Source organism: Catharus ustulatus, chromosome 20 (genome assembly GCF_009819885.2).
Source record: "Catharus ustulatus isolate bCatUst1 chromosome 20, bCatUst1.pri.v2, whole genome shotgun sequence".
NCBI lineage: Eukaryota > Metazoa > Chordata > Aves > Passeriformes > Turdidae > Catharus > Catharus ustulatus.
Window position 1 is genome coordinate 4,294,748 of NC_046240.1, and position 126,976 is coordinate 4,421,723.

A 126,976-nucleotide genomic window follows, 5' to 3' on the forward strand; every position below is an offset into this window, starting at 1 on the left:
AAACTTCAGTGTGGGCAAATTATTAGAAAAATCATAACTGTGCATGTCCTGACACTGCCAGGGGAGGCTGGAGAGCTGGGGAGGCTCCTCCAGTGCCAGGACACTCCACATGAGGCTGGAGCACAGAGGAGGGAAGGCAAAATGCAGTGATAAAAGCATAAAACAGTGATAGCAGGCACTGCAGCACCTGAAATACAGGAGAAAGAAACTGAGACATTTTCCAGCTCCACTTTGCAACAATTTATTTATTGGGAATGCTTAAAAAAAAACCAAACAGAAAGAGAATAGAGAAAACCAAACTGATGCACACCCTATCACATGCTCTACAGCAGGTACAACTCAGGACTGCTCGGACGCTGGAGGTGCTGTGGGTGCCAGAGCCACACCAGGACGTTGGGACGAGGTGACACCGGGACTGATGCCCTGGGACAGCAGCACTGGCAGGGCTGATGCAGCTGCAGGTGCCCACATCTGCCAGAGCCCTGGCCTTGTCCCCCCTGCCCGTGCCTCCAGCTCTCCACAGCGCCCTGGCTGACCCACAGCTGCTCCCCAGGTGAGCATCCTGCTTTTTTGGGAATTCCTTCTCTCCCCACACCCAACCAGCACCCAGCATCCCTTCTTGTCATCTCTGCCTCCTCTGGGCTGGGTGGGGAAGAGGAGGGAAGGAGTGGGAGGCAGCAGGGGAGGTTTTGGCCGAGGCAGTGCCTCTCCCCACCCAGCCCACCTGAGTTTCCAGCCAGCGCCTTCCCTCAGCACACGGAGCAGCTGTTGGTCTTGTTCATGGGCGGCCGGAGCGCCTGCTCCTTGGGCAGCGTCTCCCTCCTCTTGCAGAGCGCGGGGCTGAGCCTGCTGGGCAGGTTTGCCTGCTGCAGCAGCTCCCTGAACACCTCCAGCACGTTCTCGTTGTCCCTGGCCGACGTCTCCACGAAGCGGCTGTTCCAGTCCAGCTCCACCAGCGACAGCGCGTCCTCCACCGGCACCTGCCGCTCGCCGCCGCTCTCCGCCTTGTTGCCCACCACCACGATGGGAGGGAACTTGTCCTCCTTCACCTCCACGATCTCCTCCCGCAGGCTCTTGACGCTCTCGAAGGACTCGGCGTCATCCACGGCGTAGACCAGGGCGAAGGCGTCGCTGTTCTGGATGGAGAGCTTCCTCATGGCCGGGAAGGAGTAGCTGCCGCTGGTGTCCAGGATCTCCACCTTGACCGTGGCCCCACACACCTCGTACTCCCTGCTGTGCAGCTCCTCCACCGTGCGCCGGTGCTTGGGCTCGAAGGTGTCCAGCAGGAAGCGGCGGATCAGCGATGTCTTGCCCACGCCGGCGGCTCCCAGGAAAACCAAGCGGACGTGGTTCTTCTCCTTCACCACCAGGGACATGGCTGGCACGGAGGGGACAGGATGCTGTGCTGCTGGTGCTCGCCCCACAGGTGTCCCTGGGTGGCTGCAGCCCCGGTGTGTCCGTCTGTCTGTCCTCCCTGCACTGACTCAGCGCAGCCGTGGAATGTTGGTGGCACCGCTCCGCAAACTTCTCCCTCCTGCTTTGCCGCCGACTCTACAAGCCCCAAGTCCAGCTCATTTTTTTATCCTGGTTCCGCTGAGCCATGTGGCACCAAGCTGTCCAATCTGCGTGGGTGGTGGGTGCTGGAGGAGGGGGGCAGGGAGGAGGAGAGCGGGGTGCTCCGGGCCAATCCGCACAGTTCAGTGCTGGAGCAGCAGCAGCGCTGCATTGCTGCCGGCAGCGCGGGGCCGGCACCGCCAGCTCGCGCAGAGCAGCGGGAGCAGCGAGCTGTGGGCTCGCTGGCAGTGGGGACACTCGGTGGCCATCCCCACCCGTGGCATTTCTGCTGGCCAGGGGCACCCACGGCATTTCCTGCGCGCACCCAGGGCTGGGGACTCGTTTGCAGACGCGGTCGCTGCGAACGTGCCCAAGTCTCCAGTGAAGCGATGAAATATTTGGCTGGAGGGGGAAAATAAGCTCTCCTGTCTGTCATAACCTCCTCATTCAGCTGTCAGTTACTCGGTGGTTTTTGTGAAATATTTAACCAGAGGGGGAAATAAAACCTCCATGCAGACGATGCACGGCGCTCTCCGGGAGCAGACGCTGGGAGCCACGGGGAGGAACAGCCCTGGCCCAGGAGTGGGGCTGCTCTGGAGGTGCAGGCTGCCCCATCCAGGTGTGTTTGCTCAGCACTCACCCTCCATCCCGTGCCAGAGCTGTCTCACAAGCTGATTTATGCAAAGAGCAAACACAAAGGGAACTTCCACAGAAGTTCAAATAAGTTTCTACCCTAAATTTGTGGGTGTGTGAAGCTTTAATGCAGGTTTTCATTCCATTGCCAAGTACCAGTTCCAGCATTTAGTTCTGGGTGATTTTGTTCTGTTGATTGCAAAATCCTTTTCACTGGAATTATTCCTGCCTTTCCATTCTCCAGTTATTCTTACATTTTATCCATGTTAGGAGCTTTTCCAGCTAGTCTTATTATCAGGAGAGCCAAGAGATGATACCAGGATGGGCAGAGCCCTGTCCTGGTGTCAGCCTGCCCTGGGAGAAGGAAAAAGTTGGGTCCCCAGAGGACTTACAATGGGATTGGTGTCCAGTGCCCCCGGCATCACCTTCCCTCACCAACATGAAACTCTTTCTGGGGACACTTCCTGAGCCAAGAGGAGATCCCAAATGTTAACACTGAGCTGTGGGAGCTGGAAGGAGCTGGGGATGCAGAAGATTTGATGGCAGGCTAAAAACCAGGAGAAGGGGTGGATGAGCAGAGGGTGATGAAGGAAGCAGTGATGGGGGTTTGGTGCCTGGTGTGGCATTGGCACCAGTGGCAATGAGGAACTGAAGGCAGCAGAGCAGGACAAGTAATCTCAAGCCAGCCTTTGGAAGCTGTTTAAAGCCAAACCCCTATTTTTTTAATAGGAAATAATTTGGTTACTGCCTCCACATGTTTGGTTTTCAAGAGAGATGGAAAGGGTCTCCCACAGTCCCTCCCAGCTGCTACAGCAGAACTCTGCAGGCCCTTGGGGTGTGCTGGGGGTCTGTGGTCTCCTTGCTGCTGCTCATTTTCCCAGCATTTCATTCCAAAGGGCCTCAAAACATGGATCTGTTCAATCTCACAACACCCAGCAAGAAATGGGTGAGAGAACCCATCTGTTCTCTCTCACAGGTGCAGAAATGATGCCCAGGGTGAAGGGGAACCCGTGGCAGGAGGGAATGGAACCCCAGGCTCCAAGCACCCCATCCTGGCTCTGAACCATCCCCTTCATTGCTGGCACCCAGGGAAGGAGCCAGCATGGACATCATGGACATCAGCAGTGCCATCCATGGAGGGTTTCCAAAGCTGGGCTTGGTGAGGGGACCCTGGTGCTGTGGGAGCCAGGACTGGGTCGTGTCAGAGCCCCTGTCCTCGGTCTGGGTCACTTCTGCAGAGGTGGAGGTGTCCTGCCAGCTGTGGGCAGGGTGAGGGGCCAGCCTGGGCTCTGAGACAAAGAGCTGTGGCACTGTGGGCACAGTCACACCCACAGTCACACAGAGCCAGGCTCTGCATCCCCAGTGATTTTTCACATCACTTGTCTCCCCTCAGTTCTCACATCTGTGCTGCTATGGTTACCGAGAGCCTGAGAGGTTTTAAATCTCCCTCAGAGCAATGCAGGATTTCAGGGTAATCTTGTTAGGAGATGAGCAATGAATATTTCCAAAGGCCTTTTGCATGGATAGCTCGTTCCCTATGAGCTTATGGCCCCTGACAGCAGGGAAGGGAAGAGACAGGGAAGGATGAACACAGTGACTTGTTTTCCACTGCAGCCCTTTGTGCTCAGGGTGATGTCCCTGAATTCTGAATTTTTCAAGGCTGGCCAGCTTGGGTCAGGTATTATCCGAAAAACGCAGTAATTATTTCAGTCTGTGTTTCCCCCAGGGAGAGACTCACGGGGCCTTTATGGGCACTGGAGGTGGGGACAGTGCTGGGTGAGCCCCACAGAGAAGCCCTGAATGCCCCTGGGATGGGCTGGGATCACAGGAGTGACCAGGATCCATCCCCTGGGGGATTTTGTAATCCAGGTGGAGTTGGGATCCTGCAGCCAGGGCACAAGCTGCACCCACGGGAACTGGAGCATGGCAGGGACAAAACCTGAGCCAGAGCGTGCCCTGGGCTGTCCCCACGGGAGAGGGGACCGTGACGCCCCAGGGACAGAGGAATGAGGAATGAGGGAGGCAGCAACCTGCCTGCAAGGGAGCAGGGAGGGAAAGGAGCCCTGAGCAGGGCACGGGGAGGGCAGGGCTGGAAGGGTGAAGGGATGGCAGCCGTGTTGGGATGGAGCAGGAGGGAGATGTGGGGTGAGTTTGGGGCAGCTGGAGTCACAGCCCCAACACTCACAGGCAGGTCTGGAGCAAGGGGAGTGGAGATGTTTGTGATGATCCTTACGCCAAAGCCAGCCCTCAGTGGGGTACCCCTGGGAGGAGAGGGAGGGTCCCCAGGGTCCCAGGGCTCGGGCAGAGCCATCAGCCAAGCCTGGGATGCTGGATGGTCCCTGCCTGAGCACAGCCCCGTGGGCTGGGCAGCCTTTGGCTGTCGGGAGAGAGCAGTTTGGGTCAGAACAATGGGAAATGGTGTGTGGGCTGCTGCTTAACTCCGTGTGCTGCTGGGGGAGAGCACGGGGACAAGGGCAGAGCCCCTGCTCCTGGGAAAAGCCAACAGCACTCAGGACAGGAGAAACCCTGGGGTCTGCCCCCCTCACAGGGTATGTGAATGTGGAACAATGTGGTGCCTCTTCTGTCCCTGAACCAGCCCACAGAGCTGCACTGCTGAGGGGCGTGAGTGAAACTCCCCCAAAAAATCCTGATGTCCTGACAAGGTTTGTGACATTTTTTACAAACATCCATTTTTGTTTTGCTTTTCAGCTTATGTCTGGTGCCTGAAAGTGATTGAGTGTGGGCAAAGCCAGAAGAGCACAGCACCCCTTCCCCCTGGCCGAGTGCTCCCCAGCTCTGCTGTTCCCAGACAATGAACACCTTCGGGAGCAGCCCGTGCTGAGCCTGCCTGTGCTCTGGGCAGCTCCTGCTGTCACTGATGCTCTCAGAGCTGCTGCTGCTGGGCACTGCTCCAGTCCCGGACACGGTGGCCCAGATCAGCCCTGCTGGTCACACAGGGGCTGGCAGGAGCCCTGGGCAGTGGAGCATGGCTGTGGATGTGGTGCTGATCACTCTGCAGACCGGGGAACCTTCCCAGGAGCCTGAGCCAGGCTGACCCTGCCATGGGCACCCACAGCAGGGCTCGGGCAGTGGGCACAGCCCGGGTGGGTCCCATCCCACCGCTCCTGCCTCTGCCCCTGTCCATGGATAAATCCACGGTGGATGTGAGGGTGGCTGCGTTTCCAGCTGGGTTTCCTGGTGTCCCAGCTGAGATGGAAGCGGGCAGTGGTGAGGAGCCCCATGTGCCCTGCCTGTGTGCCCCCAGCTGCTGCCCCTCACCACCCCTCAGCAAGCACCATCGAGGGCTGGATCATCTCTTCTCCCACCTGGAATGAGCCCTGCACAGGAGACCAGGGGAAAACAGGAGAGGGAGGAGAACAGAGCAGAGAGCCAGCCTGGGCTGTGTGACACAGCCAGGGTCAGCACAGCAGGTCCTCCCCAGCATGAGGACAAGCTGCACCCGAGAGGGTTAAACCTGCCTCTCCCGGAGATTAAATCCCGATGGCCTTTGATTTAGCGACAGGTGAGAGGAGAAATCCGACCCCAGTGTCTCCCACCCCCCTCCCGGATGCATAGATGGATCAGCCATACGTGCTGCTCCTGTCTGGAACAGCCTGGCCCCACGGATCAGTTCCAGCCCTGCCTGGGGCACCCGGGGGTGCTGGCCCTGCAGAGGCTCAACAAACTCCTGGGTCTGAGCTTGTGAGAGCAGAGCTTTGAGGTTTTTGGGTGGCACTGGGGCTGGGTGTGGGGTCCTGCAGTGCCACGGGAGGAGATCCCTGCTGGCATCGCTCATCACTTCAGGGGAACTGAGTCCTCGTGGCACATCCTGCTGGTGCAGCTCGCAGCCAGGCTCATGGAAACCCGTGTCACCTGTGGGGTCACCTGTGGGGTCACCTGTGGGGTCACCTGTGCTGCCACCAGCACGGAACCTCAGCCCCGGGGTCACGGCTGTGACACCCACTTTCAGCACAGGGGCACAGGGAGCTGGCCCTGGCATGGGTGATCTCCCCCTCATCCCTCCCCCAGATGACCTCTTCCGTGCCAAAGAGGCCACCTGGGCTTTGGAACCCTTCCCTGACCCAGGTTTCCTGCCCCAGCCCCTGTCCCCCCCGGGAGGGCAGGACAGCCTGTTCTGAGCCACCTCGGGTAACAAAATCCAGTCCCCCGTAAACAAATCTCTCACCAGGGACTAAAGGGATTTAGTGTAGCTGTTCTCGGGCTCAGAGGAGTTTCTATAACATCTCTTATCTTGCTCTGGCTGGATTATTGGCTGGAGCTGAGAGCTCGCCTCTCTTCGGGCCACCAGCAGGGCTCCTCCTTGGGTGACATGGGGTGACACAGCAGAGCTCTGGGGTCATCAGGAGATGAAATGTGTGGTGCTGAGGTGCCAAGGGGGAGCAGAGCCCACACCACCCCATCCTGCAGCAGGCTGTACTGCTCCCAGTGCCCTGCTCTGCCCAGCTTTGCTCACTGCAGCAGCATCGAGGAGAGAAACCCAGACCTGGCAGGTGTCTTAACCTCTCCAGAAAAAGATGAGGCTAAATATGAGTGCTGGTCTGCTTGGGGGGCCAGTAAAGGCAGCAAAGACTGATGGGGTGTTACCAGGTACATGGGCAGCCAGTTTTAGATGATTTTCTGCACGCTGCTCTGAGCCAGACTGAGCCTCCTCCTTGTGTGATTGAGCCCTGAGACTCCTCCATGTGGGATTGAGCCCTGAGCCTTCTCCATGTGGGATTGAGCCCTGAGATTCCTCCTCATGGGGTTGAGCCTCCTCCTCCTCGTGGGGCTGCAGCCCCAAGGCAGTGCTGCACCTTCCCTTCACCCTTGGCCACTGAGATTAAATCAGTGCAGGGACAGGAGGCTCTGGGCTGATGCTACTGTAGGCATGAAAACCCCAAATCTGTCCTGGCTTTGGGGTGTGAGTGGGGAAAGGGGAGGGAGGGGAGCCAGGAGCAGACAGGGGATCAGAAATGCTGATGGATGGAGGGGCTGAATGTGAAAGAGGCATGAAAAGAAATGTTATAAAATGTAATAGCATTCATCAGGGCAGGGTTGCAGGATGCACTTGTGCATCTCTGGATGTCTGACACAAGTCCAAAAGGCAAGGGATACCCAGGAGATAAAAATGGCAGATTAGGTAAGAACATCCCTGACATACACCATGGGATCCAAGAAACTGAAACGTGAAGAGAGGGGAGCTGCTCCAAAGCTCAGAGAAGGCCTGGCACACTTGAGGGATGGCTGGAGGGATTTGGGGGGCCAGGAGTGGGTATGTGCTTGGATTTGGGTATGTGCTTGGATTTGGGTATGTGCTCCTCATGGCAGTGCCAGAAGAGGAGGGGATCCTCAGCAGACCCCCAGCATTAACACAAGGTACAGGGGCTCTGATGCTGGCAGGAGACGCCCAACACCCCAGATTTGGGGGACAGGAGCACAGAAGAAGTTCTTCACCCATCCAAGGGCTCCTGCAGCCCAGACTGAGTCAGGCCCTCTCTGCCAGGCTGTCACCGAGGCTGTCAGGGACACTGCACCCAGCACAGAGCTCAGCTCAGCTCCCAGCAGCCAGGCTGTGCCCCTGCCTGGATCAGCACTGGCAGCTGAGCTTCCCCTGGCTGTGTCCTGCTGGGAGCACTGCCCCATGCCATGCAAACCAGGCAGACATGATGCTCTCACCCTGAAAACAAATTGCTGGGTTTTTTTTCCTTTCCAGAGTGTATGAAAATGTCATTTTGTAAACATCCCCCAGTGCTCTGCCTGCCCAGGGCTGCCTGTCACTGCCCATGGGGCCCTTCCCCACTCACTGGGTTTTCATGCCACAGTTCCCAACTCATTCCCCAGTGACTTCTTATCCTTAAATAACCAAATAAACTTCACATGATGGGGCAGAAGTGACCTCAGTGTTGCCCTGGATCTGAGCTGTTTATTGCCATAGACGCATTTATGGTCAAACTGTTCCTTCCTTTTCAGGCCAGGAGCAAAGGATGGATCTAGCCAAAAGCAAGGTTAAAATAAAATGAGCTTTGCATTCATTTTAGGGAAGTTTGATGTTCCCTGCGAGTGTGCCAGGCCCCACAGTGTGGGCTGCATGTCCTGTGAGCCAGGGTGGCAGCTCCACCTGAGCCTTCAGCAGGGGAGTCTTTGGTGTGGCTGCCCCAAAACCTCTCATCCTTTGGGTTCAGAGGAGCAAACCTCTGCCCACACCCAGTTCCTGCCAGCCCCTCTGTCACCCTAAGAGCTGCTGACAGCCCCGCCAGGGCAGCGCCAGCTCCGCAGCCTGTGCCGGGGGCTCGGGCTCCTCCTGCCAGCACATCTCATGTTTGTCACACATTTCCTGTCAGGGAGCAGCAGCAGCCAGGCCTGCCCATGCCCAGCTCAGCCCCTGCTTGCCCAGCTCCGAGCTGGCTCCCGACTCCTGGCACAGCTCTGGACCCTTTGGGCTCCCCAGGTTTTTGCTCGGGAGGAATGCAGGTGGTGTTGGTGAGTTCCTGGCTGCCTGTGGCTGGACTCTGCTGTGGTGGGGCTCTCCCTGCCCTGAAGGATGAGCTGTGCTGTGTCTCAGGTTTGCAGGACACTGCAGCCACCTGTAAAACTGCTCCAGTCCCCTCCTGGGACTGGCAACTGAGCAAGGGTGTCCTCTGTGAGCAGAGCACTGGGGACTGTCCCCAGCAGGACAGGCTGCCAGCTGAGCCAGGAGTGACCACAGAGTCACAGAACCATGGAGTCACAGAACCATGGGGCACAGAATGGGCTGGGTGGGTAGGAACCTCACAGATCACCCCGTTCCAAACTCCTGCCATGGCCACCCACTAGATCAGGGGATGTTCTGGGACTAAAAGATGAAGAATCCAAAGTCACGTTTGCAGGAGGGGATTGGAGGGCGGGGGACACTGCCAGCCTGGGGACACTGCAGGGAATGGGGGCTCAGTGTCCCCTCCCTGCAGGGCTGGAGGAATGGATGGAGCTGTGGTGGCTCTTGGCATCAGGGCTGTTCCCAAGTGCCTGGGCACGGAAGCCTGAACACTTCTTCCCAAGTGAAGAGCACAGTGATGGATGTGCACTTGCATCAGCCTTCTCCAGCAGTGTGTGAAACAGAGGGAAGCTGGCTGGGCTGAGTTACCCTGTGCAGCTGCTTTGTGCTCAAATTCAGGTCTCATTTCTGTCAAGGCCAGCGTGGCCCCAAGTGGCACCACGAGGGGAGGGGATGCTGCTCCAGCTCCAGGACCTGGATACCTCTTCCCACCTCCCAGGAGGGGCCAGCCAGGCCCTCCCAGTCCCCCTGCCTGCATTTTCCTTGTGCAGTGAGCTGTGGGTGTTCCCCTGCTCCCCTCCTGTGCCTTCCTGCAGCACTGGGAACAATCAGCTCTGTTTACCCAGTGCTGATGGATGTGGCTCCTTGTGCTGCTGCTGGCCAAGTTCCTTCTGCTCTCACAGCAGGGATGTGGGAAGGGAAAAGCCTTGCATCCACAGCTCCATAACCTCTGGCTGAGTGCTACAAGATGGGCAGGGAGCTGCTGAAAAGCTCTGCAGGAGCAAGGGCAAACCTCTGCACGGGCAGAGAGCTGAGATTGGTTTTCACAAGGTAAACTGAGGCAAGGAGGGTGAAGCACTGCTGTGTGCCCCCCTCCTGGAGCAGCTTCTCTGAAGGCAAAAATAAAAATATGAAGCTGCCAATTGTTCTCTGGGCTGCAGTGGAGAGATATCCTCACAAGCTGGACCCCAGTGCCCCTCAATGTTCCCCCCTGCCCCCCAACATCCCTCAGTGCCTTGGCCTGATGGGGGAGCGGGGTGACCAGCTGGATCAGCTCTGAACTGGTCCCCTGGTCCACACTCAGCACTGGCACCTCTGGGAAATCTGCTCCAGCTTGGGGGGGATCAGAGAGGCAAATTCCAGGAGTAACCTCTGAGTAACCTGGTCTGTGCAAGGTGTCCCTGCCCTTGGCAGAGGGCTGGATCTAGATGAGCTTTGTGATTCCTTCCCACCCGAACCAGTCTGTGATTCCAGAAACAGGGGCTGTGCTGGGGGCTCTGGGGCAGGCTCACACTGGTGAAGCACTTTCTTGGTATGGATGGGGACAAAATACTCCATGAGCACAATAAATACAGATACAACAGGCAGAACCCCAGGGTTTCATTTCCCAGAGCTGACTCTGCCATTCCAGCCTGCCCTGCACGGAGACGAGCAACCCAATTCCCTCCAGTAGCATCCTGTTTCACAAGGTGATGTGCTGTGAGCTACTGGAGCATCCCGGGAGGAGCCCAGGGAGCATCCTGGGATGTGGAAATGAGCAGGGAGCACCCCGGGATGTGGAGGAGCCCAGGGAGCATCCCAGATGTGGAGGGGGACAGGGAGCATCCCTGGATGTGGAAATGAGCAGGGAGCATCCTCGGGTGTGGAGGTGGATAAGGAGCATCCCGGGGTGTGGAGGGGGACAGGGAGCACCCCGGGGTTTGGAAGGGGACAGGGAGCATCCCGGGAGGGTGGCAGGGCAGGATCCCGCCGCGTTTGCCGGGTCTGACTCCGAGCTGTGACAGCCCCAACCTTGCTTTTGGATTCGGGAGCACGTCCCAGTGACCGAGGCCGTGTCAGGGAAGCTCAGAGCCCGTCCCCAGCACCAGGACCACCTGCAGGGGCAGCCCCGGGCCCTGCAGAGCCCCCGTGACCGGCTCAGCCCAGCCCAGCCCAGCCCAGCCCAGCCCAGCCCAGCCCAGCCCAGCCCAGCCCAGCTCAGCCCAGCCCAGCTCCCGGTGCTTTCCAGAAGGACCATCCGGACCGAGCCGCTCCTTCAAGGATGCTGCTGTTTGTCACTCTGTCACATCGCGCTGAGGCGGCGCCGTGAAGCAGAAATGACACGTTCTGGCAGCTGACATCTCCAGGAAGGGCTCGGCACGAAGACAAGCCGAGCCCACGGTGAGCTCATGCTCCCGAGCTGCCACCCCCGGTGCCCAGGACGCCGTGATGCCCGAAGTGCACAAACAAAGGCGAGGCTTTGTCCCGGCTCCGTGTGACAGCGCCAGCGGTGCGGGGTGACCTGACACAGCCAGATGTGTTTGGCAATCCTCTGGCTCAGAAATCCGGCTTGCTGCCGCCGTGTCGCGCTCCAGATGGCACAGAGTGTGTCGGGCAGGGGCACGGGTGTGGGGTGAGCTCAGACCAGGGCTGGCATCTGCTCCTGCCGCAGGAGCTCTGGGGTTCAGGGCTGTGCTCACCTGTGGGTGAGGGGTTTGCACACACCTGGGGCTGTTTGTGCACAGGGTCTGCAGAATAAATCCGTGATGGCAAAGCCGCGGGGCCAGCGCTGGGGTTGGGCTGCAGGGATGTCCTGCAGTGAGCTCCAGCTGCCTCTCACTGCTGCCTGCTCCATCCTGCCTTGGGAAAGACCACTCCCTCCATTCTCCCTCTATAAATGTATTTTTGTACGTGGGGCAGACACAGAAACTGCAAAGCTCGTGTCTGAAGCCAGGCTGCTGTCCTCCCCCTGGGTGCAGGGCAGGGAGGGGTGCTCTGTCCAGGGAGGAATGCTGCTCCAAGGCTGGTGGGACCTGGCAACCTGCACTTCAGAGAGCATTAAATCCTTGCAAAATTCCTTCTAAAGCAGAGCAGGAAAAGCACTCACACTGTCGAGGGCTTACATTTACCCCAATCAGCCCTGCTGCAGCCTGGCACTGGTTCAGCACCAGCATCCTTCAGCCCTCAGCTCCAAGCTGAAAACACTTTCTTTTGGAATCAATTCTCATGGAGCTGCAGACCACAGACAGCTGACATGTGTGGCTTTTCCATCCCTGAACCAGGAGACCAGAACCTGTGGGATGAAGGCAGCAGCTTTTCCCCTTGCTCTGTGGGCTCTGCAGTCCTTGCCAGCAGTTCTCCCTCAGCCTCTGCCAGGGCTCACTGACCCAGCAGCATCTCGGGGCTGCTGTGGGGGCTCTCAGGCACTGCAGGAGCTGCAGTTTGTGCCATCCCTGGCCTGGCTCAGAGCCCCAGGCTCTGCCTGTTCCATCCCTGCACACCCCAGGATGCCCTCACTCCCCTGGCCCTCCTGGGGGAGGTTGGGCTGTGTGTGCCAGATGTCAGCCCAGGTCCCCACAGCCTTTCTCTTCATCCCCAGTTGGACTGGTTTCTCACCTGTGCAGTTCATCTGGGGCTGGGTTGGTGCTGCTGGTGGGCAGGGCTGCAGGAGGGGGTGATGGTGTCTCCTGACCACTCTGCACAGCCCTGGGGTGGCTGCAGGCACCACCAGCTCCCCAACATGACACAACTCCAGCAGCTTTCCAAGAACCTGGTGCTGTTTTCCCCTGACCTGCTTCATTCCCACTCTCCCTCGCTAATTAACACCCATCCCCTCCTCGTTACCCAGCAGCTCCACATCGGGTCCTGTGCCAGGCTCTGTGCAAGTCCCACAGGCCATTGCTGCCCCCAGGCAGAGCCCTGCTCCCACCATTCCCAGGGAGGCAATTCCAGACCCACAGCTCTAACTCACTCACACAGGAGCCTCTCTGCCCCCAGCCAGGGCAACTCAGAAGGTGAAGCAAAACAAACCTGGAACAGCATCACAGCCCTTGAGCCTGAACAGATTTGTCTTCCTGCTTGAGGAGGCAAAGCCCCAGCACTGCTGATGTTCATGCTCTGGGATCCCTCCCCAGCAGCACCCCTGGGGAATGGCACCCATGGGGGAATGGCACAGGGTTCTGTGGGGTTTGGGACATCTGCTTGCACAGACTGGTGTCACTGCTCTGTGTCCCCCAGGGGAAGGGCCTGGGGATGTGACAGCCAAGTCCTGCAGGAGAAGGAGAGGTGACTGGGCCAGTCTGGTGCTCCTGCCCTCACACCAGTGCCCAGGGTGGGATGGCTCTGGTGGTGCCTGCTGCTCTCACTGGGGCTTGGGCTGCTCCTGCTCCAGCCTCCTGCCGAGTCCTGGGCAGCAGCTCCAGCCACTGCTTACCAAACCCTGCCTCATTCCAGGTGGGCAAAGCTGCTGCTGGGGTCTGGAGAGGTCTCCTTGTCACAGTGCAGGGATTTTCCATCCCTCCTCCTCCTCAGCTCTTTGCAGCTCCTCTCAGCAACACCCAGGGCCCAGCAGAGCTGCAGAGGCAGGTGGAGAGCAGCCCCCTCCTCTCTGAGGCACAGCACAGCATCAAATATCTTCAAAGAGAACTGCTCAGGCAGCTGCACCCCTCGGATGCTGATGGTTCTGTGGGGCCCCAGGAGCTGCAGCTCTGTTGGGGTGAGCAGGGGAGAGTTCCTGGATGGACTGGAGGGGCCCAGTGACCTTGCCCTGGGTGACATCCTTGGCAGTGCTGAGCAGAGCCAGCCCTCCTCGAGGGCAGCTCACATGATCCTTCCCTGCTTCCTCTCTTTTCCAGTTCTTCTGCAGGATGAGTCAACAGCCGGGTGCGTGGCTGCCCCAGGCCAGCAGTGTCATCGTGCCACTGTGTCCTGCCTGCTCTTGGGGAGGGATGCAGGCAAGGCTGCTGGAATGGGTGATGGAGGAATGGGCCCCTCCCTCGCTCAGGAAATTGGGATTTTTAAGGGAAAACGTGTGGAGGCAGCCTCCATCTGCTGCTGGCTCCTCTGTGGGGTCAGAGCTGCCCTGGGAGCCTTCACCCCCAGAGTGACTTGTGTCCAGCAAGAGAAATCTCCAGGCTGCTTTGTTTGGGTGTGCTCTGCATGTCAGTGGGTGCTGGGTCCTGCAGGGCCCCCCACCCCCGATGTGCCAGCTCTGGGGGGGCTCTGGGTGGGCACATGTCCTTGGGCTGATGGCAGTGGCCGAGTGACATGGCCCAGCCTGGCCTGGGAACCCTGTCCTGGCAGCCTCACCCTGGGACAGCGAGCTGTGGGGACAGCGAGCTGTGGGGACAGCGAGGTGTGGGGACAGCGAGCTGTGGGGACAGCGAGCTGTGGGGCCAGGCAGGGGCTGCACACACAGCTGGGGTGTGGCCAGCCTGGCAGGGCTCCATGGCACAAACTGTGATGGGAAAAGGTCTCTGGAGAGACCTGGGACATCCCTCAGTGCCTGGAGAGGGATTTCATGGAAATCCCTGCAAGCACAGCCCGTTAGGAGCTGCACTCACAGCAGCCCTGCCCTGCACAGGGGCTCTGCAGTGCTGGGGGATGGGGCAGAGCAGCTGGAGCTGGGTGGCCTCTCCAGGCTGGAGGGAACAGCAGAAACCCCAGGGAGGGATGCACTGACCTGCACACTGGAAAAGCCCCTGGGACCTGGCAGTGACAGTGCAGCCATGGGGACAGGAGCAGGTCCTGCCCTCCCTGCTCTGCCACACACATTTTGTTCCTGAGGGTGCTCCTGCCCCATTGCTGCTGTGTCAGCACCTCCAAGAAGAGGCAGTATGTTACAACAAGAAATATTATACAATAAATAACTATGCAAAGGCAAAAATGCTTGAGATAAATTTTGTTTTGCCAAACAAAGGTTTCAAAAAAGAGCTCCGAGGCTCCTTTTTTTGGTGGGGGAGAATTTGTGTTTTCAGTTTCCCTCTTTCTCACTGGGCTGTTCCTCTTCTCATCTCCCTGTCCCTGGTGAAATCCTTCTCATAATTAAAATTCAATGTTTGGATACAGCCCACTGCAGCTCATGGGCCAATCCATACTGGAGCCAAGAAATAAGGAGAGTATTTTTTCACTTCAGCATTTCTCCCAGCAGATCCTCAAGGGTTTTCTCCAGTGGTGATTGAGTTTCTCAGGACTCTTGGGAGATGCTGTCTGTTCAGAAGAGTCTCAGCAGTGGGAGGGCAAACCCACAGCCAGGGTGGTGCCTGGAGGGCAGTGGAGCATCCTCTGGGATGTGCAGGGCACAGGGACAGGGGCTGGGGGTGTCCCAGCCCAGCCACCCCGTGTGTGTCTGGAGTGGAGGCTGCTCCTTGAACAGTGAGCTGTCCTTACTGGGATGTCACACGGGGGTCCCCTGCCCTGGATGTGGCTCCCAGTACTGACCAGTGCTCCAGCCCAGCTCCACACTGGGAACTGGCACTCAGTGTAGCAGGGACAGTGGGGACAGTGTTCATCTCTTGCAGCAGGGACAGTGTCCCTCCCCTGTAGCAGGGACAGTGGGGACAGTGTCTATCCCTTGTAGCAGGGACAGTGTCCGTGGCAGGGGGACAGTGGGGACAGTGTCCATCCCTTGTAGCAGGGACAGTGGGGACAGTGTCCCCCCGCTTGTAGCAGGGACAGTGTCCCTGGTGGCAGAGGGACAGAGGGGACAGTGTCCATCCCTTGTGACACGGACAGTGTCCCTCCCCTGTAGCAGGGACAGTGTCCCTGGTGGTAGCAGGGACAGAGGGGACAGTGTCCATCCCTTGTGACACGGACAGGGTCCCTCCCCCGGCACGCGCGGGTGCCCGGGGCCATGTGCGCGCTGCTGGCACCATCTAGTGGGGTTTGTGTCGCGGCCACCCGTGTCCCTGCCCTGTCCCTGGGGCACCAGCACGGCCCCGGAGTCCCCCTCGGGGGTCTCCCCCAGCCCGGGTTTGTGCCCCATGTCCCCCCGGGTGCTCCATGGCATTCATGGATGTGGATTTGGGGGCACAGGGGCTGCCTGCAGAGCTGGGACCCCCCGGCTCAGCACCGCCCTGGCCTCACCCTGCTCTCCCCAGGGCTGGGAGCCCCCCGGGGGTCTGAGGGGTCCCAGGGGACACCGGGCTCTGGGGGGTGGCTGGGTGAGCCACTGACCCCACACAGAGGATCCAGACCCCGCTCCTGGGCTGGCTGTGGATCTTCCCCGGCACAGCCCGGACTGGGGGGGTCACACAGGGTCCCCCTGCACTGGCTCTTCAACACCCAGTTTGGTTTATGCCATTGGAAATGGGAGTGTGCAGAGCAGGGGCTGGGGGCACAGCTGGGGGCTGGGGCTGCCCTGTGCCTTTCTTGTTGCAGGGTTGGAACATTAACTCCTTTTCCTTTTCTTTTTTTCCTTCTTTTTCCTTCTCCTCTTTCTCCTCCTTCCTCTCCTTCATTTCCCTTTCCTCTGCGAACAGTTCCAAGCACAGTCCCGGGTGTGGGGCAGTGCTGGGGTCACCCCCAGCCCCACCTGAGGGATGTTGGACCCAGGGCTCCCCTCAGGCTGCCCGGGGAGAACTGCCCTGCTAAGGCCACCCCATGTCACAAGGGAAGGCTCCATCAGCACCAGGAAAAGCTTGAGATTTATTTATTTACTCGTGGCTTTGTTAGGCCAGGAGCAGGGTTGGGGGAGGTCCAGCTCTGTCTCAGCCCCTGGTTCCCCTCCTGTGCACAGGGGAAAGAGCCCAAACCCAGGATCCCTTCCCTGCTCCCCCTGACCTGTGGCTGCCGGGGGACCACAGGGGACTCAGGCTGATGGCACCAAGTGGGAGGAGTTCAGCAGTGGTCCCAGGGAAGGGAATAAAACAAGCTGCAAAATCCCAACCTTTTATTTCTCAGCATCTGAACTCTTACACCAGCACGAGGTAGCAAAATGCAGTAAGTGCCTTCCTACCCTTCCAGGAAAACCCAGGAGATGGCAATTATTTTGGTTCTAGGAGTTGCTGATGACTTTGGAAAGCCATCCAAAACCGAACGCTTCTCCCAAGGATTTGTCCCCGCCCTGGGAGCAGCTCCTGGGATCTGTGCTGGCCTCACCCTTCCCCCGGGGATGGGAGGCACTGGGGATGCAGGATGGGGGGAGAGCTCCCTGGGACCCTGCACTGTCATCCTGCACTGCCTGGGCCTCCCAGCTCACAGAAATCTTCTTTCCATCACCATTTTAACTTGCCTGCCTGCATCAGGCACAAATGAGCAGTAGAGAGCAAACCTGGCTGCTCCTGCAGGGACTGCAGTGAGCCAGAGCAGCTCCAGCTCCAGGGGAGACACTGGGGAACAGCAGCTCAGGATCCTTCCCTGGGCATTCACAGGGATTCACAGGCTCGCTGGCAAGCCAAGGTTGCAGATGGAGACACTGAAGAACAGGGAGCCCTCAGCTTTGTGGGGAGGCAGGGGATGCTGCTGGGTGAAATTTTTTCCAGGACTTTTGCTTCGTCTCACAAAAATCTGTATTAAAACAAACAAGCCAACCCAAACAAGCCCTAACCACACACTTCAGACTGACACCTGTCCCAGAGGAGCTGCTTGATGCAGCCCTGGCATCCAACCTTCAGCCACCTGCCCAGCTCAAGCAGGGCTGAGGCTCAGGTTCATTTAATTGCCATTTCAGAGGGGCACTGGCCACAAAGGCTCCCCCACATCTCCAGGCACAGCCCAACAAAGTCACCTTTGTTCACAGCACCTTCTCAAGGACTGCAGCACTCAGCAAGGTCCTGAGCAGCAGAGAGCTGGTCCATTATTATGTGCTGGCATAGAAATATTGACCACATGTTAAAGCCTGAAGTAGGTCAGGCAGCCATCTGGTCTTGCTGACAAACCTCCACAACCATGGCTGAAGATTCTCATTTAGAGAAACTTCACAGCTTGGATCAAATTTGAAAGACCAACCATAAACACGTTGTATCCTCTGCTCCAGCTCCAGGAGTTAGAAAACCCACAGTTTGATGTTTATTGGCTCCTGTTTTTAAAATAGCTGAAGCTCAGTCTACTTCTACTAATTAAAAACCATAATTTCCTGGCTGTCTGGGCCTCCTGCCTGAGGTGTCAGGAGCTCCTCCCTCCCCCAGCACTGGCAGAGCTGAATCCAGCACATAAAATAACCTGGAAGCTTTGCAGCAGATGAATGAAATAAAGAGACTGACCCCATTTTTTTTTTCCAAACAGTTCACATTTATTGATAACAATAAAAAAATCTTTTAAAGACTATCTGTATTTTATTACCAAGAATGAGGTATTATGTATACAAAACATTTACAGAATTTGATATGCAGTTCATGAGGAGGGACAGGGAAGTGAAGGACACTGATAACTGGAAAGGTGCCAACAGAAGAATCACTGGCTGAGAGAAGGAAGAGCAGTATCACACAAAGAAAGACCAAGGTATGGGAAATTAATTAATTAGACTGCAGTGATCAAGTCATATTGCCACAGCACTTTGCTTACAGGAAGATTAACTATTGTTTTTCTGGAATTTTATCTCCCTGGCTGTTTGTGCTGTCATGTGCTTTGAGCTCTAAAAGATGTGTTTAAGATCAACAGCAGGAAAAACCCAAAGTGCCACTTTTGAGCCAGCTCAAGTGAAAAACAAAAATATAGATCCTCAGATCTGAAAAGGGACTGCAACCCAAAAAGTTCTACAAAGCCAGACACCTGGACAGATGTGGAGTGTTGAATGGAGCAGATTCTTTACAGTTGTCAGCAAAATCTCCATCTGAGAGAGAGAGAGAGAGAGAGAGAAAGGGACCATCTTCAGCCCTTACAGCCTGGTGAATGGGAAGAAATGCCACAAGTGGCAGCAGGTGAACCTCACTGTGCTCCAGCTGCACTCCCTGTGCTGGGAATGCTGTTCCTGGTGTCAGAACCTGGCAGAACTCCCGGGAGCAGCCCTGGAGCCACAGCCTGTGCTGGGAGCTGTGACACCAAAGCAGTGACCTGTGTCACTCTGGCAGCCTGGGTAACAGCCTAACCTCCATCTGCAGTTTCTGAGTCCTGAAAGAGCTCCACAACACATCAGTTTGGTTCAGTTTAAGGAGGCTGGTCTCTGAGCACCTCTGTTACTAAAATATCTGTCAGCTCTGCCCCATGCCACAGCCAGGCTGGGGCTGCAGCAGAGCTGCTGTCAGGGGTCTGTCACCTGCCTCTCCTGAGCTCTGCAGGCATAAAAAAGCTTCACACTGAGTTCAGAACCAGCTTTCCTCAGGCAGGGAATCCAGAATCTTTAGTGAGTTCTGCTTTCCAAGTGTAACAGCAAGCTCCTCTACCACTTATCAGATCCTATCTCATTCCTAGGGACTGCAGCCAGCACAGAAGCTCTTGGGCCTGCATGGACATTTTAGCTCTAGCAAGGGTAAGGGAAGATTGAGAAGGGTATAACTGTGCAAATTCTGCTGCATTTCAAACCAAAATGTTCTCTGCTCCACTGCCAGGCCTGTTTGTCTGACAGTTCTTTGGAGCTTTTGCTGTGCACAGAGAGAGGGCTGGAGAAGGAAGGACACCTGAACAGAGTTCAGCAAGGGTCCAGCTTGGGCCTGGCAAACAGGGACAGGATCCCAAATGGCAGATCACCTCTGGCAGTGGCAGTAGTGAAATTGTGGAGAAAATCCTTAGAGTATCTTCTCCTGTATCACTCAGGGAAGATCCCTGTGCTGCCAGCCCACATGAAGGCTGACCAGAACTGAGGTGCTCTATTTCTGCCAGGCACAGGGAAGGACAGGAGGCCCCAGGGAGGGAGAAGTGCTCAGGAAGGGTGGAAGCCACAACTCCTTCAGACTGCTTTAAGTAGCAAGCTGAAGCTGTGCATAAATTCTTGACAAGAAGAGAATCTCAGTAAAATCCATTTGCTTGGAATGCACTAAGGAAACAGAGTGAAGCTCCAGCACAGAGCTGGGGACAAAAGCTGAGAGCAGCTCGGGATGAGCCCAGTGTGACACAGTGAGGGAGAGCCTGCTCTCTGCCTCTCTCTCCACAGTGCTCCATGCACAAATCCAAGGAAAGAACAAATTGCTTTAACCCAGCAAGACCCAGAGCTCAAATTCCCCAGAAATGTGCTCATACAAAAGGTAAATTCAGTGTTACAGCCTGGCCACAGCTCTGTGGGCATGCTTTGAAAAAATGGACTCACAAAGTCAAGTATCCAGCAACTGCTGTCCTTTGTCTTGGACATCATTAGTGGCAACAGGAGAACAGTTTGCAGCACTGGAAGATCACAGGGGATTTCTCAGGATGGCAAGGAATGTCCTGACAGGAGACTTGCAGTTGATCTCTAATGCACTATGGAGCATTTTTGGTAGGGTTTTTCTTTTTTGCTTTTTAACATCTACACAGTTTAAAAAAAATTCATTCTTAACTGATGCACTAGTTGTTTTTCCTTTTCAGTAAGAGCCCTTGTGTTCAGAGTTAGGATTTGTGCAAGCACACTTGCAAAAATATTTATGGCTGAGTTAGGAAAAAGGGTTAAAGTTAAGAGACAAGCTGTTGGATCTAACAAAGACCAAAACCACTAAGTGTAAAATTCAAACAGCTACTTTACTATCTATAAAAGGCTTTTTGGGGTGGGGTTTTTTGCACAATTGCCAGTTGAATATGCTGTATTGCAGTCAGCTGCCATGGGCGAGGGTCCAGCCATCACATCCATTTGCTTTTCAGCTGTTGTGGCACTACCTGGAAATCATGGAGCTGGAATGGGACTGGCTAGAGGAGGTGGTGGCAGCACTGAGCTGGGAAAATCCACTGTGGCTTGATTCAAGGCTGGTCATAGATCCCCTGCAGAGGGAAAAAAAAAAAAAGAAGAAGAAAACAGTTTAAGCTTCAGAACACACAAAGATTTTGATTTCTGCTGTGTATCTATACTGTATTTGCACACTGAATAAAAAGCAAGTAACAGCTTTGGAGCAAATACTCAAAAGCTTTTCTGCTTCACAACATAAAATAATGAGGATAATGCAATGCTGTTCAAAGAGAGGGAGATTTAATTTCAGTCAAGTTTGTCCACTGGCAGAAAATGAAATTCAACAACTGGAATTTGAATTGCACTCCCTTCCACAGGACAGCCTGCCAAGCCCTACAAGCTCTCAAAGCAGAGCCAAGTGACCAGTAAAATTACCACCAGACAATTAATACATTAGTTGTCCCTTTTATACATTAGCTCCCTTAGTGCAACTTTCCAAGGCCCTCACAATTAACTTGTATTTAAGTGAAGCTGCATTGACTTGATCATCCAAATAATCTGTAAGGTTTGACACTGGCTGCCCTTGGCCAGACATACCTGAAATCTTCAGATCCTATCACTTCTGTATAGTACATCACTTTACATTTGTGAGAGGACACCTGTAGAGATGCCAGCACATCATCCACACGAGGCAGGTTGGTTGTAGCACAGGCAGGCATGCTGTGGAATTTCCACTGTAAAATGTAGAAGCCAGGCCACCTGGTCACGTGAGAGCCCTGCAAGCAGACACAACAAAAATCAAAAATTAACTTGGTTAACAGCACTTGGTAGGCTTGACATTTCTCTTCCAAGCTTACAAGCCCAGGATTTTTGCCCAATGTCAATATTTCAGTTCCTCAGCCAAAAGGCAGTGCTAGGAGATTCTCCCCACACAACATCCTTATCAAATCTGGGATGGAACACCAGCAGCTCCTCCAGCTTTTCCACAGTGTTGAGGGGTTAGGATTTAATATGCTGAAAGGACAACTTCTGTTTTAAAACAATATTCATTTTTCTATTTATTTTCATTCAAAGCTGTCCTTTGAGACCATGAAAAGAGCAGTCAAGGCTTCTGCCTCATAGTTCAAGAAGTCACTGCCCATATTTCCAGTTTAACACTTCCATCTTGGTGACTTAAGGAGCTGCTTTTTTGGAGGCTGTTTGACTCATTTCAAGTCAACAGGAAGAGCAGTGGCAGTGTGTGACCATAAACATGTTATGACAAACTTGAAATTAAAGGACAGGCTGTAAATGGCATAAAAAAACCTTCAGGAGCTCTGGCCATCAGCAGCTCTCACTCTGCCCAATAGAGGGCAAACACACAGAAGCTCAGAGTTGATTTCCTCCCTTCTCTCAATTCTGAGGGCAGGCACTGTGATATTCCTCAAACACAGAATATTTGCTACAGTAAACAACTGTCAGAATTACAGCACAAAGCATGTTCTGTTACTTTCTGGATGTGCATTTTAGGTGGGCTCCCCATGTTCCTTGCTGATCCACTCAGTCACTAGTGGACTGGTGACACTTCCCCTCCCAGCAGATCCCACATAAATCCCATCCCTGCTCCCTGCAGCACCCAGCAGCTGAAATGCTGGCCAAAAGCAAGCAGGCAGCCCAGCAGTGAGTCACCACTCAGCTGTCAGTGCTGTCAGAACAGGCAGTCTGGGCTCCATCTGCCCCCACAGAGGCTGTGGCTGCCTCACCTGCACACTCTCCCCTTCTTTGCAGATCAGGGGAGACTCCACCATGCTGTAGTCACGGCCCAGCTGCCAGACCTTGTCTATCAACTGGACGTTGTTGCCACCAGGAGATGTAATACTGTGAGCTCCCAGAGAGTCCTTTTTGGGAGGCTGTGGGGCTCTTTTGGAATGGAAGATGTTAAAAACAATGTCACCCTTGCACACGTCAAAATCCCACGTGATCACCGACGAGGCGTCCACGATCTGGATGAGAACCTGAGGCAGGAAAACACATGAGCCAACAGCAATTTGCTCAGTAAAGGTAGAAAAAAAGAGACAAAGAACAGAGCTTTTTTGTTGCTGGATTTGGTTTCTACTGTTAAAAAGGTTTTTTAATAAAGGCATTGCAGATACAAATTTCCTCCTGACGGTGTATCTATTCTAACACACTACTTTCATAAGCTCTGAAACAGCTTCTGAAACTTCTGCTTGCTTTGCTTAGAAGGATATGGCTTAGAATAGAATGAAAACCAGTGATGTTCTCTAAATAACAGGAGGAACAATCACAAACTTCAGCTGCTAAAGCATCACCATGCACCAGCTCCAGAATTAAATAAACAAGCAATAAACCATTCCCAGGTCAAGAGACCAAGTTCAGAGCAGAGGGCTGAGATGAAAATGAAAGCAAAGGGCAGCTGGAGCTGTACCTCATGTGGAGCTCCTTTGAAGACACTTGCAGACTGGTAAATTGTTTCAGTCCAAAGCTTGATGTCTTCATTTTCCAACTCTTCTGCTGTCCGGTAGAGGGACTTGGGAACCAGCCCACCCTCTGGTACTTCACACTAAGACCAAAAAAACATTTAAAATTATCTGATTATCTCCTGTGACCATCCCATCACGTTCTCTGCCTTCCAGCTTCAGAAACAAACATTCCTCAATACTCTGGAGAAGGGAACAGTCTGACAGTAATTTTATAACTTGTACAATGACACATATGTAATTCTTTTCCCAATGATCTGGGTGAGGTGTTTGCAGAACTGCACACCAGGGGAACAGATCTTGTACACACCCAACAGCCAGCACCCCAGAAAGGGACTGAGCAAAGGTTGCAATTATCATTTACACCTTACACTGAAGAAAGATGGGATGCATTTCAGAATCCTGAGGGAAGTGGCAATAGTGACTAAGTCTGAAAAGCAGAGCTACAGAGACCTGAAAGAACGGGGGTAGAAAATTTCAGGATGGATAGTGGGGAGATACAGAAAGTTTCCAAGCAGGTAAAAGGACACTGCAGCCAGGAAAGTTTTGAAGTTACAGCTGTCTGACAGCTCAGTACTGGAAGTGATTACACAACTTCCCTAAACAAACTTCTGTTTTAAGAAGCCTGTAGCAATGAAGTTGACAACAGGTTCCACAGAAGTGTCTGGGGAAGTAGAAGTGTTTGGTAACTGAATTACAGTAGAGAATTGAAAAGATCTCACAGAAGTCATTTTTGTTCAAATACCCAGAAGACTGTCACTGCCTGTAACTGGCAGGAAGTATTGTAGCAATTTGCTTTCTGGTAACACTCACTTTTGCTTATTTAAGCAGTGGATTTTGCCAGCTTTAAGCTCCAAATTAGATAACACTGAAAGCTACAGCTGCAACAAAAACCAGCCCACTGGAGATAAACACATGCTCTACTCCAACACATTGAGCTGCACTTCATTGTCATTTGAGCCTCTATTGGAACTGACACAGATGAATTTTCAAGAATGGTACATAAATTAATCTAGAGAGTGTACAGGGGCTGAAAACACACCCAGCCTGTATTGTCAAAATCATTACAGGAGAAACAAACCTTACACTATCAGTAAGATGTTAAAATGCCAGACCCAACTGACAGCCAAGGTCCAGGCAGGAACCAGCTATCAAGGGACTGAGAAATGACAGTATCCTGCAGAAAATTCACATTTCTGGTTTGCTAGAGGTAACTGCACTCTCTGTGTGGGATGGCTGGGCTGTTTGCTGAGCCCCCTTAGCAGATGTGCCACATGTTCCTTGGGCTCCTATGGGATCAGTTTTTTAGGTGACACAGACTCTGGGTGAGCTGATAGTGACAGTGCTCAGAGCTCTGCTACCATGTTTGCCTGAACTTTCCAGGGAACAGACTATGGCTTTCAGCTGTGCTTGGCTGTTTTGATAAGGTATTTGATACTCATCGAACAGCAGCATTGTACTGGTCTTTTTAAAGTGGATCCAGAAACAAGCACTGAGCCTGGAACCCTACACCACAGCCCCCACCTCCAAACTACACAGCAATCACTCTGTGCTTACAGATTTCTTTGTTAGGAGGAGAGGAAAAATAACAATTAAAAAAACCACAAATAAGTTGCTACATGGAATATTTTATATTCTTACCATGCACTCTCCACCCAGGAAATCAGGGATAATTTCTTTATCGATGTAATCCAGCAGTCCCCCAGGACCCTGGTAGTCATTTCCAGCATAAATAAGGAATTTCTTTCTAGTGTTATCATCAATGAATGGACTAACCTACAAAGAAAGAAAAACAGAACAGATCAGGCCCTCATATTTTTCTCAAGTCAATTTTCATTGTTTTCAAGTCAATTTTGAAGGAATCAGTTTTGATCACACTGAGTGTTACCATTCTAGTTATGCAAAGTCCACACCACAAAGAAGCCAAATTAATCAACTGTGTAATTAGGTGGTTTTTTTAATCCACTCCAGAAATCCTATATAAAGGACTCACATTATATATAACACATATTATACATATAATATTATATTATAAAATGCCTCCAAGTGGCAGCATTTGCTGCACACACAGCCTGATCTCTGAGGTGCTTTTACAAACTGAGGAACACCTTGGATTACACACATACCAGTGTCCAGAGAACTGGGAATACCCGAGGTGCCCTGAGGATAAGCAGACGACCCAAGGTCTCAGGGTAATTAGCTTCAACCACCTCGATGATTCTCAGCAAGGCCTTGACACCAGGTCTCCATAAATGCCTCATGTTCAAGCCTTCCAGATCCACTAGGCAGGTCCAAGAGCTGAATTTCAGACAGACAAAAAGAAAAATCTTAATAACATCAAAATTCTCCTTGTTTATGCAAGTACCCAACACACTGAAATGTGGGGACCCTCTGCATGTTTTGGTTTCTTCTGTTTTACCTCCTTTCTTTGTGCTGCCTGTAGACACTGGAGTTTAAGGGGTGTGCAGTGATCACTCTGCACACTCCCCCACAGATACTTTAGATTCCAGATAAAAGTTCAGTTCATATGAAGCCAAAAAAAAAAAAATCCTGTCAACAGCCAGCCCAAACATTAAACCATTGCTTTTTCTGGGAGATCAATTAAGTGGCCACACTGCTGCTCTGAAGCAATTTAACATTCACAGTACAGATTTTCTACTACCACAGAGCACAGTGGTGCCAATACACATCAAAGCTAATTCTGTTGTCAGATCTCAGGGAAAGAAGCTTTTTCTATAGGAAGAGATATGTTCTTAATACTAACCACTGAGCTGCAGCATGTGTTTCAGTTTCTTTCCAAGTTCAGGTCTTGCCCTGGGCAGGAATTCAAGATTTACAGCTGTGCTGCACCAGCCAGCAGCCATTACATTATGCATAAGGCTTCTATGAAACACCAAACCCTTCTTTGTTTCACTTTAAATGTTTAATATGCAGCCCTTTAGGATTGTGGCTCCAAATGAAGATCCAGCAGGCAGCACCATTCAATTGTTAAACACACAAGACCCCTCCCTTGGATTTGACCTGCCCCAGAGAGCTTGGGCAGCAAGGTCTGTAACAGGGAAAGGATAAGCAGGCACACCCCACATCCCTGCACCTTACAGATTACAGGAAGGAGAAGAAACTGCACAGAGTCCAAGAAACATGGCATCTTATCAGGGCTGATTCTGCCTTCATTCCATGTCCTTAAATCCATTTTGCAGTTACCACTTTCACAAGTGACCCCTACAATGACTTAAAGATGGGCCAGCAAACCATTTTTGACTGAACTTCTCATGAAGTCATGCCAGAACCTGGAAAACTAGATCCCAGGTTTCACAGGAGCCTCACCTTGGATCAACAGCTGAGTAGCCACACATCATAAATGGAGAATGCAAACCAGAACTGAGAGTAATGAGCCTTGGAGTGGACTATGGATGAACAAGTTACATGGAAGCCACACCTTAAACTACTGGAAATATTACTCATTATACTATCATGGCCTGATTGTTTGCCCAGTGCCTGTAAAATTCTCCCCTCAGATTTGGGAGTTAGGCTGCACTGCTCTGCAGATATCCAGCAGCAGAAGGGAACAGAAACAGCCTTAACAGAATCATTATGAGCACAAGATCAAGGCTGCTGGGGCAGGTGCTGTGTGTCCCTCAGGCTTCCTGAATTAACTGTGTGATTGCACCTGCATGTGAGACACAGCCCACCCTCTGCTTGTTCCACAGCCTGACATTCCCCCACACACCCCATGAGAGCAGCTCATTCCCACAGGGCAGACTTTACCTTATTGGCCTGCCAAACACTTTTGTATTCTCCTCACATCGCCTCAGCCCTTCTTCATTTATTGAAAGAACCTGCACAAGAAAGAGTGGGGTTTAGAAAAGACAGTCTCAAACTCAGTAGGTGGGATAAAGAAAATATGTTTATATTCAAAGACTAATTAAAACTACAAGATCAAACCAGCATAAACTTTTCCCCTGCCAAAGAATGAACTAGAAATCACTACAATTATCCCTAATTACTCAGAAATTAAAGCCCTTTTAGAAATCACAGAAAGTAACCTTGAAACAGAACTAGGGCAAGCAAACAAAAGCTAGTGTCTGCTTGGAAATGCCATTAGGAGAGAAAAGTAAAATCCAGTTCCTGCTCTTAATAGTCACTATGGCTACTCCTATCATTACTAGGAGTCACAAAAAGTTAGTGCAAACCTGGAATTCTGCCAGCTTTCTGCTTGGAAGCTGAGCAGATCCACAGTAACAGTCTGAGTGATGCCTTTAGAGAAGGCACAACTACAGGCAAGCACTCTTCCTTTAAATATAAATTATTCTTATCCTTAGAGTACAGGCTTGACAAAATCCTGAGTGTGGCATTTTCTCTTCTGTACAAGAGCAGAGACTGGAGTCTGAAGCCCTGCACAAATGCAGAAGAATCTGTGCAGATGCCAATCAATAAGCACAGGAGCTGCCAGAACTCCACCTTTCCATCAGCCTGCAGAACACACCAGGACTGATTCCAACCAAAAAAGTGATGAGCAGTGAGCCCATGAGAATGCCTGGGGGGGATGCAGTGGTAGAGACTGAAGTCTGAAGCCCTGCACAAGTGCAGAAGAATCTGTGCAGATGCCAATCAATAAGCACAGGAGCTGCCAGAACTCCACCTTTCCATCAGCCTGCAGAACACACCAGGAACAGCTACCAGGACTGATTCCAACCAAAAAGTGATGGGCAGTGAGCCCATGAGAATGCCTGGGGGGGATGCAGTGGCAGAGGGGATCTCCACATGCCCAGGGGCTGTCAGGACACGTGCCCAGGGGCTGTCAGGACACATGCCCAGGGGCTGTCAGCACACATGCCCAGGGGCTGTCAGGACACTCACATAGCGCAGCAAGGCCTCCTCCCCCAGCGCTCGCACCAGCCCCTTGGTGTCCATCTGGCCCAGCCTCAGCACGTAGAGAGGGCGCCCATCTGCAGACACAAACACAGCCAGAGACACGTGAGAGAGCTGTGCTACACAATTCCCATTCAACAAACAATAACAGTTAAACCTCCCCTGCAAGAGGAAGAACCAGGAGCAGACAGCAACATCAACACAACATAAACATAATTCAGTGCAGCCACGTCAACTGATTATCTGTAAATGAGCTGCAAAAGGGAGATATCCTGATTCAGAAATAGCTCCCTGACCTTCATGGAAAGTTCAAAGGACTTTGAGCACATCAGTACACTCCAGACAAGGTATACACAATTAATGACACAGACTATTTTTAGCTTCCAGGACAGCTCAGGTACACCAATGAGCTGAACTCTTCCTTTAACTGCAGAGCTGCAAGGAAGGCTGTAAAGCTTTTATCACACGTGATGCAACAGTGCTCTGGAGAGTTTACAGCAACCTTTCTGGAAAAACAGCCATCCTGATAAGTGGGAATTAATGAAACCAAGTGTTAACCCAGAGCCTGCCCTCTGCAGAGTGTGCTGGATGGAGCCACACTCCAGCTCTGTCACTGTGCAGAACTGGCATACAGCCCTGCTTATGCAGGCTAAACCTGGTGAGAACAGACTCTGCTCCAGAGATCAGCTTCAGCTGGACCCTCTGCATTAGAGCCCTGCTCTTCCACAGTCAGCCTGCACACTGGGGCAGCCTGACACTGGCAGGACACTCAGGCATTAAGATGAGTTACTGTGTTGGCTGAAATTGAGAATCAAAGTTTACATTTCTGGCTCTTAGTTGTACAAAACAGCTCCCAGACACCTCCTAAAGCTGTGATGCACTTGTTAAGCTTTGTTTCATCCATTCTAATACACAGGCTAAACAATCACCACCTTATAAAAGTGAATATGTTAGCATACAATATAAAAAGGAAGCTTTCTACATAAAAATCCCCCTCAAGTCTTGTTGTCTGTGCAGCCTCACTCCCCTCCAACAGCTGCAAGAGAGGTTATCAAATTATCATAAAGTACTTTGGGACACAAGGAGAGAAACTGCAAAAAACACACTATTAATAAAACCAACAAACAACCAAAACTGCAGAGGCAAGGCAAGTTATTTATTTGGCAAAGACACTGCCCCCATGGAAGTTCACAGTGTTTTATGTTTTATCAGGTGGACTAAAACAAAATGTTATTTTAACATCAGCACAAGGTTATCTTGGAATGTACTGTTTAGCTTTTGAAACACTAAACAAAAACTGCTATTAAGCTTCACAGCAGCTCTCCCTTCCTCCCTCTTTCCCAAATGCCTCCAAACCCAAACCAACAGCTCAGTAACCCTGGTCCATCCAAATGACACATGAAGGAGAGTCTCAGCTGACAGTGCTTTGTTAACACTGTACAATTTATATTCCATTAGAGCTTTGAGGTTTTAAAAAGACATTAGATTGAAGCATTGCTGTCAAAATAAAAGCCATTCAGATGTATAGAAATCTGTGCTAATTGCAAGCCAAAATAATAACTTCTTTTCTTAAGCACTGATAGTTCATTGCAGACAACATGCTTCATTATCCCTGCTGCCTTTGCTGTAGCACTAAAAGCCACACAGCATTGTCAGCCTAAGTTTGGCACATTTAGCACATGTAGGAGGAAAGGAGCAATACTAGAAGAGGATTTAAAAAAGGAACCTACCACTGTAAAGTTTTAAATTATAGAGAACTGCTCCGTTCTGAAATGCTGTTTCCATTATTGACAAAGCCATGCTTTACTTGTGGGCATGCTGCAAGAGAGATCAAAGGAACTGCAGGGGAAGGGAGGGGGCATGAAGTTCACCACAAGACTGCAGAACTTCTCAGAAGAACATTAAACAAGGCTTTGATGCATTCTGCACCTCTCTGCTCACTGGCAGGACCCAGTTGTGTGCTATTGACAGAGGAAGTCTTTGCAAAGGACAGACAAGGAACAGGCTGAAAGGGAGAACTTATTAACAGGTCTTTTTCCCTACAATCTTTACAAGTACATTCTCATTTTCCATTTTCTCAGTTTGAGGTCTGCCAAACCCAGAGCAGCAGGGAAGAGTCATTCAAGCTCTGTGATTAAACTTCTGCTTCGTCCTCCCTGTCTCCTGGCCAGCACTGCTGACAGCATCCTGCCCTGTTTCATATGCTGCTTGAAAAAGGAAGAGCTGAGCAGAAACAATGGTGCCTGGTGGGAAAAGACTCAATCAGAGCACAGATCGCTCACAGTGAGAGATCATTTCCTTATCTAAAGAGCCCAGCTTGCCTCAAGCCACAAATTCCAGCGTGTTTCATTTCTGTGTATGTATTAGCAACGAGATCAGTGCAGGATAAAGCAGAGGGACAGGGGAGTGTGTCAGCCTGTGGCTCACAGTGCAAAGGGAATTCAGCCAAAGCTGCTCCTCTTCTTAAACAAACCTGCTCTATTTGATGTTTTTGCAACATTCCACTTCTCATCATTAAGCTGATTGTAATGCCAAATAAATATTCATTTATGCCATCAGCAGATTTATGCAACATCAGAAATAAATTGATTACAAAGCTATACTTATTTACAAACACCTTTTAATCACTGAAAGAGCACACTCAGCATTTGCCTGACACCCTTCTAAGCATCTCAGAGCACTACGGAAGCGCAATTAATCACTTTTTATAAGCTCCTGGCAAAGCAGATTTAAGTATGGCAGTATTAGTCAGAAAGACTCTGATCCAGGACTCTGCCTCCAGCAGCTAAGGCTGGCAGAGACACTGGAACAGGCTGCCCAGAGAAGCTCTGGATGCCCCTGGAAGTGTCCAAGGCCAGGCTGGAGAGGGCTCTGAGCAACCTGGTCTAGTGGAAGATGTCCCTGCCCATGGCATGGAGATGGAACCAGATTATTTTAAATTCCCTTTCAACCCAAAACACCCTATCAATTTAAGTGCCTTTAGTACACAACAACTGAGAAGTTCTAACTAGCCACCTTTAGCTAACAGAGGGACAACTATCACCTTGGATTCAAAAAAGGCTGTTCAATACACTATTTGTACTGAAACCATACCTTTGTCATGGTGATGCCAGCCTCCTGCATAGTAATCCTGGAGCACTTGGGGAGGATTCCAGGTGTCCAGAATATAATCCACCTGGTGCTGCTTACGCCACGTCAGGGACTGGCAAAGGATCTCTCTTGCTTTGTCGATGTTGAAGTCCCTGGCACGCAGGAATCTTAAAATGTGTTCATCCTTTGGGATCTATTAACAAAACCAGACCCAATTTTGTATTCAAGGTTTGAAACAAGAACAGAAACCCAAACAATAGAAGCTGGTCAATGTGCAGCCCTGCACCAATGCAAGAGGATGGTGTGTGACTCTGGGAGTTACTCAAGAAAATCAGCTTTTGTTTGAAACAAAACCATGAGCCCTGTCAGGCACTGCAGGCACTTCATAAAGGATATAAAACTTTCATGAACTCTGATGTAATCATTTGCACCTGTATGACCATACCAATTTAAATAAATCAGGACAGAACACAGACTGTGTTTTATTGTTAAGTTAGAGGAAGCTGAGACCCACATGCAAATCACAAGGCACTGGAAAAACCCCACCCTTGCTATCAGCACTCCACTGCTACCACTGTTTCGGTGTTTAACACTATGATGTTTGGCCAAAACAAATAAATGTAAAAATAAGGTCATTGTAGAAACCAGGAAGAGTTATAAAACTGATAAAATTCCCCTGTGGCAGTTTAACTGACAGTCTGAGAGGCTTCCAGGCTAATTATTGAAGCACCTCAGCTGCAAAGTCAGCTGGACAGTCACCATGAACTCCTCTTATTGCCACTGCTTAAATTTAGGTTTTGATGCTGGAGGGCCCCTTAGCAGGAAGAGTCAGCCCCAGGGGGTGAGGCAGGACATTTCCTCAGGCCCACCTTGTGTGTCACACTCTGACCAGGGACACCCCCAGGAACTCACTTTGCCTTTGTGCGTTTCCTGGAGCCACTGCCGCAGGCGGATGAGGCAGCTCTCCTGCATCGGGGTCAGGTCCCCCAGGTACCTCTTGATGTAGTCTGCATCCAGCTTATCTAAAAGAGAGATCACAGGTGATCAGAGTGGTCCTGGCCTGACCTAGGCCAAGCACCAAGTGATCTGATTTGCTGCTGTCTCTAAGTGGCCGCTGTGTTCGGCACAGTCAGAACTGAATAAAGTTTCTTCAAATCAATGAAAAGATGAGCAAGGCAACAAACACAGTCATTTTCATGAAGAAAATAAAATTGTTCTGTAGCTAAGGAAGGAGCAGAAACAGACATTTGTAAAAGCATTTTGCCAGTATACTCAGATTCATCAATCCACAGCACCACTGGGCTTGCTGCTTCTAGAAATATTTAGAGAAGCTTTGATCTCCCAGTGCAAGATTTTTCCCAAATCCCCAGAAGACTGTGTCTAGGGAAGTTTCAGCTGTTTCCTCCCCATCCTTCCTACAGTCATACCTATTCCTGAATTTCAGGGTGAGAGCAGACTGTTCATTTACAACCTAATGAACAGCAAAGAGTTTTTCTGCTCAGACCTGATCTCCACTCACGAGCTCAGCCTGTAACAGCTGCCTGAGCTCTGCCGTGTGTCACTGCTTGGTGAGCCCACACTGCAACATCACAACTGATCACATCACCAACTCAGGAGCCAAGGTGGAGCTCCTCAGCTGCCCAGGAGAAGCTGCCCAGTGCTGAGAGCCTCTCCAGTACAAAGCCTCCCATAAAACCCATCAGACCCCCATACCATCGGGTGTTCCTGCCGTGGGCTCCGAGGGGCTGCTGGAGGTGTTGAGGATCTCCTTGTTGCTCAAGCCCTCCTTTGTGGCAGACTCTGGGATATTAATGGCAGGTGACACTGGTCTCCTGGGGTGGGATGTGCTGCTCTCTGATTTACATGCAACAGGAGGAGTCCAGCGAGGGACAAAAGTTATTCCTTCTTCCTCCAGCTGCTTCAGGTAGTACTCTATTATTTCTTTTCCCTTCAAAAAAGAAAATTTACTTCAGCTATTGAAAAAGCCCACACATTTAGACAAAAGAAAGGATTGGGCTGAAAATTAAAAGATCAGACCTCTGAAGATTTGAAACAGCCCTACACAGACACACTGCCCCAGGCCTTTAGCAAAGCAGCCCAGCTTTCTGAACAGAGCAGCCTGTTACTTAGCAGCAGCCTCATTGTCTTTTGGTAACTTGGAGCCAGGCACATCCTTCCCAACTGCAGGCTCACCTTTTTAATATTGCTGGTGTATTGTTTCATGGCAATCTTTTCCACTGTGCTTTCAAAACCAAAAAAAGATTTGATATCCAGACTTGCTGACTGTTCAAAACAGGTCCAATCTTCATTGTCAGGATGAACCTGCAAGTCAGAAGATCACACAGCTCAGTTATCCATTTAGGTTTTTTTCCTCCCTCACAATATTTGAAATGTTTCTTGTTTTACAGGTTCACAAAGTCAAAAACATTCAAGTGGAATTTGCAGTGTCTTGCTTCACAGTTAGGAAGAGGCAACACCAAAGCACAGAAAGCTGAGAATCCCTTCCATGGTCCCACAGCTCTTTTTTTTTGTCTTAAAACAAAGGGGAGGGTGAAGAAACACAAGTGCAGCAGCCAAGAGGCAGAGGACTGCACATTTCTACACTGCCTCAGTCTAGATAAGGGCTGGGACTGCAAGGTGTGTGTGGAACAGGGTTAAAGGTTCCACAGGGAACTCTGCTGTGGCTGATAGCCCAGGGCCAGCTGAGCCAGGCTAAGCCCTGCAGCAAGGGCAGGGACAGCATTCCCAACAAGAGACAGCCAAAACACTGCTCCCTCACTGACCTAGGAGCTGCCTTAGCATTCTGTACAATGGAAACTGTTTTATTTTGTTCTGCCATGATAATGCCACAGACAGAAGAGCACACTCCTCACTCACTGACACCTTCCCTCTTAGCTTATCTCTTGTTTTTCTGATATGATTCTGAAACAGACTTTTAGTTGGACTCAAACTTAAAGGGTTTTTCCAAGCTAAACAATTCTACAATTGATGTTGATACTGTTACAAAAAGCTGTTTTTTAAACTCTCTTCAACTACCATAGATTTGTTCAAGCAATTTCTAGGTCAGGCTCTGAATTTGTCATTATAAAAACATCACAAAAGGCTGGATTTCTAAGCATGCAACTGGCCTGATGCCTTAGGGTTTCCCTCCCCCTCAAAACATGCTAAATTTGGCTAAGAACAGGATCAACACTTTATAAGGAGACAACTATAGAAAAAATCCCTTTTCCCTTCATTTTGTGTTTCTGCATTAGGGAATGGGAGGTACAAGAATAGCTTGTACAGCCTCAGTAAGTACAACTCATAATAACATCATTTAAGAATCTTCCTGTATTTGCATAAATTCAATTATAAGTCACCTTTAATAAAAATTAACTTTTAGAAATAATCTATTCTTCCATTAGAAACCTGGTTTTGTATTTACCTAATTTCTCCACTGAGTAGAGCAAATGAGCATAGAGAAGTGCTGTTTTGTACATATTTACCACATGCACTTTCCTGTACAGCATTTCCCCTGTTTAAACAGAGCTTTCATATTAAAACTGCAGGTAAGTGGAAGTGTATTCTTTAATTTACCCTGGAAGTTACAGCAGAAATAATTATAAAAAGATTAGATAATAGTGTCAAGGGGGTTTGGTACCCAGTGATCTTTTAACCACAGGTTAAACACAACAGAACATGTTATGACCTAAAAAGAGTGCTACAATGCAGATAAATCAGTCACATTTGTTAGCTCTGATCTGACCTTTAACATCAGTTTGAAGTCCTACTGCTACAGTACATGCTGTAAGAGCCCATGAGGATGGGCTGAGCCCATCAGAAATAAACCATGGCCAAAGCAGAGCAGCAGGCCAGCCACCAGACTCCTCTGCATCAACATTTGCACTGAAGACCAAGAACAACAAAAAAAGCTAGGTTAAAACATAGCTGACTCAGTGACCACCTGTCTGAGCTGAGCAGAAGGCAAATCAGCTGAACTTTGCTCTGGCAGCTCTGGCAGGGTGTCATCAGCTTCACCAAGTCCCACACTGCTGCTACAAAGCACAGCTTTGTCTAAACAGAGCTGTCAAACACGGCCCATTATGTTGTGTTCTGCTCTCTGAGAAGATGCTCAAGCAAGAGTGTGCAAAATGCGTCTCGGTTCTTAAGATAAGTATGTTACATTTAACACTAAATTGTCACTCAGGGCAGTGTGTTGGTTATTTTTTCTTGCAAGGCAAAAGCCAGGAACAATTCAATCTCTGTCTGAGTGCTGAGATCTGAACACTGCCCCAGTAAGAGCTGCTGTTACTCACTGTGTAGGAGCAGTGCTCGTTGATGATGACTCTGTTAGAGAAGGTTTCATTGTAGGCTTCGATATGCAGAGTCCTTTCTCGCCTGTTCAGAGAGTTCTTCTGGACAAAGTAGACATAGTCCACTCCAGCAATCTGGGGAAGAGGTACACATTCTGTTAAGGTACAGTATTGAGGTGAAGGGATAGCCAGAAGCACAAGGCAGGCATTTGAAAGCTCATCACCTTTTTCAGCAGCCGTGGTGCATCGATGTCCAGCTTGCAGCGCCGCTCGATCACATGGATGGCCCCATCCTCACTCTTGTACTCACTCACAGTGTCACTGGCCACAAACATGGGGATCAGAGGGCACGTGGGAAACCTTCTTTCATATGCCTGTCACGATGGAAAGAGAGCAAACAATCATCACCATTAATTCCCGAGGGTGTGCAGAGTCCCTTCATTAGCATCAGCAGCATTTGGAGGCTCAGTGCCCTTCAGAGCTTCCCTGGAATGGGCTGAGCCTTCCTGAACCCACACTGCAGCTGAAAGACTCCAGTGCATTCCAAACAATCCATTTATTAATATGTTCCTTGCCACTAAGGCAGTTTCTAAACCACACAAAACAACCCATTCCTCCCCTCCCTCTGAAAAGGAAGTTATTTATTCTGTACCATGACAACCCCCTCGATAACAGGAAAATCAGACCCTCCAGTTCTAAAATACCACAAGACAAAACAATTACGTCTTGGATTAAAAAAACCCACTTACTAATTACCGGTGTTTCACCAAGCTGTCTACAGGGATTCATACAGCTCCCCAAGGTCTAATAAAAACATTTCAAAAGCTATTTCTTAAACTAATAGAGCTCTCAAGCTCCCTGGGCACATAGTGTTCCTAACGATTTCACTGCAGTTTATCAGTTCCCAGTTTTGTCCAACAACAATCAGTCTATTACAATGAGCTCATTTCACACTTCTGAAAACACAGAACTTCTTGCAATAATGCAGAGCTAGCAAGAGCTTTGATTTTGGTTAAAGAACATAGCCATGTAAATAAATTCATCTCTTAAATACCTGACAAACAGAAAAGATGGCATTAAATCAGACACAGGATAGTTAAGGATTTGGGATCAGTAAAAGAAGTAAGACACCCCACTAGTAAACTTATTGAATTTTGATTTTAAAACCACTGTGGTTGGAGAATACAAGACAGTTCTTTTTTTATCCTTTTTTTCATAGTCTCCAATGTATCTCTTCTTCTCTACAGCTCTTTTTTTTTTTCCCCTCATGGAGTAGCAGTGAAGGAACTAAATCTTTAGCCTGTTTTCCATATTGTGAATTCCTTTATTTTTGCTACTATCAGAACCTCATTGACTTTGAATTTTGCAAGGTGTCCCAATGCAGAAGAAAACTTAGGTAGTAAATCTGAGAGAACATCATGAAACAACTCTTTAAAAGAGCTAAAATATCCACTCTGTCCTTTCAGATGATTTCAACTGCTCTGAAAACAGCTGGGCTGCTGCACCAAGAGGGAGAGGGTGGGGAACAAAACAAGCAGCAGCTGCACAAAGTATGCAATGGTGGAGCTGGAACAGAAAAGGTCTCTTAATTCTCCCTTTAGAACAATTAAAGTACTTCAGTTTATTACCAGTGCTCAAACCCAGTTTGAAGGCAGTGTTACTATGGTGACAGTGGTGTAAGGCACTAAAACAGTGCCAGCTTTTTTCCCCTTGTGCACGTTTTTAAATCATTTTTGCAGCATGACTGTCCCGGGTTCATAAAGCCCCTCTGTGAGGCAGCAGAAGTGCAGCCACACCAGGGCTCACAGCAGTCCCTGCTCCAACCTCAGCTGTGCACAGCTGGATGGGGGCACTGAAGAACAGCAACAATTCCTGTGCACAACAGCAGGCACAGAGCGTTAGTGTTGGAACACAATAGTCAGCACTGCGGAGAAAACCTTCCACAGCTCCCAGACAAAGGGAGGATGGGTCCCTTTAACAAGGAATAAGAAGTTTCTTTTGCCCTATTGCTATGGCAAAGTTTTATTTCTTTACAAGGCTGTACATTGTTGCTGCTCACGAGTATTTCAGCCCTCCTCTGAAAAAGTCTCAGCATTCTTTCAAAACTACTCTCCATTTTAACTGCAATGACTGTAGTTAAACGTTGTTAAAGTCAGAAAAATAAAACATTTCTAGAAGGAGCAGAAGTATTTCCGATTTTCTGATTGCTTCATTTAATACTTTTATTTTGAGGACCTTATTATTATTTTATAGACATGAGAGCAGGGGTAGTATGTATCTAACACTTTTCTCACTTTTTTCAAAGTGTTTCTTACATTTGGATGACAAGTTTTCTCCATCTGAACAGCCCCCAGTCTCCTTCATTGCTCACACTGATGCTTTTCTCATCTTAGTCCTCCACACACTTTATGTTTGCCCTGTGAACATTTGCAATTCAGAGCATTACCTGCTCCTGAGTGTTTGCTGAACTGTGAACAAAAAAATGCCCAAGAAGAATGTGTTGTTTTAAATGGCAAGACTGAATTGAATGTGTTCAATCTGGAAGAGAATGAAACAATTATCTGCCAAAAGCTGGCAAGCTGAATGCTCACAGAAAGTACTTGAGGGTTTCCAAGAGATTAACAGAGACTCAGGATTCTTCCTCCCTAAAGAACAGACACAGAGAAAACTGTTCACAGTCAATTTTACTGGGCTCTTAAATCAGGGTGATTTTATTTCTTCATGTCCCCCTGCCAATATAGCTTTGTAATGCACCATTTCTCAGCACAGCCCAGTTTCAATAAAAGGTGATTAGAGCAAACTATGGCCACATCGAAATATCCAATGTGATTCAAGCATGGTTGTGTCTTTCACAAGGGACAAACTGCTCCTTTTCACAGTGCAGAGTGGGCAGGGAAAAGCCCCTAAAGGCTGCAGGACACTGATCTTGCACCACAAACCAACACTGCACAGGAACAAAACCTGTAATTTGTGGTACAACACAGCAAGAGCCACGTGAGGCAGAGCAGCACATGCATGGCCAAGACTGGAGCTATTCAAGGAGCACGAGAAGATTAAAGAAAGATCAAATGCTGTTTTTATTTTCCAGGAGAACTGAAGGGATTTTGCTGCGTTATTGAAGTGTTTTGAACCAGAAACTTTGTCTCAAATCCAGCTTTGCAGATAGGAAATAACTGAGCTGTATTATGCAGTATTTCTCCAGCAGGCTGATAAAGCAGAGTTTATTATAAAATGTTGCCCTTTCCTTGTATTACAGCACTGTGGTCAAACCCAGACAGATAGGTCTCTCTTCACAAATAAAATCAGATATTCTACACCATGGTGTCAGTGTTCCAATTTCACTGTACAGATACAATCAAAGACAATTAGTTCCTCAAAAGAGAAGCAGCTACAGAAAATCCTGAAATGCTCAGTGCAGGAGTGAAATGCTGCTGCTGCAGCACTAAATGCACCCAAGAATTGTGTTTCAAGGACATGACACTGTTACTGCTTTCCCTGTCACACTTAACACACAGGGTGTGAGGAGACTGCCAGAGCACAACTCAAAAGCACAGATGTGCTCATCCTCAAAACTCTGCAGCTGCTGCTGGGTTTGACATGAAATCACAACACCTCTGTGCCTGAGACACCTGTGTACAGATCTTTCAAAAAGTGACTTTGAGCCTGCAATTCTGCAGTTCCTCAATAATGTATTTCACATTTCCCACCAGCCTCTGGAACATTTGTGTACTCTGATCCATTAGAAGCTGCACTGTGCATCAAGAAAAACACAGTCTGGTGAAGCAGCTTGAACTGCAAATTTAACTTTCTTAATGCATGTTAACAGCAAGAGCAATGACAAGCATAATTTCAACCAAAATAGCACTGTAATAAAGCTTCTTTTCCAACTGCTTCCCTTAGCAACTCATGCTCAGAGTAGAGTCAAAATAACAGGATTTATGCCACTTTTATCCTTGCTAGTATTTCAGCTAAATGTGAAGACATGAAAGCAATTCAGAAGTCAGACTATTTTAAAACCATTGCAGTCATTTTTCATAGCCAAGGGAATTGTACTTGCTGCTGCATCCCTTAGATTTTAGAATTCTAGTTCTCAGGAGTAACAAGTTCCTTTCAAAATACCATCTTTAAAACAGCACTTAGGTATGACCCCCAGCCCAGTTTTCAAAGATTTCTGGCTTTTTGCTTCTCAAATCATGCCTAGGGCTAATAAAATACCTTGATAATAAGCATGTTCTCAGTCCTCAGTAGGGAGAGTCAGTCATTCATGCAAATAAATTACTCATCTTCCCTGGTCAGATTAATATATTCCCAGTCTCCTGCCTTCAAGAACAGGGATTATTTAGTATTTCCATTAAATGACTCAAAACTAATTTCTACACTAAAAACAGGGGGGAAAAAATATTCCAAGCAATCTTATGCTGTGCTGCTCTAGTAGGTGAATCCTCCAAACAGAAATTCTAACCTGGTGAAATACAGAGGAATTTCAATTACCATTTATAAAATGAAGCATATTGAGTGCTTTAACAGTTTAATGGCATTAATCAAGCTGTTCAGATGTTTTATTTCTTCTTGATGTTTTCTGTCTGAAATTGCTGGCAGAGCAGCATTCCAAGAGCAGCACCACATTCTCCAAGGGCAGCTCAAGAGAACCCACAAACAGATTCATCCTGGCAGTCCAATCCCATCTGCAGCATTCAGTGCTAACTTTAATTTCTGCCTGCAGTGCCTGACCATGTGTGGGTACCAATGTGCATACCAAAGTTCACTGTGCTCCCCTATCCACTTCCAGTGTGTGGGATTTCTGAATTATTCATAAACACAAGAAACAACAAGAGTCACTCAAGCAGGATGCTGCCCTGGCTTCACAGGCTGCATTCCAGCAGCCTGATCATTCCTGCAGAGCACTGTATCCATCCTTTCCTCCCCATTCCTGCAGAGCACTGTATCCATCCTTTCCTCCCCATTCCTAGAGCACTGTGTCTATCCTTTCCTCCCCATTCCTGCAGAGCACTGTATCCATCCTTTCCTCCCCATTCCTAGAGCACTGTGTCTATCCTTTCCTCCCCATTCCTGCAGAGCACTGTGTCTATCCTTTCCTCCCCATTCCTGCAGAGCACTGTGTCTATCCTTTCCTCCCCATTCCTGCAGAGCACTGTATCTATCCTTTCCTCCCCATTCCTGCAGAGTACTGTATCCATCCTTTCCTCCCCTTGCATTAGAGCCATACAGATCAATAGGAAAAGCAGTGACTCATGGCAGGGCAACCACGAGGTTTCAAATTCTTGGCAGCTGAACTTGGAAAGAAACAATTCTAGATGAACTCTCACAGATCAGCAAATAACTTTTCCTGCCCTGTGTTCTGCTGCTCAGAGCTCCCTAGCACTCCCTTTGCCATCCATCCATATGTACAAAAGCCATGACACTTGTTCAGGGCAGTATAAAAACGGTGAGAGTCGAACAAAGCAGTGTGATCTCAGTGCTGTGTCTCTGAGGGATGTCAGCTCACATGGGAGTGATCAGCTCGGGGGCGTGCATGCAGGAGAGCAGATGGTTACAGTGGCTACACCTCAAAAAGCTCCAGAAATAGGTTTTGAGGTAAGGTGACACTCCCAGGCACCAGGAAGAGGGAACGTGAAGGCACTGCACGTTGGGGAAGCACACACATCTTTAACATGCAGGTAGCAGCTCTGGGAAGAGTCTCCCCTGGGAAGCTCTGCAAGGACAAGTCCTCCAAGGCCACATCCAGGTCCCAGCCAGGCCCTGGCCCTGCAGCACAGCTCCCCTTGGCTTTGTGCAGTCACCTTCCCCTCTGAGCAGCCCTTGCTCAGGAGGCTTAAATGGTTTTTCTCTCTGCTGTGTTTTCACTTCATTAAATGTTCTCATTTACAAAGAGAGGAGTTAGTTATTCTCTTACTGCTGTGAAACAAAGGCTGCTTGGCAGGCACTCAGGTCTAGAACTCTCTCTGGAAAAGATGGAGAAGGTTAAAGGTACACAGAGGACAGCTGAGGCTTGTGGGGACTACAGACAGCCCAGCAGGAGAGGCAGGGTCAGACCTGACAGTGAATAGCTGGGTATCATCTAAACAAAAATTTCCTTCACGTACCATTTCTGGTCCTCAACAAACATGAGATTGTTTAACAGTCCTTTGACTTCTCTGTAAATATTAGCACAGTCTATGCCATCAAGATATGACTAGCCAGAGTGTAAAGAATATAATGACGTACTTTAAAAGGGGGGAAAAAAAAGAGCTTAAGCCTTCCATTGCAATTTCTATGAAAAAGTGTTTAAAAGTGTTCAAATAGAACTAGAACAAATACACTACAGTTTTTCTAGCAAGATTCACTGTGGTGAACCTGCTGGCTATCCGAGCAAGATCCACAAACAAAATGTTTGCTTAACAATTTAACACTGAACTGGATAAAGCAATTAGAAAGTACATCAGGAAATACCTTGTGGAAGCAATTTGAATTAAAAATTATAATTCTTCACCTGAAAGAGAGCAACTGCAGAGATTTTAAGAATTAAGACAAATGAAGCAGGCAGCAACTATTCACTAAAAAGGAAGGCTCTGTTCCATCTCGCTTTGTTAAAAAAGAAACTAAATTACAATGCCCCACATTCATTTTAATACATTCATTTTACAACAGGAAAAGCTCTTCCACTCCATGCAGGGCAGAATTGCAGAGAAGAGAGGAAAATCCTGCCTTTGCAAGCAGAGCTGCACTTGGGGAGGGTGTGAGAGCAGAGAGCAGGCTCCATCTGAGAGCACGGCTGTGTGCTGGGACGCATTCCAAGGGTTCCCAAAATGAGAGCTGACATTCACCTGCCCAACGTGACTGGCCCATTACTCTAAGCTACAGGGGAAAAAATCGCACAATTCTCCTTCCTCCCCATCACACTTTCCTACAACTGCATCCTGACCTTATTTTACTTTGTCCCTCTTGTATTGTCCCTCTGTTATAGCCCAAAAAGCATTTTATCCTGGAGTGGCACGAGTCATTCAAAAACACAATAGAGTGTCTTCACCCTTTGTTCCCTGGTACAATAAAATTTGGCCATCTAAGTATTCATGGTGGCTATTAAGTGTATCCAAGATAAAATAAATAACCCTTCTGTAAGTTACACCAAAAAATCAATAGGACAAATCAATACTGGTAAGACAAACATTCTGCTCCGTTTTAGAGACTGAAGAGTTCCTGTTTACTACATGAGTGTAAGAAGTGACCTAGAACTTTCTAATTAAATGATCTTTAGTGCATTAAGAGTGTAAGTTTACAGCACCTTTCATATCCAGTCTTCCAAAGCAAAGCATTTCCAAGTAATTGCACAAAATGGTCCATTCCCACCTTAGAGTTCATAAACAATGGAGTTAATCTAAAATTTTCATAAAGGAGGCTGTGAAAGTTTAATATAATTATGATGAAATCCTTGGACTACAATTACAGTGGCTTTTTTTGAAGTTCTGGGGTTTGTATTTTTTTTAATAGACCACACAAACACGTTATTATACAAATCAGACAAGTACTAACAAGAATCTTCTTTGCACAGATGTTGTTTGTGAGTTGTAATTGAAGGTTAATTATTTCTCAAACAGCAAGAGAAGCAATCTTGAAAAACAATCTTGGGTGTTCTCCAAGACAGAGATCAGGGCTTTCAGGTAGAGTATCTGGGAAGAGAAATTGTCAGCAGTTCAAAAACTTACTGCAGCATGATGTTCAGATTCTTCAAATGCTGTATTATGACACTGCACTGAAGTGATGCTCAAATTTACAGCCCAGGTTTGCATCTCTTCTTCTCAGAAGACCCAGGAGAGACTTCCCACACTGCCTGAGTCCTGACCTCCCAGCCATTACAGGACCCTGCACAGTCTCTAAGCACTCCCTGGGCTTCCAACACCCCCAGCTGGTAAATAACCCCTGCTCTAAGCTGCCCTTACACACCACAAACATTGAAGGTCACTGCAGAAACCTTTTCATCAACACCACCAGGGCTTCCCTGGGCCTTGTTCAATCATGGAGTGCTATAAGGACTTGTTCTTTTCAGTATCCTTGTCTCAAGAAAGCATCTGAAAGCATAACAGGCATAGCAGCCAGCAAATTGAGCTTCCTCAGATCACCTCTCCTGTGGAATGGAAATTAAACTCCTGAGAAATTCTCTGTGAAAGAAGGAGTTGAGGAAAATGAAGCCATCTGCAAAGCAGGGGTGAATAAGAAAACATTTCTTTTCCTGGCATTTACCAAAGCCACTAATTCCTGCCCTCAACAGCTCCTCTGTCACTCAAGAGTCCTGCATAGAAGAAAAGGTTTTATTGAGTGTACAGAAGAGCTTAATCTCTACTCGCCCTTGTCTTCTCTTGGTGCCTGTACTTGTGTAAGGGGTTCTCTTGATTTATTCAGGTTTCACTGAAAAGGATTTCAGACTCTATACTGCTATGAACAACCCACTTGTGCTTTGCAAACATCCATAAAGAAAGAGGAAGAAAGGATGAGCAGATTTATTCCAATGCATTTAAATTCACCCCAGCATAACTATATAAAGCCTCAGATTTTATTACTTCCTATAAAAAGGAGAGGGCAAGACTGCTCTGTCCATTTTTACATCTAGCTGTAGTAGAAGCCCACAGTACTTTCAAGTTAAGTAAATATCCAGTTAAGTTTTTGCACATGTTAAATAGACTCTACCTGTTAAAGTGATCTTGTCTTCAGGGGATGTCACCGCTGAACAAACAATACCTATTTGTTCTACCAAATAGCTTAACAGCCCCTGCCACATGCCAAGCAGGCAATTTGCTGCTCAAATCCTAGAAACACAGCAAGAAATCTCTCAGCTTCACATCCATTGTGCAAATTCCTGAAAATAATGAGGACATTGCCCATAACCACTACAAAATAACCCAGTATACAGACTGAAATTCAATAACTGCTTTGTGATCTTGTATGAAGGGCTTTGATTCAGTAAATTAAAAATCTCTATGGAGACAGGAAACAGCAGAGAAGTTATTCTTGTGCTTTGGCTCCACTAAGATACTCTGAGATTATAAAAATTCAGAGACAATTTTTTCTTGGTTCCTGGCTTCAAACAGCACTTACCACCACTCATCCAAAACAGGAGGGATGTGCATGGGGAAGCAAAACAACCTTTCAGAACAGAGACAGAACAGAGTTTTATCTCCACACAGCTCTGCAGACACAATCCAGGCTACTTCACACCTATTTATAATCTCTTCCAAGCCTTCTGCAGTGCAAAAGGAACAGCTTCATGTCAAATTTCAGGCATAACCTTAGTTGATACACACAGCCAATCACAAAAATCATGAAATACCTCTGAAATGGTGTTATAAAGGAAAGTACAGCTCGACAGCTCCCAGAGTGCTGCTTGCACAGCACATCACACACCACCTTGGATTTCTGTAGCAGGACTTTCATGTGTTAAACTGCCACAAAGCACTTCCAAGTGAAAGCAACTGCACCAACACACAAACACTGGCATTTCTGCTCCTCTGGTGGTTCAGGGAGCATTTCCATGGTTACAGTGTTGATCACTTATTGGCTTTAATTGCATTCCAAATCCAGACTAAATGCATTGCTTGGCATGTTAAACAGCCCTAAAGGCAACCCTGCAGGGCAGTTCTTGTAACCTGGCTTTGAGTCCCACGAGGTGGAATGCACTTGGAATCATAAATTCATTCTGCTTGGAAAAGAACATTGAGTCCAACCATTAACCCAGCACTGCCCAATCCACCCCAAAAATACCACACTGCTCATTACAGCCTCCAGGTCATTGCACAGTGTCACTGAAACTGGACAGATCTCCAAGGAAACTCAGCACAGCATCCACAACATCTTCCCAAACTTTGGTACCCATTTTAATTTGTCCTGTGTTTAAACCTCTTTCCTTTGAGGTCATCACATAGAGAAAGCATCAGGAGTCCTACTGAAACCAAAACATTCTTACTGCACAAAACATGACCCCAAACCACGTGGACTTTGGAACATTATCTCAGTTGTCAATCAAAGGACACTGCAATGAATTCACCTCTTGGTAGCTGTTGCACAGAATGTTTTATGGTTTGGAGAAATTCAGGCTAAGAATCAACTAGCTAGGATTATGCATATTAGTATCACTTTCATGAGCAGGATTTAGAATTAATTTTCTACTGCTGTTAAGTTACAGCAGACATCAAACCCTGCCAACTATCAAAAAGACAGTAACAATTTCAGGGGGAAAAAAACCACTTTTCTTTGTAGTGATTTTTAAAAGTTTACACACATTTCTGTGTTTTAGATTACATTTTCTGCAAATTAAATGCAAAGTAAAGAAGTGCTTATTTTTCTACCAGCACACAAACCAAAAATCAAAAGGATTTCGCAGGCAGCTTATTGAAAGAATGCTCCATTTAGACAGCACCTGCAACTAAATATCAGTAAAACTCTCACTTTATCCAAGGAAATACCTGACAACATACGTTCATTAAGCATTCTTGACAAATATGAGTTATATTAAAAAAACATAGATTTACTTAAGACTGCCCAAAACCAAAAGCAAGAAAAGGGACAGAAGAAAAGGAAAAAAGCAGTAGTTAAAAAAGGAGTTTCTGGGGGACAGGAAGGTCTGCACAAACTTCCTCTGTGTGGCAGCATAAATGTGCTGGCTACAGAGCTAAGGAATCAGTGTTCAGGCATAAAGTTACTTTAATGCTTTAATATTTCATTGAAATAATTTAGGCCTTATAAATAAAGCAGGAGATTCAGAACAGGTTATGAAGCAATCTTCTAGGTAAGTGGAATTTTACTGGTAGTTCACTGTTGAGTTATTCAGCTGTGGTCACCAACTCAGCAAGGCAAGCAAAGAGCCTCTCTGTGCAGCAGAAACAGCCAGACACAGAAACCTCAATTCTCACCAGGGCTGTGACCAGACAAGTCACCCTTGCAGGCTCTTTGTACACAGATCACTACTCCATCCCCCTCAGTTCCCACTCAACATCTGGGCATTTTCATTTCAGAAAAGCTCTCAGAGAAGTGTTACCAGCAAAACTACAGTGGTCTGATGTTGCATGGATTGATACTGGAAGGGAACTGGCTCATAGTTACTTAATCACTCTGCTATACACAGAGATTCCATCTCCATCCAGATAAAAATTAAATGTTTGATGAGTTAATGCAGTTTTATTGAAAGTTTTGATGGTAAAAGGTACACCAATTCAGCAGGTAGAATAAATTGGGGATAAATGATGTGACCTGAAGACAAGGGTTAACATTCCATGTTCTAGCTGTCAAAGATCATCTTCAATAACCACAGACATGCCTCAGCATGACTTTAATTTGAAGAGTGGTTACTTTAAAACAGATCTGAGTCATCTGTGGTTTGCTTAAATAAATTTGGACAAGTGGAATTGTGTAATTGATTCTTGTATGGGAGCCTAAATGTCCATCTTCAGAGGACACCTAATCAGAGGGCAGGACAGAGGAGAAAGTGGACAGCCTGTGTAGGAGCCTGAGTTACACCTGCTTTGCCTTCCAGGCACACACAAGAGAACCATTAATTCTCTTCCTCCCTCTGGGAAATCCAGAGAGGCCAAAGTGCCCAAGTGGCACTCCACTGAAGAGTGAGCAAGACAAACTTCAACTGCAGCCTCTGCACAATCTTGAGACACGAATCTCTGAAATGGGAAGCTGGAACAGAGAAGTTGGGCAAGTACCACTCCTTCCTCAAGAAAAACAAGAGGTTAAGGACAGAAAACTCAACAACACTGAATGCAAATAAAATAATTTTAATCTTCCTTTCCTTTGGAGTAAGCTGAGAAAGCCTGATCATTCAGGTTAGGCTGGCTTATGACAGACCAGGATCAAAGTGCTGGTTAGAAAACAACTGACATTGCTCTGGTCTAGACTGAAGGTGGAACAGAGAGGACAGACTTTCCAGCTGTGCTGCTCCCCAACATACACAGATCTTACCTGGCCTCGTGGGGGCAACAGCAATACCAGATGGACTTGCAATGTCACTGTAACTTGTTTACATCAAACACATTTGCAACACTATTCTGTATTCAGAGAAAAATGCCTGCCGTGCCCGTGTTCCGAGCTAGACAGATGGAAATCAGCCTGGCCCAGAAGCCACGTAGCTCCAGGCACAACACTTTGTTTGACAGAATGTGCCCTGCAATTAGAGTCAACTTCAGTAGTTCCTACGAGAGGAAACTTGGCTTCTGACCCCAATTGCACAGGACACAACTCTTCTGGCTCAAGGTTAAAGTACCCTGGAGAAGAGGCTGACCTCCAAAAGAGCATCACAGCAAAGGCTGGCGCCAGGCCAGGGAAAAGCTCAAATGCCTGGAGACCGACATGTGATTACAGAGGAATGTCAGCAATTCCCAAGCACTTCCTATTCCTCTGCAACGCTGGCAGTACACGGCCCTTTCCATAACACAGGAACATACCTTCCTGTGATTTTTTTAAGAGGCACACATAAAAAGCAACTTTAAATCATTAAGCTTGTCGTACTGTTTCTTCTAATTACCATTCCTTGTCTTACAGCAGCTGAAAATCACAAGCAGGCTCTGTGCTGCCAACAGGCATTTCACAGGCACGGGGAATTGTCACACTGAAAGCAGAATTTGGGGCTTGGCTTCCCCTTTCCTTTCCCACTTCACAAACTGCATGCCTGGTTCCTCTGCAGTCAGTTTTTTAAAATTCAGCTGCAATCCCAATGTGTCCACTGAGGATCTATTTTTAGAACAGTCAAATATTCCTTGCTGCTCTATTGTACCACGCTCAAGTCTCACTTTTATGAGCCCTATAATTAGTATTCGTCACTTGTTTGGTCTTAGAATCACAGACACTTTCAATAAGAAGGTCTGTTACAACATGTTTAACATCTGGAATATGTTAGGCTATTTTAAATAAAATTATTATTGTGCAGACAAAATCTAATTTATGAGTGGAGGAGGACAGGATGACTACAGCACTGCTACAGTGTGGGCTCAGAAATTCTCATTAAACCATTGCCTGAGAGGTTAAAGACTTGTACTAACACAAGGAAAAAAGTCTCCAGACTTCCCCCCCTGCCATGAAGGTTCAGTGGAACAGGTTTGACTTCATTGCCTCAGACTTCACCCACCAGGTTTTCATTTGGCCCAGAGGCAATTGGCCTCTAAGCACTGCACCAGTGATTTCACTCTTCCAAGACAATCATTAGTACAGTGAGCTTCACCAAAGAATACAAAACTCAAGATAAATAGCAAGGCCTTGGCTTGGCTTTTGGACCAGCAAAATACCAACTTCCAGGTAGAGAGCAGCTATATTCTGTTAAGCAAATCAAGTTTTAAGTACATCATTTTAAGTCTCAACCATTCACTATTGCCAATGGAATGTCATCAAAATGCAGCATGATAGGGTCTGGAGCCTGCACACTATTTATCTCAAACAAAGAAGTGTAACAAAAAATACCTTACATCCATGTCTGTTATATCAGGAGACCCTCAAAAAGGTAAAAAAACTGATGGTGGAAAACCAAGAGTACAGAGCAGCAGTTCCTCATGTGAAATCAAACTATTGAACTAACTAAGGCCAGCACCATGAAAATGAGTCATTAAAGACCTGAGGAGGGGAGCTGGCAGATCTGAGAGGGCAGGCAGCACAGAGAGCCCGAGCCAGGCTGTGCTGCCTCCTCTGACACAAGCAGCAGGAGGTGAGAGGCTGAGCAAGCTCTGCCAGGCTCGAGGGAAAGGATCCATCCCTTGACAGAGTGTGTCATGAAGCACCAGCTCCTGCTGGAGGGTGTCAGCACAGAGCTCACTGGGCTCCAGAAAGGAACTGGGAGCACAAGAAATCAAGCCCATGAGATGTTATTCCTGACAACGGCACATTCTGGACCAGAAGGGCTGTCAAGACACATTGCTGGAGGATGAGAGAGTATCCTAAGAGTGTTACCATATGTTTATCTCATTCCTACCCTCTCCCCTAGAGGCAGACACTGCCCTTGGCCACTGCCTGAAAGGCAGCACTAGCTAGAGAGGCCTCATGGCCCTGATCCAGTTCTGTGCTTCTCATTAAGAGACAGAACAAAAATCCAAATTCATCATCTAGATCTCAAAAACCAGGTAATACCATTGCAAGATCCATCACTGGCATGGTGCAACTTCTTCATCCCTGCATCTGCTCCCCAATAAAACACAGGCAGAAAACAGCACCTAGCTTCAAAAGGTAAGCCAATAAAAAATAGAACAGTTAAGAGTCATTTGACTATTTTCTAAAAAGAAATTAAAATCACAGATTATAGACCATCACTTCTTTGTTCTTCACTCTCCTTTTACAGCAAAGAAATGCAAACAAAAGCATGAATCAGTTTAGTCAACACAGAACAAACAAGTTCAAGTGAAATTGCTTTAAATCGTTTTCATTACAACTTCAGTGGCTGCACCACACACCATGAAACACTTCAACAGAAATAAGTAATTTCATAGAGCCTTGAATTAAGTAATGAAGAACTTATCTACGAGCCAGCAAAGAGTTTTGCAAATTATACAGCATAATTTACACATTGAATGAAATATCCTGAAAAAAACATCCTCTGGAAAGGCTTCTGCTGCCTGGTATGCCTGAACTGGACCAAATGTCTGTGGCATTTGAATTTTACACTAAATGAAGGGACACAATGTACACAAGAAAGGAAGTGCTGTCATCAGGAAGCTGCTCCCTTCTGCTGTGGCATAAACAACTCAAAATGGCACACTGCCACCCTGACCATCACCAGGGAAATACTCATTTTCACTAAGTGACATCTAGTATTGTCACAGAGATATGATCTAATATTACAGCAGCAGTGGGCACAGCAGAAAGTTATCAGACAGGCTGAGATGGTGAGGTTTGCAGTGTGGTTTTCAACTCCTGCTCAAATTGATCTGCACATATTCCAAAAAGCATCTGTACTCAAGTTATGAGAGCATAAATACCAACAAAACAAAAATCGTTGGAGTTATCCAGTAATCCACAACCCCACAGACTGAGAGATTTAACTTCATCAATCTGACCATGACAAAACCTTGAAACAGTAATATAAGACAGCCCAAATATGTACAATTAAGAACTAAAACAGTTTCAATAAAATTCCATGTTTAATGCAAAAGAGTAGCTTCTCTTTGCTCCCTCCCACGATCCCTCTGCTGTGGTCAGAGTTAAAGCTGGTAGCCCGGCGATATTTTTATTTTCAAATTTGCTGATATATGGAACCCAAAATTAATTATAATTAAAGTAAAACCCAGGAGAAGTCCAAGATGGAAAATGCTCAAATGTGAAGTTTTATCCATGAATACAAAGCAAGACAAGCAGCCAGTCCATTAAGATGTGATCAGTTCCACCATACAACATAGAAATTTTTAATTTTCATTTTTCTGAAGCAAGGACAAGCCCCCTTTATGCCAAAGCAACTCACACAATCCACAACTCCAAGCCATTAAGTGCAATTTGCAAGCACTTTGCACTGCTAAATAATACCTGAAGAGTGCTGAATCAGGTTTCTAATGGCCCCTGCATTTAGTGTTACAGCAAGCAGCTTCTGCATTTTTCAAACTGCAGATCCCTAATTATTCCCCAATGGAATCAGGGCTCCCAGAGTGCAGCCCAGTGACAGATGCCCTGCTGACTCCTCTTTCCTGCAGCCAGCTGCCAGCAGCTCACCCACAGCACGGGGGGGACGAGCACCTGCTCCTACAGGGGGGCTCAGCCTTAAGGGAGCCCAGTGAGCAAACTGGGCTGACAAGGAATTTATCTTCCTTTTATCCAAGACAGCTCTGGCCCAGCCTGTGTCCCCAGGCTGATGAACGTGCCTTTGCAAGAAAACAAGAGCAGCAGCCTCAGCTGAGCTACAATGGGAAAAAGCACATTTTGGTGGTGTTTCTCTGACCCCCAGAAGACAGAGGCTGTGAACCACAAGCTGAAAACCTCTGTGGACTGGGCTGAAATCAGCATGACTTGAGCAAAAGCTATGCAGAGAACAGCCAAGAACTGGAGAGCTGATCTCAGATTGTGATGGCTCCCTGCTGCCCTGTGCTCCCTTGGCAGCACAGCCCAGAGGATGGCACGCAGTCCCTGGCAGGGCTCTGGTCTCAAACACCACTGACTGCTGATGGCTGAGCCCAGCTGCAGTTCAACTGGGACAAAATCAAATCATTACCTGGAACAGGCCTTAGTTAACAATTTACATGAGCTGCTAACCTGACCTGTCTTAACTCTACCACAAAAATGAAATAAAGTGTTAAATAATTCAGCTTAACATCCTAGTTCTTCATTTAGAATACAAGCACAGTATTTTTAAACTACATGAAAAAACTGGAAGACAAATTCACTTGGGAGAAAGAGAAATAGACCATTTAAGACCAACCTGTAATTAATTTCAACTTGAGCTAATTAACAGCTTTCCTTCCATATTCTCAGAAGATTCATTCTACATGCAGAATGCAACAGCTAAAAGATTCCATCACTGGCCTCCCTCCAGGAACATACTGACTCCAGAGAAAGTTCAAAGCAGAAGTTCAATCCTGGTTACAACTAATACCCCCTCAATTCTGGGTGCCAGATTCTGGACTCTGACTGAAGGGGCTTTATGGGAAATCTTCAGCAGCACAGACTGCTCAAGCAATATGCAAACACCTCATTCTGATTTCTAATCAACCTCTGGCTTCTCACTGGATGTGTTTTATTAATCAGTCCCAAAAAAAAAGAAAAATCACCTTAGCTCTTTCCCACAAGGTTCTGAAGGCTTTTACACATGCTTCTTACTGTCTAACCACACATTAGATCACGGGCAGGAAGTTATGCCTTCTCCAGACTGCAACTGCAGAGCCCTGAGTGCCCAGGACTCTGCAGGATGTGTAACCTCAAAGGCAACATCACTTGGCTGCATCAACAGATCCTGGAGCAGCACTTCACACCAGAGCTAAAACACCTGCAAAGGGTGAAAAGCTTGGAGTGCTTTCAGAACAAAACACAAGAACTGTTTTGATACATATTTTCCTTCTTCTGACACCTTTCAGAGTGTGACAGTAGTGGTGGCTTAGCTTTTAAAGTGTAAAAGACTTGTTAAAAACTGACTCAAAGCTTTGGTGAACAAGAGAACTGCAGCTGTCAGCTACACTCAGGTCATGTGTTTGCCCAAAAGAAAGGAAAAAAAACAAAACAGCAAACCAATAACATCCCAGTAAACCAAGCATGGGAAATAGCCAAGCAGGTCACAAAATAACACATAAGTTGCACTGTTAGCAGACTGCTAAGTCAATGCTTTTTCCCAGTGCTTAAGTGAATTCTTCCATTTGTTACCCACAGCTCACTCCAAACAAGTGGCCAAATAATCATTTGTGCTAACACAGGAACCAGCACCACCATCAACCAGCAGTGAAACTACAGGCATTTAACAGAAATTCCGAAATTCCACACAAGGCTCTGCCCCACCACAGCTTTACCAATGTATTTCCAACAGCAAGCAAGGCTGAGTTTTCTACAGACAGGAAGCAAAGCAGATGAAACTCTGGGAGTTCTACAACAGAAGGGGAAACAGCTCAGATTATGGGGCACTCAAGTTTATTCCCTTCCCCAGGATTTAAGTATCCAAGACAAATCCTCAGCAAAGTGCACTGCATCAGGGGAATAAAATATTTCTCTATATATTTAAAGCCTCTGTGCTTTCAAAAGCACTTGCAGAAGAGTTTCCTTTTTCTCACCAACCTCTCAGCCCCTCTTCACATGATGTGTGAAATGCATTTTTTCCAGGAAAACAAAATGAGACTGGAAGGAATAAAAATGGTGAGCATTTATGAGCAGGTGTGGCATTTAGCTTGACACAGTTTGAATTTTTTTTAAATGACTTTTTAAAATAATAACTTTTATAGTGAAGTAATAATGTACTTCTGATCAGGAAGCTCATTACAATCTGGATCAGGGGATTATACTTTGATTTGTCAATCTGGAAAAACAGATAATTTTTTTCTAATCTACTCTTATCACTGAAGCATATTTATCCCATTTACAATCTTATTACTCACCTGTAATTTAAGGATACTTTAATTCATGAGATATACTTTAAGAATGATTTTTTAAATCTACAAAGCCAAAGAGAGCCAGTCAGCATGATGGTCAAAAGCAGCAAATTTGAACCATTAAAATGATAATATAATCAAAGGCACTACCCATTATACTTACTGAGAAAGATTAATGTTTGAGATACTGCAGCTATTCCATCAGAACAATGGTAAAATGTGAGATCGATTTTTAAAATTCACATTATTTCTGAGACTAAGTAATTTGTGACTGTAAATAGGACATTTCCTAAATGGGCTGAAGAGCAATACATTTTCCACAGAGCTTTCAGAAACTTAAAAAGAAAAATCCCGCTGGTCAATGGTTCAATCCAATGTGTGCTTTTTCAAACATCTTATTTCTTTTCCGTTTGCATAAATTCCACCCTTGAAATGCCATTGCAACTGATTATTCATTATTTAAATTTACTTTGGAAATTAAACTCAAGGGGAATTATCTAAAGTATGTCAGACTGAAAATGAGCTGTGAATCTCCAAAGTTAATTTTAGCCTCGTGTGTTAAAGAAGATTCAAGTTCTTAACTGCCTTTTAATACTAAGAACTGCTTATTCAGCAAAGTCCCTGTATTACTTTAAATGTAAACCTCTTTAAGCTAATAGAAAAAAATTGAATCTGTAATCTTTGGAAGTTTTCTAAAAGCAGCTCCTCAGTTTTTCTGCAGTATATTTAACCTTGGTTAGTTGACAAGTGAGTCTAAGTAAACAGCCATTTTTCCACATTTCAGCTGCTTCCAGCATTACGTAAACTCTGAACAGGAGGAGAAGTGAGATTCTGTTCAGTCTCCTGAACAGCTGTGCAAGCTGCTGCTCTGGGTGCTTTTTAAAATACATACCTAATAACACAGAGAGATTCCAATAAGTTAATTATGACAGATATTCCAAAGAGCAGCCAAAAATCATCACGTCAGCTTCGGAAACTATTTGGTGAAATCATCTGGCCTGTGTTAGGTGTGTCACACTAAAATGTGGTAATTTCTAGCCTATGATTCTAGAATCTTTTCAAGTTTAGGAAATAGTTTCATTAAAAGATTTGCATCTTAAACATTATCTGGAACCACACAATTTGCCAGCAGAAGGGAATCTTCAAGGGAAGTAGCTTGTATGAGATTTTACCCAGCTGGACTTTAATGTGAGGGAAGGTTGGAAGCTCTGAAGCAATGGATGTCCCCACTCTCCCCCAGCCTCAGCCTCACCAATTCCCAGTTGGGAGATAAGGGGTCATGCCTTAAGGATATTGTCATAGAGATATATTAGTGTTCAACACACAAGTTTTGGATTTCAGTGCAGGAAGCATAAGAGAAATTTATTTTCAACACCAATTTAACTCAGGAAAAGAATTTTGACTCTTGTCTATTTTAGAAGTCTTTATATCATAATTGCCTGCAAAACACTTGTATCATGACAATCTTGGCTTAGATCAAAGTAGAATTAAATCCAGTGTTTTGTCATAATATAGAGATGCAGTCACCCTTTCCAGAGAACAAAGTTCCCTGGGAACACACTAGAGCTGCATGAATGGAATGCTGATTGTGCTCCATTCTCCCTCAAGTGCCTCTTGGAAACCCAGGAAGGGAAAAGTGGGAAAATCGGAAGTTTGCACTGTAAATGACTCTCTCTGCAAGTGGCATCCACTCAGTGGCTTCTAGAAAAGAAGAATTAATGCTGATTTCTCTATCTGAATGCTAAATATTAGTTTGGTTTAAGGAGTTCCAATTTGCAACACATATGCAGGGAATATTCCCAGTGCAGATGGGCTTCACTGACACTGCTGAACTTCATCACTGCTCCAGAGACAGAATTACCTCTGGAGTTCCACAGAATGGCCAAGGAAGGGAAGACAATTGACCAAACAAGTACTCAGCACCTGAACACAAAGGTGAGATCTCACACAAGAGCCAGGCTAGAAACAGTGATTGTTTTTAAGACAACTCAGCACACAGAACCCTGCTGCTGCATTGTCCAAAGTTTTCTCGAGAGATTTTTTACTGACAGATCTCTGGGTGTGGGTTCAAACCTCTGTTTGAGGACACATTCTCTCAAGGGCTGGGTGCAAATAAAAAGAAAGGGACAGAGGAAAATCAAACAACACAAGTCATTTCTTGGCTGATTTAAATTCAAGCTTGCTACATGCCAGGCTGTTCCTCTTTTGCGAAGAGCTGCTGGCACCGTTAAAATAACATTATAGCACTTTTTTTTGTTGAGAATATGCAACGTAGTGCTTCCACTTTACTGAACACAGAGCTTGACACAAGTATTCCTTCCAGAAATACTTCATCAACTTATGCAATCACTGTTCAACCAAGGAGAAACAGTAACAAAACAGCAACAAAAAGCATCAAGCTTGTATATACTGTTTATATTCCTCACAGAATTTGGCTCATGGACTCCTCCACACACTTCAGAAAATGCATGGACACTTTTGATGGATCATCAGCAGGAATTTTACAAGTTTTAAAAATCAGTAACAGCAGCAGCATGGCAGGGGGAGGATGTTCATCCAGCACTCTGAGTCTGAGCAAGTACAAGTGATAACCCACTGCTCTGACACAGACTAAATAAACCAGATGTATTATTGCTCAGCTAAACTTCCAGTCCCAGAAAGGATCCTGGCTGGCTGTTTCTTTTTACAAGCATTCTTCTCCTCTTAGTTCACTTTTAATTTTTAACTATTATTTTATCCTAGTTGCATACCTACTATAGGCTCTTGATTTCTAAAGAAAAGTTTTAATGCAAGGGAAGACTTTATATTTGTTAAACATTATTCTTCAGCTATTATCTCCAAGACACAGAACAGTTTGAGAACTCTCAGTTAACACTAATAGTCAGAAGTGTTTCTAATTACACCCAGCAGAGTGTTGTGGACAATTCTGGTGTCAGCATTTTAACTCAAAATATCCTTGAAGAAATAACTCAGGGGAAGAATTCTGCCTTCAATTCAGCAGCAAGGCAGACTCATCAGTTTAGCAAACAGCCAGGGAATTTCATTTAAGAAACTAATTTTGGCTCATTGACCTACTGCAGGCTAAAGTTACAGACACCATCAAATTTCACTGAGAGACCACCTGAAGCCCAGCTGTCAGAGTTACTGAAGTCATAAAAGACCTTACACATATCACAGTTGGCTTCTTCACTGCTCAGCAAAACAACAACTCCCTGCCTCGAAGCGTCTGGAGGCAGCCTCAAGTATAAGACAAAAAGAAATGCAAGTATTCCCTGTAGAGTGATCTCATCCTTTTTTGCCCAGTGAATCCAAGGATCACTTCTGTAAGGAACCCTGCACTCCAAATCATGTGATCTATCTAAATATTTACACTATGAGCATTACTAAAACTCCTCTGAAGCCATTAAATGTAGTTTTTTCAGCAAGTGAAATCAAACAATTATTATTTAGATTAAGGTTCACTTTTAACTATTTTATCAGTGAAAAGTCCCTTAATTGCTCTTTGTAACTCATAAGAGCCCCACAGCTGTGGTTTCAACTGAATGTACTTTAAAATGTCAAAAACCCACTTCCACTGTTTTCTAAAAGGACAGAAAAGAGAGGGAGAGAAGGGAAAAAAAAAAAGGGGGAACCTAATTAAACTTCTTTCTTTTCATTACTATTTGTACCACTACCACACCAATTAGCAACATGCACCCAAAAGGCTTTTTGTTCATCTCTCTGGCCTCCCTACCAAGCTTTTTCTTCTCTTCCCTCAAAATGTTCCCAGTGTCCTTTCTCCCTTTTCATTCAGGCATATCCTTGCTTTTATGGCTTTCTCTGTGCTCTCTAAGCCTGTAAATTCTACACTGATGAAGACACAACCATAAAAATGTTTAATCAGTGTACATGACATTTCTTCCTGTTCTAGAAGAGTCTGCCCCAGTAATCAACTTCCAGTACACTTCAGTCTTACTTTTGCTCCAACTTTCAAATACATCTGTAAACACTATCTAAACTTTGGCAGAAAAGGAGAGCAGGTTGAAAGATACTCTGGGCAGAGAAGAAATCATTCAAACACGAAGCTCTCATAGCTCACATCTTGTTTTCAGCTTTGTACGTTCTACAGCATCCATCAAACAAATCCCAGCAAGTGCTCAGCAACACAAGGAACTGTCAAGAAGGAAATTACAGCAAAAATTAATACTTACAGCCATAATTAACTCAAAAGGGTGTTTATACACCCGTACGGGTGACTGGTACTTCTGCACCATGGCTGCAGTTTAGTGAGATCAACTCAAACCTGAAAAAGAAATTTTAAAAACCATCTGTCAGACGTAGGAAGCCATTTTCAATTTTCTCTTACAATTAGTCTGTGCGTGGTACCACGCTAGCAATTCCACAGGAAATCCTTCACAATTCCCTGACAACCTTTTTTAAGACCCATCAGGGGCCTTGAAAAGCTATATATATTTCTGTCAGAAATGACTTATCATTTCTTCCCAAGACTATATAAAATTAGCACATTTTTAGTCCACTTTTAGCAACGAATCTTCACCATATTTTATGACTCTTTGTCAGGATGGTGACACTTCCTGTGCTGCTGCTGAGAACCAAACACTGACACATCCCAGCGACAGGCACAAATGCATTTCCCAGTCCCCCAGCACGGTATGTGGGCTGCTCTGCTCAGAGCAGGGACTGGGAGGAAAAAAAACAGGAAAGAAACACAGAAAGCACAAAAAAGAGCTTTAGAAAAATAAGTGTTAAAAATGCTTGCTGGCAGAAAGAAAGAAAGAAATAAATTACTAAAGCACACTGATGGATCGAAGGCATTCCTTGATCATCTCCAAAAAAATTGAAACTTTTGAGAGAGAAACTTATAAGATAGTTGGGGAAATAAACTTCGAGAAAAATTCCACTATGCGGCCAGGAAAGAATTCACTGGCAACACGGAGAGGAATTACTCCAAAGGCTTCGTGCCTGCTTCTACCCAGCAAAGTGCTTAACCCGAACTCTCTCGACTGCAATTACGTTTATTGAAAAATTCTGGCAGTAGCACCCGCATAAGAATCGCGGGCTGCGAGCCAGGTTCATTTTATGGAGAGATGGGTTCGCTCCAGCAAGTTGGCTTCACTTGTGTGTCCGAGAGGGGCTGCGGGAGCGCTCCCGGAGCTGGGGCAGCGCGGCTCGGCCGGAGCCAGCACAGCCCTGAGCCACGGAAAGTTCTCCGACATCCCAGCCCCGAGAATTCACCATGACTACTCCGCTTTTTAAAAAAATAACAAACCCACCTGAATCAGCGCAAAGCCTCTCTAATCCCCGGACAAAACGAGTTACACAACAAAGAAACTCCGCGTTGCTCCCGCGGCGGCGGAGCCGGGACAGCCCGGGAGGGGACGGGATGGGGACACCTGTGACAGTGCCGAGCTGTGCCGAGGGACCCGGGCCGGCCCGCGAGGGGACGGGACACCCCCGGGGATGGGACAGCCCCGCAGCGAGCGCGACAGCCCGCGAGGGGAACGGAGGGACAGGGGGACAGCTCCGCGCTGCTCCGGAGGGATCCGGGACCCCCGTGAGGGGACGGGACGGAGGGACAGCGGTGACAGCCCCGCGCTGCCCCGGGGGGGACGGGACCCTGCGGAGGGGACGGGACACCTGTGACAGCCCCGCGCTGCCCCGAGGGAACCCGGCCACAGCCGCCGGCCCGGGGCGGCCGGAGCGCAGCGGGAGCCGCCGTGACCCGCCCGAGGACCGCGACCCCCGCGACCCCCGCCCCACCATCAGCACCACCACCAGAACCACCAGAACCATCCCACGGGCAGCGCCAACCGCTCCTCGGGGCTCCCCGGCGGGGAGCGGGAGGACAATGGGAAAGTTGCCGCGGGGCAGGGCGGCGGGGCTGGGGGACGCGGGGCGCAGGCGGGGCCCCGGGAGGCTCCGCGCCGTCCTTACCGCTCGGAGCCGGCCGCGCTCTCCCCTCATGCCGCCGGGGCAGCGCCGTCCTGCGCGGGAGGGGCGCGCGCCGCCGCCCGTCGTTCGCGGTGCCGGGCGGGGGCGGGCCCGCGCCTGCGCGCTGCCGGCGGCGGGGACGCGCGGGGCGCATGCGCGGTGGGCGGCGCGGGGTGCCCGGCGGCCGTGAGGGGAGCGGCGGCCGTGCCGTGCTGGGGCGGTGTGGTGGGAGAGAATCGTAAAGGTTTCATCCAGTTTCACCCACTGCCGTGGGCAGGGACAGCTCACGCTAGACAAGATTGCTTCGAGCACTGTCCTGCTTGGCCTTGGACACTTCCAGAGCCGCAGCTGCTCCGTTCCACTACCTCAGCACCCTCACAAAAGAATTTCTTCTAATACAATAATCACAGGATCAGTTAGGATAGAAAAGACCTTTGAGGTCACCGAGTCCAACCTATTGCCTAACACCACCTTGCCAATTAGAGCATGGCACTAAGTGCCACATCCAGTCTTTATTCTTAAACACCTCCAGGAATGATGACTAAACAAATGTGAACCTCCTCTCTGTCAGTGTGATGCCATTCCCCCTTGTCCTGTCACTACATGCCCTGGTAAATACTCTTCCCCCCACCTTTCTTGTAGGCGCCTTCAGGAGCAGCATGAAGCTGAGCCAGGGCAGGTTCAGGTTGGAGATCAGGAGAAATTTTTCACCCAGAGGGTGGCTGAGCACTGGAACAGCTCCTCAGGGAGGTGATCACAGCACCAAATCTGCCTGAGGAGCATTTGGACAATGCTCTCGCATGGTGGGATTCTTGGAGTGTCCTGTGCAGGGCCAGGAGTTGGACTCGATGTGGGTCCCTTCCAACTCAGCAGGTTCTGTGATTCTGTCATTCTGTCATTCTGTGAGTCTATGATTCCATGATTCTATGATTCTGTGATTCTATGATTCTGTGATTCTGTGATTCCATGATTCTATGATTGTGATTCTGTGATTCTGTGATTCCATGATTCTATGATTCTGTGAGTCTATGATTCTGTGATTCTGTGATTCTATGATTCTGTGATTCTATGATTCCATGATTCTATGATTCTGTGATTCTGTGATTCCATGAGTCTATGATTCTGTGATTCTATGATTCCATGATTCTATGATTCTGTGATTCTGTACTGGAAAGCTGCAGTTAGGTCATTCAGAAGTCTTCTCCAGGCTGAACAATCCCAATTCTCCCAGCCTTTCCTCCTATCAGAACTACTCCAACCCTTCAGTCGTCTTGGTTCCTCCTGTGTACTCGCTCCAACAGGTCCATGTCCTGTGCAGGAGCCCCAGCATACTCCAGGTGGGGTCTCACCTGAGTGGGACAGAGGGGCAGAGTCCCCCTCAAACACACAGAGTCCTGTACACATCCCCTGGGTGCAGGAGGACATGGACAGCAGGACATGGCACCTTCTGCAGGTACCTCCCATCCCCTCAGCCCCCTGAGCATCCTGTGGTCCCACACCCCTCATGGTTCCCTCCACTCTGGGGGCTCTGGGTGGGTTCAGGCACCATCAGGGGCAAGGTCAGCTTAGGGCAATGGCACAGCACGGTGCTCCAGGGCCATGGTGCCATGGGAGCACAGGGACCCACCTTGGTCACTGCTGGGGCATCTTTCTGCCTCTTCTCTGTAACCTGCCAGCATTCACCCAGCTCAGGGTATTTGCAGTCTGGGATGCCCCACAGAGCTCTGTCTTACACCTTGTGTGGTTTAACTGTGATGCACTAAAAGCAAGAAGTACAATTGTGGTTTTTACAGTACCAGAGCGTCACAAACTGTTAAAATAAGGACTTGAAAATTGGGAACCCATGTCTCTGCTCCCTTCAGCAGCACTATTGAGACGTTTTGTTTACCCACAATATATTTTATTAATGGCTCTCTCCCTCAGAATATAAATCTACTAAAATTCAGAGTCATGTCCTGACATTTCAATGCAATTCTTTCCCTAGGAAAGCTGAATTTGGGGTTGCCACTAATGAGGGATTAAGCTACCATTCTTTCTTATACAAACCTTGTGTCTTTTAAAGTTAGTCAAGCATAGCCTCTTGTCTGATCTGAACTAGTCCTTACAAGAAGTTGTTTAATGTATTGAGAAATTGTTCCTCTGAATCTCATTTCTGCTGTGGCACTTGGCCAGTTGTCTTCATGTTTCTGGAGTTAACTAGCTAACTGTAATTAGATTTAGTTATCTGATTGATATTCCATGCCATTATGCCTGCAACATCCTTTTCCTGCTCTGAAAGCCTGAGATATAATCCTACCAGCATAGCAGGGCGAGGAATTTACGCCCACTCAGATTCCTCTTTGTTCATAACATTTCCCTCTGTAGATTGTGGGAGATGTTTTAATTCTTACTGACTGCTTCTATTCTACTTCACCAAATGGCCAGGTAAATAGAAAAGCTTTATTTCTACTTTTAAAGGTATTTGGAGTTTATTGATAAAGTGAAAAATCCATAATTTAATGTCTAAATTAGCCATAGTCTCAGCTGTTTTCTGCAGAAACAACAATCTTAGCAAGACAGACAAAGCAGAGGAAAGTAATGTGGGTTTGAAATTTCCTACTGTTGTTTGTTTTCCTGTTACATCTTCTCTTATGAAAGCTCCAACCCTGCATCGTTAGGAGAAATAGAATGAATAAACGTGTGGGTGAAATGTTTCAGAAAAGCTGTGAGGCATGCTGGAGACTGAAGCCCAGAAGACACAGGCTGAAAGTGCAAACTGTTCCATATTTTTGGAAAATTAGGAACACAGCCTGCTAGATATGAAGGGAAGTTTGGCCTTAGGGAGGTTATGCAAGGTCGGTCACTTCCCTGCATCTCAGCACTTTCCCCGGATTGCATTCCTTCACGTTCTGAACTTTAGTTACACAACCCGAAGCAACTGTTATCTTGATTCAGGCAATATTGCCATGGAAATTAATGAGAACTATTGGTAGTCAATCCATTACTATTAATAATAACTAACTGAAAGTGCAGTTGCTTGGGAGCTGGGCTGATGCATACAAGAAAAGATTCAAAACGCCTCTCAGCCGTGCTGGAATGCAGCTCAAGCTCCTGGAATTTCAACAGGCAGGAACTTGCTTTGGTTTCTTTTGTTTGCATCCCAGGCAGTGAAGAAAAGTGAAGCGATCCTGTTTTCTTACTGTCCATCAAGTCTCATCTTCAGAGCTGTTGTAAAGAGAGGAGATTGTCAGCAGTTCATGGCAAGCAAGAACGTGTTCGCTCAAGGTCCTGCTGCTAAGCCATACACTTATTAAAATATGTGGAAAAGGGATGAGAGTTTGGGTTCAGACACACTGAAGTGCTTCAAGAGCCATTCCCTAATAAATCAGTCCTGTCTGAGTCAGTGGAATTTTTTATGTCCTACTGGCTGCACTGAAATAAATACCTGCTTCCTAAACCTTGAAAGCCATGGAAATGGTCCCAAATGATAACACTGCCAGCATGATGGAAATAATAACAAGCAGGATGAGTGACAAACAGATAATGGAACAGAGTTGTGCCCTGGGGACATTGATTCTGGTTTGCACAGTTTTTATTTAATGCATCACAGGTATTTCACCATTTTTGCTTTCCCTTGTCAGTCTAGGGAGAGGCAAACTGGTAAAGCTGGGTGTGAGGATGTGTGAACTCCTTCACACCTCTTCTCTTAAAAGTAACTGTGACCCCCAAGTTCAGCCCTCCAGACACAGACCATCCATTACAGTTGTACACATTTTTGTAAGCTCCCAGTACAGGACAGCCTGTACTGGGGAAACAGCGAACAGGAGGAAAAATTTCTCCACTTATCTCTGGAGATCTTAAAACCCTTCATAGTGGCAGGGAAGACACTAATAATCCTAATATGCAGTATAAATACCAAAGCTCACAAAATGCTATAGGAAAAGTCACAGATTAAGTCAGTATGAGAAAGGAGAGCAGAGCTCCTCACTTCCTGGGTGGTTCCCTTATTTCCAAGTATTCCTGCCTTTTAGCTCTGCAGTACTTTTCCACTATTCACGAGATTGGGATGAGGGTAAAATATCTCCAGACTGGCCTGTGTGAGGGGATGTGAATGTACCATACCTAGGAGGTGTTACACTCCGTGATGAGATTTTTTTTCAGGATTAAACCAGCCTTAGTTTCTGTGGTTTATTTGACCATAAGTGAAGGTGGATTAACTTTACACCACGGTTTGATTTATCCGAGCTTTCCCGTAGAAAAGCCTTAAATGACCTTGTAGACTGGAGCCCTTTATGTCTTGATGCCACAAACAGGCAGAAACATGTTTTTTCCTGTCTTCTCAAGAGACTGGTAGGAAAATTGAATTGTAGGCTGGGAGCTGGCCAGGGACACCAGCTGCCAGTGCTCGGAGTCCAGCAGCTGACATCAGAGCACCGGCCCCATTGACAGCAAAGGTTACGCAGACAAACGTTAGCAAATAGGACCCAGTCCTGATTCATAAAATAGATGAGTGGGGATGAGTGTGTGGCACGTGTCCCAGCCCTCATTCCCATGCTCTCCCTGCAAAGCCTGTCCCCATCCAAGGCTCCCTGCCTTGAGCTCGTGTGGCTGCTCAGGAGCTGTGCGACGCTGAAACAAAAGTGAGCAGGTGGTGCAGGGGGGGCTGCTCGTACAGAGATAATTAAATGTGAGGAGCTGGTGGAGTGGTTATTCTGGATAGAGAATCAGGTCCAACATTTATTCCAATACCTGTGCTGGATGTTTGTAACACCTGAAAGCCTGTTAGCGCTGTTTTCTCGGGGGGCTGTGAGGAGCAGGGGCACCCTCTGGGGCTCCCACTGGGTTATCATCCCTCAGACATCAGGAGGTGGCACACGTTAAAGAGAACTCACCCCCACGACCTTTTTCCCAGTAAATGAAACAAAACTAAAGGGAATAAAGGCAAAACACTTGGATAATAACTAATTTGCTGATGTGTTTTATTGATGCTGGAGATGTCAAGCTCATAATGCAGGGAGTTGGAGTTGTGAGTGAGGAAGGGCTCACTGGGCTGTTGGGAATGCTCAGCTTTTCTACTTGCCTTTGCAAACAGCCCTTGTGTCCACGTGCCACTGCCTGGGAGCTGCCTGGTACCTGCCTCCCAGGGAACAGCCTGTTTCCAGTTGTCTCTTTAAATGACTTAAAGCACTGCCAGGATGCGATCACTCATTTCTTAGAAAAATAGGAGTCTCAGCCAAAGGCTCCGCAGAAATGATGAGTAAATTTCCTATAAAAATAAAAACAAAGGCTGTTTACCATCCCTCCTCTTAATGAGTCTGACAGTACAAATACTCTCAGCTGCTTCAAAAAGTACTGAATCAAGCTGCTGGATCACTCACTGGGTAGAGACTTTGTCCCTATTTGCCTCTAACATGCTGATAATTATTTTTCTTTTTTAATACAAGAGGAGTAATAAGAAACAATTACTTACTATTAAAAGTATAGCACAAATCCATTTTTTTTAAAGGACACACTGACTCCACTAGAGCTGGGTCTGCATCCTGTGGGCAAACACAGCACCTTTCAGTGGAGCTCTGTCAGGACAAGTTGCCTTTGTGACTGCTGCTCCTCCTGCATCACAGTGCCTGTGTCTGTACAGCTTATTCCTGTGCCTGGAGGAAAACGAGGCATTCTGAGGCACTTGCACACCAAAATAACTACCAGTATTGCTATTTTAGGTTTTCTTTTTTAACTTGCAGTCCGTGGATCAGGCCTGTGCTGGCAGCCTTCGTCCGTGCGTGTCTCAGAACTTGAGAAACACAAGTTTGGTGACGCTGTTTGCAGACCCCAAAATGCCGCTTTTCGTCTCCCATTAGCATCATGCTTCGCATGAATTCCACTCCTGTATCCAAGGCAATCTCATTATTCGCTATACACGCTCGATCTGCTGGCTAATTTCTTTCTCCTTCTCACCGGAGAGGAACCTTCCTGTGCTCCACAGGCACGCCTGTGTTTAGGAGATTAAAGAAAGCAGGCAGGACGCATGAAAAATGTCACCCCGTCGCGGCGGCGGCAGCCTGAATGGGAGCACAATCCCGAGACAGATGTTCCTTCCAATTGAATTGTCTGTGGTTGCAGAGTTCAGCGCTCCGGAGAGGTGTGAGGCGGAGGGCACGGCTGAGCAGAGGGCTGGCTGCAGCCGGGGAGCTGGCACAGAGCAGGCAGCAGCTCTGCTGATTCTGACACGGCTGCAGCATTAATCTGTCTCGGCCTCGAGCACCGCTGGCTGGCTGTCCTGGAATTAATTTGGCTAATGTAGCGCGTGATGGAAAGCCACGTCTGCAATCTCTTTGCCAGGCAAGGCTGGATGGATTGATAGCATCCTCTGTTCCTGGTTAAGAGCTCCACTGAAGGGACACTCAGAGTGGGGTTCCATCCCCTAGGGGCTGAGAGAAGACATTTAACATCTCCTGCCTGTGGTGATTGTCAGGGGGAGCCCCAGGAGACAGGGAAGAGGTGACATTGTCACAGAGGTGGCTCGGCTCAGAGATTTTTCTGGGGGCAGGTTTCAGGATCAATCTCAAATAACTTGTTTTGACAAAGGGGATGGTCCTGCTGCACAGGAAAGCTATTTGCAGTCATGGCTTCAAGCTGGTGGCTACAGACTAATGTGTGACCACTAAGTAAGTTATCTAATGAACAGCTGTTTGATTTGCTTTTGGTCACTGCCAGGCTCAGTCTGAATTAAACATGAGCTCAGTGATGGAAAGGACTGAAATGGTCCCAGACAACTCCCTGGACAGAGACTGGAAACAAGCCCAATGCTTTCCTTGTGCCCCATCCCCAGTAGTCCCTCTGCACCCTTGTGGGCCTTTGCTGCACCACTTCTGTGGGGAGCAAGGAAAGAGAGGGTTTTAGAGTACCCAGGAGGAGGCAAGAAGCAGGTGAGTATGGCAGTGGTGGGGGTTGAGGCAGAACCAGCCCAGCAGAGGCTCCAGAGAAGCAGAGGATAAATCTGCCCAGCAGTTCACCCAGAGATGACATCCAGCTTGGAGAGCAGGTGAGGGTGCACAATAGACAGGATGATACGAGAGGGAGACCATCACATTAATTTTGTGTCACAGTCAGCAGGAAAGGACTTTTTGAGGGAGTCTGAGCACCCCTTTACCACCAACCACTCTGTATGCCCTGGGGCAGGCTGTGTGCCTCCCCTCCCCACCACTGCCCTGGCACGTTCAGGAGCACAGGGAGAACTGGAGCTGATTGCAGTAAACCCAGTTGGCACATGGACGTGAGCCACAACATGGCAAACTAACCCAGAAGGAGGTTTGCATTGTAGGCACATTAATTGCCAAAAATAACCCCCAGCCCACCCTGGCTGCTGTGCTTTGCCATGGGAACAATATTGTGCATGTGATCACATTCAGCAGGACACAAGCAGCCTAAGGGTCTTTTTACATTTGGCTTGAAAAGGCTAAAAATAGACCCCAAACCACATTCCTTTTTTGCATTGCCATCTCCTCTGCCGCTTCCTATTCACTGGCACTTTTACATGCAAAGCAGGATTTGGGATCCAAGGCCCTATAATTAGACTCCAGCCTGGCAGCTGCAAGTGGAACAGCTGGAGATGTTATTTTTACGGGTTATTAATTGACTCCATGAAAGCCCAGCAAACAGAGAGCCAGCGAGCTGCAGACTACAGCCACATGACAAGGTCTTAGTGACAGGAAAAGATAAAATAAAAGAGAGAATTCAGAATCCTAAAGCCGATTAGTTATAGCAATTTCTCCAAAGCTAAATATAGGGAAAAAATCCTCTCCCATCTTCAGCTCCGTTGGCGGAGATGAGAAAGCACAAGGAGATAGACAGAAATTTCATTTTTCACATAAGCCCCCGTGGGTTGCAGAGAGAAACTGCTTTGGTGACACTCCCAACACTTAAATCCAACTGTCCCTGGCAGCTCCCCCCTGACCAGCCCTTTGCTCAGCTCTCACAAGTGCAGCTGCACTTGCTCCAGCCTCACTGCACTGGGCAGGGGAATGACCCGGGGAAGCTCCTGGTGCCATCCCAGCACCCAGTCGTGGCCAGGCTGGCACAGTCCTGGTGCCTCTCTGCCAGGCATGGATGGGTGAGCCTGCAAAGCCTCCTCTCAGAGGGGCTGAACCACCCACACTGCCCAAAAGCAGGGTAGAGCCAAGAGACTTCTTGCCTTCAACTCTCCTTCCTCCCTGCCTTTTCTGCAGCTGGGGACAGATGAGGCTTGGGGACAGCTGAAGGCACCTGGGGCCACAAGAGAAACCCCTCATTAAGAGCTGGAATAAAGAAAGGCTCTGGGTGCTGACAGCATGAGGGATGGGGTTGGGTCATCACCTCTGCAAAACCTATTGTACATCTTAGACCTCAGGGAAATAAATAACAGGCAACTCCAGCAGAGATGTTGAGAAGCTGGGAAGCTGGCAGAGCATTTCAGATTTATGAGACATTAATTTAGCCCTAGTCTAGATGCTGAAAGCCAGCAAGGCCCTCTCCTCAGGACAGCCCATATTGCTGGCCCAAGCTGTGGGGTCCTGTGCTGGTAGCCAAAGGGAAAGGGAGGGCAGTGGAAAGGCTGCTGCTGCTGCTTGGAGGCCAAAACTCAGCCCAAGAAAGCCCCTTCCTCATCAGGAGGCAGGACAGTCCCATGTTCCACAGCCCCAAGACAGGGATTTCTTCCCACTTTCATCACCAAACAGCAAGGGAAGCACCAAACCCCTCCTCCAGATGCATCTCCACAATGTTCAGTCATAGACAGTGGTTAGAAGAGGGGAATATTTCTCTCCAACCTCCATCCCTGACACTAGACACCCCTCTGGGTGGGTTTGGGGTATTTCCAGTCCCTCCCATATTCCCAGCTCTGTATCTGGAGACAGCTGAGGGAATGTTTTGTCATCTCACCCTTTGGAGACCATTTCTGTGATAACCAATCCCCTCAGTCATCCCTTCAACATGAGTGTGCCCTCCTGGCCCAAACCCACCCCTGGGCTTGCTGCCAGGGCTGTTTTCCACACCAGCCTGGCAGTGCTGGGACTGTCCTTGGGCAGGAAAGCTCCTCTTCAAAAGCAGCTCTGCCTTGTGCTGTGAACCAGGAAGAGCTGTCAGAGCTCCTGCTGGGTGCCAGCACTTCATTCCTGCTGGATGGGGCTCTGGGTCAGGCCTTTATTTCCAGCACAGTCTGCCTGCTCCACACACACTGCCCAGGCTGCCCAGCCCCACAGCAAGGCCATGGGGCTTCCAAAACTTGTGTTTCATACTGCCACAGAGCCTTTCCCCTGGCTGGGGGTCCCCACAGGAGCAGAAGTGCCAGGGGCAGAGGGACAGCCCCAAAACAGAGTTCCCATGGGGCAGGCAGGCTGGGTGTCCAGCCTCAGGGCTCCAGGGACACACCACCTTCCCCTCACCCAGTAATTCAGCCCAACCAGGCAATTGCTCCATGTCTGACAACACAGGAGCTGAACCCCCACTGCAGGAGAGAAACCAAACATGGAACAGAGACAGCTGTGGTTGTGCACCAGCCCCGTGTCCCTGTGGTGCTGCACAGACCCCTCTCCACTCCTTTAACCCCACAGGTGGGCTGCAAACACACTGCCACGGGAAGGGAGCTCAGATCACCTGTGTGACCCTGCCCAGGCCTGGGAGGCACATGTTGCTCCTGCATCCACAGGTGTGGCAGCCCCACACCTCCCCAGGCTATTTTCCCTGGTGAGGCTCAGTCTGTGCCATCTGTGCTACCATCACACCTCTCCCCAGGATCCAAAGCCGTGGCTGCACATGGGTGGATGGCACTTTGGGGACAGCAGGAGGGGAGGAGGCTTTTTCCAGGGGGTGTCAGAACCACAGGTGACGGTGCTGGAGAGCAGAGAGCTGCTGGCAGCTCCCAGGGCTGTGAAAGTCTTTGGCCTTTGTGGCGTGGGATGGGGGTTTGGGAGCAAAACACATCAAGCAAACTGAAGACAGTGACATTTTCCTTCCCAGCTGCTCCATCCGTGCCCACGCAGCCGGTGGGATGACTCTGTGCAACTAATGATGCATCGTGATTAGTAAACAAATGATGCATTTGCACCAGGAAACAAACAAAAAAAGATAAAAAAGAGGAAGAAGAGAGAAAAGAAATAAAACAAGTTATATTCTGGGCTGGCAGCACTCAGCAGTGAGCTCTTTAAAAATCTGCTGAGGAAGGCACTTGCACAGCACATGGTTTGGGCAGATCAATGAAGCTGCAAAGCAGCCTGGCAGGCACACAAATCCACTTTCTAATGAAATTTACAGCAAGTGGAATTTAGGTCACTACTCGGAAGCATTCAGTTTATTCCAGGCAGCTTTTAAAATATTTAAGAAATAGCTGTCAAATTAAGCCTGCCCACCTCTGACTGCAAGGTCCAGCTTGGAGCCACGGCAGATTTCTTATCTATGGCTTAAAAAGAATTCTTTTTAAGCTTTCTTTGATTACCCCCTCCCTGCATCACCACAGCACAGTGACTGGCATCAGCTCCTGCCATGCAGTCCTGGCTGTGGTGGGAGCTGAGAGCTCCCAGCCCAGCCTCATCCTTCCCCAGGGTCAGGGCAGTGAGACAGCAGACGTGTCCTTCCTGCAGCCTGTGCCCAAAGGACTGCAGCTGCTGCTGAAGGAAGAGCAGTGCTACAGCCAGACCTAAAAACAGCTCTTGAGGGAACAGCTGAAAGCAGCCTCTTAGCAGAGGTGAGCCTTCAGCAAGGCTGAGTGACGCCAAGCGGAAGGAAGGGTCTGGGCTGCGCTATTCCCAGATGTCACACTCCAGAAGAGCTGCCAGTGCACCTTCAGAGGGTGGTGGAGGGAGAGGGAAGGTGGCAAACAGGCAGTTCTCTTGCTGTTTACCCAGCACAAGTGGCCACAGCCCCCAGTCTCCATGCTCACAATTCCTGCAGAGGTCAGAGCAGGCCAGACGGTTCCACTTCCAACAAGGCAAAGTTCAAACTCTTACATAACACAGACAGTGTGAGCTGATTGCTGCCCCAAGGTCCAGCCAGGCACAGAGCTCAAGGTTTTCCCAGCCTCAGCACAAACCAGGAGCAGAGCAGGGGAGAGCAGAAGGCAGCCCTGGAGCAGGGCCAGGCTTAGTGTGAGGGGAGATAGCACAGGCACAGCCAGGCCCTCTCTGGGCTGTGCTTTGGAGGACAAAGAGGTTTCCCCATTGCTCACCAACCTGCCCCACCTTGGCAGCTGCCCTCAGCTTGTTCCCCACAGCCTGGGCATCTTCCCTGCCCACACAGGACCTGCTCCCCTTCCACAGGGTCTGACCAGATCCCAGCACAGCCCCAGTGTTCGGGCTTTGGCCTGGCTGCAGTTGAGGTATGACACAGGTGCCTGTGCAAACACCTCTGCCTCCTTCCTCCTTATGCACATAAATATCCATTTCATGCTCAGCTGATGGAGGGTTTGTTTGGCTGGGTGTGATCCTGGCTGCTGCTCCATGGCTGGCTCTGGACCAGCACCTGGCACCAGGGCCCAGTCTCTGACCCCCCTGCCATCAGCACTTCTGGCTGTGGATGAGCACACCCAGACACCATCCCTGTGTCCATCCTTCCACCTCACTGTCCCTCCTGAGAGTTCCACATCCATCCCTGCAGCTCTCCTGCTCCTTTTGTTTCATTCCTTGCCCATAGGGATGTTACTGAGTCTGGAAGAAGTGATCCTTGGATATTACCCAGCTCTCTGGGACCCCTCTTCCCTCTAGGGCATTTTCCCACAGGATTCCTCCAAGAAGGTCCCTGGAGAGGCCAGATAGCTCCTCCCATGCCCAGGGCTCTGACTGGATGTCCCTGGCAGCACACAGAGGCCTCAGGCCCTTCTGACCCCACAGAGCTGCACATCCCACTTCCTGTGGAGCTGCTCCCCTCCCACATGGATCCAACTCCAAAAAGTCTGCAGATCCACACAGTCCCAGCAGCAGAGGAGCCCATGTTCCTCCAGATCCCCAGCCACAGCATCACCTACTCACCCAGACACCCAGCTCTCCTCTGGGTGCTGCCTCAGGTACTGCTGGGTCTAGTTCTCAGGATTTCATTCTTAACCAGACACTTGGAGGCAGAATTTAGCAAGGAAGAAATCCTGTAGCTGGCCAAGGAGCTGAGCAGCACATCCTACAGGCACAGGGAGCACACACAGCCCAGCAAGCAGCACGGGATTGTGGAATTTCACAGCACACTGGTGCTGGGCTTGGCTTGGGAATGTTGCAGACACGGTGGAAATTCCCTCTAGGAAGGGAAATCTAGGAGCCAGGCTCTATCTGCTGTTTAGATACATTTTGCTTCCCAAGCAGAAGGAGAGGGAACTTGGAATGTGCAAGTTACCCCTTCAGGAGCTGGACAGGACCTGATCCAAGCCACAGCAGAGCTGCCTGCCCTGCACACTGCAGCTGATCCTCCTGGCTGCAGGCTGCCCAGGGACATGCCATAGAATGCTCTGAGCCTGAGGGCAGTTGTGTAATGCACAAGCAGCCTGGGCTGCTGCCAGGGCACAGAGCAGGGATCTCCCCAGGGATGTAATCCTGCCATGGCCTCGCTGCCTGTGCATCGGGAACAGAAAGGCTCCCAGCTTTCCATTTCCGTGAAAACAAAGGATTCTGCGGAGCTCCACACCCTCTAGTGGAGGTGGGAGCTCGGCACACCGAGATGCTCCCGAATCCCAGGCACTGCTGAGCTCATTCAGGAGCCGATTGCCCAACAGCTCCCCAGGCAGGGCTGGGCACTCACACTGCACGGTGTGACAGCCCCGGGGTCGGTGCAGCTGTCAGTTCTCTGCTGCCTGCACAGCCACCTGCCTACTGTGTTCAGGCACAAAAGTATTAAATAACAAAGTCAACTTTGAAAAATGGATTTTATTCATGTTCACCATCCAGTTAGTCACAACTGCATTTCTAACCTACAGGAAAGCTATAGGGGGACTTTTTACAAGAGCATGGGGTGCCAGGAAAAGGGGTGGTGGTTTCAACAGGCACAGGGAAGGGTTAGATGGGGAATTAGGGAATTAGTGAGGGTGGGGAGGCTCTGGCACAGAGAAGCTGTGGCTGGAACCCTGGACATGTTCAGAGCCAGGCTGGACAGGGCTTGGGGCAATCTGGGGTAGTGGAAGGTGTCCCTGCCCATGACAGGGGGTGGAAGCAGATGGTCTTTATGGTCCCTTCCAGCCCAAACACTTCTGTGATAACCCAGAAAGACCACACAGGTATTACCTAACTGCAGCAGCAGCTCTCACCATCCTGCAGAATCACATCTCAGTACAGCCACCTAAAAATAAATAACCAGGATGTTCAGCCAGGAATGCAGCTAAAGCCAGAGCCCCCTGTCCTACACAGACCCATCTCCTCTGGATCAGTGTCAACTGAAGCATCATCCCACCCCAGATCTCCCTAAAAGCCTTCCCAAAAGCACACCAGAGCCAGGTCACCCATCCCACAGTATCAACTAACAGGAGAAGCACTTCTTATTTTGCCAAGGAATTTTTGCCAGGATCTGGGATCACTGTGGTGCCAGGTTCCCAGCACAGGCCTTCCCCTCTCCCTTCCCACACTTGCCAGGGCACACAGTCCCCAGGTGAACCCCTGCTGCAGGAGAGAAATCAAACATGTATCAAGAGAGCAAAGTACACAACTTCCAACACAGCTTTACTTTTGCTCAAGTGCAGAAACCACTTCACCACTATTCCCTACTACGTGGGGAACAAAGTTGCAACTCAAACAGTACCTAGTAATAAATCAGGTACCCAAGTTCTCATTTCCATACCTGAGAGAGCATGAGTTTGATTTTGCAAAACATTTTTCCAAAGAAGACTCAGTATACATTAAAAAACCCCAATCTAACCCGTTTTTCCTTGGATTAGGGTGCAGCTGTTGTATGCAGTATCATACATGACCATCAAAATGCTTCATGAATGTTCACACCTGTTACTGCACAGGTGAGGCCCAGCATGGAGCCCACCTGGGAGCTGCTCTCGGGCACGGGTGAGGCTGGCTGGTACCACCCAGCAGCCCTTCCCCAGCCCACAGACCCCATCCCTGCCCAGGAGGGGCACACAGGGCTCCCACGACTCACCTGGTGCTCCCTCACCTCAGGAATGGAGGCACCAAGTCCCACCTGTGTCACCATGTGGGGCTGTGGCTTCTCTGGGGCTGAGCCCCGGCAGGAAACCCTGTGACACAAAAAGTTCTGGGACACTCACAGCAAAAACAAATTCCTGGTGTGGCTGTTGGCCCTGCAGCCCCCTCCCCACCACACACTCACGGGCCCCACTCAGCTCTCCCCCTGCTCCTCACCCTGCTGAGGGGCAACACCTCCCCAAGGAGCAGCCACACCCTGGGGTTACCCTTGCACAGCACCCCAGCCCTCCTACCGACCTCCTCACAGTCCCAAAGCCCCCCTAGAGACCCCAAACCCTGCAGCCCCAATGTTCTAGCCCCCCAAACCCTGCCTCCCCTAGCCCACCCAGAGACCCCAAACCCTACAGCCTCCAATGTTCTAGCCCCCCAAACCCTGCAGCCCCAATGTTCTAGCCCCCCAAACTCTACCTCCCCTAGCCCCCCCAGAGACCCCAAACCCTGCAGCCCCCCATGCTCTGATCCCCCAAACCCTGCCTCCCCTAGCCCCCACTGCAGTCCCCCACAGAACTCTGACCTTCAGGCCCTCACTACCCCCCAACATTCCACAAACACCTCCCAGCTGCCTCCCCCAGCCCACCCTGTCCCCAGGCCCTCACTACCCCCCTTCATTGCATTCCAAGCCCCCCACAAACCCCCCAGCACCCCAAACCCTCCCACACCGTCCTCCATCCCCTGCAGCACCCCCATAACCCCACACCCTTCCCCCGTACCTCAGTACCCTCCACCCTGCATCCCAAACCCCTCTGCACCCCCAAATCCAGCCGCCCCCAGCTCCCCAAAACCCTTCATACCCTGCACTCCAGTACCTCGCTTCCCCCTCACTCCGCGCCCCTTCCAGCCCCCCAAACCCCGAGTCCCCCGTGCCCCCCCCACCTCCTGCTTACCCGGAGCCCCCATTACAGCCCCTCCTGCACCCCACACTCTGTCCCCAGAGCCGCAGATCCTCCCTGCTCCATCTCCCGCAGCTCCCGTCCGCACCCCACTATGACCCCCATCCCCATCACACCCCTCATGTCCTCCACTCCCTCAGCCCCCCGCACACCCCGTGCCCGCCATGTCCCCGACCCTCCCTCAGCCCCCCGCACACCCCCATGCCCGCCATGTCCCCGACCCTCCCTCAGCACCCCGCACACCCCCGTGCCCGCCATGTCCCCGACCCTCCCTCAGCACCCCGCACACCCCCGTGCCCGCCATGTCCCCGACCCTCCCTCATCACCCCGCACACCCCCGTGCCCGCCATGTCCCCGACCCTCCCTCAGCACCCCGCACACCCCGTGCCCGCCATGTCCCCGACCCTCCCTCAGCACCCCGCACACCCCGTGCCCGCCATGTCCCCGACCCTCTCTCAGCGCCACGCGGCCGGAAGCGCGGCCTGGCAGCGGAGCCCGGAAGTGCGGCCTGAAGAGCACCGAGAGCAGCCGCGGGCCAGAGCGCCGCGCGGGGCACAGCCCGCCAGGGACAGCGCCCTCGTGCGGCGGGAGCCGGGACTGCAGCGGCGCCGGGACCCGCCGGGAGCGGAGCCGGGACACAGGAACCGGGACCTGCCGGGAGCGGAGCCGGGACACAGGAACCGGGACCTGCCGGGAGCGGAGCCGGGACACAGGAACCGGGACCTGCCGGGAGCGGAGCCGGGACACAGGAACCGGGACCTGCCGGGAGCGGAGCCGGGACACAGGAACCGGGACCTGCCGGGAGCGGAGCCCAGCACTGTGGCACCCGCAGAGAACCGGACCCCGTGCAGCTCGGGAACGGCCCCACCGGGCGGGGCTCGGTTTTGGAGCTGCTGGTGCAAAGGGAGTCACGGAGATGCTCCAAGGGAGATGCCCTGGAGCCAGGCTGGGGATGCTCACCTGGAGAGGAGAAGGCTCCAGGGAGAGCTCAGAGCCCCTCCAGTGCCTAAAAGCAGCTTATAAAAAGATGGAGAGTGACTTTTTACACAGGCAGGTAGCGATAGGACAAGACAGAAGAAGAAATTCCTCCCCAGGAGCTGCTGGCACAGAGCAGCTGTGGCTGTGCCATCCCTGGCAGTGCCCAAGCCAGGCTGTCCCACCTGGGACAGTGAAAGGTGCCCCTGCCCATGTCCCACGGCAGGGGTGGAATGAGATGGGCTTTTAGATCCTTTTCAACCCAAATCATTCCATGATTCCATTATTATAATCCCCCCCAAAGGCAAAATCTCTGCACACAGAGAGTTCAGAGGCTGTTCTTGGCTGGAGCTGAAACCACAGGGCAGTTAATACAGAGTACATCAGTATTTTCATTTAATATTCTGCTGATGGTTCTCAAGGCTGCCTGTTTGTGTTGAATTGTGCTTCTCTTTCAGTGACTCTGACAGCCTCACTCCTGGCTGAGAGAGAGGCTTTCAGCACAAATACAGGTATCTCTCAAGAAATTTAATCACAATTTTCCCTCCAAGACATTTTGGTATAAACAGCCTGGGAGCAGAAAACCATTCCAACACACAAGCAATAACCTGCTCCCTGATGGCTCATTAAAAATGAAGCAGTGTTTAGTTTTATTTCTGCAATAACACATTTTAGCAGACCTCTTATAAAATATACATACAGGTCCAAGCCGTGCAAAACCTGGATGGGAGGAGCAGCTGGGGAAACCAAGCACCACACCACCAGCTAACAAAAACTCTTTTTTGCCCATTAAAGCTCAGTGTGGGCTCTGGGTGCTGGCACATCCAAACACAGGGGTTGGGTGACACAGGGACAGGTTTGTGCCACCAGCCTGGCCCCACTGAGCCAGCCGAGCAGGTAATTCCACACTCAGGCTCCCCAGGAGTGGGTGCCTGCTCTGCTCAGAGCCTGCTCTGAATGCTAAACTCTTCATTTCTGTGTGATTTTCCTTCTGCCTCTTGTGAATACACAGCAGGAGTGTTCTACGAGCACCGGGAGCATCTTCCCAGTCCCTGTGAAAGCAGAGGGCACGATCCCCACTTTGCACAAGGAATTGTGATGCAGGGGATGAATGGAAACACAAATACCCGCAGATCTGAGGAGCTGACTTTGCAAAAGCTGCTTTTGTGCTTCTCCGAGTTCAAAGCCCGTCCCTGCTGCTCCTTGACCGTCGTTTGCAAGCCCAGGGATATCTCCTCTCCCAACACAGCCCTGCTTTTCATGCATTGCTGGTTTAATGCTGAAGTCATAATGCTCAGGGTTCTTTATTTCCTTACGGATTTGTAGAGTCTTTGAGGTTTGAAAAGACCTCCAAGATCATCAAATGGAGCTGTGATTGCAGTGAATTCCTTTACGGGTGCTGGGTACCCAGAGCATGGTGGGAAGCAAATGTGCAGTGGTCAGATGAGGCTGCCAGGCTGTGCTGGGCTCATCTCATCACAGCCAGGCTGTGTTTAACACCTGAGCCAGAGGGGCTGCCACACCTCACAGCCTGCTTGTCACAGGTGGGGGACAATCCCAACACCCCCTGAGGGCAGGGACAGACCCTGCAGGGCAGCCCAGGGCACTGTGTGTGCAGAACAAAAGCATTTCACTCCCTTCCACGGTTTTATTTGTGAAGGTAAAAGCATTTCACAGCCTGGCTGCAAACCCTGCGTCCTGCTGATCCCCCTGTGCCCCCCTTCACTCCGTTTTTTGCCTCCGAGGGAGCCAGGGGCTGGCCAGCTGCCACAGCCCGCAGGATTCCATCCCTGCTGGGTGCAATTCTGCCCAGCTCTGCCTGGTGTAAACGCTGTGTATCTCATTTGTACAGCCGAGCTCAGGCTGCCTGGCTGATGGCAGGGACAGCGCTGAAAACAAACATTCTTTTTTTTCCCTTTTTGATAAAAGAAAACATTACCTCTCCGAGATTTACACAGCAGATCAAGCATAAAGCTGAATTATCTCCCTCCTCTCTTTCTCCAGGGAGCAGATAATAGGTGGATGTCTCCATCCCTCTGCTTTGTTCCTCGTCACCCAGCTTGGCAGCGTTTTGGTTGCTATTAAACCACCCTCACCCCCCTTGACATTTAAAGGGCTGTTGTTTGATTGCTGTCACAGCCCTGTACGTGGATCCTTCAACCAGTTCCCTCCTCCTCTTCCCACCAATGATGGATTTTCTCGTTTACCCCACAGTAATTTGCTTTCCTCATGCTGTGCTCCAGCAGAATGCTCTCACTGTCAGACGTGGGGATTGGAACTTGTCCACGGTGCCACATCACACTCGAGCAGCTCTGGGCACTTTGGAGCTGTCCTGGCTTTCAACAGCATTAGGAAAACTGAGCAGCACATGGATCTGGGAGCCTGGTCCTGCTGGGCTCGGATCCTGCTGCCCTCAGGGTCACTGCTGTGGTGTGGGATGTGCCAGAGCACAGATAATCCTTGTGGGGTCGCAGCTGCTCCATGGGCCCCAGGGGCACATCCCATGGGATGAGTGGACACTGGCTCCAGGTGCCTGAGGGTGAGAGTGGAGCCTTTCTGCTCCTAGGGAGCAAAGCTGGGATGCACCTTCAGCTGCAGGGTTTGCAGCTCACCCACAGGAGGGAATGCACAGGGCAGAGGGTTTGCTGCCACCAGAGCTTTGCCAGACAAAAATCTGCAAAGGACAAAGCATTTCAGTGCATCGAGCCTTGAAATCCCCTTGGGCTCTCTGGGTCCTCCTCAGCAAGGTCAGAAATGCTGAGGGTGGCACCCAGCTCTGCCAGAAGAGCTCTCATGTTGAAAGTTGTCTCACATGTTCAGGTGAAAGCAGTAAACACAGGGTAAAGTTTTTTTTTACCAGAGAGTTTGAAATAAAGCTGAGCCCTTGCCCTGTGCATGTTTGTGCTGTGGGTATCTCTCATGTGAAAAGCTGGCTCTGTACCTGCTCCAGACCTGCTCCCACCACCCAAATTCCTGCTTCTCCCAGGGCTGTTCACACTGGGGCACTTCAGAGAATCATGGAATTGTTAAGCTTGGAAGAGACCTCTAAGATCACTGAGTCCAGCCATTAACCCAGCACCACTGTGTCACCACTGAAACGTGCTCAAGTGCCACATCCACACACCTTTTAAATCCCTCCAGGGATGGTGACTCCCCTCCACCCTGGGCAGTCTGTTCCAGGGCTTCACAAACTTCTCAGTGAAGAAATTTTCCATAACAACTGATCTAAACCTCTCCTGGCCCAGCCTGGGGCCCTTTTCCCTGTTCCCCTGTTCCCTGGGAGCAGAGCCTGACCCACCCCTCCTGTCAGGGAATTGTGCAGAGCCAGAACATCCCCCTGGAGCCTCCTTTCCTCCAGGCTGATCGTCCCCAGCTCCCTCTCATAAGACTTTCACACACTTCCCCAGCTCCACTGTCCTGTCTGGACACACTCCAGCCCCTCATGTCCTTTCTGTAGTGACCATCTCGTGTGCCCCTGGTTCTTTGGGACCATCACAGTGCTCCAGTTCCTGCTGCCTTGAAAATGGGCTGTGAGCTACCCTGGCCCTTGTCCTGCTTGGAAAGCACATCCAGCAGAGACCAAACAGCACTGTCCCCCCTCAGGACAGAGTGCCATGGCTGCTCATGTCACCTGGACACCTGAGCCCAAGAAGCACACATCCCTCCCACCACAGTGATGAGCTGAAAGCTCAGAGCTCTGTAAAACTGAGCAAAAATTCCCCACTGCACAGAGCTCAGCTGTATCTGGAATTACTCCCATCAGCATCTCCTCTGTCCCCAGCCCCCTGCTGCAGAGAAGGTTGCAGGGGTTTGTGTATCTAATAAATTGTTACTCAAACACACTTCCTTGCCTTGCTTGTAGAGAAACACCCCTGACCCAATCCAGCTGTGCTGGGCAAAGATGTTTTCTCTCTCAGGCACTTGTCACTGTCCCCAGCTGGAGGTTCCTCTGCCCTCAGCCTGCCAGCTGGGCACTTTGTGTGCATGAGCCAGTGCAGCCAGCTGGGCTGGTGCCCTCCACTCTGAAGATGACAAATGTGAGGGCTGGTGACCTGCTGGGGAGCTGCTGTGGCCAGGAGTGAGCTGATTGCAGCTCATCCCCACTGCTGCCTCCCACCTACCAGGGCCTTCTTTTTCTGAAGAATAACTCATCATGGCACAATTTCTTCCAGATGCAGCTCTGTGTGGCTGTGCTCTCTTCCCATCAGCTGCACCAGGTATGATTTGTCCTCTCCACAGCCAGCAGCAGGCACTGTGTCATGGAGCTGGACAAACTCCTCAGGCACGGATCAACGTGCCCACCCTGAGCTCCTCTCTGCTGCCAGGTGCAAGAATTTACACCTGCACAGCAGCATCCATCTCCAGAGCTGGAACACACCCAGAGAGGGCTGGAGAGTCCCCCCCCAGACCAGCACACCTGCATGGGTCCATGGTCCCTTGTCATTGTCCATGGCACAGGGTGCTGGCTGCTGGGATCTCTGAGATGAATTCCCTGGCTCTGTGTGTGCTGCAGGATGGCATTCAGCACCAGCAGCCACTCAGCTGCTCCTCCCATGACACCTGGGGGATGGGGATGGGGCTGGGCTGGCACTGAGGAGTTCAGTGTTCTGCACTTGGGGTAAATATCCATTTCCAGCCACAGCAGACCCGAGCAGGGGGAAGGCTGGGCACTGCAGAGGTGCCTCAACAAAGGACCAGGGCAATCTCTTTTAGTCTGTGTTCAGGCAGCCACACTCTAAAACACTCCAAAGCACTTGGGAGCTTCCTGTACCCTTCAGAGCGAGACCAAGGCACAGCCAGAGCTCTGGCTGCTGAAATTATCCCGAGGAGATGTCTCTGTGTGGTATCCTGGGGTCAGCTCTGAAAGGTTTGCTCTGACACCCTCTTGTTCCACCAGACTCACATCCCTGAAGATCCCACAGCCCCAGCCAGGCATTGGCACCCCTCACAGAGCCCCACACCCCTGGCTGCCTCCCCACCACCCCAAAAATCTGCTTAACAGGGCCACAGATGTGCAGGAGACGCTTCCAACACAGACGTCAAGGATGAGTTGGTGCCCTTTGCAATCTCCTTCTGCTGCATTCCTATAGAGTGTGGCCAATTTGCATAATAAACATGAGCTATAAATGTCAAAATCGGCCACATCCATGTCTTATTTTCAGTTCCGACTCTGATTGCATCTTTTTGACTCTGACTTGCCTTCGCAAGTAGCTGGAGCCTGGCACTCTGTGCTGCTGCCCTCCTGGGTCTGTGGGGCTGGGCTGTCAGAGCCCAACATCCAAACTCCTTACGGCACCCAGAGCTCCTGCCTGCCCTGCAGGTGCAGTGTGAGTGGCTCTGTCACTGCTGCCCGCCCTGCAGGTGCAGTGTTTGTGGCTCTGTCACTGCTGCCCGCCCTGCAGGTGCAGTGTTTGTGGCTCTGTCACAATGGGAGGAAAGAGCAGGAGGCAGAGCTGTGCCTGGGGAGGAGCAGGGGCATCCTCTGCACACCAAGAGGGAAACTGAGGCACAGCCAGGGGGATCTGGCTCTCCATGGCAGATCCTACCTGCAGAGCGGGGTCCCCAGTGCCACCACGGTCTCACCTTGCTTTGCACCGTGCCAGGTGCCACGAGAATGGCAACCTGTGGATGGTGTTTTCACAGTGCAAGGTGAGGAGAGATGGCTTCAAATCCCGGTATCTTCCAGAGTTATCCCTGCAGGGTGTTCCTCCTCCTGCTGAGCTGTGGATAAACCCCCAGAGATCCTGTACAAACCCACCTGCAGCCCCACTGCCTGCATCCCATGCTCCTGCGGGACACACTGCAGCCTTGGCCCTAAAGATTCCCGATCCCTACAGCACGGCTCCTCATTCCACTCTTCAAATGCAAATGAGGATTTGCAGGAAACCATTTGATTCACGGGTTCATCCTTTATTTTGGCAGATAGCATCAGTTAAACGCCTGCTTATTTCTGCTTTCTGAGAACAATATAAACCACTTAAGCACACATGCAAGACAGACTGAGCCCTAAGTGCTTATGAGCTGTTTGATTTACCGAGGTGTCTTTATCTTTGCCGAGTATCTCACAAAGTCATTTATTATTTAGCAGTAAATTAAAGTAGAGGGTTTGTGATTTCCAACAACAGAAATTAATATCCCAGCACTCCATTGTACCATATATATCTATAATTTACAGCAGTGGAACCGGCCAGGCAGCGCTGCAGGACCATCCGTTCCCGTTCTCCCTTGTTACCTGCTGATCACTGCTGCAGAGCAGGAATAAAAAATGGACTGGCAGGAGAGACACTCCAACAGCCAAGGGTAGTTTTCAATTAAAAGTCCAGTTTTTGTGGTACTCAAGAGGCCCCCTTTGCATCCCACTGCCCTCCTGCACACATCACTTATGGATAATAAAGTGAACAGGCAGCAATCTCACCTTGAGACAGCTGGGTTTTAACCTCACTGGTTCTGTGCTTGGATAAATAATAATAATAATAATAATAATAATAATAATACTGCTACACCTGCAAGCCTTGGAAACACACGCTGTTGAATTCTTTGCCCACCTGTCCACAGTGGAGGGGTGGCCAGGGGTGGTTCAGAATCAGAATTCCAGAACAGTCAGGGTTGGAAGGGCCCTCTGGAGATCACCCAGTCCTACCCTGCTGCCAAGGCAGGGTCACCTGGGGTGTGGGACATGGAAACACATCCAGATGGGTTTGGAATGTCCCCAGAGTTGGGGACAGCTGGGCAGCTCTGGAGTTCCTCCTTGTGCTTCAGTTCATGGCCACTGCTCCTTGTCCTGTCCCTGGGCACCACTGACCAGAGCCTGGGAGCATTCCCTGCACCATCCCCTGCAGAACTGGAGCAAGAGGGGCTGTCCAGAGGCACGAGTGACTGCAAGGGCACAGCTCTCCTTTTGAGGCTCAATGGACTCATAAAGCCCATGGTGACTTTAGGAACAAGGCTGTGGGTGTCACATTGGAGAACAACCCATCCCTGGAGCTCCAGCCGCCTCCTTTGGGTCTGTGCCAGCTCACACCAGCAGCCTGGTGCCAGGTTCAAGAGCAATATCATGGCCAGAAAGTTTTATGGGCTGTGTCGGGCTCTGGCTGTCACAAAGCAGCCAATAATTTACAGCAATCTCATGTACTACAAAGGCAAAACGTGTCCCTCTTGGATGGAGCTCTGCAAGCCAGAGGGATAAATCAGCTCCAGCAGGGAGCGAAGATGAGAAAAACAGAAAAAAAGACCCAAAATGTTCTGCTTAGATCCTTTGGAAGGAGGGGGGAGAAGGGGCCCAGCAAATGCCCTGCTGGTGTGGGCTGTGCCCTGGTTTCTGAGCCCTGCCTGAACAGTCACCTCCAATATCTCCTTCCATCACCTCGTGCCCATGCCCACATGAGCCCCCCCGTGCTCCTGGAGCCCACCTGGGCTGCAGAATGAGGAGGTTTTGTCCCCCAGAGCCATGTGGGCTGTCAGCAGGCACTCCTCATTGCTGCCTGGAGAGGAGCCACAGCTCTGCCCTCAGGGCTGGCACAGGCTCTGTGCCTTTGGCCAACAAATCCATCCTCTGGAGTGACCCAGGAGTTCAGCTGTGCCTTGGGAGCTGCCAGGAGGAGCAGCACCCATGGGCACTGTGGCTGCTTTCTCCAAGCATCACCCACCCAGGCAGAGCAGCACAGCCCAACCTGCAGCACCTGCAGGGCTCCTCCAGTGCACCAGGGACCAGCTCCTCTCACCAGGGACCAGTTTCTGATGGCTCTGCCACAAGGACCAGGCTGCCCTGCCCTGCTGGTCCCTCATTTCCATGCTTGCTCACCACAGTCCCACAGGCTGGATCACTCCCAAATTACTCATGTGCCCTTCAATTTCTCAGCTAAATTAACAGAGTCGTTTGTCTTACAGCCAACCAAATAAAAACATGGAAAGGCATCAGGAAACTCAGCCTGTAACAAGTCACACTTTCCCTCTCTCTTCTCCTCAGTGTGGAGAAATTTCCAAGGAGAAACCATGGCAGCATTATTTGTCTTTATTTTTGGGAAGAAAAACAAGCTGATTAAAAGAAAACAAAAAACAAGAGCTGTGGAGTCTCAGGGGCTCCCTTGCAGAAGTCCAAAGGGAAAAAAGGAATAAAAAACTGGAAATGTTAGAGCAAGACATTTAAGCTTTGAAGACCATATCAGTTATGGGTGAATTAAACCACACAATAATCAGCACTGAAAGCTGCAATACCTGAGGAGATGGAAAAAATTGGTTTCTTCAGGCTCATCAAACCCTTCCTGGGATGCTCCTGCCAGGATGGGTGCAGGGTTCAGGCTCTGTGCTGTCACTGGCAGTGTCTGGCTGAGCTGGGATGAGGGATACCATGGGGAAATCACTGCTGCCTGCATGGCTGGGATTGCAGCCTCTGTGCTCCCCCAGGAGCTGTGCTAATCCCTGCATGATGTGACCTGCAGGTGCAGATAAGGAGCGAGGACAAAACTCCTCCTGGAGCCTTGGGACACACCTGAACTTTATCTGCTTGGTGTCTGCCAGCTGGAGATTACAGGCTTTTATTTTCTCCTTTTCAGTGGCAAGAGAAAAAAAAAAACAGTCAAGAGGAAAAAAGCCCATCCTGCATGCAAAGCATGATCCTCAAATAAACACCACAGCTATGTTATCCCATTAAAAAAGCATTTAGCTTCGGGCTCTGAACACCCTGAGCCACAGGCTGGAGCTCTGGCTGTGGTGAGCAGGGGGATCAGTGCCTGCCAGCTGCTCCTGGCTCCTGCCTCCTTGGCAAACCATTTCCTCCTGGGGCAGAAATTATTGAACAGAGCTACTCGGCTACAGGCCGGCCCAGGAGTTAATTTGCTTGAAAACCAACAGAATTAGATCAGGAGTCCTGAGCAGGGAGGGGAGTCCAGCTCTCCAAGAGTTCCACTTTTCCCTTTATAATTGCACCAGGCTCCCCTTGCTCTGGAGCTGGGAATGGAGCTGAGGCTCTGATTGCTGTGCTGGCTGTGCAGGGGTGGCTGGAGCACATCCAGACCATCTCCAGCAGGCTCTGATTGCTGTGCAGGGGTGGCTGGAGCTCTGTGCTCTGCTGTCCTGTGTGGCTGGAGCTCTGTGCTCTGCTGTCCTGCCAGGGCAGCGCATCCAGCCCATCTCCAGCAGCTGAATGGCAAGGGAGCGCTTCCCTGCACACACACAGCACCGGCAGAGATAAGGGTGAGGTGGGAAGAAAAGAGCCCAGCGAGATCTCTATCAAATAATGTGCTCCTGCACGAGCAATTCTCAGCAGGGGGAGGCTGTGCTGGGCTCCGTGGCACTTTGGGAGGGAAATTCAGAACGGTGGAGATTACTGGCAGCATAAAATTGTGTTTGTGCTGTAACAAAGTTAATGAAGTTCCTTTTTTTTTTTTCTTTTTTTTTTTGAGGGGGTGGTTAAATGAGGCAGCAAGGGCCAGCTCCAGCCCTTCCACCGTGCAAACTGGGCTTGCAGGTGCATCCCTTGTCCCCGGTGGGGTGACAGGACCAGGGGATGTGTCACCCACCTCCCTGGAGAGAAACCCCCTCTGTGCAGCCCCTCTGCCCCAACATCCCCAGCTCTTCACAGAGCTGCTCCTGCTACTTCTTTATTCTTTGTTACCCCTCTCCCATTTTACAGCAGGTCAAGGCTGACCCATCCTGCCAAAACTTTCATTTTTTTAGATGGGGAAGATGTGAGACACCCTCGTGACCGATGCCTCACGTTCCAAACTCTCCCTGGCTCAGGAGCTGTGCTCCCACTGCTGAGGAACGGGAAAAGGGCAGCACAGCAGGGGAACTGCAGCCACCACGGGTTTGCTGTGCTCTTTAAAAAGCTCTGGACCAAACCTTTATTTATTTATTTATTTATTTATGGTCCTGGCCCATCAATTTGAAAACAGCCTTTTCACCCTGGAATATTTAAGTCACCTGCTGAGCGGCTCAGATTAACAAACATCCTTTGTTGAGGGATTTGGAGGCTTCTCCTCCATTCATTGCCCCGAGGTCCAGGGGGTGTGCCAGGGGGTGGCTGTCCCCGGAGGAGGGGACAGGAGGTGACAGCCAGGATGGGAGCCCGCAGGAAAGGGTGAGAGCTGCGGGTGGCATCAGCTCTGAGAGCCCGCACTGCCACTAGGTGTCAGCGGAGACTGGGGAAGGGAAGGGAAGTCTTGGCTTGCTGCAGCTCTTGGGGACACCTGGTGTGCCCTGCCACCCCCAGGAGTTGGTTTGCAATTCTCCCCCACATGTGCAGAGAAGGTTCAGGAGTTCCAGCTCCCCATCCCTGGCACTGAGCATCCCTCACCCGAGCAGGGAACTGCTCCTGGTTAGGCAATAAGGGGAAGGGAATCAGGGCCTTTCTTTGCAGGGTCTTGTTGGTGTGCAAGGGGACCCTGTGGCATGGACTGAGCTGTGGGGTCAGCTGTGCCCCAGCCTGAGCTCTGCACTGTCCCCAAATCCTGTCACCAGCACGAACTCACTGGCCAATTAACCTCCCCCTAAAATCACCCACCCCTGTTTAACACCCACCTAAACCTCTGAGCCAGCCAGGTCCTTTCCTCTCCTTTGCAATGGGCTTTGCCCCACACATGAAGGATTATTTGGTTTCTCCCAGAGGATGAGGCACAGCCCTGAGCCAGGGATGCTGCAGGGCAGAGGGCAGCCCCAAAGCTGAACCCCAAGCTGAACCTGCCCCCCTCTGCTCAGGAGCTGTGCTGCTGCCCCTGCCTGCAGTGTGCACCTGGGACCAGCCCCTCTCAGCAGGCTGGGCTCACTCACAGCACTCACACCTAACAAACAAACAGCAAATGCCTCATTTTCATGGAAAATGAGGAATGGGGGTGTTACCAAACAGAGATTTGATTTTGTGCTCATTGAATTATGATACATCACTGGCAACCTCCCAATGAGTTTCACATCACCAGTGGACGACTATTTAGACAGAGTTTGAAGCAATTCCCCAGCTTTCCCCAGCAAAACACTTCAAGATCACCTTTTCCCAGCAAATATCCCCTGCAATCTCCATTTTCTAGTAAAAAAAGTGCTTTCCATCAAATTCTCAACTATTTCTTGTAGGCTGCAGGTTCACAGGTATTAAATGGTAGAGGAGGGTAAAACTCCCATTCTCCTGCCAGTCTGGGGCTCCCTTTGTCCTCCCTGTTTCCAGACCTGGCATCCATCCCTCAAATAGAAAAAGTTCAATTTCCAATTCCCTTTCTGTTCTTCCAAATATGTTCCAAGATTCAAAGGGCTACAGAAGAGCAGAAATTGTTGTGCAGGGCCCACACCCCGAAATCTTCCTGAAAGCCCACACAGATTAAAAGATTTCAGTGTATTTGAGCTTATTTTAAAAGTTTTGTTTCTGTTTGATTTTTATTTTTCAGTTTGATCTTTTTTTTTTTGTGGGGTGTTGGCTGAAGAGGTTCTTACAGATGAAGGTTGCCTTGCACCCACTGGGGGTGGATGGAGAGAGGTTTGCTGGGCTGGAATCACCAACTGAGGGGAGTGTTCTGCTGTGTTTCCCAGGATTTTGGGCAGCATGTGCATGGGTGGGGGTTTTGGTGTCTCTGAGCCCTGGGCAGCTCTGCCAGGGTAAAACCAGCTCTGCCACATCCACATCAAGCCTGGAGGTGCTCACAGGGATGCTGCAAACCCTGAGTGGGATTTGCAGTGTATTCACCACCCCACCCCAAGGTGTTTTGGAGCCACAGGGGCTGGGGAAGGCTTTAAGGGACACGTCTGGCAGGTCCTGGCTGACATTTCAGGGTGGCCCTGTGGCAGTGAGGCCACCCCTGAGCTCTCCTGCCTAAATAATGCACAAAGCACCAGGAATGACAGCTCCATCCCAGCCCAGCTCCATCCCAGCCCAGCTCCATCTCAGCCCAGCTCCATCCCAGCCCAGCTCCATCCCAGCCCAGCTCCATCCCATCCCAGCTCCATCCCAGCAGCTCCATCCCATCCCAGCTCCATCCCATCCCAGCTCCATCCCATCCCAGCTCCATCCCAGCCCAGCTCCATCCCATCCCAGCTCCATCCCATCCCAGCTCCATCCCAGCAGCTCCATCCCAGCAGCTCCATCCCAACCCAGCTCCATCCCAGCCCAGCTCCAATCCCCCCCAGTTTAAGAAGGGCTGATAAAAATCCAGCCACCATCCCAGAATCCACAGAGCCTGGGCAGGCTGGGGGCTGCCTCAGAGTTCCCAGCAAGCAGGAAAACAGCTATTAGGCTTTTTGAAGCCTTCTGAAGGGAATTAAAAGGGAATTAAGTTGCTCACTTCAGCTTAGTCAGTACAAATAAACCTTCAGCTGTTGGATTAGCAATGCCAGAGCAGGAGCAGTGGCTGCTGGAATTTCTTTCTTTCCATTTTTTTCTACCCCCTTTTTTTTTTTCCCCTCTCCCTTTTTAATTTCATTCTTGTCATTCAGGGCAACAGAGTGTCAAAGCAGGCTGGATTTTCTCCAAGCAAGCCCTGCCTTTGCAGCCACGGTGCCACTGCTGTCATCCCTCATGGAAATAAAGGAGGAAGCAAAACCAACCAAACCAAAACCTTAATCCCAATTCACACCGCTGCCTTTCACCCCCACAAGAGCCCAATGCAGGTCTCATTTTTCATGCATTGGAGAATACTTGGGAAATAAATGAGCAGTTTGCTCTGCAATCCAGAGCAGGGCTGGCACAAAGGCAGTCAGGGTGATCCATCCCTCCCCTGAATTACTGAATTAATGTGGGGAACACTGATTTCTTCAGGTACATGACAGCCAGCTTGGGCCTCAGTTTCCCCTGCTGCAAAATTCCACTGCTGTTTTCCTCAGTGCATGGAGGCACAGAATGATTTAGGTTGGAAAAGACCTTTAAAATCAAGTGCAGCCATTAACCCAGCACTGCATGACTGGATATCAACTTGTAACTGTGCTTATTTATATAACTACAAATATATAGAGAGAGAGATATAGCTAGAGATAGAGATGTAGATATAGATACAGATTTAATCATGGAAGCAGAGAATCATCTAGATTGGGAAGGACCTTTAAGATCATTGAGTGCAACTGTTAACCCAGCACTGCAGGATTGGATATCAGCTTGCAAATCTATTTTATTTATATAAAAATGTACATAATTATGGAAGCACAGAGAAGTTAAGGTTGGGAAGGACCTTAAAGATCATTGAGTCCAACTGCTAAGCCAGCACTGCAGGGCTGGCTATCAGCTTGCAAAGCTGTCTCTATATCTATAAATGCACACACACACATAAATGCTATTTATAGTGGGAAAAATGGGAATTTCTGGCTATGACACAGGATGGATACACTCAGAAGGGGTCACAGCATTGCAGCCTGGAGCTGCTTTTCCTGACTTAAACCCAAGCAGGAGGCAGGACAAACAGCCAGGAAGGTTTGGTTTGAGGCTGAGGTGGGTGCTGGATCCCAGGGGAATCCTGTGAGCTCCTGGCTTTTCCATCCCTCCACCCAGACTGGGTGAAAATGCTTCATTTGGGCTCTCTCCATGTGCAGCACAACAGCAGGGGCCACTTAAGCTGGGTTTTGTGGTTTCCCTGAGAGGGGTTTTAAGTAGAGCTGGGAACCCCAGCAGCACTGATAAATCCCACAGTGCTGGTCAGGTTTATCCCCCTCCCATCCTGCCCCAGCAGGATCCAGCTCCACCACAGAGCCCAAAGCACACCCAGCCCAGCCCTGCTGGCCCCAGCTCCCTCCCTGCAGCTGGCTGGGGATCTGGGCCAGCTCAGGGTGAAGAGGTGAGTCCTTGGCACAGGGAAATTCCTGCATCCCCAGCAGTGCCTGTCACCCATCCCCTGCAGCACAGACCTGCCCAGGGCTGAGCAGGGAGCTCGGGGTGCACACCAGGCTGGGCTTTCCCCACTCAGTCCCTGGGGTCTGGCTGGTGTTTTGGGAGGGCTCAGGGAGACCCCTGGGTGCTGTTGCAGAGCAGAGGGAGCTCAGCAGGCAGTGCTGGTGTGACACATGGGGAGCCCACAGCACAGAGCCCCCCTGCCTCTGAGGGAGCCAGAAACACGGGCTCAGCTGAGCAAACACCATCACCACATGCGGTTATTAACTGGGTAAACCTCGTTTTTGCTGTTTGCAGAGCTCTTTGAGGGAGGTTATTCCTCCTCACCCAGCTGCTCTGGGTGCTGTAAGCCGTGTGGGGACCCTGCTGCAGCAGGAGCTCAAGGGATGAAGGATCCCCATGACCCTGACTGCTGCACCCTGCTGCCCCCAGCTCCCCCAGCCCCCATCCCAAAGGGCTCCAGCCACTTCCAGTGCTGCTCCCTGCTCATGTCCCTGTTTGCCCAGCATGTTTTCCCAAGCACCAGCCCCAAGGAGGTGTCCAGAGGCAGCTGGAGCAAACACATTTCAAAGGCTCAGGGAGGCATTCACAGCCCTGAGCATTTTCTCTGGATGCAGCACCCAGTACAGGTCCTGCCTGTGCTCTCAGGCACCCTCCTGCTCTTCTCTCTGCCCCCACTCCCTGTCCCTCCTGAGAGCCCCTCATGCCCAGAACGATGGACAGTGGGCTGAGAGCTGGATGGACCAGAGAGAAAACCCTGTAAAAGGTTCATGTGGCAGGTAAAACCCTCTGCACTGGACTCCTTCAGTGCCTGAATGCCCCACAGCACCTCAGAGCTGGCAGGGGAAGGTTTTCCTGGCTGTGAGGGGACACTGGACAGTGGGACAGTCAAGAGCAATGCTCAGATGGAGCAGGACAGGAGGGAGATGCTGAGAGTCTCTCTCCACAAAGGCCCCACACATGGCACAATGTGGTCCCAATAAAGATGGGCTGAGGTCAGTGCTCCTGGCCCTGATCCTGGGCCTGGAATCATCTCACAGAATTGTTTAGGCTTCAAAAGACCTGCCAACCAGACCACACCACCATGTGCTATGTCCAGTTGTTTTTAAACATCTCCAGAGTTGGTGAATCCATCACCTCCCTGGGCAGCTCATTCCAGTGCTTGACCCCTTCCTGCATGAAAAAACTGCTGATGATCAGCCTGAACCATTGTCCCAAAGGTAAACAAAACCATTTGCTGTTAGCACTGAGCTGCCTGAGCTGAGGGCTGAGCTATCAAACCATTTTCCTCTTGCAGAGCCTGGAGATGAGGGGAGGGATCAGGAATTTCAACCCCAGTGTGCCCAGGACATGGGTGAGGGTGGCAGAGCAAAGGGGAGATACAGATCCCGCTTGGAACATCTTTGCTGTACCAAAAAGTGCTGTGATTGCTGTGAAAAACAGCCAGGAAAGTGTTAAAATGGGGTTAAAAATTTCCCCCACTGGCAGCCTGGGGCTGGCATCACCCAAATCAGGGCAGGGACTGACAGGCTGCAGCAGCAGCATCACCCCAGGGCTTTAACAGAGGGATTCCCCCCAGGGAGAAGAGTGCTCAGCCCATACTGATCTCTTACCCAGTCTTTACACAGCTCTTATTTTCCAAACTTCTGCTTTCTTGGGAGTGAACAACACTCACTCCTCCACACCACCACCACAGGGGGAGGAGGTGTCACTCACCTGGGGACAATCCCAGAGCTGCCACTTTCTGTGGCTCAAAAGGAGCTGATCCAGCCAGGCTGCAGGCTGATAAAACACCCATCCAACTCTCCTGCCCCCCAGGATAAAACACCCATCCAACCCTCCTGCCTCCCAGGATAAAACACCCATCCAACCCTTCTGCACCCCCAGGATAAAACACCCATCCAACCCTCCTGCCCCCCAGGATAAAACACCCATCCAACACTCCCCAAAATCAGTGCCAAAATATGAGTGAAGGAGCAGCAGCTCCTCCAAAGCAAGACTTTGCTGCTACTACGAGGCCAAGCCCCAGTGCCTCTCCTTCTGATGCTATTCAGCTTGACAATGTCTTTTCCAATAAATTCTCTGCCTTTCCAGGCCCTGTGCTGTCTGGCTGTTAAGAGGATGTTACATCCCCGATTTCCTCTCCTGCTGTGCTCCTCAGGGCTATATTGGGGTCTGTGTGTGCTCAGGGCAATATTCAGGTCTGTGTTTGCTCAGGGCAATATTCAGGTCTGTGTGTGCTCAGGACAATATTCAGGTCTGTGTGTGCTCAGGGCAATATTCAGGTCTGTGTTTGCTCAGGGCAATATTGGGGTCTGTGTGTGCTCAGGACAATATTCAGGTCTGTGTGTGCTCAGGGCAATATTCAGGTTCAGGTCTGTGTGTGCTCAGGGCAATATTCAGGTCTGTGTGTGCTCAGGGCAATATTCAGGTCTGTGTGTGCTCAGGGCAGTGTTCAGGTCTGTGTGTGCTCAGGGCAATATTCAGGTCTGTGTGTGCTCAGGGCAGTGCTGGGGTCTGTGTGTGCTCAGGGCAATATTCAGGTCTGTGTGTGCTCCTTCCCCTGTGGATGCTCCAGCCAGGCAGGGTCAGGATGGGAGCAGCAGGGCCCTCAGAGGGCTCAGAAATACCTTGGGTTCCTTTGAGGGTGGCAAGAGACTAAAACTGCTTCGTGTGAGCTCTGTGGGATGGTGGTGCAGGAACAAAGGGAAAACATATCTGGGCAGGGTCCTGTGGGTCCAGCCAGCCCTGGTGACACTGACTGAGTGGGTTTTGTCTTTTTGGCTTTGTGTGCAGGGAAAGCAAAGCAGGAGCTGGCTCTGCCCCCAGACACACATTTCCATTGCTGCTGGGGCCATGGAGAGCATGCAAAGCCTCGGGACAGCTGGGCAGGAGCCTCATCCCTGCAGAGCCCAGAGCATCCCCTGCAGGGACAGGATCCCTCCCAGGCTGGAGAAATCCAGCTCAACAACTTCTGTGACAGCTCCCACGGGCTCTGGCTCGGGGGTTTGTCTGGACAAGATGTGCTGGGACACGAACTGGACAAAGGGGCAGTGGCAGTTGGGACAGGGAGTACATCAGGCAGTGTGGGGTCAGCTCGTTCCCCACAGGAACCTGCTTGGCTCGGTTTGCACCCCAAAATATCCCCAGCAGAGGCACAGGCAGGGCTGCAGAGCTGCCTGACAAGTGATGAATTTGGCCCTGGCCTGAAAATGTCAGTTGATGTTCTCCTTCCCCATGACAAACGTGCTGGGGGTTGATGAGAATCAAACTGGGGGCAGAACTCACAGAAGCTCCAAACACAGACACAGCAACCAGATCATCCAATAAAACCTTAACCCTTGATCACCCTCTCTTTAGATGGATCATTGCTGTTTTTTCAAGACAGAGGAAATAGAAATTCCTTCATTCCAAACAGCTACTGTGTGGTGAGGCAGAGAAGCCTGGGGAGGGTGGACAGGGCTGGAAAACCTGGAGCAAACAGCACCCAGCCCCTCTGGAGCACCACCCTGCTCCCCAGCCTGAGCTGGGAGCCACTGGGGGAGCCTCCCCTGCTAATGAAAGAATTGAACACGATTGCCTGGCCTGCTCTGATCGTGGCCAGCACCCATCACACCCATCATCCACCAGGAGATTGATTTGTTAATGAGGGAGGGAAAATAACAGCTCAGTTCTGCTGCCACACAGGGTCCTGGAGCTCAGGGCAGCAGGAACAGTCCTGGGAGGCTCAGGCTCCTGCTGGGTCTGTTCTGTAGCACCGGGGGTTTAACAGGGGCTGAATGGGCAGTGTCCCTGCTCCCATTCTCCAGCTCTGATTAATGGGGTTTGCTCCCTGCACCTCATTACCTGATCGGGGAACAGCTCAGCCACTCCTAAGGAAAAACAATGAGCAAGCAGAAAGAGAAAAATGCCTACAATAGACCTTTGTTAATAAAATCCATGACAAGGATAACAAATGAACCTTTCCTCAGCTGTCCCTCCTGTCCCAGAAACCATCCCTTGCTCTAAAGTGAATTTTTTCTCTTTTCCAACACTGAGAGGGTTCAGCTGCCTGGCACAGCAGGATTTTTTCCCAGCTTGGAGCAAAGCATCTGAATGTGATCTCAAATCCTCAGAAAGGGTGGAAATCTGTGAGCAGCTGCCATTCCTCACTGGGACATCCAGGCTGAAAATAAACTGGTTCAAGGGATTTAGATTTTGATATTGTGTATTCATTCTTCCTGGATGTTATCAAAGTGATAACAGTGATCTGGGGTCCAGAAGCACATCCTACATCCCTGGGCCACAGGGGGAAAAATCCCAGTGTTCTTACACAAAACAAAGTGAAAACCACAAGTTTTGTTTGTGCAAAATCTTATATTTCAGTCCCTGAGCATTGGGCAAAACCTGGATGTCAAAACAGGGATGTCACTCTTGGGGCTCCTGGGATGTCCCCAAACTCCACAGACAGCCAACCCCCTGAGCCTGCCATGCATTAATCAAGATACACAGGATATTTCCATGGAAATCACTCAGCTCATCAGCCACTGGCAGATGCAGCAAGGGCCAAACACCTGCAATAACCATGGCAAGCTCCTCTCAGCAGCACCCTGGGCTTTGTCCTGTTGTCCTGCTCCAGCCCCAGCGTGTCTAGAGCACAGCACTGGTCACTGGCCAGGTTTGGAACCCCAAAGCAGACCTTCCCTTTCCCAGGAGCCCCACAGGTGAATCCATCAGCTGCTGCAGCCCTGTGCCCCCAGCTCCCCTCACCCCATCACTGCTGATGCTGAGACCAAAGGCAAAACCTGCCCAGGACCATCTCCCCCTCTTGTTTTCCACTTTCCATTTTTGCCCAGCCCTTCTCTCTCACTAAACCGAATTTGGAGGATCAGAGTGTTTAAATCCACTTCCACAGGATGGATTTAGCTGGACAGGTTTTGCTTTAAACTCGAGTACCCTCCTGAGGATTCATTACCAAAATCCATCCACTTCCCATTTGCTGCTAATGGGAGGGAAGATGAGTTTTGAATAATTAAAACGTGGCTCCTCTCTGCCTGCTGGACAGAGCACAGGATGTGCTGCTGCTCTGCCCCTGCTCCAGGATCCCAGCCCAGCCCCTCTGGAACCCTGCAACCCTCCTGAGCTATTCACCAATCCTGCAACCTCCTTAAATATTTACTGAGGCTCCTCTCAACTGTTTAGGAACCCTACAATACTCCAAACTATTTACAGAAACACAAAACGTGCCAGTGTTTCACCACCCTCATCATAAATAAATTTCTTCCTTATGTCTAGTCTGAATTAACCCTCTTTTAGTTTAAAAATATCATTCCAAGTCCTACTAAAATGTCTGAATCCCACAAACTCCCCCCAGCTCCTGTTTGCAGGACACAAGCAGGATCCTGGCTGGGACACGAGCTCCCAGTGTGGATTCTGGGCTTTGCAATGCCAAACTGAACACAGGATGAAACCACACCTAAAACCAAAAAATCACAGCTTAAAGCTCTTCCACATTCAGGTCTGGAGCTGCTGGATCTCCAGAGGGCTGGATCACTGGATGGCACTCACAAGGGCAGGGGGAAAGTGATGACAAATTCCTCCAGTTAATTAAAAAGCCCCACTTCAACAACATAGCAGAGCTTTTGAACTAATTGATGAGCGTTTATTCATTTTGTCCCAGCGCAATCTCTGTGGAAATGTAAAATTCAGCTCCTGCAAGATTTTCTCTTTGCATTGACTGAAAGGAGAAAGAACGAATAGATTCTGCTAAATTAATTATCAGCATTGATTTCTTGCCTTTTTTTTTATTTTTATCCCAAGACAGAGCCCTCAGTAACTTTGAAGAATCTCCAGCACTCAGGCTTGGAAAATTGATCTAGCAGCTTCTATGAAGCAGCATTTCCAAGCTCCCCTTCCTCAAAATACACTCTAAATGTTAATTTGCATGCTCGAAAGGAACCAGGTGATTTGTCATTATATTTGCCTCCTCTCCCAGATGTAGCTACTCGTTCCCTTCTTAATTGATTTTCATATTTAGATTCAGTTCTCGGGAAAGTAATTTGGGGACTGAATTGGGGAGAGAATTAATAGCTTGACAACAAATGGGGACTTGGATGGGACTTCATTAGGGCCATCTGAGCGCCCAGACCGGGCCTCTCTTCCTCCAGCACTTCCATTTTCGTCATCTATTATAAATCATTATGGTGAAAAATAGCTACAGGATGGAGACTGCTCACTGCCTCTGCAGAGCTGAGGAGAAAGCTGCCAGATAAGGGGGAAGAATTTGCAAATATTCATTAGAATAAAAGGCCTGGAGGGTCCTTCCTGGCTCCATCCATCGCTGCTGGTGGGAGATCAGGAGTGCAGGAGCAGGGAATCCCTGCAGCCAAAGCCCCCCAAAGCGGGGATCATCCCCAGCAAGGTGTGATGTGTCACCTGGGGATGTGTCCCTGTCTCTGGCTGCAGCCATCAGGGTCTGATGGGGAGGGGACAGGAGCCCAGGGAGGTGCCAGGACTTTCCCAGCAGAGATCCCGTGTCCCAAAGGCACCCAGGGGAGTGCAGCCACAAAAATCAGTGTGGACATTTCCTGGGATAATGGCATTCCAGGCCTTTCACAGCTGGCACCCACAGCCTGCAGCTGCCTGTGCCCACACAGGACCCACAGCAGTGCTCATGTCCCCTCCCTGCTCAGGGACCATAAAGCCAAAAGGACACTGGTGGTGGCCAAAGTGCTGTGATCTGTGGTTGGGAGAAGCCCAAGAACCCCTGGTGTGGCTGAGCCCTCCTGCCCTGGCACTGCTCTGAGCATCCCAGGGCAGCTCCACGGGGATGCCACAGCCCAGGAAAGCTTTGGCAGCCTCACCCCTCCCAGAGCTCTCCTTGGCATCACTTTAGTGACAGCCAGGAGGGCCCCAGGCAGGGCAGCAGGGCTCCAGCTGCTGGGAATCAGCAAGGCAGCAGAAGTGCCCTGGCTCCATCAGCTCAGGGAGCTGCACTTCCACTCCACTTCTAGCACCTGAACTTTTAAAAAACAGAAACCAAAAAGTATGCCCAAACCAACCCATGTTTTAAGGAAGAGCTGTTTTTTTCCTACCAGTATGGTTCATTTTAGGGCTGCTCCAATCCTGGCTGGCTGGAGAAAGTTTCATTCCCTCTTCTAAACACAGTTAATTCTCTTATAAATTAGCTTACACTGTGTCACAGTACATTACCTCACCTTGGAATATTTTTATTCTGAACTTGCTGTGGCTGATGAATGGAAGAATGCATGGATTTTCTCTGGGGGTATTTTAACTCATTAAAATACAGCTGACTGCAGAAGAAATAGCACTTCTTCAACAGGGCCTGGGTCATCCAGTGAAACCCAGATAATGAAGAATGGTTTATGGCAAAACTGTTAAATCAGCAGCTCTTGCATGGACTGGCTCTGGGATTTCCTGTGATCATTGGAAGTTGCCAGGCAAGGTGCCCTGGGCCACCAGCTGCCTGGAAAGCAGGGCCCCAGGAGAGTGGCACAAAGCCACCTCAAGGGGGGACAGCTCTTGAGCTGAGCCCTGACAGTGACGACATCCCTGCCCTCCTGCTGTGGCCAGGGAGCTGTACCCGCTCTGGTGGCTGCTGTGATTTATTCCAGCATTTTATCCCTGGCAGTGAAATGCTGTTTGTTTACAGAAGGGGCCACGAGGCAGAGCAAGGCGGGCTCACCTCTGGGTGTGTTTGCTTGCTCCCTGTGCCTGAGCCATCAGCGTCCCCCTGGGGTCTTTCCATGTCTCCAGAGACATTTCCAGAGGCAGGTGTGTGCCAGGGATGGCTCCAGCTGGGGGCACCAGGATGCTCCAGCAGTACCAAAGCTCCTCGGGAATGTGGGGCTGGGAAAGCCCTGGGCAGAGGGGATAAAGCTATGGGAGAGCCCTGAACCCTGCTCTGCTCACCAGCAGCACCTGCCTCTGGGCTCCTCCCTCCCCCTAAACAGAAAGGAGATGCAATCCCCATTTCCCTCCCTTCCACAGCTGAGTCAGGGAGGGGCCGTTAACCCTTCCCCACCCAGACACCCTCCCTGGGGCCCAGCTGCCTCCCCCAGCTGCTGTTTCCATGCTGGTCCCACCCCATTTGTTCCCTTTCCAGCCCCCATCACTTCCCAGGGTGTTCTTTGGCTGCTGCAGGCATTGATGAGGAAGAGCAGGTGGTAAATAGAGTTATTTTCTAGCAGGAGAATGAGCATCAGAGGAGCAAAGGGAGCTGTTTAAAGGACAGAGGAGTTGAGGGAGGTGTGATGGGCAGGGAGGGAAGGAACAGCATCCCTGGGGTGGAAGAGGAGCAGCCTGGGGTCCCCCATGCCAGCAGCAGGATGGCACCCAGCAGCCACAGAGCCCTGTGTCCAGGGATGACTGGCTCTGGAGAAAGTTCCATCCTCTCTTCTAAACACAGTTAATTCTCTTATAAATTAACTTACACAGTGTCACAGTACATTACCTCACCTTGGAATATTTTTATTCTGAACTTGCTGTGGCTGATGAATGGAGCAATGCACGGATTTTCTCCTGGTGGCCCTGGTGACACACAGGGCTGCTGCTGGCACAGCTCTGCTGGGTCACACCAAGGTGACCGTGCCTCAGTTTCCCAGCTCGGCCCCCACGGCTGCTCTGCACTGTCACAGCCTTGTCACACGTCTGCAGGACAGAGAAACCTCTGCTGAGGGATGGAAATGTGAGTCCAACACTTCCTCTCCGTGTTCCTGGGGTGATGAGCTCAGGCAGCACAGCCCCAGCTGAGGGAGAGCAGAGCTGGCTCTGGCCCATCCTGGGGTGTCCTGGTTTGAAGGACAGGTGTCTGCTAAAAAAGGCAGGAGCTTCTCTTTGAAATGGAGAATGTAAACCCCCTCCCTCCAAATTATTATAATTTTGAAATCAAGGGGCTCTCAGGCAAAGATATGGGAATTAGGAATAACAGTTCTTTACTAGGGAAATTAAAATAGAAATACAGTACTACAAAGAACAAACCCCAAACCCTGACACAGTCAGAGTACAACCTGACACCCGTCAGGCAGGGTGTTGGCAGCAGTCCCATTCCATGGTGGCTGCATCCTCCTGCAGTGACAGATGTGGCTCAGTTGAAGCAGTGCTTCTGTACAAGGTGCAGGTTTTTTCTGAAGGTCCAGTGATGATGTGGAAAAGTCTGGCTTTCCTTTGGAATGCAGTGGGAAAGGCTGCTTTGGTGTTCCAAATCTCAGATTTTATCTAGATCGGCAAGACTTGGCTCCTCCCCCTGGCTGGAGCATCTCCCCATGGGATGATGGAATTTTATCATCATGCAGTGGGACTCAGTGACCATGAACAGGAAATATCTCCCTGGAGGGAGGATGGGTTGTGGAAAAGATAAAGAGCACTGCCCCACCTGGTTTTTAACAGCTGGCCCATTAGCAGAGGATATCTCCCACAGAGATAAGGATCACTGCCCCTCATGGTTTAACAGATGGTGACAGAATACAAACTTTTGGTCACATCCTGTATTGCAGCCTAAGACACAGGGTGACCCGTGGCCAGGCTGTGGTCCTGGTTGTGTTCTCTGTGAGCCAGGCTGAACAGCTCCTACTGGCTTTCCTGCAGCCCAGCTGGGGCAGAGAGGGCAGCTGTCCCAAGGATTTCATGGAAATTCCCCCTGTGTCCATCCTGCTCATGTCAGAGCCAGCACAGCCCCTTCACCTTCATCCCCCTGCCCAGGCAAGGCTTGGTCTGAACCACCCCAAACCCCATCCCAAACTTCCCCTTGCACTGATCATCTCTGCCTGCAGCTCCCTGGGACCATCCCTCCCATCTTTAATGAACACTTTTCCTCCAGTGGCAAATCTGCCCAGAGTCCCCAAGGCCTGATGGCAGGAGCTCCTGGGACAGGGCAGTGCCAGCAGCCACTGCTTCCCAAACCCCTTCTTAATTATCCACGATGAACACTTGAAAATCTGACCCGAGGTGGCTGTTTTTGAGTCACCCTCTCTTTAATTGCTTGCAAATATTGCATTGTCTCACAGTGTGGGCTGTAAATTACCTGTAAATAAAGAGTGGAAGCTGTTTTACTGCTAATATATTGTTTCTTGGGGAAGCTTGGGATTCAGTGGATTTTCCTGCTGGGCTAACAGCCCCTTTCCCTGGTAATTAGGCTGTGTGAGTGCTGGGATGGGGGCTGCTGACCCCTTGCTGGACCTTCCCTGCTCCTTGCAGGTAGGAAGAGCCACAGAGGGTGGGAAAGCACAAACTGGAGGCATCCAGTCTGTCTGCTGTGACAATGTCAGTGCCACTCACTGGGAGCCCCAGGAGTGCCAAACACTATTTATCAATATTTCCCAATACCCCCTAAGGTGAGTCTTTCTGAAGATTTCAACATGAGGGTTCATTAAGTGACTTCAAGTTGAAAAAAGAAAAAAAGTAATAAAATATGCTGTTCAGCAGTACAGATTTCCCCAGAGGCTTCTGTTATTATCGTCTTCCCAGTTATGAGTGATTTATTCTTAATGTTCCTGGCTTGGCATACACTGCAAATCATTGCTCTTTGTGAATCCACTCCAGCTCTCCTGGGACATACAGTGGTGCCACCAGAGGTGCCAGCAGTCCCCAGGGCTGTCCCTCTGCTCCCACAAACCCAGGGCATCACCCCTTGCTGATGTCCCTTAAACCCCAGACCTGGGGGATTAAAGTTAAGCAGGATTTTTTGAGATGGGGATGGAATTTGGAGATCTTTGCTGTGGGGTGGGGAAACCTTTAGGGCAGCTTGGCTGGTGCCATGTGGATCATCACATCCACAGCTGGTGGTGTCTGGGTCAGATAGGATTCCTGCTAGGAAAATCTCCAAGAAAAGACTGTTAGAATTGCCCCCAGAGTTAACCTCATTTATTAATTCCCAGCTCCAGACTCTGAGGGAGTCTGTCCATCCCCAGAATATATTTTAAACTAATTCCCATCTCTGGACTCCAAGGACATCTGTCCAGCACTGAAATGCACCTGGCCCAGGGGAAGGGGGTGGGAATTGTTTGGGAATCTGAGGAAAGGGGATGAAAAGAGAAAACAGCAACCACCTCTGAGGAGAGGTTCAGAGCTCCTTGCAAAAGAGATGGTGGCCAAGCAAGGGAAGGAAAAGGTGCCTCCCTTCCATGCCCTGAGCTGTGGGTTTCTATTCCAGGCACAGATGAATTGCAGGGTTACAGAGGGGCTCAAGGCTGAACCACTGCAGCAAAAGTCCCAGCAAGGATTTGGCCCTGACACCAGCAGGTGACAGCTCAGAACTGCAACAGGATCTCCAGTCACATTAAAATGACAAATTTCCAAGCATGAAGCGATGACTTGGATGTGCTTTGTGTATGACTAACAGAAAATCGGATTTCACGTTGTTTCTAGATCATTCTCACAGTCACCCTGGGAGGAAATGGAAGGAATTCTTTGAAGCAAAGCATCTCTTCCCAAGAAATCAAGGTTATTTCAGGGGTTTATAACTTCCTGTTTGCCATTAAAAAGCAGGAGGCAAAATCCACAGCAACCTCAATCAAACATCCCCCAAGCACTGTGTCCCTCTGATTGTCTAGAAAAGGCAGATCAAGAGTTAAGAAGTGCTATCACTTTTTCCCCAACCTTCCTCCATGACTCCACAATGAAGGATAATTAATTGATGAAGGCACTTGCTCTGTAAACTAAAATTAGCATTTTTTTTTTTATTTCCAGTGTGCAACCTGCAAATTCTCAGCGATCCCAGGGGCTGCTGCTGGGGATGGATCCTGGGCAGGTATTGGGCACAGGTCAGTCCTTCAGGCCTTTCCACAGCAGCTCATGGAACAAAGGAGGATTTTTCAGGATCAGCCAGTGAGTTTTGCTACATTTCAGCCCCAAGTGCTCTAGAACTCCCTGAAAAGAGGCTGTGGACAAGTGGGGTCAGTCTCTCCTACCAGGTAACAAGCACTGGACAAAAGGAAAAGGCTCCAAGTTGCACCAGGGAAGGTTTATTTCAATACTAGGAACAATTTCTTCATGGAAAGGTTTCACTGGAACAGGCTGCCCAGGGCTGTGGTGGGATCACCATCCCTGCAAAGAGCTCCAAAAATGTGCAGTTGTGATGCCAAGGGACACGGGTCAGTGCTGAGCTGGCAGTTCATGGCTGAACTCCACGGGTTTAGAGAACTTTTCCAACCTTAACAATCCTGTGATTGCACCCCAAGCATCACCCTGAGCAGGAAGGAAGGAGAAGTGCCCCTGGTCTGTCAGTCCTGCACTGCTGACAGCTGTGAAAACCCCTGCACGTTCCCCCCCTCCCCATCTGCTTCAGACACCTCCCCTCGGACTGCCCAGGGAAGGCACAGCTCCTGAGCCACACAGGGGTGAATTAGATGTGTGTTTACCTCAGGGGTGAATTAGATGTGTGTTTACCTCAGGGGTGAATTAGATGTGTGTTTACCTCAGGGGTGAATTAGATGTGTGTTTACCTCAGGGGTGAATTAGATGTGTGTTTACCTCAGGGGTGAATTAGATGTGTGTTTACCTCGGGGATGAAGGATGGAGACACTGTGGCTGTTTTCTGGGGTGCCCAGCTGGGCTGTTCCTCACCCAGCATCTCCTGCAGTGCACTCCCCTCACCAGTGCTTGGGAAACATTACCCACCCCTCAGGAAAAGCCTGGTGCAGTCAGCAAGCCATTTCCTCTGCCAGAAATACCTGGAAGAGAGTAAAGAAGTGGAAAGGAAGGAAGCTGTAAAGCAGAGGAAGCTGGAGGGCATTCCCAACCTCTGCACGGTGACACCCAGGAGCTGGGAAGGCATAAAAGAGTATCTGGTCTTTGTTCACCCCTGGAGCCACAGCGCTGGCAAAGATGAGCAAGAACAATAAAAATTCCACCAGTCCAAGGTTTTCCTGGATGAGTGTTAAGGCTTTTCTCAATAGGAGCTCTGAATAGTGTGAAAATAAGAGCAGAAAACATTTTTGTTGTCTCCAGGGAGGAAGCTGCATATAGACTGGATTTTCCTGGCTGGGTTGTGCTGGCTGGGTATACAAAGAGCTGCCACCCTAATTCCAAAAACCACCTTGAAGGAACACTGGAAGGAAATGTGTCCTTCCTCCTTCCCTCTCTCCTTCAGCTAATTTTGTATTTCTCTTTCTGGCTGTGCTGCAGAGTAATGAACGTGGGTGATTTGCCATCAGATAAATTGCACACCATTAGCTGCCTGTTTAGAGACCATATTTCCTCTTTGTGATGAGAGCTCAATATCTTTCCAATGAGTTATGTCTTGGAGATCTTCTAGACCTGGACTGTAAGTACAGGCAATTACTGTGCCGTAATTCCAGGGCTGCTCACTCCCTGCTGCACTGAGCCTCTCAGGCCTCCTCAGGTGGCTGCAGGAGGCTTCTCCAGCTTTAAAAGAATGGTTTAATGGCAGCTGTTTCCAGCAGCTCCCTTCTCCTTTCTCCTTTTCCATCCCCTGCCCAGCGATGCTCAGTGGGCTCCAGGGTTGCCCTTTGCAATAGGAGTGGGTTGGAAATCACAGGAGTGGCCAAAATCTGGTGCCTACACACAAACTAAACCCTGGTGCTGCTGTCCCGTGGTGCTCAAGCTCCCCTGGAGGGCTGACACAAAAATCCCAGCCCAGCATCTCCAGGGATGCAGCCCTTCCCTGCCAGCTCCAGCACCTTGGGCGAACACCTCCCTGCTCAGGGCCACCTTCCCTGTGTGCATGAGGCCTTGGAGGGGCTGCCCAGAGCAGAGGCTAGACAAGATTGAGAGAATAAAAGTAATTATTTATTTAATGTCTTCTCTAGGTACATCCTGGGCAGCCCAAAGCCTCCCAGAGGCTACACCCAGAATGGACAATGGTCACGAGTATTTCAGACAGAAATAAGTTTGGTCTATCTGCATATCAGGGGTTAATTCTCCAATTACAGCTGCAGGAAATGAAGTCATATTTGCCCAGTTTGCTCCCCCCCAATTCACTTTTGTTTCAACTTTTTGGAACCTGAGTCTGTAGGGTGTCCTTGAGTTTCAGGCCCAGAGGGATTGTTTTGTCTGACCAAAATGTGAAGACAGTAACTGACACTTCATATGGAGTTCAGAGTTATGCACCAATGCAGTACAGGATCTGAAAAATATAAAGGCAAAAATCTTAATGCATCAGCACAGCAGAAAGAAAGCCCTTCCCTCTCTTTAGGAAAATCTCTGTGCCCTGGGACACAAGTCCAGAGCCACTTTTGCATCTTTAACAGAGGTGATTATTGAGCTCTGAGCTTGGGGTGGTGGAACCTTCCCAAACCCTGCTGGGAGCAGAGTCAGGAGCAGGGCCCAGCTCTGGCAGCAGCCCCCAGCAAACAGCCTCATTCCTGGATGATGGATAATATTAATTAAGGAAGAACATTCCTGATGAGCAATGAAACACCAGAGTAACATCAGATGGATGAATGGACAGATGGGTGGTGAGCACCACAAACCCCTGATTTACCAGAGCTTCCCTTTCAGTAAAAATTATAAAAATGAGCTAAGCAGGAAACTTCCTGATTTTCTCTCTTTTTTATTTTTAACAGCTCTTCTCACACCTGACATCACTGCACCATCAGGCCTTGGGAACTCTTCCAATACACTCCCAAAAAGATCAAGTTCGTGACAGGCTTGGTGGGGTGAGCCCAGCTCTTCTTGGCTGGGGAGCTGGCTGCTTGTTTGAACCAAAATTGTTCTGTTCTTAATACTTTAATTCCAGGTAAAGGACCCCATCCTGAGACAAACCAGCTTCAGATTTGTCTCTCTCTTTCCCTTATTCAGGGGAGGGAGGGGGGGAACAAAAGAGAGGATTATTCTTCGCAATGAATTTTATATTTTAATTATAAGCAACAGCACAAACCTACAGGAGATATTTCAGCCTCCCAAACTGCTGACGTTGAAATGTATCCAGGCGACCATACTGTGAGTATTTTAAATAGATCAAATAATCCTCGCTTTGCAAAGCCAGATTTTTGTGTCCCAGGCCCCAGGCAGGTGGAGTTCAAGTGAGTTTCGATGGAGCATTAATAGTGTGTTAATGAAGCCTCGCCTGCCGCAATCTTCAAAGGCACTCTTGTTTTTGAACTGTAATTGTCCACTGAGAAATGACAAAACAAACAGCAATTACTCTGGAAAAGAGATTTTTAAAAAAATGCTGCCAGTAGGACTGGAGCCCATGGAGCAGCATTAGTGATATATACACATGGAACTGCTGCCAGTCGCTGGAGAGCTGGAAGCACCAAAGGGCCTCATTTTCTTGTTTTCCTTCTTTTGCCTTCTCTCATTATTACAGTAATTTCACCATTATAAACTGCACCTGATTATAAACTGCACGTCTGGGTGTCAGCAACTGTCTTGGGTTACAATACAGAGTGTGATAAAAGGTATCTGTTCTATCACCATCTGTTGAGGGTGGGGACAGTGATCCTTATCTCTGTGGGAGATATTCTGCTAATGGGCCATCCATTGAAACCAGGCAGGGCATTGTTCTTTATCTTTTCACAACCCATCCTTCCTCCAGCCAGTCATTTTCTGCTCATGGCCATTGAGTCCCTCTGTGGGACTGATAAAATTACTGCATCCCATTGGGAGTTGCTCCAGCCAGGGGGAAGAGCCCAACATCTCTTACCAAGATAAAAACAGAGGTTTGGGGACACTAAGGGAGCCCCTTTCTCCACTGGACTCCAGAGGAAAACCGGATTTCTCCACATCACCACTGGAGCTCCGGAGGGAAACTGCACCTTGTACAGGAGCACTGCTCCAGCTGAGCCACATCTGTCACTGCAGGAGGATGCAGCCACCATGGGATGGGACTGCTGCCAACACCCTGCCTGACGGGTGTCAGGTTGTACTCTGACTTTGTCAGGGTTTGGGGTTTGTTCTTTGTAGTACTGTATTTCTATTTTAATTTCCCTAGTAAAGAACTGTTATTCCTAATTCCCATATCTTTGCCTGAGAGCCCCTTGATTTCAAAATTATAATAATTTGGAGGGAGGGGGTTTACATTCTCCATTTCAAAGAGAAGCTCCTGCCTTTCTCAGCAGACACCTGTCCTCCAAACTAAAACAGCAACTTTTCGTTCTTTGTCCGTATATAAGCCACACCTGATTATAAACCGCACTTCGGGTTCGGACCAAAATTTTAGTCAAAATGGAGCGGCTTATAATTGTGAAATTACTGTACATTTTTGCAGTGGGAGCGATGCCCAGGGAGGGAGGCAGATGGTGCCTCGGCAGCCAGGCCCACGAGGAGCTCCCAAAACATCCCCATGTTATAAGTGCATGACATATTATTGGCTTTTCGCAACTATTGGGATAAATGCTATATGTATAATGTTAAAATAGCTTTTCTCTATGGATGTAGGTTTTTTCTTTTCTTCCAATAGCAAAAGTTAAACATAGGTTTTTTAGAAGTAGTATGCTAAAACTACCTGCCTAGTTAAGATAATGTGTAATAGAAGCCCTACAACCCTACAGCTGACAGGACAATTATCAACACTCACCGGCTGCAAAAAGCCAAGACCACCACCCAAATTAAAAAATAATAAAAAGAAAATTAAAACCACAAACCACAAAACACTCATGCTCTAAAAAAGCAGACCCCAAAAAGTAACCATACTAAACAGTTCCCAAAACTTTTTATTAAACATAAGAAGCTATAAATATGCAACAGGTTAATGTGTATTTAAAAGAGCATTCCCAAAGCAATAGTGTGCTCTTAGCAACTTGCCAAGCACCCGGCCGTTTTAACCCTTTGCTTTATGTGTGTCTCCCATTATCTTTTTATTAAACCTTTTTAATTTCACCAAAACAGTAAAACGTGTTTTTCACACCCAGCTTGTGATGGGCAGTGGGGCTGGTCCTCTGGCATCCCTGAGCTCACTGGAATCACATCCCTGGAAATAATTCCCACTCACCCAGAGGCCATTCCAGCATCAGCCACCGCAGGGTGAGCCCTGAAGCAGCTCCAGCCTCTCCAAAAAGGAGATCTCACCCACCCTGGGGGGTTTTATTGGCATAATCCGTTATCTTTATTAGGATGGCCCTGGCCCTGTTTATGTGCAATCCGTGGAATTCTTTTCCTTGAGATAACAAAACCCCCTAGATCTGCTGGGCAGAAAACTGCTGATGGCAGGAAACTGCTGATAACAGCACAGGGCCATTTATTTGGTGTGGGATTGTTACAGTGAGAACCCTGAGCAGGCAGTAGTGGGCAATTACTGTCGGCTCTGACCTGCAAATGGGGAAAAATTCCCCTTCCCGGGAAGGAGAACGAGAAGTTATGGGCTGGACTCAGTGCTGTGGCAAGGCAAATAACAATAATTCTCTGTGCCTGGAAGGATTGGGGGCTGAAGTGCTCCCTGCCTGCTCTGCCACAGCTCTCCACCTTTATTTTTGGAGTGTTTCCAGTTTCACAGTGGTTTCTCTTTACCTGAAATACACATTTTTTATTTTTTAATTAAAAATTGAGTTTGTTGTTGAGACATACCCTCCTGCAATTTAAGTAGCTTGTATAAAAACATCAGGCAGCACATGGGTGCTGTCATCTCTATATAGAAGCTCTAAAATCATGGAATTTTTGGTGGCTGAAGGGGTGGATCCAGCACCTCCCAGCATCCCTACCCTCCGAAACTGCAGGCAAAATAAATTGCTTCTGCATTAACATTTCCCAGTAATTGAGTCATTGCAAACCCTAGGAATTTGGGATGAGGAAAAGTGGCAAAGCTCCTTTTCCTGCCTGTGAATAAATCCTAAGTATTATATTAATTTCAAACCCATAAAGAATATGAAAAGTGGGAACAAAGCACTCGGCTCTCTCCTGGTGGATAGTGCTTATCTTGTTTAGGAAATCAGCTTTAAATGAATGCTCAGATAAGCTAATTTTTCCATCTCTGGCTAGCACATATTAAAAGCTTTTATTTAACTAATAAAACCCATTTTTTGATACTAGTTGTTGGGCACCTTAAATTGAAAGCCAATTTCCATCCAAATAGACCGTGGCACACGGTGTGAGTCCAAACTTAGTAATGATCTCATAAAGAAGAAATGCATCATTCCCTGTAACATAATAAAATGCAAACACAAAGAATTGCTGTAAATGTACATTAAGCTACATAATTGCTTGAGTCACCTCCCACATACAAAGTGTTTTCTTCTGTTTAGCAAAACAGGAGTTTTAGCAGAACCAAAGCTGCAGGTTGGTGGTTACCAATAAAGAATCAAATTACAGGAATAAATAAAACACACAAATGAGAAACAAGATTAAAAGCTGATAATTAAAACCAAGCTTTCTGCTTTGCTCATTCAAATCATCATTAAAAGAGGTGGCTGAAATAAATCATCTCTGAAAATTTTCAGCTTTCAACTCCTTCCACTCCAGGAAAAGCTTGGGAAGGGTGGGCAGCAGCCCTGGCACGCTGGGGGATGCAGCTGGAAGTGGTGGGACAGTGGCAGGGGACTTCAGGATGGTGCTGAACTCTCATGGATTAAAAATTAAACAATTACAATGCCTGGAATGGATTAAAAAATCCAAATGGCCAGAGCCCAGAGGTGCCCAGGTCACTCAATCCTCCCCAGTCCCAGCTCCATCAAACACCACATGCTTGGAAAGACACTTGGGCTCCTGAATCCCAGGGTCAGGGAGAGAAAGGGGATTTGGGGGGATGAAAAAAAGCAGCAGGCTCATGGCTGCTGCTCTGTTTTCCTGCACATCCCGTGATGTTCAGTGATGTTCAGGCACTGATGGGTGGCCCAGAGCCCTGGAGTGGGGAGATGGGATCTTGGCCCCCTGCAGGCACCAAACCCACCCCTTCCTGAGGTTTTTAAGGGTAGGATGTGCAGGTTTTGTAGGAAAATATTAATAGGGATCCTCCCAGGTAGGGAGATCCATGCCACAAGCAGGATGAGGAGAGAAGGGGCAGCAGTTGTGTCCCAGCTGGAAATCCATCCCTGCTGGGTGGGAGATGCATCCTCCTTCCTGCTGCCATCACTGATGCTGAGGGGAGCCCAGGGATGCAGGATCCCAAAGTCCCACAGAACCTCTCATGACAAGACCCCCCAGAACCTGGATTTGCCACCACTGAGGCATTCCCACAACTGTGAACCAATGGAGGCTTCACATCCCTCCATGCCAGGCCCCTGTGGTCGTCCCCACTGCTCTTGAGGAAGAGGAGTCCCTTTGGAGTGGATGGAGAGAAGCCTGAAGAGAGAATTCTGGATTTTAGCAGGGCCTGGGGCAGCCCAGAGGGCATGCAGGGTCATGGTGGGGCTCCTCCCCACTGGCTCTGGCAGCATTCTGGGAAGACACTCAGGAAAAAATCCAATTCCTTCCTGGTAAGCCTGGCTTTGACTCGCTTCCAGAGCATACCCTGCTCCCCAGCAAGCCAGAGCATCTTTCTTTCATATGAAACAGAGAAGCTCAGCAAAATGCAGCAATAATGTGTTGTTTTCTATTCCACTGCTCAGCGAGGAGCCTCTGGGGATGGCAGGGAAGCAAAGGCACCTCAAAATAGCGGCAGGCACTCTGTGCAGTCGGAGAAGCTTTCCGGAGCACAGGAATCCCAAAATAGAGCAAACATTCCCCTTCCCTACTCCTGTTCCAAGGAAAGAGCTCTGGTGAGAGCAGTGTGAGGTGCCCCATGGTTTTGTTTGCTTGGGAAGAGGCTGGAGCAGTCAGAGGGGATCTGCCATGGTCAGCCAGCTGAGAGACCCCAGGGCCTCCCTGGTCACAGCTGCTTGGGAAGTGGGGACACCTCAGCTCCCCCAGCCACGTGTGGCACAGCCTCCTGTCTTGGCATGGATTGCTGTATCCCAGCAGGGCTTTCGCAGATGCTGGGCATGACAATCTCTGAGCAAGTCATCAGGGCCAGAGAGAGAAATGCTAAAAACACTGCTGTGTCCTCTGGGAGAGACACCCACATCCCAGCAGCCAGGCTGGCTCCAGGAGCTGAGCATCTGCTGGGGTGAGCCTGGGACACGGGGGTCTCAGAGGGCTCTTCCAACCTCAGTGAGTCCATGGCTGGCACAGGACTGCCCCAGACCCTGCCAAGGGACAGGGACACCATGGCCACAGCAGGCACCGTGCTCTGCTGACCCCAGGGGAGGCAGGGCCATTCCCCAGCCCCATTTGAAGCCCAGTGCCTGCAGTGGGACCACACAGAGCTGTGCCTGCCCTGACCCCTCCATCTGTCCCTTGCCATGGTTCCAAAAGGAGACCTGAGCTTCATCCCTTGTCCCCATCATCCTCCTGCCCCAGGGAAGGTGCCCAGCAGCCAGGGCTGTGGAGGGGATAATGGGAGCCCTAGGACAGTCCAGTTCCTTCTGCTGCAGCAGCCAAGCAGAGATTTGGTGTCTGGGAGGGGTCAGAGGCCCCTTTGCACCTCCCCAGGAGGGAGCAGAGCCCACAGCCAGGTCCCTGCTCAAGGAGCTGCTGCAGCTTTTGGTGCCTGCCTGGCTTGGCCTCTGGCCACCTCCCAGCTCAGGCACTTCCAAGTTCTTCCATTGCCTTGTTAAACCAAACTGGGCATCAGCTGAAAGCAGCAGCACCAGCACCAGATGTCCCAGGTCCCACACGAGCCTTGTCTGCTGTGTGAAGCACCAGCTCAGAGCTTTCTTTGTCTTGCCAAGAACAAGTGCTAAGGCAAAGCACAGGCCTTGTGCTGCCAGGAGGTGCAAATTGGCACCCTTCAGCCACCCCCAAATAACCCAAACTTGTTTGACATAACAAGGTGATTAAATCAGCGTGAGAAATTCTGCTGCTCAAAGCCACCAGGACACGGTGACATGAAATGAGTCTCAAATCTTAGCTCAGTGAGGGGGAGGATGCAGAGGGTTTTGGGGAGGGGGACATCTGTGTGAGCTTCCCAGAGCTCAGTGTGCCAGGGCAGCAGTGCCAAACAGGGGGTCTGCATTTACCCACAGCTCCCAGGGCTGGAAAACACAAAGATTGCCTGATATGCCTGATTGCACCCATTTTCAGCCCCCCAACTCGTTAGGGTGTGCAAGGACACTGCTGCCCCGGGTCAGGGACCTGCCACCCCCTCCCACAGCCACACCCTTGTGCTCTCCTGCTGCCACACTCCTGCAGTGGGAACTGGGTGTGTTAAAGCTGCTGTTAACACAGATGGGTTGGGCTCTGGCAGCAAAGAGTATTTTGGCAGATTTTTGCTTCTGCCTCAGCAGGCAGAGGGAGAAGAAGCCAGGAGGATGCTGCACAGCACATGGGTCTGGCATGAAAGGGAGGGAGCCTGCCAGGATGGTGGGGAGCACCCATGGGCTGGAGCAGGAGAGCAGCTCCACACCACAGTGCAGGAGAACATCAGTGATGTATGAGCATGTGGGAGAGTCCAGAATCCAGCCTGCTCCCAACATCAGCTGAGCCAGGAGCTCCCCAGTCCCAGGGGACATCTCCAAGATCCCAGGGGACACCCCAGACCCCCATCTCTGCCCTGCTTGGGGAGGCCTTCAGGGACCTGCAGAGCTCACCCAGGCCACCTGCCCCCATCCCCCTGTGCAGACACTCCCAGCAGATCCTCAGTGACCTTCACAGGGCTGTCTCTGCTTGGCCAGCTCTCATCTCTGATGATTTGGAGCCTCTCTGGTTCCTGACATGCAGATGGAGGGATGGTAAATCTTTGGCCAGCAGTAATTCACAGCCAGACATCACAGGGACTGAAGATAATGAAGGGGTTTGAAATCCAACAGTCCCTAAACACTTTCAGGTGCTGCCTTTGCCTTTCTGTCTTCAGGCTTCAGGGACAAATAATTCCTTACAATCTGTGTTCCCAGCTCCTCTCGCCTGAACTCCGGAGAACGATTTCAGTCAGGTCTAGCACAACGCGTGGCCATTCGTCATAAAATTATTTTCATTCATTTATCTCCATTCTGCCTTTTCAAGTCCTTTCCTTGCGTGCTCCTTCGGCCAAATTCCCAATTCCCTGAATTTATTATCACTATAAAATGGTTGCCTGCTCCACAGCATGACCTAGACACGCACCCCACTGCGATGCTTTAGAGGCCTTCGTCTGTTCCTATGGCAACTGGAGAAGCAGGCAGGCACTGCAGCCGGCACGGGATGGATCCACACGGATCTGCCAGCCCTGCCCGGCTGCCAGGAGGCCACAGCAACGCGGGGGATGGAGCAGACGGGGCAGGAACACGTTTTCCTGGTGTTTGCTGTCACCTGGTAGCGGCTCTGCGCTGGCCACACACGGCCAGGAGGATGTGGCAGTGCTGCAAGGAGCTCAGCTTGTCCACAGGGATGGAGATACAGGTACAGGGATCTGGGATGTGCAGCTGTGGCCCTGCTGGGCTGGTGTCTTGGGTTCTCCAAACTAGGACAGCTGGTCACTCTGATGCCCACTCTGTCTGTGCTCCAAAGCAGCCAGCTCTGCCACAGAAAGCTGCTGCTGCAAATCCTCCTGCCTTCAACCTGTTGATAGACACTGAGGCCTTTTCTTTCATTTACTGATGTTATTCTCTTTTAATTCTTTATTAATCAATTCCCACATCAGCCACTCCATCAGTTTGCCTGGGATCGAAGTGGAGCTGACAGGCCTGTAATTATCCAGGTCGTCTCATTTATCCTTTTTAAACATTGGCAGAGATCTCACCTGGGAAATCAGCAGAGCAGATTCAGTTCTTGCTTTTGACATAGCCATGATTTTGTTTTTCCTCCTGTGATGGGTCCCAGCCCTCAAGCTGGGATGCAGTGGGAGCTGCCAAACCAGCACTTTGCACACTGCCATGGGCACCATCACTGCCTCCTGCAGCACCCCAGCTTTCATTTAAAATGGGAGAGCAGCAGGGAAGGGCTCCCCATCCTCTCTGCAGCACAGGGGCTGGTCCCTCTGCTGCTCACAGAGCAGGAGCTGAGCTCCAGGGAAGGCAGCTCTCAGCTTTCACCACGTTACACAGAACATTTCCTGAGCACTCCCTGCTCAGGGAAGGCTCAGGATGCTTTCCCTCATACTCCAGTTGGAAAAAACTGTTCAAAAATGAATCAAATTTTAACAAGTGGGGCAAATTGGATTATTTCCTTCTGGAAATAAGCCAAGGGGGCTTTGTTGGGATTGTCCCAGTCCCAGATTTCCCCAGTCTGGGTGGTCCTGACCTGATGGCCTCATGTGGCTCAGGGTGACAGCACACAGGAACATCCCCACAGCTGGGAGCTGGGCTCAGCCCCAAGGGGAAGGTGATGGGCAGGACCCCCCTGTGTCCCCTTCCTTCTAGGACACTGATGTTGGGACCAGCAGCCATCCCACAAGGGTTCACAGCTGCTGAGCTTTCCCTGGTCCATCAAAACCCACTGAAGCTGCAACAGCCTCCAAGAAAATGAGTAAAACAGCTTTTGCAGGCAGCAAACATCCGTGCCAGGGCTCCTGCAGCAGGTGACTTACAGCACTTATAAATCTCTGTGCAGCATCTTCTGAGGCCAGGCTGCTTTTAACACCCATCAAAAGACACTGGAAAAAGGGAAAGGAGATGGAGAAGAGAGGCAATCCTCTGGAGACGAGCCCTGGCTGCATGCAGGGGAGGCAGCACGTTCACACACCCCTGTTGCCTCTGATCCAGCTCCCCTTTGCTTCCAATTTTACACTCAGGAAGGATAATGCTTATTGAGGCAGAGCCTTGAGCAACTGGCCCAGCCCCTGGGCTCGTGCTGCAGATGGTGCAAAGCACTGGAGAGAGGATTGGGAAAAGCCTCCCCTGCCCTGGCAGCCGTGCAGCCCTGTCACACTGGCACAGAGGGGACAGAGCAGCTCTGCCCGCTGCCATCTGGAGCCAGAGCTGGGGGAGCTGGGCTGGAGGTGAAGGGAAGAGTTTCTCTGTTGACTCACTCGTAGGGAGGAGGAGGAGGTTAAAGTGGGAGCAAGAGCCCGTTTGCCAGCCTGGCAGGGAGCACTGAGCCACCTCTGCTCACCCTGCCAGGGCTGCTCCCAGAGGGCAGATGGAAGTACAGGGTTCTTTGGAGCTGGGATGCACTGGGAGCCAGAGCAGGCATCACCAGACTCCATCCAGTGTTTGTTAAACCCCCTCTGGGAAGCAGCTTTATACCAAAGGATTTGTGTGGGATTGCTGCTCAGCAGAGGAAGGGTTTGTTCTGAGCAGGGGGATACCAGGGGATGAGAAAACACAGCATTTTAAAGCCCAAGGCTGCCCGGGGCTCCCTGGCATTTCCCTCTTGCAGCTGCTTTGTGCCTCCCAGCAGGTCCCCAGAGCTCAGAGCCAAAGGGCAGCTGGATGAGATCCCTCTGTGAGGATGCTCTGCAGGGACAGCTCAGCACTGCTGCAGGGAGGGAAGGAGGGAGGGAGGCAGCAGCAAAAACAGCAGTGTTTTCCAGCCAGGAAAGCTTGGAAAAGGCAACAGCCTCCAAGGAAGGGGTTGTGTGCATGGCCTCACAGAGGAAGCTCAGCACTGCTCCAGGGAGGCTGGAATTTGGGTCAAAGAGGAGATCAAGTCAGCTGCCTGCCTTCTCCCCACTTGAGGGCACATTTGGAGGGTCCCTGGGCACAGGAGGGGATCCTTGTTCCAGGGCAGCCTGGGGGACATGGTGGGGACGGTCCCACCCAACCCTGAGCCCCAGGTGTGCAGAGCTGGGAGTGGCAGCACTGCCAAAGCAACAGGGACATCTCCCACCGAGATTTCTGAACAGGACATTCCTGCCCATGCTCAGGCTAGTTCATTTTTCACCTCTCCTGGCTCTGAGCTGCTTTCCAGCTGACCCTGGGGCTGCTCTCCCTGTTTCCTGCCTTCCCTGGCCTTTCACCACAGCTCTGTCTCCAAGAACAGCACGGACACCAAAGGTGAAGGAAGCCCAGCAGGGAGAGCAGGACACAGCCCAGCCCAGAGCAGCTCCTCCAGTGCCACAGTCCGAGCTCACAGAGCAGTTTGAGAACCACCCTGGGCAGGGGGAGGCTCTGAGCTTGGCAGCCCTTCCAATCCCCAGCACAACCAACCCACCACATCACACAGGGAGCCTGAAAGGCCCTTTAAAAGCTTTGTTCAATACCTGTGTGGTTGTTAAAAAGCCTGGCATCGATCCTCTCTGCCCATCCCCACCAGCCCCTCCCTCCCTCCCAGACCCCAGCCTGGGATCCCTTTGTGTGGCTGCAGTTTATGTAACGCACTCTGTGCATCAAAACTGTGCCGAGGCACTTGCAGAAAGGCTTCTGAGCACACCTAAAGCTGCTCGTTCCCCAGATGGGAGACACAGGGCACTGAGCACTCTCAGGGATGTTACAGCCTGTGCTCTTTGCTCTCAGGCCCTGGCACCACCCAGCAAACTTCCCAGGAATTCAGGAGTGCTGAGGATTTAATAGCTGCAGGGATGAGGCTGTGAAAAATAAATGGGCTTTGTTTGGTAGCTTCCTGCCACTTGTGAGAAACAAAGTGGTTTCAAGTGTTTTAAAGCTGGGTGTTTTTAAAAGAAAGAAGTGAAGGAGTTTTCCAGCTGACATTGGGAAGAGCTGGGGAGGGAGATGGAGGCTTTGGAAATGCTCAGCCCTCCTTCCCTCCCACAGGGAGAGAGTGAAAGAGCCTTCAGCCTCACAGGGTCTGCATCACAGCTCTGTGCTGGCCTTGGGTGGGATGTGACCCCCATGAATGTCACCTCTCCCAGGTGCTGAGGTTTTGTACAGAGATTTTAGCATCACAGATCTAGGGTAGGAGCAGAGGGGTGTGTGGGGTGAGCATCACCTGCTCAGCTCAGGCTGGGATTTGGGGCAGGGTGAAGAGCCTGAGTCCCCAGCTGCTCACCTGTGCATACACAGCCAGCAGCTGGAGGAGGCATTTCCCTTATTTACAGCAACTTCCCAGGACCCTGGGTCAGAACTGAAAGTTGTTGCTTTTTGAGGAGCTGTTTAGACCTCTGCAGAGGAACAGACACCATCTCCATAAATTCCAGCTATGTCGAGGGCAGCGGGATCAGAGAATATGTCCTGACCATGAATCCATCAATCTCTTCAGGAAAGAATCAATTTTTATGTGCTCGTAGCTGTGGGGATTATTGTTGACCTTGTGTGACCATAAATAGAAGGCACTTTTGGCACAGTCCCTGCTTTCATCTGGCTCCTCTTTATCTTCTCTCTCTCCCCACTTCCCTGTTTTTGGAAGGTAGCTGCCTACTTTGCACCTGCCCACAGCAATCTCCTTTGGAAACATCCATGCATGTTTATCTGTGAAGGCAGAGAAGCACAGAGTGGTTTGGGTTGGAAGGGAGCCTAAAGCTCATCCCATTCCACCCCAAGCTCGGGCAGGGACAATTCCTCTGCCCCAGGGTGCTCCAAACCCCCTCCAGCCTGGCCTGGGACACTGCCAGGGATGGGAGCTCCTCTGGGCTCCTTCCCAATGTCCCATCCAGCCCTGCCCTCTGGAACTGGAGCCATTCCCCCTTGTCCTGTCACTCCATGTCATTGCCAAGTGTCCCCTTGGTGCTCCTGGGCTCTGTCTGCCCAGGGGAGCAGTGCTTGGACTCACACCAGCAGGACCCAGCCAGGTGGGGAGTGGGGCTCAGAGCAGCCTGGGACGTGCCCCCAGCCCTTCACCATCCCATTTACACCTCCCCAGAGCTGTGCTTGGTGCCACCCTGCACCCACAGAGCCCTGAGCCGGGCTGAGCTGGGCTGGGCTGCTCCACCCCAGAGCTGCAGGACCCTGGGATGATCAGCCAGACCCATCCACAATCATCAATAAATTGCGAAAATTGGGACAACTGTGGCCAGTACAGAGCCAGCCTGCCCTGCCTGCTCTCTGGATCCTCAGCCCAGGGCTGCCTTTTCCTCCTTCTCCAGCACCCAACCAATCAACTGAATAAACAAGGAAGCAGCAATTAACCCAGCCTCTCCATCAGCCTGCTAACCAGCCTCTCCCAAACGGGAGCTCACAGCCCTCCCTGCCGCTCCAGGCAGCTTCAGAGCACAAGATCACCAATTATTGTTCATCCTCTGCTCATCTCCACCCACACCTGAGACAGCCTGAGCCTCCCTAAACCAAGGACAGGCTGTTGCACAGGGCAGCTGGGGCAGGGCACTGCTGTCACACCCTCACCTGGGGCTGTCCATTCTCCCCACACTCGGCAGCCTCTCCCCAGAGCATCTCACCTCACTGCTGGCAGCATCACAGCAGCTTTCAGCCCTGGGATGAGCCACGAGGCTGGATCGTGCTTCCCACAAAGCGTTGGATCCCACAGGAATGAGGCAAGGCACGGGTTCTGTGAAATTACTGATGGGGAAAGAAAAGAAAAATGTTTTACAGACCCATCTCCTGCACAGGCAGGCAAGTCTTTGAAAGTTGGAGTGCCTTGTAAAATCTGGGTCAGTTTTGTGAGATTATTTTGAAGGAGTGAAAAATCATTCTGACAACATCAAACTACCCCATTTTGGCTTTTTTCCCCCCTCTGAATGAAGTGCCTTGGAATGACTTTTAGTTCTTTATAATCCAGTGAAGTTAAATCAAAGTTAGACCTGAATAAAACGCCCCAAGTGATGGGTGACAGAGCTGTGAACTCTCTCTGTGGAGCTGGCAGGGAGCAGCCAGGTCTCTCACAGGCCAGCACTGCCACAACTCATCAAGTGAGACAGATAAATCACCCTTCCCTCTCCCCTGCTCCTCCTTGAAGCCCAATTCCCTTCTCTTTCCAGGCCAGCAGACATCACCCTGAGAAACAGAGACCGGGGAGCTGTGTTCCCACCTGATGGCTCTTTATGGGATGGGAATGAGGAAATATTTGCATTGTGGAAGAGCAGCACCCCCAGCTCGGGGAGGGAGCTGTTACACCCTGTCCCTAGCAGGGGACACTGCCCTGTGGCAGAATCCCCCCACATTCCCAGCCAAAGCCACCACCCCACGTGGGGACATCAATCTGTGTGACAGCAGTGTGAGAACCCTGGGCAACACCAGGATTCAGTGCTCCAGTGGAGATCCCACCTGGATCAACACCATCCCCTTACCCAGCACCCTCTTCCAGGAGTGAGAGACCCCCACTCAGTGCTGTGACCTCCCCTAAATACAGCCTGAGCAGAGCAAGGCACAGAGGTGGCAAAGGGGAAAAGGCCACCCCATGGGCAGGGGGTCACCCCAGACCCCTCAGGATGGGCAGGGGGTCACCCCAGAACTTTTGTGGGGCTGCAGAGGAATACCCCAGAATCCTCAGGATGTGCAGGGGGTCACCCCAGACCCCTCAGGGTGGGCAGGGAGTCACCCCAGAATCTTCATGGGGCTGCAGGGGATCACCCCAGAACCTTTGTGAGGCTGCAGGGGGTCACCTCAGACCCCTCAGAGTGGGCAGGGGGTCACCTCAGAACCTTTGTGAGGCTGCAGTGGATCACCCCAGACCCCTCAGGATGTGCAGGGGATCACCCCAGACCCCTTGGGGGGCTGCAGCTGCCCCATCTGTGCGAGGCTTTGCTCCTGCAGAGAGAGCCCCCACCCCAGGGTGCTCTCATGGCCACCCCCTCCCCGCACAGCTCATCAGGCTCTGTGCTGCGAGGACAGCAGACAGAGCAGGTGATAATTTCATTTCCCTTGCAAATGAGCCCACGTTCCCTCCCCATCCCCAGCACCTCATCAGCAGAGCCATCATCCCCACCCCACTCACTCCAGCTCATCCCCCAGAATGACAAAGCCATTCCCACCTCAGAGCAGCCCTGCTCTCCTCTCCCCACCTCACTGCAGGCAGGTTTGCTCACCATGAAGTTATTATGGTTAACTATTAATATTAACAACTTGTTTTTCCAGCAGACATGGCTCCCTAAATCACATTCAACGCCAGCTCCTGGAGTCCATTGCCATGGCTTGGGATGGGATAATAAATACAAGAGGTGCCTTATGCAGAAAAGGGGCTTTGTGGATGTGGGAAAAGGGCTGAGGTGGGAGATGTGGTACAAGAAACTGGAAAACCCCAACGGGTCCCATCCCAGCACAAAGACCCCCCAAATCCCCATCACTCCTTTATTTTAGGATATTTTATCCCAGTTTCCCCACTCCTGCCTTCCTCCATCGAGGCTTTCCCGGCCCCACTGCTGCCCCATGCAGGGTGGGGGGTCCAAGATCAGCCAGCCCAAACCCACAGGCTCTGGCAAAGCTCCAGCTGCTTTTCCTGTATTTCAGCATCCCTGGGAGCTCTCCTGGTCTCCACAGATCATTTCCCATCTCAGGTGCTTTAAACTACATCCTGCTGCAGCAGAGTAATTAAAAGCAAGCCTGAAACCTTCCCAGGGAACTCAGAGCAAAACCCAGGCTGCAGAGAACTGCAGAAAACAAAGACTGGGAGCTCCTGAGTCTCCTCCTGGTCGGGATGGGGGTGACAAGAGGCAGCCCCTGGGTGATGGTGTCACCTGCCCAGGATCCCCACTGGGGTTAATGCACAGACTCCAACCTCCCAGAGAGCTCTGACCCTGCCCTGCAAATCCTTGGCTGGAAATCCTGCAGGGAACAGAGAAGGAACCATTTAGGGGGGGATTCCTTCTGCCCCCCAGAGCTCTCCTCACCCTGACCCAGCCCAGCCCACTGGTGTCCCCCTAAACCTCTGCCCTGGATTTTTAAGGCACTGGGGAGCCCTGAGGCACCAGAGATGGGCTCTGTCCTGCCCCCAGCCCTCCTCCCTGCAGAACAGATGGGGAGCAGGAAAAGCCAGCAGGATCCAGCCCCACTTTCCTTGATTTCTGTTGAATAATTAAACCCTGGGAAGTTAATACTTTCTGCTTAAAAAACACCAATTCCAGTGTTTGTAATTACTGTTTTATTGAAGCATTAAAAATTAAAGGGCATCCTGAGGTTACAGTGAACATGAGAGCTGTGTTTGACTCCAGCAAGGGCAAGCTGAGCTCTTGGGCACTGGGGGGGCACAGCCCCTCAATCTACCTGGGGACAAAACTTGGGGTTCTGGGCCATGAGCCAGCCCAGCCCAGGCTGCCTCCCTGAGGAGAGAGCCCCCAAACCATCACCCTGTGGCTGTCAATACCCCCAATGCTCCCCTCAGGGCACAGGGGTGGGGATGTCAACTCCCAGAGGAGCCTCAGCCCCCAAAACCATCCCTGCTCCTGCCCCAGAGCCCCCACCTGCAGCAGCACAGCCCAAATCTCACCTCTAACAACACTTTATAGGCCCCAGGTGCTCCCACCCCTCCTGCACCATGGAATGGGCTCACTGGAGTCCAGGCTGGCCCCATCCTACTGTGTCCAGACCCCTGGAAATGGGGAACAGGGGCAGAGAGGTGTTCTTAGTGCCACAGCTGTGAGGAAACCTCCTCTCCTCCCCTAGGTCTGGTGAGCTCCCATCCCTTTGCCATCAATTCATCCCATCCCAAGGTGAGATAGTCTTGGGATTTGCAGCCAGAACATCTGCTGGGCATGTCTGGGGTGGGAGGAGGCCCTGAGGGGGGCAATTCCCCCACCCAGAGCACGGGGACACGGCCAGTGCTGTGTCTGACCAGGCAGGGTCACAGCAGGGACTAAAGGGCTGGACCCTCATCCCATCCTGTCCTTCATCCCATCCTCCCCTGACCCTCATCCCATCCTGTCCTTCATCCCATCCTCCTCTGACCCTCATCCCATCCTGTCCTCCCCTCTGACCCTCATCCCATCCTGTCCTTCCCTCTGACCCTCATCCCATCCTGTCCTTCATCCCAGCCTCCCCTGACCCTCATCCCATCCTGTCCTTCATCCCAGCCTCCCCTGACCCTCATCCCATCCTGTCCTTCATCCCAGCCTCCCCTGACCCTCATCCCATCCTGTCCTTCATCCCATCCTCCCCTGACCCTCATCCCATCCTCCTCTGACCCTCATCCCAGCCCTGTCCTTCCCTCTGACCCTCATCCCATCCTGTCCTTCCCTCTGACCCTCATCCCATCCTGCCCTCCCCTCCCAGCCTCCTCTCAGGAGATGCCTCGTGCTGCAATTCCACTCTCAGTTGTTTCAGTGTTCCTGTACAGCTCCCAGGCCTGGCTGCTGCCAGGTTGTGTGGCTGAGAGCCCAGAAATATCCAGCAGCTCTGTCCCCACCACACTGCTCCAGTTTGGGCTGCTCTGGTCCCCACTTTGGAGACTTGTTGCTCCAGTTTGGCCCCTGCTAACCCATGTGGGGATGCAGGGGGGCTCAGCCCTGCTCTGAGGCATCAGGCTGTCCCAGCCACCCGTGCCACATGGATCACCATCCAGGGGATGCCCCATAAACTCCCAAATTTGATTCCATGGCAGCCACTCCACCTCTCTCATCAGTCTCCGTGGCAATAACTCTTCTTGCTGCCCATGCAGGGTTCCCAGAGCACCCCAGCAGTGCTCCCCCAGTTTCTCCCAGCCAGCAAACCAGTCCAACCAGTGCAGCTCTCTCCACTTGCACAGACAGTGCCTGGGGGGCACCTGAGCAGCCGGATGAGGCAGAACCGCCCATGAGAATCCAATTTCCTTCCCTCTGCCCACCCTCACCCCCATCCCTGCTGCTTCCCCACTGCTGGCTGCTGTTCTGGGGCTGCCTGGCAGGTACTTGGCTCTCTCCCAAGCCGAAGGTTGCAAACCATCCCCGTGGTAGCAGAAGGAGACAAGCTTTGTAAAAGTGACGCACGGCAGATGCAGATTAATTTTATTTTACAGTCCTGCTGAGGCTTTTGAGCGAGTCACCGATATGGGACTAAAAATACCACCAGGGGCCTGGAGTTTTTATTTTTCCTGTTCAACAACACTTACAACAAAAACACCCAGCCAAAATAGCAGCTACAAAAGCGGCTGAGCCCCTGGTGGGCGATGGAGGAGCTGGGGGTGGGCAGGTGAGAAGGCTCTGCCTGTGCTGGGGCGGCCAGAGGAGGAGGAGGAGGAAGAGGAGGAGGAGGAGGAGGAGCATTGCCCTTCCTCTGCAGCAGAACAGGCTTCCAAGGAAGATAACCCTGGGATCTGTGGTGCACAGTTCTCTGCAGCTTTGGATGATGCTGAGCCAAATGTAAGGAGCATAATCCTCTCTTTTCTGTGGTGCCAAATACTGGCAGTGTGATTTTGTCAGTGAATTTGTCCTTTCTGGGGTATTTGATGGAGCTTTGTCTGACTGCTTTGATGCATCCAGGACACTGGGCATCCAAGATTCCCCTGTGGCCGTGATGGGAGCCAGCCTTTGGGGAGAAGCTCTCCAGGAGTTCATCTTTCAGCCTCCTGGCTAATTTTCAGTAGAGCATTGGCAGCATCTTTGCCAGTGACTGGGAAGGAGTCAGGCAGGTGTGGGGATTTTACATCCCATGGTTCTGGAAGCACATTCCCCAAGGTAACAGCAAAGGTGTGCTGGGATGTTCCCACAGGAGCTCCATGGGCAGGAGAGGGGTGCAGGAAGAGATTTGGGGGTTTTGCTGGCTGGGTTTAGGAAGCAGGAGTGAAGCAAGGAGGGTTTGGAGGCAGGGCTGGACACAATCCTGGGATCTGAGGGGCCCAGAGCCCCTCCTGTGATCCAGAACAAAGCAGGAGGAAAGGGCTGCTCCATAGCCCTGCTGAGGCCAGCCTGGCACTGCTTAACATGCCCACAAAAAGAAGGACAAGCAGATGTTTTCAGTCAGGATCTTTGCAGCACAAAGCAGCAGTGGGGAAGTCCCTGAAATGTCCCTGTCCCTTTTCTGTAGGAATCTGCTCAAACAGGAGCAGGAGCAGCCGAATTTGCAGTGTTCTTGGAAGAGAGGTGATGATGAAATCCATCAGGGGGACACTGGGTCACACAGGGCTGTCCCCTCACTGTCCCCACCCTGGGGAGCAGCAGGTGAGGGGCCCAGCCCCAATCCCCCTCCCCCAGGGGGTGCCTGGGTGGCAGCTCTGGTGTCATGGACAGGTCACTGCACTGTCCCCTTTATAAAGCAGTTAAGGGAGATAGTGCAGTGTGGCTTGGGGGAAAGATGATTAACCATTATAACCCCAATTACAGCTCCTAATTGGGATCAATCTGGTGAGTTAATTAAGTATGGAAATCTGTTGCATCCCAGTTTTTTTTACAAACTCCTTGCTCCCAAGCCCAGTCCCAGATTGTGGTGACACAGAGATTGTGGTGCCACTGGCACTGCTGGTGACAGCCAGAGGGGCTCCACTTCAGCACCCAGCCACTGCCACTGACTGACCCAGGGGCACAGACGGCAAAGGGTGGGGACAGGAACCAAGGGGGCTCAGACCTCAGTGCCAAACCTGAACGAGCCTTTGCAGAGGGGCAGGAATGTCACAAGAGCCTGGGGACAGCCAAGGAACATCTTCCTGATGATGGCCTGAGGGTCTGGTGGCTGAGGAACCTTGCAGGGCAAACCAGGGAAATCCTGGTGTGCCAGACTTGGTGAGAGGGAGGGACATGGGGCAAACCACACCCAGGGGCTCCGTGGGCAGGGCTGGGAATGCCAGGAAAGGGGGAGGCAGCAGTTCCAGTGCCCAGGCTCTGTGCAGCAGCCAGGGCAGCCAGGGGTGCCTTTCCCTGAGGAAAGCTTTGCTGGAAGTACAGACCAGGCTCTCCCCACCTACAGCTTCTGTAGAAGGAGCTGGGTGGCTCCTGTGGGTCCTGAGGAGATCAGGGAGGTGCTCCCAGGGCTGGAGCCCCTCTGCTGTGAGCCAGGCTGGCAGAGCTGGGGGTGACCTGGAGAGGAGAAGGCTCCAGGGAGAGCTCAGAGCCCCTCCAGGGCCTGAAGGGAGCGGACAGCAAAGATGGGCACAGATGGGCTCTTGTGATAAGACAAAGGTTGAGGGTTTTAAGCTAAAATAGTGTCATTTCAGACTGAATATAAGGAAAATTTATTTATAGTGAGGGTAGGGAGGCCTTGGTACAGGTTCCCAGAGCAGCTCTGGCTGCCCCATCCCTGGAAGTGCTCAAGGCCAGGTTGGACAAGGTTTGGAGCAAACTGGGACAGTGCAAGGTGTCCCTGCCCAGAGGTTGGAATGAGATGAGTTTTAAAGCTCCCTTCCAACCCAAACCCTCCCATGGTTCTGTGGCTCCCATCTGCCCCTGTGCTCCCTGTTGCAGGATGGATCCTGCCCTGCTCCCACTGCTGCACACAGCCACACAGCTGGCAGAGCTGCTGCAGCTCCCCATTATTTTTCTCAGCACTCTCCTGAAAATTAATTAATTCAATTAATTCATTAAATAAACACTCCTCCACGCTCGGTGGCTCTGAGCCAGCTGTGCACCGTGTCAAGCTGCAAGAACATCGCTCATTCCCAGGCTGAATTTCCAGGTCCCAGTCCCAGTGATGGCAAACTGGGGGAAATTGGGAAGGTGTAGGGCTGGAGAGTGAGGGGTTGCAATGCAGCATTCAGCAAAAAGCTGCACACAAAGCTCTGGAGTGGCTGCATTGCCATGCAGGTTGTGAAGTCTTCCCTTATTTCTTAGTGATGCTGTCAGATGCTTTGAATCCTTAGATGAAAGGCACTAAATTAGGGCAGATCGTTATTTCCTGTTTTCTGGTTTATATTTAGAGAGAAGCTGATACCTCTGGCAGCTCTCTAACACTAAAAACAAACTTCTCTCCTGTTTCTAACTGGTCTCTACTGGAACCTCAGTTCCAGAGGGTGAAGGGTGGTGGGAGCCAGAGAGGAGGTGGCTGAACACCCACAGCCCCTTTCCTCTGGCATTCCAGAGCCAGCACCCAGGGCTTGGCAATGGACATTTTATTCATTTACTTTTGTTCTCCTCATGCCCTTTGCAGGCAGTGGCACCTGTGCCAAGGAGCCCTGGCTGGGTGCCAAACCCCACAGAGCCACCAAATCCCCCCAGATTTAATTTCCCCTCCCCAGAGGAGCTGGATGCTGAGGCTGGGTCCTGGCTCAGTTTCCACATTCCCTGGGCTGCGGGATGTCCCCTCCTGTCCCCTCCTGTCCCATCCTGTCCCCTCCTCCAGGACAAAGTGCTCCCTCAGCATTTCTGCTCTGCTTTGGGGATGGCTCTTGGTATTTCCTTGCCCCGGGGAATTATATTGAATGGGCCTTATCTCTGCCGAGAAATTATCGATCCCGAGTTTTAATGGCTTTCACTAACGAGCCACCAGGAGTGTCACTGGGCACCGCTGCTGGAGCTGATAACAACGGGAATGCTCAGCCCCACAGCTCTGAAAGGACTTTCACCCCCATCCACGTCCCTTCTACAAGATAAAATAAAATAAAGCATGAAAAAGAAAGAGAAAGGAAAAAAAAAGGCAGAAGGTTTTGCTGCTCTTTTCACCCAGTAAGTCTGAGGACAGATTTTCAATTTGTTCACCTTCTTTACAGCTCTGGATTTGCCACAGGGAGGGAGAGATGAGGGAAGGGGACAGGAGATTAAATGCATTCGTTTATTTTGGGAAAGTCATCCTTAAGGGGAAAAAAATAATATTAGAAAAAAAAATAAGAAAAGAACAAAACAAAATAAAAAAAAAAATTTGAAAAATCCCTGACATCAGGGAGACAGGACTCAATTAAAACAAGACCTTGAAATCCATGAGGCAGCAGCGGCGAGCCCGGGTCCATCAGCCGTCCCTGCCAGGCTCCCGGGGGCTGTGTGGCAGCAAGATCCATCACCTGGGGAAATAACCGCGGTGCTTACATCTTCAGCAGCGCCTTGATCTGCTGATAAACCCGTTAGGGGAAATAAATGGGTTTCTCCTGCCCGGACCGTCCACATCAGGGATGCGATTTGCCGCCTCACCCAGGCGCTGATAAGCAGAGGATCAGGAGGGAAAAGCTCCCGGAACGATTTGTTAATAAAGCCCCAGATTAGAGCTCTGGGAATCACAGCCCGATCCTGTGCGGGGACAGGGACCGGGATGCTGAGAGGGGACACGGGCAGGGACCCCCCATCCTCACCCCACAGCACCGGCAGGGGAAGGTTTGATGCCAAAAACACCCAATCAACTCCATATAGAAAGTTCTGGGTGGAATTGCTCAGAAGAAGAGTGAGGCTCAGAAACATAAATCGCCCCCGGCTTCATTTCTAGGTAAGGAAAATGGATTTCCAGAACAATATCATTCTTTTGACACGCCTGTCCTGGTTTCACAGCTGCCAGAAAACAGGTTAGGGAAAAAAATCCAAGACATTCCGGGAGGCTGTGCTGGCTGGATGGCACCAGAGATGCCATCAACCCAACCCCACCCCGAGGGGACCCCAGGGGCTCCCCAATCCCTCTCTGGCTGTTAAACAAACTGTCCCATCCAGCAGCACCGGAGAGAGCAGCTGACAGCTCCTCATTTCATTTTGTTTGGGTTTATTCACAGTTTTGACACCATTTCCCTTTCTTTGCCCCCTCCCGACTGGGGATTTATTCTTTGCAATTAGCTGTGGGAATTAGAATCTCTTTCATATGGCAGTGGCTCTGCTTCCCTTCAAATCTCTTTCATGCTCCTGCTTAATAAATTGTGAATTTGGTACTTGTGTCCTCAGATCTCCCCATCCAAATGGAAATGTGTCCTGGCCAGGGAGACCAGGCTCAAACCTTCTATGCCCCTGGCACACACACCCCACATAACAAATATTTTGATGCCAATTGTGCACCCAAAAGTGATGTTAACACCCAGCACTGGCATTGCCAAAGCAGCCCAGCCCCCAACTTGCCCAACATGGGATTTTACAGACCAAGGTATGTGGGATGAGGCAGCAGGGGCTGCCCCAGCACCCACACCCTGGTCCCTGTTACATCCAACATCCAGGGGTGATGTCCCATCACCAACAGGCCAAAGGAGAAGCTTTTTCCCCAGGCAGCCCCTGAGCAGGACTCAGTGCCCACTAATGGGGCAGAGACAGGACAGGCAATAGCAGAGCCTCACTCAGCCCCATCACCCAAATTCACAGGCTGACTGGAGATCCAGCAAGGCTGCAGACAGATCATTATTCCCCATGACAGCAGCAAGGGTGAGCCAGCCACCTTTTATTTCAGCCTGGAGAAAAATGCTCCTGCCAGGGGATAATTGGGGCTCTCTGCAGTGGGAGGCAGCGCTGCACTGCTGAAAGGTGAAGGCTATTTTAAAAGCAGCTGAGCAGAAACAGTGGAAAAAGCTGCCCAGGGAGCTGATGTGTAACAAGCGCTGCCTCATGAGGCATCCCGAGCCTCTTGGTCTTTAAAACTTGCTTAGATCTCCTATAAAATCCGGTTTTATTTGTTTTTTACAGTCCTGGGAAGTGACCTGCTGGTGTTACCTGCTGGTGGTTCCTGCTGGCAGACCCCCCTCCCTCTCCCAGGCCAGCTCCTGCCCCCCCAGCAGTGGCAGCAGTCTGTCCAGGGGATGCTTTGGGGCTGAGATGAAAGGTGCTGTGGAGAGGTGCTGCTGCTCAGCTCTGCAAAGAGAGGCTCGTGCTGCTTTTATTTAGACACATGCTGGTTGCAAGACACAAAAATTACTTAATCAATCCTTCCCCCTGGCTGGCGTCACAGGCAGGATGGAGGCTGCCCACGCAGTTTGGAGCTGAAGATGATAAATTGCTCTGGGATAACGGCAGTGTCTCCAGCTCAGCCAGGGCAGGATGTGGCCAGGCTCACATGGGGGCTGCCCAGAGGACACAGCACCCTGTGGTGACATGCAGGGATGTGTGAGGGCTCTGCCCAGTGCTGCAGCACAGCTGAAGGAATGGAGCTTCTCCCAAAAGCCTGGGGAGGACAGGCTGGAGGTGCCAGGGGGTGGCACAGCTCCAGTGAGTGGCTGGGTCACAGGGCAGACCTCATTCACTCATCCTGCCACTGCTCTCCATCAGTCACTGTGAGCCAGAGGGGACAATCCTGCCAGGGATCCTGCAGTGACAGTGCCAGGTCAGTGCCACCCCACCAGCCAGGCCAGGAGCAATTCCATGCAGGGAAGGGCTGAGAAGGAGTTTCCAGCCCCTGATTTTCCAGCCACACATTTCATGGCACGCAGGAATCTTCCCATTCAGCCTTGCAAACAGCAGCAGGGCTGAGCACCAACCTGACAGCAACACCTTGTCCTGGTGAGCAACCCTGCAAAAACAAACCAGGCCACCCCAGCCAGCTCCAGCCCAGCCAGGAGGGGAAACATCAGCAGTGGGGAGGAATTCATCCCCAGAGCAAGAGGAACAGCACCAGGGAGAGCTGAAGCAGCAAAGAGTTCTGTGGGAGATGGTAGCTTGGAGCTCACCTCTTGCTGTGCTGGCACACCTGGGGCACACAGAGGCAGGGTGCT

General features: G+C 50.3%; 3 protein-coding genes and 1 non-coding gene across 4 annotated transcripts; 1 reads left to right on the top strand and 3 right to left on the bottom strand.

Moving 5' to 3' along the window:
- Positions 1-225: 225 nt before the first annotated feature.
- On the bottom strand, positions 226-2,045 carry LOC117005276 (GTP-binding protein Rhes-like). The gene has a single exon (XM_033076783.1). It carries the CDS (start codon positions 1,374-1,376, stop codon positions 750-752), a length of 627 nt encoding a protein of 208 aa, XP_032932674.1. The 5' UTR covers positions 1,377-2,045; the 3' UTR covers positions 226-749.
- A 15,903-nt stretch (positions 2,046-17,948) lies between these two features.
- Positions 17,949-59,204, bottom strand: SEC14L1 (SEC14 like lipid binding 1). The gene is made up of 16 exons (XM_033076835.1): positions 59,118-59,204; positions 57,374-57,465; positions 35,379-35,528; positions 35,158-35,289; positions 33,056-33,184; positions 32,576-32,810; positions 31,775-31,884; positions 30,866-31,055; positions 27,761-27,849; positions 26,669-26,739; positions 25,027-25,198; positions 24,542-24,676; positions 22,849-22,983; positions 22,166-22,417; positions 21,021-21,199; positions 17,949-20,518 (listed from the first exon to the last, which is right to left on the bottom strand). The coding sequence occupies exons 2-16, from the start codon at positions 57,434-57,436 to the stop codon at positions 20,413-20,415; spliced, it is 2,148 nt and encodes a 715-aa protein (XP_032932726.1). The 5' UTR covers positions 57,437-57,465; positions 59,118-59,204; the 3' UTR covers positions 17,949-20,412.
- On the top strand, positions 58,567-59,304 carry LOC117005440 (basic salivary proline-rich protein 2-like). Its single transcript, XM_033077057.1, has one exon. The coding sequence runs from the start codon at positions 58,567-58,569 to the stop codon at positions 59,302-59,304; it is 738 nt and encodes a 245-aa protein (XP_032932948.1).
- Positions 59,305-72,974: 13,670 nt separating this feature from the next.
- LOC117005493 lies at positions 72,975-73,130 on the bottom strand. Its single transcript, XR_004419840.1, has one exon.
- Between the last annotated feature and the right edge of the window lie 53,846 nt (positions 73,131-126,976).

What these genes read in the sequence shown, in the direction of transcription:
- LOC117005276 (XM_033076783.1), bottom strand. Translation starts at nt 1,376, where the DNA reads ATGTCCCTGGTGGTGAAGGAGAAGAACCACGTCCGCTTGGTTTTCCTG.
- SEC14L1 (XM_033076835.1), bottom strand. Translation starts at nt 57,436, where the DNA reads ATGGTGCAGAAGTACCAGTCACCCGTACGGGTGTATAAACACCCTTTT. An exon ending in ACACCAGCAATATTAAAAAG is followed by an intron (nt 32,811 to 33,055) that starts GTGAGCCTGCAG and finishes TCTTTTTTGAAG; the next exon opens with GGAAAAGAAATAATAGAGTA. An exon ending in TCCTGGGTGGAGAGTGCATG is followed by an intron (nt 22,984 to 24,541) that starts GTAAGAATATAA and finishes TTTTGGTCTTAG; the next exon opens with TGTGAAGTACCAGAGGGTGG.
- LOC117005440 (XM_033077057.1), top strand. Translation starts at nt 58,567, where the DNA reads ATGGGGACACCTGTGACAGTGCCGAGCTGTGCCGAGGGACCCGGGCCG.